We start from the raw sequence: 144179 nt of genomic DNA, 5'->3' as shown, positions 1-144179 counted from the left end.
TGGGTTTACTATTCCCTTTATACCTATTTGATGAACGACAGGTGGAGAATTCTGTTTCTCATTTGCGATGAATTAGCAAAGAAACTAATTAATATTATGACCAGTGCTGCAGCCTGATGAGCAGACAGAAGTGGGGGTTGCTAATTAGACAAGTATTGACTTGAATCGACATTCACTGAATGACCTTGGTAATTTAACGCTGAATATAGACAATACTGCAAACTTTTATAAGGTCTTCTTCCAAGCCAGCCTTAGAGTTCACAAAAAAAGCACAGTTGTCAAATCTCACCGGGTGTTGGCAAACTGTAAAACCTGTCACATTCCACTATAATGCCATTATTACTTCCATTTCAAGCCCACCTCGACAGTGACCAAAAAAAGGTGTAATTCAACACTGCCATGTAGTAAAATTACTACTTTCGCACTGTATATTTTTTTGTAAATGGGGGAATGAGGGGATGTTGCATCTCCTCTGCCGTTCTTGTCTTGACCCTTTTCAGAAAAGGCTGTTAAAATTTAATGAAGGAAGGAGAAGAATAATGGTAATTTGGCACTTTATTCTTGGTGTCCTCATTAAATGCACATGTAGTCCAAATGACACAGCTGCATTCCCCATCATCACTAACAGCACATGGAATATTACATCCATACCCTACTGCCAGTCTCTTTATAATGGGCTTTTCTCAGTTTGCTCATTAACTCAGCAAGCCGTCCATCATAGGACATAAACAAGTCAGTCACACCATACATGATAACACGGAGGACATTTTCTGGATTTTCAACCTCAAATCTGCTTAAGCTTCTTCAACTGTCACATTTTTGTCACACACACAAACACAATCATGTATGCGAATGATGTATACAGCACAAACTGATCGTACAACATGGAATAATTACCCTTGTTTGCCGCAGTCCAGCAAATAATCAGCTAACAAAGCGCGTGTAGGTTACTGGCCTCCAACCTCTGTTGCTTTGGGAGAGTTCCAGCCATACTTCAAGTACTGCACCATTTGTTGGCCTAATTAAGAATTCATTGGCCACTAACGATGAGTTCTGAGCTCCATTTCCTGCACCTTTCTCTCCCCTTTGGTGTACTAAATCAGCCTGGAGTGATAGGCCACATACACACAGACGGGATGACTGGTAAATGGTGGCATGCTGCAAAAAGAAGAACTAGGAAAGAAGGAGCAAAAAGAAAAGGCAGGAGGGAGGAGAACGGCCAGAGCAAAGAAGGAGATGAAGAACCGGTAGAATGAGGGAGGGGAGATATCAAGTGGAGTACAGAAAATGGATTAGAAGCAGCAAGAGAAGAAACAAAATGGCCAGACTCCAAATTCTGCCATATAAAGATGCAGAGTAAGACTCATATTATTATGGAGCCTTGGGGAACGCCTCTGGTGCAGATAAACACATCTAACTGTCTGTCTGTGCTCTGATATGTTTTGCACGGTGGTGTATACACCACTGTTATCCCTGTAGGAGACAGGAAGACCACTAATCTCCCCCTGAGGCGACACTTGCACCTCAACCTTGCCCAGATGTTGGACTCCCTGATGCCCGTTATTATTATTTTCTTTGTGTGGACACTGTGGTGGAACTGATAGGAGTATTTTCAGGTTCATATATTATATCTAGCTGGATATTTACTTTCTCTGTGGGTCATCTGTAACATCAATATCATGTATATGCATGTAATGCATTTGTATACCTAATAAACAGAAAGTTGCAAGAGTCAGAGACCAGCATTTGATAAGACCATAACAAATTAACAATGTTTACTCTTGAGGTGGTTTGAATTGATGGGCTCATATTTATAAATTGTGCCAAAAGTTGAAATAGAGCATTACCAGTTAACCGGAAAGTTTGGAATCTAATCTATAATGTGTACATTTTGATAAATTTCCCCTTTAACACAGGACACACTGTAAGACATTAAGATTATTATTGTGAAATATGTTATTGTGATCTGCATATTATTTTTCTTCTCTGCCTTTCTCCTTCTAGTTTGTACCTTGATCGGTGTCTATCAGGGTTACAGCTGCTGGTACTGCTGCAGATAGCGGAAAACAAACAGATCTTTCCTCGGCATAACAACTTTTTACTGCCTGAACAATGTCAACTGATTTAAGCTACCACGGCTTTCCTGTCACCACAGGCAGGGCTGTGGCCATGGCTGGATATGCTTGGCTGAATATGAGCAGGACAGATTGCTCATTCACGCAACACAACAACAAAGACAGATCCTTCAAAGTTCCTCACTTGCATGCGCATATCCAAATGCATCAGCTAGCACGCAAACAAGCACATGTGCGCGCGCACACACACACACACACGCAGACACATTTTTGTATGGCAGTCAGTGTAGGGACACTCATTGACATAATGCATTCTCTAGCCCCCTACCGTCGCATAGGCCATGCTACTACCAACTACTCTTTTTCAATTATTTATCTATCACCTGTGCTGCCTTCCCTAACCCTAACCATCATAACTAACTGCCTCACCCTAAACTTTACCGTAACCCTAAAACATATTCTTTTACTAGAAATTGCTCTTTAACCCTTTTCATTGTGAGGACCAGCTAAAATCACACAACTCCACACTGATTTACACAAGGCAGTAACAGAACCTGTTTCACAACAGATTTTGGCCAGGATAAGGATTTTCCCAACCTTGCTGTGAAACATCAGGGGTTAGAGGATGGGAGCAGAGTAGCAAGCCAACCAGAAAACAGTGTGGAGGCAACGGCCACATTTTTACATTTAAGCTGCACCAATCAATATTGTTATATTAACAAGTGAACAAACATTATGCGTAGTTAATAAAGGTGCTCTTCGTAGTGTAGAGCCCAAAGTGTTGTCACTCGTCTCTGCAGTGTACTCAGGTCTACAAATTATTTTGGGCTCATTATTTTGCCATCCTCATCTATTTTCAGCCTAAAAAGCTTAAAATCAATTGATTGCATGCCACCTACATGCACACAAACCATACACAGACAAATTACAGAGTATCTGGTGAAAATAGTAGGGAATTCTGCAGCACTTGGCGATAACCAAAATAAAGCTAAAAACTCCCAGTACTTGTTTAGGTGATCCTATTATGTTTTTCATGTTCTTATGTTACATATATACTTTTGTGAAGTGGGGTTCCCAATATTCAGAGGGCAAAAGCGGTAGGGGAAATGTGTTTGCATACAGGCTGAATTCAATTAGGCCACTGGGTTTTATTCTCAAGAGTTTTTTTTTTTTTTACCAAAATGCTGCTTCACTTGATGTCAAGCAGTGTCATTTTTGTGCTCCTACACCCACTTAGCACGCCATCCCAGTTTGCTGCCACAGCTCTGCTCATGGCTAGTGCTAGTTCAAGTGTTAGTGCAGAGGTTGACATGTCTTGCAGAAAGTGGTTTTTTTTTCCTGCTGTGAAAAAGGCAAACCCATAACACAACAACGGATACAGTTACAGGCAGTGAACAAAATTATATTTACACAAGCTTAAACATCATCAACCACAAAATTATTAAACCAAAACTATTCAAAGCAATAATTTAGTTATGTGACAAGAAGAGGAAGATGTACTACTAATACAAGAATTAGGGCAGTAATTCTGCACACGATAAGTAAGACAAATGTGTGTTGGATGAACTTGAAATAATGCCCATGGAATATGTTGTTCTACTTTATGAAAGCACATAATGAACCCATGATTAAAGCTCATGATTTGGTGACATTGTTTCAGTAAATAGATATGCCTCATGTTGATTAAATGGGCCAAGTCACAGGATTGTGGGAGTTTACCATCTGAAGAAGGGAACATAATTTGGACTCGAGATCATTTTAACAGTTGCGATTTCGTGTCTCACAAGACTTCTTCAACTTGATGCTCAATTAGCAGTGTTATGCAACATTGAAAACACATTTTGTGCGTTTAAAATAATTCACTGTATGACTATTAATGTGCTTGCTTGATTTTAGCATTGCATTGTTCACATTCCACACAGGACACTATTTCAAATCAAATCATCTATAGTATTCGCGCGACATACATGTGTGGTTAACAACAATCATGCCTTTGAGAATATTTATGTTAATGAACACAACAGATGCTTTCTTGTGATCGAGAATTTCTAAAAGCTGCGGTATGCTGCTACATACACATCCTAAGCTGGTGGTGAGTGTTCACTGAAGTGTTGTTTCCCCTGCTGTGGATTAACAAACAAGGGAACAGAGATCGTCTTGGCCATGGCTGTCACTGTGGTGAGATAGACGGTGTAATTAGCGCTTAGTGCCAGCATCCAGGGCAGATCCACTGACTGGTGGGAACCCACTGGGAGAGAGAGGAAGATGCTTGCAAAAGGGCCATAGGGTGACTGACAGAGAAGAAGACAGGAGAGGCAAGGGAGACAGTGGGAGGAAGAGAGAGAGGCCAACAATAATGAGTTGCAGCTCTGGGCTTCTCAATTTTCCTCCTCTTTCTTTTTCCTCCTGCCTTCTTTCCCAGCATTTGCATCGAGGGCCATGGGCCTCCAGTGCTCTGATGTCCCTTCTAGTGCATATAAATGTCTATTTGGACTACATGGGGAGACAGTGGGGACTGCCAGTGAGAAACATGCATTCCAATAACACCAATTTTCTCATGTATTATGCATGTCCAGCCAGCATATTCATTTGAGATAATAGGAATGCAGCAACAGCCTGCTCACATGCAAAACCTGTTCTGCATGTGCAGTCGATGCAGTTTAAGAGGTTAGGTACAACATGCATAGAAGAAGTCTAATTACAAATAATTCTTTTCAACCAAAAGAATAAAAGCTTATATGACATGATAAATATAAATATAATAATTTATATAAAACAGAAGTAATAAAAAATGATTTCACACATTCGTGTTCAGTACTTAACGCCGTGGGTAATCCCCCATGCTATATGTAAGTCCTCCAGGAGAGCAGACACTGACTGCAGTGTTAATTCAGCATAACGAAAGGTCAGGGTGACAGAGACCCTCCCTCTCCCCTGGGAACACCTTGACTAGCGGTGTAGGCTACTGTGCTGCAGTGGCAATAGTTTCACACACCTTTACTGAAAAGTGTGAGAGACGTAGTACGTTTGTGTGTGTGTGTGTGTGCTTGAATGAATGTGACCATGACCAAGTGTGCAAAGCATGGTTTATGTGTGACAGAGATGTGTGGGTGTTTTTAGATGTGTTCCTGTTGATGCTAGGCTGCTTAAACAGCACATCATGATTAACCTGCAGGTCAGTCTGGTGGTATTAAGGCCATCACTTCAATCCCCACATACCCATCATGGGCTTCAGGCCTGGATTTACAATTGTAGCCCTGACTTGACAGGTTAAGGCTGGGTTTCCACTGGGCGACAAACCCCTGTTTTTGGCTCTAACATACAGCTTGTGTTCCTATTTGGTATAAGATTTATTACCCTCCTGTCTGCAATACTTCAATACCTAGACTGATGAAAATCTGCGATCAATAAGAAAACAGGAGGTGACAGGTAGCCGGGATCTTAATTCATTAGAGTGTGAAACTGGGATGGACTGCAGTGTGACGGGACTCTGGATCTAGGTGTTCCATCTGTCCTGTGGCTGGACACGAGCTGATCTGCTCCAATTTAAACGGAAAACTAGGGCGTATAAGGTCTTTAACACCCAATCAGTGCTACAGTAAAAAAGTTAAGTGTAAGCTCCATAAAGTGGGGTGAACTCCAGATTGCAAACATTGTAAATTACATTGTACTTTTCCCAAACACACACACAAACATACACACTAAAAAAAACATTTATTTCTAGAAAAGCATTAAGATTTATAAGATTAGAGCTGCTGAAAATGTATTGAATATCAAATATGCCTTTTTGTGTATGAATGAACAAATCACAGCTTTCAGAGGACCACAGGAGTCATGGTTACTAAATCAAAGCAGATGAAGATTCATAACCTACAACCCAATCTCTCATTAGAAACGAGGGCAAACATAACAGCATGATAGATTAGGCAGAAACACTGAATTAACTCTTTCTAAAAATAAATTACAGTATACTATAATTGTTTTTTTTAAGGCTTGATACAATTCCTAAATACCTGCTTGCAAGGTAAAATAAAAATCAGTTATGTTACAAATTGACTGAGAAAAAAAAAGCTAAACTGTAGCTGCATCATAAAAATACAGTAATGAGGAATTTCATCACTTAAATGAATTTTGCATTTGACTCTCAACAGGAAAAACGATTAAGATGATGGATGGGTATTAGAATGGACCCTCGTGTCAAGTTCATATCTTTCAATGTCTGAAGCCAAAATGATTCAAAGGGCCGAATTGGGTGGAATTATGGAAATGTTCTAGCTTTTCAACACAGACAATGGTCGTGCCCACTCAATCACTTCCTATTCAAATCTTTCAGGTAAGACTGTCTTCAAGTCTGTGTCATTTCCCCAATTTGTACACTTCATTGCAATGAGACAAAGAGATACAAAAGACACAGGGGTCTTGGGGGCGATAGAGGGAGATGGCAGACTCCACATTCCAGTGTGACCATAAAGCCCTTCAATCTTCATGGTGATTTGAGAGCACGCTGTACAAATTTAAATCCTTTCATTTAAATAGTCCAGTGGAAGCAGAAAGGTGCAAACACAGCTATGCACACATCACACCCACCTTACATAACTGTCTGCATACCTGAAAAATCTTTACAAACACCCAGCACAATATTGCTAAAATAGATGTGTGAACTAAAGATATAGTGTTTTAAATTGTATTTATCTTCACAGTTGGAACACATGACAAACTAGTGAAGACTGAACAAACTGACCCCTGCACAGTGGTGACAGAATTATTCTAATGAAACATGCTTCCTTACTACAGGTTTGAGGTCCGTAATTTATGTGCTGGCTTGCAAGCCAATTCAATGTGTTTGTGTTTACTCAGGCATAGATCCACAGTTCTTTAATCCATAGTTGGGAAATTAAAAATTGGCAAAGGATAAGAACGAGGGATTTAGACTTTGGACCAAACAGAATCTTGTCTGATAATTAAAGAAGCAACTACTTTGAGTTTCTGCATGATACTGTTTATGTGTGAAAACTCAATATACATCCTCAAAAAAGGATGTATGTGGTCTAAATGTGGAGTCCCAACAACAAGAAGCTCCAGAGGGTGGGGAATTAATTACAGCTAAAATAAACAGTGACAGGATCAAGTCCCTCAACACGTGACCAATGGCTACAGGGTGAATATGTGCTCACTCTCCCTCTCTGCTCATTATGCCTATAATTAATTAACTTCTTCTGGAGATCGTCACAAATACAGTGAGTGAAATTAATCTTTCTTTGTCTCTCTCCTCAAGGATACAGAGCATCTCTCTCTCAGGTAATGGTCCTTTTTTGACCTTCTGTTTGACACACCCAACTTCAAAAGCTACAGGACATGTTGCAGATCAGCTCTCAGTAACAGTTCCTCTACTATAACGTCTACCTGGAAGCTCAGGTATCTGTCTCTTCATATGGAGTGAGGAGCCTCAGAACTACATTAAGCTCCTCACATCAAAGAACAAGAGTAAATGTTTTTTCTGACTGCTTTTCTCTGTTGAGAGGGAGGAGAACAAGCTGATAAAGCATGGCACAACTGCATTGCAGACACTGAGATTGAGATATCGACGTAATAATGTACAAAGGGCTCCTTGATATACAATCTCTCTCGGTCTGCGCATATCTTGTTCACTGTTTTGTCTCTCTTTTCACGTCCGAATTTCTTTTCCACTTGCACTCTCTCTTCTTTAAGATCTGATCTTGCACCTCTCAGGAGGCCGAAGAAACTTCTGAAAGTGCACCCATTTATCCCAATGAGTGGCTTCCTTACTCAGCTCATCCTTGAGGGACTGACACTATTCCAGAGTCCAAGGAGAAGGAGGAGATAGAGACAGATGGAGGGAGAGAAGTATACAAAAAAAAAAAAAAGAATGATAGGGTAATCAGTGGAATGAGAGAAACAGAGCAAAGATGATGTGAGAGGTAGAGAGCATAGGAAGGACGAGCAGGTGATTAATACAGCAGGATGTCATCCCAGCACCATGGAAAGCTTTCTTATGCACTTCCCCTCAATTCTGCAGAGAGAAACACACAATGCAAACAATAGACTGGGCCCAGTAGAAGCCCAGTAAATGCAAACTCATATCAAACCTGCACTTTACCCTATTGTTCACCATTATGCCGAGTTGTAAATTAAGAAAATAGGGAACATTTTTACTTGTCACAGTACAGTAAGTGCATTGTATAAGTCTGCAAGGAACTCTCACATACTTATCAAACGGAGTTGCCTTTTGTATTTATAGTGTTTATTGTATATACTGTAGCAATGTCAAGGATAATTAGCCCTATATACTTACACATATACATGAAACTATGGAAATATTAAATATCTCACTTACACATCAGAACATGGCAATCATAAGTGACCTAATGAGTAATTGGTTATTCACAGGTAATGAGCTTCCCACCCTCACACCAGAATCCATCTGGGGAAAGATCAAAGCTGTCGTACACCCCACACACCACACGACATATATATATAAAAAAAAAACGCACACAAGGATAAACACAAGGCAGCTGTGGAGAGTAGACAACAAGACGAGTGAGAAGAGGGGCAGCAATTAAAGTATGGCAGACCACCTTGAAAGATCTGGTCAGAGTCAATGTTGGGATTAAGTTATCAATATATTACAAATTAAATTGATGCGGTCTCAGAGGAAATAGAGTCTATGCACCAGGTCAAAACTGGTTGAAATTTCCTGCCTCAATGTGATTAGGACATAATGATAAATAAATCCCTGCATTGTGTTGCAGTATTAAAAAAAAACAAACAGAACCACAGCTGCATTAAATGATCATCTGTCTTTGTACTATTAGTTGTTACCTTACCACAGTCAATACAGCCACAGCCATTATTCCCTGTCTTCATTTTCAGTTTTACCGCTAATGCACTGCAGTGCCATTTTCATTAGGAGGCTATACTGGCATTTACACCTAGTTTGTTATTAAAGAGCCAGAGAGGAGGTTTGAGAACACAGGAAGGTAAAACAAAGACACAGAGTGCTGTGTGTCATAGAGTCCAGTCTCAAAATGACACTGTTTAGAGGGAAATTAATTAAACATTTGTGTTCATGGGACGTCATGTGGGATGACAGCTTATCCTGCTGATGTCTGACCTTTTTTTTTTTTTTTTTTTTTTAAGGGCTAGAGCAAGATGGGGCTGAAAAGATTCTCTGCATCCACTGTTGACATGAAATATCTGTCGTGACACCCTGTTGAGAGGGGGGAGATTCCATAAAAAATTCTGCTGACACCTGCGAATGTCGACTTCTGTTACGCAGCAGACATCAGCAAAGTCATTTTCATTGGATAGCCTTCCAGTGTCATCTCTTCTGTCTGTTTTATTTGGATTTTTATTCTCCTTTTTCCTCCTTTGCCTTTGTTTACCTAAGCTAAACCTGGATAAATTCAAATATTTATAATATATATTTATTTATAATATATATAGATACACTTCCATTGCTCAGCTTTTTATTTTTTGACTTCTTTGCAGATATTGTTATATATAGTTTCGGTTTGCTTTACCTCTCGTTTAGTTTTTTTTCTTTCCCTGTTTTTTAAGGACAATAAAACGTTCACATTTAGCTCTGTCCTCTGTGTATTGGCTGACATTGGGTGGGCATAGGTCACCAGCTACTGTACCATCAATAACATTGACAGCTAGTGTTTAGACAGCAATTCCACTTCTTTACAATAAAATACAGTGACATCAAGCGGTTTTCTACCAATAGCTCTTTTCCAGGAAGTTAAACCCAACAAATAGATAAACATAAAACCTTGCAATACCCCTGCAGCTCTAACAGCACTATTATACTCCACCCAAAGCGTTTGCGGGATGATGGAAAGCTTCTGAACTTCTCTGCCCCCTCGCTTTTAAGAAGACATAATGCAACGGGGCTCTTTTTGCTACCTCCTGTTGTTGCTTTCGTTCAATTTCAACACTTACAGTATGTGCAGAGTCACACAGCAGTTAGGAGACCATACTACATTGCATATCTCAGCCTCTAAATGGTCAGCACAGATTCATGTTTTACTTCTGACTTGATCACTTTATATTCATAGTTCTTTAATGAAGCCCTGCAATTACACGTTGTTTCTATGGAGACTGAATGTACTAAGAGTCACTTTGGACAAAACTCTCCACATGAAACATAACAATTGAATTATATAAACTACAGCAGACTCCAACAGAGTCCAGCAGCAGAACACCAATGCTACTTTTAGTGGGTTTCCTCAGTTACACATCTTACTCATTGAATACTTTCATTTATATATAAATTGCAGACAATCCCAAATGATTCACAATGAATTCACTGCCATTGCAAAAAGAAAATATATAAGAGAACAGAGAATACAGAGAACAACTATTACTGTTCTTTTCTATCAACCAGTCGTTTTTCCACTTTTTCCACTATCACTGAGGTTTTTATAGTCGTTCATAAAAGATCTGATTTTTTGTGTTATTGTTTTAGGCACGCACAAGACATCCTCACGCTTTCACTGTCTAACCTTGTACCCTTGTTTCACTCGTAAGTCGCTTCGAATAAAAGCATCTGCCAAATGATTAAATGTAAATGTTAAGATCCAAATGAAATCAGTACAGGATGGGGATATTGTTAAAAATGTTCAGATACAGAGTACATAATACCTGCAGGGACAAGTTAACAACAGTTAACTGCAACAGTCTTCATGTTTATCTAATTCCATTTTAAAATTTGACACCATAGCTTCTTTTGTCTTTTTAAAAGGTTCCTACTTCTGCTCCACAGGTCTGCAGGCTTATTTTGGTCTCTTCTTATGCAACACAAAGACGGTGAATGCCATCTCAGTAAAATTGCCATGTCTGTTTGCTGCCCCCTTTCTCTCCCCTTAAGATATGTCTAATACCAGGTCAGCTCCAGATGAGCTGAAAGATAATTTGTCCTGTTGCCACGCCACAGGGCAGAGCACGTCGTCTGCAGGAATGAATGTGACTATTCAGGACCACCACTATTAGAATTCAATGCAAATGGTTAAAATCCCACAGACATGATGGGGTTTCTTAACTAGCTGTCTGTTTTGATGCCGGTGTCAGAAGGCTGGAGGGCACAAGGTTAGTCAGGGTGACAAATACTCCCATGACAGACATCTAAAGTTCTTCAAATGCTATGTCACTTGCCTCAGACACCTGCTGTTCCCCCAGCAGATGACCTTTCCTTACTAGTTATTTTCAGATTTTCTGCTCATATATTTATAGTATAGACATTCTTACACACACTTTATAACCCGGTTTTATATATGTAGGTGATTATTTGGCTCCCAACCCCCTCGTCATTTGATATTCTCTAGTTAAGCTTTCATAACGTGTTCTGTGGTTTACATGAAACATTCTGTTTTGCTCAAATACAGATATGCACATACCAAACATGTAGTGCTACAGAATTAAAGAAGGTATTAAACACAAGGTAAGGGATTTGAGCCGCAGTAGCAGCAGGCTCTCAGCTTTGTCCAGCTCAGCTATCTCAGCACACATCATCAATAACCTCAGAGAAGAGGGGAAAAGAACAACTGTTACTCCTTTTGATTTATGGCAGGGTCTCAGTATTTAAGAGTGGATCCCGAGTTCCAGGACACAGGCACCGACCAGCAGTGAGTAAACCACAGTCTCCAATGGACAAAGGTCATGGTTTGTTTTCAGAGAGGTCATCTTGTTCTGGGTCAGTAGATGAAGAGCGACGCAACCACAGAGAAAGTGTGAGAGTGGGAAGGGGTGTGATTTCCAACAATGACAAACATTACATCCTGCTGTTTTCCATTCAGCTCCTGAAAGATATGTCTCTTCTCTACGCCTCTGTCGGTGCTATTTCAAGAGCAGGAAGGCCAGGGCTAGATCAATACATACCCGAAACAAACAGTGAGTACTGCGCATATACCTTTCCTACCCCAGAGAGGGGGATGAAAGGTGTGCTAACTCCATGGTGTTCTGAGACATGCTGTTCAAAACTGCTCTCCCTTGCTGAGAACAGGTGTGGTAAGATTGAGAGGGTTATGTCAGGTACAGGCTTTAGTGACAGACGGAGGGTAGAATTTGTTCTCCCCCTCCCTACAAACTTTAGTTAATCTCAGAAAGTAAAGGTGATAAGATAAGTGACACTGAAATATTACCAAACTTTTGGGGTAGTGCAATGAGTTTCCTGAGGTAGAACTACAAATGATGGAGACGTTTCTTTTTTTTTGACAGAACAAGCTTGCACGACCTGTTCTCAACAACAACAACAACAACGAGTAAGAGTCAGCATCGGCATGCAGACGGAGGCGAAGATAGAGAACGTCTGTCATGCTCTCACTGAGAACCTACTGTAGCCGGGCCTGTCAGCTATCTTCCTCATATCGGCTTCTGAGGCTCAGAGACTCACAAATGAGAGCGTGAGCGAGAGGGACAGAGAGGGGCAAAAAGCCAGAGAGACAGAAACACAGAGACAAAGGCAAAGATAGATTGAAGGGTATGAGCTGAGGGGAAAAAAATATAAAAATAATGCAATAAAGCTCTGACTCATGCGAGACGGGGTAGATAAAACCAGTAAATGTACAGGCATCAGCATAAGTACAAAGTTACGAATTTCTGTTGCTGCGGCAATTAATAAGTGGGATGTGGGAATGGGTGGGAGGAAAAGATAACTCCTGATCAAGTCAAGTTTTTGGTGGTTCTGGTGGATTTGAAAAACTCAAGAAAGGATCAGATTAAATCCTCTCATGAAACCTTATCATTAACTCATACATCAAACTAAAGTTTGCCTTACATTATCTCTGCACATAATGACGGTGTGCACCATTGTAGCTTGGGGAGCCTGTTTTCTATCTGCAGCAGCTTCAGACTTTCTTTCTTCATCAAATCCTGGCAGAAGTGAGCATCTGCTTAATTAGATTTTTTTCTGGGGTGGGAGGGGGGGATTCTGGAGGCATAGGGGAAAACACCTGTGAGCTAAGATGCCAGTTAATAATGGAGATATACAGATACTATAAGTGTAACAATTAACAAAAATATAATTAGTTTAGCTGAAAATAACACAAGGACTATTAAGCTACTGACACCTGATAGAGGCAGGGCACAATAACAGTATTGAACTAACAGTATTAAACAGATGCATGCTAATAGTTCATAATATGTAATATTTTTTTAGCATATTATTAATTTAAAACCAACAAAATGCACATTTTTAAATTTTTGCATTATTACTTTTTTTAACTGAAATAAGTCACTAAATAAATAAGCTTTAAACTGGACTAATGTGAACAGCTGTAAAATTATATGCAATTCTCATGACAGAAAAGAGCCTGTGGCTGGAACAATGGTGACCTTTTATCAAGTTCACCTCAAAGGCCATTGGGCTTAATATCCCTTGCTCCAAGGAATATCCCTCTAACTAGAAGACACACTTCTCGAATGCCCCTGCTGTAAACTGAATGATAGATACTTTGTCAGCACTTTTATAACATCATACTACATTACAAGGTTAGCTGAAATGTCAGCTGCTCTCCCTGTGCCATTCGGTTTTATGGCCATCTTGTAGCTTGCTCAGAAATTGACTTAACTCAGTATTTTATCTTCACACACTAAAGCAAGAAGACCACAGATCATTACCATACACGCTAGGGCAAATGTAACATCATTTAAGGTTTCTAATGAAAGCTCTCAACAAAAGCTGCTAAGTACAGCTTAGGCTAAGATTTCTTGAGGGATTCTGAGCTTTGATTCTAAATGAACAATAATTACTGTATAATTAGTGTTTGATGTATTAAGGTGTACAGTGTGGCAGGCCCTAAGCACCATCAACCCTCTATATAGATCCACAGCCCATTTTATGGGTCTTGTTGGCAGAGGGTTTTCTGCGAGAGCAATTTTTCAACGGCTCTATCAATAACCCAATGGCAGTATAAGCTCTGAAGGCAGACTGGTGAGTGATGAGCGTGCCGCTATTACAACACAGGAAAGCCTAATGTGAAAACGCTTCCAGACTGTGCATTGCAAGAATAATTACAGATATGCGATGGGATGAATGAAGTTGTGTTAAATGCTTATGTCAATGATAAGAATATCAAGATTCTTGAAGGTATCCATGCCATTTCCACAGTAATCTGCAGCCCGGTAGATTCTCTTTGGGCAGTAAAATACTAGATTGAGTTACAGTGACCTATCTGTTCTCCTGATGTGGTCTATGGTGTGTGGGGGGGGGTGCAATGGTGGTTGGAGGAAGACAAGTGTGTGTGGGGTTCAAGGAGTCAAGGTTCCCCAGAGGGAGGGCTGGATGGTAATGTGGAAACAGGCAGGCGTAATTAATCTGGGGAGGGGGGGCCACTGGGAAACCAAGTGTCTGTGTCATGTCTCTCTAAGCTGGGGTGTTTCATGATGGCCCCCACATCCACCTCACTCTGGGCCTCTGGGGCCATCCTTCATTCTTATTTATGAGCTTCAGCTCCTACTACCTCTGCATCGATCCCTCAAGGTCGACAAGGAGCTAAGCTGCTGTCGGCTGTCCTGGTCAGGAGAGGGTATACCTTCGAGCAGCAGTGCAGCAAAACCCCAGGGTGCCACACCCAGTGCTGCTGCATTACAAGGTTTCCTTGCACCAAAGAGAAGCCTATGCAGTACAGTACACAGGACTTACAAATAGGAAGAGGTACCACTATTTTAAAACCTTTTACAAACTTGTGTTACTGCTATGTGGTAAGCAACAAATATATAAAAGTACCTGACAGTCTGTTATGGATAATCTTGAATCAGAGGATGGTGGAATAGTTATGGTAGGAAATGATAGGGTGGACAGTCTAATGACCTCGCCCCTTCTGGCTCCAGCCTTTCGACTTACAACTCCATTGTCATATGTCAGATCTACTGCAGCCTTGAGCCAGTCATATCCTTCTGTAACTCAAATGACTAATCTTCCACAACTCAGTGCTTTTCAGCTTGTGCCACACATGCCTGCCTGGTACAGCACATTGTGACCTAGGTACCGATGTTTATAATTGAGCTGTGAGCAAAAGTCTGCAGCGTCATCCCTTCTCTCATAGAACGTGATGGGCTTTGTGCATAACTGAGCTGCTCAAAGTCAGAGGTTAGCATGGGAGTGGTGGTGGTGGAAGGGTTACCCACGCAGGGAGAATCAAGCTCTGGGTAAGGAACTTCCTGCTGTCCCCTGGAGGGTGGACAGGCACTGGTTGGGTGAGTGATGCAGAGCTCAAAATCTCCCTCCCCTAGTCTGAGGCACTACATTTCACTATATTACTCATGTTGCTCTGGAGCATCTACAGTGACTAGAAACGTGTGAGTCATACCTGGCTTCCGTTTTCTTGCAAACAGTGTTTCCATTTGTCTCTGGCATTGACTTTCATGAAGAGATAAACACGTTTGTTCTCATGGGACCTTCATTTGAATAGGGAAGCTATTACTGTAGTACATTGCACTAAAATAGTTTAGTGTTTGTCAGTAAAATTATGAAAAAAGGAAATACTGTATATCTTTATAGACGGCAGTAATGATTGACAGCACAGGCTAAAAATATTCTGTGTTTCTCAAACATACTTTTATCCTGCATATCCTTTTTAATATCCTGTTGAGTACTGGTTTCTTTCCTGTGTATGCTTTGGTCATTTCCTGTATTTCCATCATGTTGTCCGAGCATTTGGCACATCATAACAGGTATTGATGACTCAATAGAAAGAAAATATGTTAATATTCTTCTGTCTTATACATACATGTATGTTTACAACTAGATTGAATTTCTGTTGTAAAAAAAATACATATTTATATTAACTTCCTTCCAAAGTAACGGCATGTTGGTTTGAGCAGCTATAAAAACATCATTCCACAAAATTTCATTATTCTCCTGTTACATACAATGCAGATGAAAAATACAAGACTAAAACACATGAGGGAAATCATCAGACTCACTGCCGCCTCCATTCTTTTTCCATACACCACAGAGCCAATGGGCCATGAAGGGACCTCACTATCACTTATTAACTTCAGTGGCATACTAATGATGTGGCCCTTTAATTAATTCCATTTGCTTCTAGAAAACTATGTAGCAGGCACTAAAAAATTAATATCATTAGGATGTAACTCATGTGACAGTTCACTATAGAATGAACCTGGAAAATGTATATGCAGTTTTAAGCAGCGGTTGACCATGACTCACATTTTTGACACCTTTTTGTAGGAAAAACACATGACAACTGAATACAGTACACAGTATACATTGGACAGGTGTTTATGGAGTAAGTATTAAAGTTATATTAAGGTCATGATTAAGAATTAAGTTATTATTATTAAGTTAATTAAGTTATATTAAGAATGACTCAGTAATGCTGCTAAATTTGGACACTGCAGTGCAGAAATGCTCCATGTACCATTTTTGAATGATTACCCATGTTTTCATTTTTCACTGAATCATCACATTTTCTTTGTTGATTTTATTCACTATTATAATTACAGTGATTTCCTGCATAATTTCTCATTTATTTACTTAAGGTTGAAACGGAAGTGGATGGATTAGAAGTCAAGTATCTCTTCCCTGAAGTGCCTCCTGCATGGCCCAGCGCTCTTTGTCTATAGTCGACAAATTACAACCTTCAAGGGACATACTGTGAAATACATGACTCCATCCTGTCCATTTATACATAATACTGTCCATGCATGCATGTATTCAGTTACACCAATATCTTCCCTCAGCACTATTTGACCAGGGCACAATATGCTAGCAACCAAAATTGGCTTATGGAACCAATATGGTCGGCACACTGCATGGTGAAAAGGCCACGCAGAGTTAGAAAAAAGCTTTGTGGGGGAAATTGAAGAATGCTGAGAATAAATGTTTGCTCTATAGGATGTGCCGGCCACAGTGTGCTGTGCTGGTGAATAAATGATGAAGAGGAAGAAGGCCCTGTCCTGCTGAGCTTGTCAGCTTGGGGCAGGTTTGTGTGTGTGGGTGTGTGTGTTTATGCAAAGCTGACAAGATAGCTGGCCCAGATGGATTTGTATATTAAAGGCATGTTTCAACATTTCATGGCAAAAGAAAATAATTTTCTACATCAGATAACACATTGTCCTTTCTATTTTACAAGAAACAATTGTCTCAGTCACAAATACTTTATTGCATTTCATTGTCCCTCTCCATAAAGTGTGGCCTGTGGACTGCACACCGACAATGACATAATGATGTTTAGCATTTAAAATACTTTTATAATATTTGCTCTTACTTACCAATTACTTATAGATATAACTATGGCTGATGGGAATGTCTGAAAAAGATGAAAAAACTGGACCAACCCTATTTAAAAAAACCCACATCTCCTCGTTGCAAACTATCGTTGTCATTATTGCTGCTATAAGAAGTCATCTTCTCTACAGGAATAATTACATTAGAATGATTGAGTTGAATAAATGAGTTTTAACCAGCTGTCCATTCTCTGTCTCTGTCTATAAGTCTATTTTGCTTTGCACTAAGCATAACAAAACATCAACCGATCTCAGCCTTCTTATTTATATGTATTTCTAACAGGTTCCAAAGAAATCAATTGTTCTAGTGCTGGTGTTGGAGAGATTTTGCTGGCTAGCTGTAAATCCGAGGTCATTACAATAATGCATCAATATCTGCTGTTCCCTCCAGGATTTATTTATTGAAGGCTGCATTACACTCTGTCCAGCTGAGTGTGTGCACATGCAAGTATGAGCATGTCTATATGTTAGACACGCATGTTGGAATTGGTGGTAGTCTAGCAGCATCACTAATGCAGAATGGAAACTTCTCAAGTGCGTGTCAAGGGACTTCCCTCTGGGCTTGTACCCACTTAAGGCCTTCAATTTATACATGGAGTCTCTAGAAGCTCTTTACTGGATGCACCAGAAATGACAGACTCTCAAGAAGTATACTGAGTAAATGCGTAACAGTCACAGCAGACATACTAAATCCATGATGGTATGTCATCAATCCACACTGGATTTAGTCTCTTCCTCTCAGGAACACGTAAAGCAAAGATATCCCCATGTCTAGATATCTCTGTAGTCTAAAAGCTGATGTTGATGTCATTTTTAAAGGCACCAGTGAGATGCAACTCTTACATGCACCTACCCTAGAAAGTTCAAGGACATTCACATACTTTACTCAAAGCCTGTAGTGTATGTGTGTGTGTGTCTGTTTTCATATGTGCAGTATTGTTGTGAGCAACGGATGTGTCACCTGCCACTGCGCATGGCAGCGTTCCTCTATGGTGTTGACAGGAAGAGGGGGGTTATGGGATAGGCTTGGCGACAGCAGTCTTTTGTACTGAAGCAGGTGCTGGCAGTCCATTGTGCTCCCTCTGTATCATCTATCACCATTCTTGCTCCATATTTTTTATTTATTTTTCAACATTTTCCATTTCGGAGGCCTAGCTTGCTACTCTAAAAATGTTTAGTCTACACTCTGATTCAAATGTTGGAAATTGTACAGTGTTTAGCCCAACAGTATGTGTGGATTTTTACTTTAGTGTTTTGATAAATGTAGTGTTTGACAGAAAAACTGGTGTTGTAAATTGAATTGTACAGTATGTACATCACTAACTTTGCATTAGAAAATACAGAGTACCAAAATAGGAAAACCTAGCAAAAGTCAAACATGTCAAAAATAAAATCATGAAAGTTATAAAGTAGTAGCTACGTAATCTTATTTCAAGTGTGGCTAGACAGCTAAAAGATTTATGGCACCCAATCGAGCAGAGACATTTTCTGTAATGGCTCGCAAGCTGAATGCTCGACTATAGCATGGTTAATATTATCAGATAAATGAACAAACATAAGCCTAATTAATCTGCGCTGTCACGCATTTCAGCAAACACAACATGTACAGTAAATACACAACATTAACACAAATACATGATAATAAATACTAAATACTAAGACGACAGCTGTCAGTCACTGTTTAAAAGTCCACAAAAGGATTAGTCTGTGCAATAACAAACACCTAATTACCCATAACTGCTTTTCATTCAGATTTTATGAATAATTAATGGCTCATAGTAATGACTTTGTGTAGAGGCAAATTTATCAGCATGGGGTTAGACAACTATGGTGGGTAAAACTATACACTTATTAAACCATGCAGGCCACCACAGCATGAGGACTTTTTAATGCATACAGCAATTAAAACTTGGCAAAATGATTTACTGCGGTAACACTCAGTGACAGCAACATGATGCACATGCACTTCTAAGCATAACTTTGTTTAGACTTTACACTCCAACTTGTTACAAAGCTAATGAACACATCATATTTGGTACAGTAAAACCCTCATTAAAAACGGCTTTTTGTTAGTTAACTATGATAATTATACCTTTGCATTGAGAACAATTAAAATTCATGCCACAAAATGTGCCGAGCACAAGTCCCTAATCAGTGTTTTTTTTCTTGTGAAACCCAGAAAAGACTTCAAAGGCCTTGTTCCCTGATTTCAGCTGTGTGTTCACATGCATTGTCCTGGACACATATTGATCCACTGAGAAATGAAGAGGAAGAAAATCAATAGCTTTTACATGAATGCACAACAAGCAGTTTCAGTACGTGTGTGCAGGACCGAGGGCCGAAATGTAAAAAGCACAACAGCATCGCAAATGCACAAACCCAAACATATACTTTCAGTGTATAAATATCAGGACCACAAGCTGTGATAGATATATGAACCTGACAACAGACATACAGTATGCTTTGCTGTCATACACATTAATGCATTTAAACCAACAACAACATCAGTTGTTAGGGTCAGAATCTGGACCTTGTGCCAGTAGCCATTACCTCTGTAAGGGTAAGAAAGTTGGGAGCAAGCTTCCCCAACTCCACTCCAGAGAATTAAGAGGTCTTTGGAATAAAGCCAGGGATTTTACCTCTCTGGGGCATCAGGACTGACAGTGGATTAGGTTTGTAGGGATACACAAAACAAAACCATCAAAATGCATCTTTCATCTTCCGTCTCACACACCTCCTTACTTACCTTAGTGTCTTTTCTACCTTCCTCTCAGTAGATCTTTCTCTTCTCTTAGTAATTTGCAGAGCTGTTATAGGCCTGTGACAGATTAGGTCTAAATGACCCATCATTACATTTGACAAATAGCCAATCTGAGCACATAGAGACACAAACCGACAGACAGACCGACGCCGGTTTAGATCTAAATCTACAAGCCAATGTGCCGCCAAGGCAGAACAAACAGATCACCCACTGTACTGTATCTTGGTCTTAATAGCAATTACTCTTCATCACAGCTCTTAAACCTTATTCCTGCACCTGGCAGGGTTAGCAGCTACAACTCTGTAGGTTTACAAAGAATCCTTGCTCTTTTACAATATTGATTTACAATATTCCTAAACTAGAATTATAGCAGGAATATGGATGATAAAGGTGTATCAGAACAAGAATTATCATGCTACCTCAAGCTTAGTTTCCTTACTTCATTCTTCTCTAAATATACTGTATATATGTCCTTCTCTGATTATATTAGAAGTCATTATCTTTTTCAGACCTCCAGTATTCAGAAGAGCCAAATACTGCAGTGAAATCTATGTCCTCCGGTAGATTTGCTGTATTAGCGGATTCATTTGCAGCCGTGTGATCTTAATGTCCTGGTAGAGCTCAGAGGCTTTCGAGTTGATATTTGGTGAATGGAATAACCAACCATCATCTTGTGGAGGTAAGCTGCCCATAACAGAGAAAACATAATTAGACTAGTTTTACTTCTTAGATTGAGAACCACAGTAGTTTACCAACAAGCCCTACAAGTAGTCACTAGGATACCATATTTCAGCTGTGGCCAGACCTTAAAATCCCCTTTACAAATGTGCATAATAGTTGTATATACAGAATGTATTTTGTGATTGTTATGTTATTGTTTACTAAGAAGTTTTGCGCAAACTTGCCGCGAGGACATGTGCACAGCCAACAAAGTGACACATCAAAAGCTTCTCTGAGTTACACTAATCAGGAGGGAGCCTCAAATCTGCCAGAGTAAGGCAGTGAGTAATTAAGCCTTGCTGGCAATGCAAATGGGTGGAAATGTCTGATTTCACTAATTCCTCCTCTCTCTGTTAATGTAAACTTGCCAAAGTACACTTTGGTTATGTGCGTATGCATTCACAGGTCTTTTCTCTCCTGTACTCTTTGGCTTCATATAATTTTGTTGTGCAGAAACAACATGAAAGTCTAAATACTGTGTGTGGTTTTTGAGTATGTGCATGTTCGGGAGCTTGGTTATTTCATTTCAGTTGAATATGTATATATTCAACATACATACACATGCACATACACGCTCGGCTCTCAGTGCTGGGTGTCTTGTAGCTGGAACAGAGGCTGTCACAGGGACCCAATGTCAAAAAAGAGCTGAAGTCACACTTAAACCTGAAGGCATAACCAAGTCCGTATGAATTCTCCTTCCTTTCTGTTCTCCATCTCTTCATTCTCTCTTGAAACCTATGACCCCCTCAGCTCAGTGCTTACAGACACATTACTCACCATAGGCACACAAAGCATGTCTTGCCTCTGCTTTGTCATCTTGAGGAGTTGGATTACATCATATCTGAATCAGATTATTCTTCTCTGACCTTCATCAGAATGAAAGAAATAAGAAATGGTAAAATATTCTAAATACGTATGATAGAAAGAGACGTGTAATGGCACATACAGTACTGTATTTAGTTTGGGATTTTGAATTCCCAGTGTAGTAGAAATAATTCATTTTTTATTTCTGATACATTTTGCAGGAACATAATTATCACATCCTCATATACAGAGATAAAATAAATTACTCATATTACTGGAATCAAAATAGCTTAACCTTTCTGCATTACTTTGTGTGAAAAGGAACATGGATACAACTACAGTAATAATCCTGTGTGTATCTCACACTAAGCTATTTCAGATCAAGCTAAATGTAACATATAACAAAAGGCCTCCTGAAAGCACAAAGTGCAGCACAATAACTGCATCAAATGGTGTATCCAATACCTACATCACCAATGTAAAAAAGTAATTGCAAACATAGGTATGTTGTGTGTTTTGACTTTTGACTTATCAGTCCATAAAAAATTCTCCCAAAAAGTTTCAGTGCCATCTGGGTATGTCGTTGGGTACCCTTGGTTGTAGTAACTAAGGGGTATATATTTTTTCCGATCACACCGATTTGGTGTGTTTCTTTCAACATCTTTCTTTTGGCTTTAAAAATACTTATGTTTCTGTTTGCTCAGGTTGCCTTTTAAATTAATTTAGTTTGGCTTTCTGAAACAATTTAGTATGATACACAAAAAAAAAAAGCAAAAAGGAACAAATCAGGAGGGACGTGAATATTTCCCCGCAGCACTGGGCAAGGAAACATACACATTTACCAGCTGGAAGTGAAGACAAATTGTTCTTGTCTATTCGACAGCTCTGTTAGTTTGGCAGTAATAAATAAGTGCAACTCCCTCAAGCTCCCCAGTTTACTGAAGACCTAAAAACCTGTACTGCTACTGAAGAAAAAAAAAAACTGGGCGGATACACAGGTGTTCAGGCCACACTCATCCATTTCAGAGAAAAGCAGAAAACTGTTACAAAGCTGAACAGAAAATATTCACATTTTCAAATATCCAAAAATCCTAAAAAACGAATTAGATATGTATTCCTCACTTTGTAACGCAAAATACAGCCCCCTCTGTCTATGACCGCTCTCACGAGTGACGTCACACGTGATTATTGATGTACAGCTATGCAAGTGGCTGCAGATGAAGATTTATTGCATAAAAGATACATTGAGTCAATTAACTAGGTTAATCAGATAAATGCTTACATAGGGAAAAAAAAAGAAACCTACAAGTAGAAGGTCACAGTGTCTTTGAACAGGTTTACAACCCTGATCTAATCCACACATCTAATGAGGAACAATCAGCTTACATACTTATATACAAGAGTCCAGTATCTGGACCTATTTCAACACAACTTACGCAAGCAAACGACTGAAATGCTAGCCAAGCACTGATCACTAAACAATACAGTACGTTTATGAGTACAGTGAGTTTATTGTGCATATCCTTTAGTGCATGGACTACCAGTTAAAGATAACAGTGATTAAATGAGATTGGAAGAAAATGCAACATACTCTCTACAATAACCACTGTGATGACTGCTCTGCTCTCCAAGTTTCAATTTGGATGCCATCCAGTAGAGGCACTGATAATATCTTTGGACAAGCTCCATGATAAAGCAGTGGTCCATGACACCAACATTAGTTTACACCCAGAGATGTGTTGTTCTCTTGCAGGTCTCACCAGCCTCCTCTTTTCACTGACTCACTTATCGCTTGCACTATGATTATCAGGGGCCTCAAAAAAAACACATTACATGCCTTTTTTCATGACCATTTTCTGCACTATAAACCTCCCAAGTCCATCAAATGCCTTCTCCAATGCCTTAGCCAAAGAGCTGGATATACCACAAGTAGATGGAATGGTGCCTTTGTAGTTTAAAACATTTGAGCACAGTGACATTTAACCTGGTAGAACTGTATGTACAGTATATGCACATGTCCTGCATGTGTCAGACATTGATCACTTGAAGGCTGCGCGTTAGACTGCTCAAGGTCTCCTGAGGTGATGCATGGCCAGTTGTCTTCCGCATAACATCTTATGCATCACCCCCCCCCATGCATCTCAATGTGCATATTTCTATTGCATTTTCATATGTCTATCAGCTTTCTTAATTAGACATGCAACTCTGGTATCTTAGCATGAGGGTGTGCATGCTTCATGCATCAATGTGGTTTCAGTGAGGAAATTTCTGTTTCAGAAATAATCTTCCCACTCCCTTGAATGATGTGCTTACTTCACTCTTCTTTATTTATGCTTCTGTCTCGCCATCTGGCTTGCTACTTAATTTTCATTCCTTGCATTTCTTTTAATTTGCTCTTCTATCCCATCTTGTTTCCCCCCCCCCCCCCGTTTACTCTCTTGAATCCCTCTTCCTCATTCACCTTGAGGTCTCCTCTTGTCTCCTTCCCCCACTTCTTCCTGTGTGTGAGAGTATCTGTTTCCAAACCAGGAACCTACAGAAATGCAGCTAGTGGACATGACTGAAACACCCACTTCCATCTCCCTCCCTCTGCTTCATGGGGATCTATGCTGCGTAGATAGATATGAATGAAGGTCATCTTGTAGCTGACTAAGAGCCAAACGCATTGCTAGTCATCCCCAGCAATTCAAATACTGGAGCACTGCTCTGTTTTCTCTGTCTAAGCTATGTATACAGCTGTGTGGACTAACAGCACTGACAGTTACTGCCGTAGGTGTGCATGTGTATGTGATTGTATATATCTGTTGGTAACATACATTCATCTGTCTTGTCTGTAAACCGCAGAGCCAGAGATTATAATTAACATCTTAATGGCTGATGCAGACCAATTGAAAATCTACCAGTGGCTACAGAACAGCTTTTCCGATACTGATAATCAACACATGACAAATGAACATGACAAGCACAATTAAAGGCATGCAAAATGTGTGTTTAAATGTCTCACAAAGGTCCTGTAAGCAATAGCGTAAAGGAAATTTTCAGGGGAATGAATCTATAACAGAATCAGTGCTGCAATGCTCTAGTTTTTCTCCTGGCCATATTATGACTGAAAAAGTAAATCCCCAGGCTCTGGCAACGTGAATAATAACTGCATTTCTATGCAGGACATAGCTTTCTGTACATCCATATTCCCTCTCCACCAATGCTGTAGGACATGACTAAGAGGAATGAGAATTAACAAGGAACATCTGTCTTAATGATTCTAAATCCACTAATAAAGAAAATGAGCCTTCAATCATTCAACCAGGCAATTTTTATTTCACCCTCTCCCTCCCAAATGCTCTGAAGTAATGTAATAGAGGACCACAGGGAGGACTTAGCAGTTACAGTGCTCGCTATATGTGTTCCTTCACTGTCATACTCCCTCTCACATTTCATACGTTTCCGATAAGGATCAAATAGCATGTGTGCTCTCTGCAGGGTGTACTGTAACTGTGGCTCTGCTAGATATGCCTGCTGAAGTACATGTTTGTTGGGGTAAAATAGCCACAATATGAACACCAAATATCATGTATAAGAGAGCCATTTCTTCTGGCTTTCTTGGTTCACAAAACGGACACCTGTCAATGCAGATGAACTAAAAACATCAGATTTACTGACAGTTATAACCTTTAGACTCACATGAGCCATCAACAGTGCTTGAGGACTATGCAGAGGAACATTTCACACTTGATTAAATCATTACATGATAACAACAAAATTGTGTATCGATCTGTATTTCGTCAACAAGGTCATGCATTGATCTGGCTTTGATTATCATGTGGGTCATTTAGTGCCAACTTCCAAATGAGATCAATCTGCACCCTTTAAACGGTTCAATAGTATGTTACCTCTGTCTCAGCCTCCTGCACCTCTTCATCTTAGTTACTTTAGCATTTGAACAAATGAGTATTGGTGTTCCTGCTGACATGATTGGAAATCAATCTTCTTTGAAATATATAATTGTACCAATATCAATAGACTACCATTTATAGAGAACAATGAAAATGTGTTTCAGTGAAACAAAGACTTATTAAGTTAAAATGTGAATATTTGTCAGTTTCAGTTTATAGACCAATTTATTTCCAGTACATTAAAAAGATTCAATTCAATTCAATGCAACTTTATGTATATAGTGCCAAATCACAAAGGACGTCATCTCAAGGAACTTTACAGTGTAAGGTTTAAGACCTTACAAAATATAGGTCTTCTGTATTGAGAATTATACAGAAAACCCAACAACCCAACTCAGCAAGTACAGCACAAGTAAGTAAATGCGGTAAAAAAATACATTTACAGAAGTAATTCAGAGGAAAGTGTGTTTGTGGTTGTGTGTTCTGTATGCCTGCAGTTCAGCCTCAGCACCCAGTTGAAGTGTCCCTTATAAGATCCCTGTGGGTGTCCTCAGCAGCTTTCCACAGTGAATGTGCATGTTGCCAGTAGTCAGCACTAACAAAGCTGGAGTCTAAAATAAAGATAGGCCAAAAAGCTCTCTCTCACCCTCTCTTGTGCCATCCCTCTCCATACTCACACACAAGCTTAGTACACACAAACACACAACCATCAGTCATCAAAATGCATCTGTCAACATCCAGTGGAGTGTTTTGGAGTGTGCTGAGATGAGTCAGGCAGCCGAAATTATTGTAGCTCGCCAAAGTGTTTACACCCCCGTCTACCTTCCAGAATAATTGGACATATCTTCCTTGCTGTTTCCATGACTTTGCGCTCCAGTTGTTGTCTTATATTCCCCCTGACACAGATATGAAAAGTTTCACAATTCTGGTCTGGACTGTGTGAAAGTATAACTACTGTCAACAATAGGCAGTCACCAATTGGTGTTTGTGCACCAAATACAGCATGATACAGCAAGAGGAAAATAGATAGCACATAAATGGATAATTATTTGAATTGTCTGGATGTAGAGAATAACACAATACATGCAACCAGTTACATTAAACTACTCAATCTGTGGTCATGTCTAATATTAATTAATGCCGGGAGTGAAAGAAGTAAATGAAATAGGTCCAGACAGAGCAGTTTTTGTGGACTGTACAGGGGACCCAGGAACATCAGCTGACAAAATCACCCTCCCAGTGCAACAAAACGTATCTCAGAGCCTGAAGGACTGGCTGACAAACATTTTAAGAAGCAATTAACCAGCTCCTTTCTTTAGCTAATTGGAGATTGAAAGTGCGATAGTCATTAGCAGCTCCCTTTTGCTTGTCACTGCTGCACAGGGAGGAGAGAGAAAGCAAGATATACTTTATGGTCAACGGTTTCTCAAAATATGCAAATCAAATGGCCACATGTCGAAGTGTCCCTGGACAAGAGGCTGAACACCGAACCCTGTTCACAATGCAATTTCCCCACTGTGCGAATAATAAAGGTTTCTTTCAGTGACTAATCAGTTGGACTATTCTAGTAGCTTATAGTAAGATGAAAAAAATTATTAAGGCAGCACATGAATTCTATATTTTCCTATTCAGTCCTTGCCAGCTGTTGCTATCAGCCAGTCTGCACATCATCCTCAGTAATTCTCTAGTGGACATCTGATCAGGACCCCCAGGACAGGAAGTCCAATCTGGCAAATCAGTGTCTGTCAATAATAGACTGGGAGGAAGATAAAAGTCATGTCAACATATGTGTGACTAGGCACCAGCCAAGCTCGAGATATACATTTTCTCCTAAAGGTATTAAAGATCTAACACAAGATTAACTATTTAAAGGTCGGTTTCTAGAGAACTTAACAACACATGGTCGCAGCTCGTCTTTGTTGCATCTGTGAATCAGAAACCTTGAGAATTTTTTTGCTTTTTGTAAGCAAGAATGGTTCCTGTTGAGAAGCTTTTTATTCCTTCGCATAGTGAGTTTTCAAAACACAAGATTTACAGTTCAGAGAATCAACAGCTCCACAAGTTGAAGGACACATCATCCTATCAAAAATGACTTGGCACAAGATCAACACAGCCCAGCTAAAATAAGCTTCTGGCGTGCTTGGGATGATTTCAATATGGTGCAAATGTTCTACTCAAGGAAGACTGAAGCTGCTTGGAAGCACAGAAAAGTTACACCACACCTGCTGTTGCTGTCTTTCTTCCTCTACCCCTCTCTCTGAAGCCACCATGACAGTTTGGCTGATTACTCTTAACTATCAAAGACACAGGATGTAAGAAAGAAAACAAATCATACAATCAACACTGGAATCAATTCTGGTTACTCAAATATGCAATTCTATTGTCTTGTGATCACAATTAGAGAAACTTTGGCTTGATTAAGAAACCACTCACATCAAGTAATATAAAATGGCTAATTATAATAATTTAACTTGATTCCAATTACATGGAATTTCTTCCCCAGTTCCCCTTTATATGACAAGTAACTTATTCATAACCAAGCATGGCATCAAATAATGGTTTGAATTTACAAATGTGTATTTTTTGTCCAATAAGTATTGTTTCCAAGCATCATCAAGTATTTTAAACATCTATACAAATGGTACTCACCTAAACGCTTCTTTTATGAAGGGAAATCACAAAGTATATATGCAATGAATACATCTCCGAAATGCAGATCAGCTAATCTGTATTCAAACTTGAGCAAGACATTTTGTATTCACAATACACAGCTGTGGTGAAGAACATCTGCTAAATGCAAAAAAATATTTAATGCAGTGTTTTCAATGCAATGAAATGAGTCTGTCTGTCTGTGTCTGGCTGTTTATATCAGATGCCTCCATGATGATAGAATTACTCCTCAATATCTTCAATCTTTATTTGGTGACATCCCAAGTCCTTCACTTCTCTGACTGTGTGTTTTTGCGTGCATTCACACCCCAAGGACACCCATGCAACAAATGCACAACTTGTCATATGGATGAATGTATGTGAGTGTGTGTGTGTGTTTATGAGAGAGAGAGAGAGAGAGAGAGGGAGAGAGAGAGAGAGAGAGAGAGAGACATCCTATTGGTTGCCAGCATCAGATATATCCTCAAGGTCACAAATCAGGCCAGGTGGCCATTCGGAAAGATTAAGGACACATTCCTAAAAAAAGAGAAACCTTTGATTTATCATATCATGCCAGTAGCCTCTCTGGTACAGAAGGGCAACAGTAAGGGGATAGGGAGCAGAGACTTTCAGCAGACACCTAAGGGTTTTCACACTAGACTTACAGTCTCTCTTAAACCCTTCTATCTTACACACCAAAATGATGGTGAAAGCAGAGGGGGGATCTGACGAGGACAAGTGGAAGAAGGAAAGAGAAGGGGGAGGGAGGAAGAAGGAAAGAGGCTGAGTGTAAGCAAGACAGAGACATTAAACCCCCACTAGTCCCCCCTGACAGATGCTAGCTGAGGCGGCATGCCAGGAAGGCGCAGTCTTAAGGTGACAGGACACTGCCATAGTGAACAAAATTGATACTGCAATATGGCTAAAGAAGTGCAGCAGCGATTTTCAGTCACAAAGCCATGAATGAGAAATAATCCTCCTGACGCTATCGTGGGACCTGGCTTGACTGGATGAAGGGGGAGTGGAAAAGAAGAGGAGAGAGGAGAAAGATGGAGGAGATGGAAGGAGGAGGGGCATGCTGCAGGAAAGACCATGATGATTACTCCCCTTCCTCCTCCTTATTTGATTGCCCCCCCTTTAACTGAACAGAAACATTTTCCATCCTATCTCCTAAATAGCTGACATACTGTAACTGCTGCTTCTGCTGCTAAAATCCAATCAAAAAACATGCTTTACACAAAGTGAGGACAGGTGGGCATCCAATTTGCATAGACAGACACACACAGTGCAGAGCAGAGAGCGTGTGCGTTGTCACGGTTTGACGCAGACGGTTTACAGAGGTGGGAACTGAGCCAAATGCAGAGTCACAGTTACCTTTTCCCCCCCATGTACGTAGAGAGGCCTGGGCAGACGAGGGGAGGTGGTGGGCCTATTCTGTAGCAAGAAGCAATTAATTTGGAATGTGCAGCACCAGGAGCTGGGAGGTTAGACTTAAATGGAGCACAGCCTGCTGCACAGACTAGGCTTAATTGTTTGATTGATTGGCCGCAAGTGCAAGGCATATTTCTGAAGCCCCTCTGCGCCGATCAATGAGTCAATGAGCGCCTCGCCAAAACTCGCAGCTTCCTGCCCTCGCAATTCAATTACCATGGAGGCCTTGGTGGCCTCTGCATGCGATCGTGTTACAGCCCCGGAGACAAGACTCTACACTGCACCACTTTCCTTCTCATTTAACTGGGAGCTTATTGCGGCAGATACAGGCAAGGGGGCAGGGTGTGCAGATGAGGGGAGGGGCTGAGGAGACGCAAAAGGGGCAGAGAGGTTGACTTTATTAGATTGGTAACAAACACTACATACTGCATCAGACACAAATTGAGTTACGCTCCTAATCTGTCATTTAAACAAATTATCTTGGGTGGTGATGCATCAGCAGTATCACTCTTCTCCAGGGGATTGAGGTAAGCAGGAGGGATGGAGGAATGGGGAGGGGGGGGGCACTGATGGCAGTCTGAGGCTAACAGAGACACAAGAGAGATTGACACTTTGTCAGGAAAGCAATGGAGGGGGTAGAGATGCAATCTCAGTATACAAGCTAAGGTCATTTGGAGAATGGTGTTGAGAATGCCGCTCAAATATTTCAGAGTATGTGGGATAAGAATAGAATAAATTCCTTTATCCAGACCAGCTGGGGACAAGTGAGAAGAGAGATGCTTTGAGTGGAAACAAGGTGTGTCCTATTTTAAAATGGCAGACCATTATGACACGTTTACTGAGGGGAAGACGCACAGATAAACGGATCAGAGACACCGACTCGTGCCACTCCAGAGCATTACAGTTAATACATCACAGTGTAAACATGAATTAACATAGCAGCAGTCATTATGTATTCATGTAGTCAATGTTCTAGCTAAAACTACAGCTCCTGACCTGGAATATTATTTTAACAGCCCACACAAGGCTTTAAAATAAAATATGGACTGGAAATGTGGGAAATGATATAACTACAAGTTTGACAGCTGATATCACAGAAGCTATACTGTCTACATTAATGTTGTATTTAAATTATTTCACAGTCTGGCCTTAAATCAACATATGTGAGATTTACACGACACTAGTTTCTATCTGCAGAGAGTTTTCATTAAGTATTAATTCTAAAAGCTCATGGTGTGATTTCAAGGGCTGTAAGCTCCTCTGTGCTGTAATGTGCCTTAGAAAGCAACATGTTACATACAGTAAAACAAAAGTAAAGCAAAGGTAAAAAGTGTATTAAACGGAAATACTCTGTATCTTCAGTGTATTTTCAGCATGTAACAAGCTGCACAAGACTCTGACTATAAGTCAGTTTAAGGCATGCTGGGTCAGAGCACATCTCAACTCTGGAAAAACAAGTAGGAAAAACACATCTCTGCTGAATAAAGCGGGGGATCATTAAAACACAAGTGATCATAGACTCCAGAGTGAAATTGTTAGTGTGGTTGTTTGATTCAGAAGTTACAGCTAGTATTTATAAGTGCATGAGCGTACTGAATGTGCTCTTCTTGAAGTCAGTCTCAGTGGCTACTAAAATATGAATGCATGGTGTAACTACCCTTCTATCCCACTCTGAGTGCTTCTGTAGTCACAGTTTTATCACAAAGCTGTGACAAGGGAATTCAGGGGGAATGGGTGTGTGTTTCAAAAGTCATTTCTACAGCCACCAATTGTCACTAATCCCAAGCTGAGAGGCAGCAGGTCACAGACAGGGTTGATCACTGAGGCGGCGCGTCTGAGGCCCGTAGGTCTGAAACGAGTGAAGGTCAGAGAGGCATTAAAAAGAAAAAAGAAATGTAGTATCGGGCTGCAACATAACAAAATTTAAGAAAAAAAAGGGGATCAAAATACTTTCTGAATGCCCTGCATATCCTTTTCTTCATTGCCCAAATTGATCCCTGTGACATTAACCAATCACAGACGTGTTGACAAGTTGACGTGAGTATTTAAAGACATTGCAATTTAAGAAAAGATTCAGCAGATCATGTTTCTTCAGTAAAAGTAAAAACCCTTTAAACAATTATGATTTTAGAGCCACCAACTTCAGCAGATCCCTAAAGAAATTCTTGTATTGCCATAGCTACAATATTTAAATGCACCTTTTATATCTGTGTCACAGCACCAACATACATTCACACATTCTTTGCTCTGAGAGGAACTCGGGTCAGTATAAAGCTTTAAATCAACATATCTACACTAGTTTCTATCTGCAGAGAGTTTTCATTAAGTATTAATTCTAAAAGCTCACGGTGTGATTTTGAGTGTTGTAAGCTCCTCTGTGCTGTAATGTGCCTTAGAAAGCAACATGTTACATACAGTAAAACAAAAGTAAAGCAAAGATAAGGAAAAAAGTGTATTAAATGGAAATACTCTTGTATGTATCTTCAGTGTATTTTCAGCACGTCACAGTCCTGCACAAGACTCTGACTATAAGGCATGCTGGGTCAGAGCAAATCTCAACTCTGGAAACAATATTTTGTGAGAGGCGCTCGGGTCAGTGTAAGACAGCGGAAAACACAGGCAATGTTCTGATCTGTGAAAATTTTATTTTTGTTAAGGTGCCATCAATAGCATGACTTCTATACAGCATGAACATTGTCTAACTGCAGTGTGGGCTGAAAGCTTATTACTTTTAGGCGTGTTAATTTTCTCCCAATATATTTCCCTGTTTTTCTGCGTGTGTGTGTGTGTGTATTTGTCTTGTTTTATCTCTCTGTCTCTCTCTCTCTGTATGTGTGCCCATGCTGAGACAGGACCAATGTGTTTCTCTTCTGCACATCTTTGAGGATCTAGGCTGGGCGGCTGGCCCGCCAGCTCAGCTGACCCAGTCCAATCCAGATCTTGAAAGCACGGGGTCTTGTTAAACCTCCACATAGCCCTGGATGATAGGACACCCTCCCTTTGGTCTGATCAGCGAGACAGACCATTGCTGTTGTTTCAGCTGCATTGCAGTCATCCTGAACACGTCCATTTTTCACTGGGGAAAAGAAGATAGACCGAAGAAGAAAAGGCAGCTAAGGACAGCAGCGGAGCAGAAGACTAAGAAGAGATGTAGACAAGAGTGTATGGTATTGCACAGCCAATAAAAGGGCCACTAAAAGACACATCAGCATGCTGATCATCTCCAATCACCTCACATAAATTAATCAATTAATTCGCCACCAAGGCCTCCAACATCTTTTTCATTAGATAATGTATTTCCCGTCTCACTGTCCAGAACTCAGAGCCACACAAAATACATTCCTGCAGTCTACCAGCCCAACAGACAGCATGCAGTAACAGTTTTAAGAACTGAGCTGCAGCAAGTAACTCGTTTTCCTGACACCCACTGGGAGAGAATTAAATAAGATAGACTTGAAATTGTCAGACAGTTGACCTATAAATCCACTAGTGGACCATAGGTGGTGAGTAAATTGGAGAAAAAAACAGCTGAGGTGATGGCAAAATAGAAATGTAGGATCAAAAAAGAGAAAGCGACAGTTGTGTGGGGGGAAAAGAGACAGACACGTGAGAATATTATGTCCATTTTCCCTTCAACCATCAGGGAGGACAAACACACAAGGGTGTGTCTTGTTCGGCCCACTTACCTATAGCACATCCTGTCAATGTCTGGCTGAACTAACCCTAATCCTCTGTTTGAGCCAACGCCTTTTCTGCCAACTGGGTGTTTTTCCTCTCTTTTTTGTACTTTTACATGATAACAGGTTAAAGAAGTGCATGAAAAAAAAACAAAAAAAAAAGTTTTTTTTAACAAGCATAACATGCTTTCATTCTTTTGACACATCGCTTCAGAGACTTACTGCAGCCAGGAGCCACAGATAGATGTAGCAAAGAGAATGAATCAGGGAGACAACGTGCAGAGTGGTAGCAGAAGAGAAAGATGAAACAAGTGGTGTTTGTGATGCTGTGAGCAAGTATTAAAATGTGCAGCAAGATGCAAAGAACACTAAGCTTATCTGCAAATGTGATTAAAAAGCATAATGTTTAACCTACATACCCTATCTCTGGCAATTTCCACAGAGAAAGTCCCTCTTATCTGCTAATAGACCTTGGTAATCCCAGAAACACGCATGTACTGTAGCTTCTAATACTGACTGAGACACGGGTGACACTGCACTGGGTAATACGTGTCCTAGTCAATGTACTGTATGACTAAAACCAAATCTGAAGTGTAAACCATCTGAGCTTAAGGTTGCAGGAACTGCTTGATAAACACTAAATAAAAAGACAGCCATTAATCTCAATGTTCGCTTTTGTTTTTTTTCCTTTTTCCTATACCAAAGCATCCTGGAATCACACTGGATTGAATTTAATAACATCTCACAATATAAAATGATATTCATTCACTGCCTCAGTAATTTAAAAACATTGCATATATACCACACACACAGTATTTAATATATACTCTGTGCCGAGTATGAGATGGAAGTACCAAGGTCAAAATGGGATACAGCTCAGTTCATACGTAGCAAAGTAATTCAAATTAAATTCTGTTCCTTAAGTTATTGATATTGATGCTGTTTTATCATATTCTCACCCAATCACACTAGTGTCAATCAGTTATTTTAAGTGGTGAAGTGCCGACTCTGGGGGGATTTGGGAAGAGATCATGGGAAGAGATCACAGCGTGAAGAGAAAGATTGTAGGGGACCAGTAGTGGAGATCAGCAGTGTGACCATCTCCAGAAAATTAGATTAACTGAATTAGAGGGATTAGATTGACTATAGCAGAATTGGACTGGATGCCTCTAAGAAAACAGAAAGATACAGAAAAAAGAGATTGAACGCATGGAGCACACAGGGGCGAGGGAACAAGGAAAGCAGGATAGCCGGAAGAGAAAGATATAAAGAAGTTTCTTTGGGAGTTAGGTAGAAAAGTCATATTGCGGTAAAGAGAGGAGCGGAAGGAGGAGACAGCTCAGCAGATTTAGGTATCCTGGGTAACTTTTAGGGGCTGGCACCAAAAGGAGCAGCTGATGGTGTCGCGGCCGGTCGTTGCTGCTAAAGATTCTTCTGCTCGACAGGAGTCTGCTGAAGCAGCAGTGCCCCTCAGTGGTCAAGTGTGGACATGGATGCTGAATCTAATATGGTCTAATATGATTTAATATGGTCATAAAAAGACACGTGTCTTAATAAAAATAGCACTTGGTTGATATAATGCTTTAAAAACTACGATATGATCATTTCTCTCTTTGGACATATGTTACTTTGTACCTTATAAGTTTTTATTTCAACATCCTTCACTACATTGTTTGAGCTGTACCCTCCTCTCAACCAGCTCAGGGGCACCTGTGATAAGAAATCATTTTCAGCCCATTAAGTAAGGAAAAACCAGTGCCACATCTGAATAAGTGGTTTGGTGTGTGCCTGGGATCGTCACACTGTGTGAGAATGTGCAGCAGAGAAAGACAGAGCTCTAAGCAGGAAGGATGAGGCCTAAATCAATATGATTAATTCATGTTAATTGCCGCCCCCTGGTGTCAGTGTCACTGTTGTCGTTACTTTGCTGATACACACGGTTTTGGGCGCCGCCTCTTTGCCCAGAAGATAAATCTCCCGGGTCAATAGAGAGACAGATGCAAACTCCTGCTGCTTCACAGCTTCACACTGCAGTTACCTCCAGTCCAGACAGAGAGGAAAAAAACACTAGACTTACTATAACTCGTCTTGCTACCCGCAGTCCTCTGGTGGAATTTAGTGAATATTAACAAGCCTGCAATGATGTATCATAGACAAACACGAAGTGACAGTTTTTGGTATGAATTCTCCCTACTGCATATTAGACCGTGATTTAGAGGCTCCACACAGCCTGCACTGCAAAACTGTGTACCGGCGTCCTGCATACTAATGTCCTGCTCGCTCTGAACAGCGACTCACAGGATCAGAGGCCTCTTCATACAACAGAGATATTACAGAGAAACGTAGAAACGTGGCTGTAAAAGGCACGTTAGAGGCACGGATGACAAGCGAGGCAAGCGTTCAGACCAGGATAAAACCGAGCTTTTCGACCACATTTGAACTGATTCGTCTAAAGTCACTTCTTTCAAACACACGAGGATAATTAACGGCCTGCCACCAGTCGAGCCAAATCACAGGATTTCATGACTTCTTCAGAAACCACATTGGGTTTACGTTGGGTGACCAAAAAAAGTAAAATGGTAATTGAGCAAAGATCTGCTCATTTGACATGAAACAGAAAAACATCTTCGCTGAACCAATAAAAAAACTATATGAGATACTCTATAAGTCTTCAGCATGAGTTGATTGACTAACACTACATTATAGTGGAGAGAGGGGCACTTGGTGCTCCCAGCAGAGAAAAAGATTGCACGTCATTGCTTGTTTCAACCTGATCTGTTTCTACAGTCAAGTCAATATTGTGACAGCTGAATACACTGGAGGAGTAGCTGCTGAATCACTAATGATGCCACATCACAACATGAGCAATACGGTATAAGTGCGCACAGACACACAAGCACCTATAATTTCTATGTTTCGAGGTTTAAAAGGTGGTAGTAAAAAGAGAGACCATATTCTTGCAGCATCTATCTCAGACTAAGCAAATGTATAGAAACAGCAAGTGTCTCCATGTTTTGCACTGTACAGCAAAAGAGTAAGAACAATCATCCCGTGTATACTGTATGGTTGAACATAAATGGCATAAAAAGGTCCACAAGGAAGTGGGTCACTGCAGATGTCTTTCCTCCACCCCCCATTTGTCTTCTAAAAGTAGTCTCATTTGCAACAGAAGCTTAAGGTGGTATTTACAGTGGCAAGAAAAAGTATGTGAATTTCATGGTTTCCTGCATTAATTTGTCAAAATGTGATCTGATTATTTAAGTTAAGAGTATTAACAAATATAATGTGCCTAAAACAATAAAGCAAAAGAAAGTCTGACCTTTCATGTCTTTATTGAGAACAACCATAAAAACCTCATAGTGATAGTGGAAAAAGTATGTTGACCCCTCCTGGCAGCATTAACCTCAACCACGTTCTTCCTGCATCTGTGGATCAGACCTGCACATCCTTCAGGAGCAATTTTAGCCCATTCTTCCTGCAGAACTGCTTTAGCTCTGTCATATTCTTTGGATGTCTCAAGTGTGGCTCTCTTCAAGTCGTTCCGTAGCATCGCTATATTGTTGAGGTGCTATGAGGTCTGGGCAAATTAATGCAAAAAACATGACATTTAAAAAAGGTTTACATACTTTTTCTTGCCACTGTATACCTGGATACTAGAAGTGAAGATGCTTAAAATTCCTTTTCCTTCAGCTCCAAAATATTCCTTTGAGTTTACTAAACAAACCACATTAGGCAGCTTTTCCTGTTCCAATGCAGATTTATACATTAACAAAAGCCAAGCATAAAAACAAAGCTCATGGTATAAAACGGGTAAAGGCCACAAACCACAACTTTCTACAAAAAAAAAAAAAAAAACGACAAAAGAAACCATGAAGGAAAAGTAAATGACGTAGACACCTATCAGGATAACAAATGATCATTCAAGCATGGCTGACATTGCACTCCACAGGAACTCAAAGGCAGAGGAGAGAATGGGGAGGATGAGAAGCCCGAATTAGACCAAGCAGCTGTTGTGCACTTTGCCTCTTTACACATCCGCCAAGTTACTGGGCGGTGAGGTGACTTCCCAAGCTCTCTCCTATATTGGTTCAAATTCAATAATTTCATTTTGTTTAATATTATCAAACCTATTATATTGTATAAAACTACAGCTGTGCAGAGCCCTTACAATGCGCTTCTCTAGACCATCATACTGAACATGCTCGATGACTTGAAATGTAAATTGTGTTTCAAAAGCAAGATCAGTACAAAGTTAAGGCCACGTGGACACCTATTAATTCAGCCCTGACAGTTCTGTGCCTAATTTATCACCTTGGAATGGCTGATTATCAGTGCAGTTGGTCTCCAGTTGACAATTAATCAGCTCAGAATTGCTCAGTTGAACTTCTGGCTCATTCTGAAGATGATATCAGACACAAAGATACTGTGAAATAGTCAAGGGCATTATGAACACGACGAGAAATACAGAAATCTCTACGAATTTAATTGTTATCTTTAGTATTGATCTTTTAAAATGCACAGTATTACACTTTTTAATATGTAGATTCATTTAAAATATCAGAACATTTTCACAATTACCTTTTCTCTATGCAGATTCCATTTACCACACAGAACATACAGCCACCATGAGCCTGAAGTGCGTCTTGCCCTATGAAAAAGTTTTGTAGCACTTTCCCTTGGTTGAGTCAGTTTGTAGAACTTCTGTCCAGACATTTCTCTGAATCCCACTTTCCAGAATACCTCAGGGACCAAGGCAATATCCTGCTAAAGCTATTAAATCTCTGACTTTGGGATGAAATCCAGTTCTAACTAACAGGACTACACAGGAATCATTGCAGAGATTTGTATGCGATAATGAGAAATAGAGGTGCAGTTCCAATTCATTCAGCCCTTTCACCTCTGGGTGTAACTTGTAATTACTCCCGTGGAGCTTTAGGAGGCTGACAGATTAAAAAGGAGTTGCCCTAAAGCAAGTTAGCCGCCCAGTTAACCAGGCAGTCACCAAGCCTCTGCTGATGTGACACCAACTCCCTGGGTGACAGGAATTTTAATGCACCTCTCAAGGTGACACCTGACTAGACAAATTCTCCAGTGTCCAGGTGTCTCCAATGTGGATTCAACTGAACAACAGCGAGTGAAATAGAAAAGTCCACTTTGGCCAGACACAAGATTAAAATGTTACCCAATATAAGAGTGATAACGGCAATTCATATGCCGAGTCAAGAAAGTAATTAAAAACAAAGTCTTACATCTCTCTTACATTTACCTTGTTCCATGTTGTCTGCGTGAATGTATGGTGTGTTTACTTCAAGACGCTGGTATGTGTTGCGCTACATCTGCAGTTTAGAAAAATGGCTGATGGCTTAACTGGAGACTTCATCTGTCCCACTGTAACTCAAGCTACTGTCACAGCATTCACTGCAGTAATCACTAACACTGCCCTTAATTCATGCCTCAAGCTTGCGATCAATCTACACATTACACTGAAATTGCACACTAATAATCAGTTTTTTAATCAATACATTACTGGGCAATAAAACTAAAAGACAGACTAGGACTGTGGTAAGACTATTACACCCTCCAGTGGTAGTAAACAATGTACAAATGTGGATATGTGAAATCACTTTACTGAAAGACTCACAAATAATGACTTCCAGGTTAAGCCAGAATGTATGTGCACAAACTGAGGACAGGAGTAGACGGTGAGACCTCATTATTGTTTGGGCTGAGAGGCAAAGAGACAGAAGGATTCAAAGACTTGAGGTGGATTTAAAAAAAGATGACACGCTGTGTAATTCACGTGAGTTGGCAGTGAGTAATGGTAGCAGAGACCTGCACAGGAGGTTTTATGGGGTACTTAACTCCCTGTTTGCAGCACTAAAAGCTTTAAATCATGAATTTCAACGCTGCTTCCAAGTTTGTTGCTCTGCCGCTTATCAGATTGGTCTGCGTTGGGAGATTAAAATACTATTAGAAGGTGGCAAGAAGGAAGCAAACAGATGACTTGATAAGACTGCTTCTACACCTTTGTACTACAAGTACAACTTTTAGCCTCCACAGTTTATTACCTCCATCTGTGAAAACAGTGAATGGGCCCAAAGCTAAGGGTCCTAGAAATGCACTTCATATATATTCATATAATGATAATACATTTTTTATTCTTATATCTTTTTCTTTTTATCTTTTTCTATAGGCAAAAATGTTGACACAAATGTTCATACATGAGAGAACAATGACACTGCACCTGGTAATGATATCCATATAACGTATATTTTTTGCACATCGTACTGAAATATATTTGGTCAGGTAGACTTAAATACTGTCCTCCATACAACCAATTCCATAAACGTTCCTGAATAATGCATTAGTGTTAAATTCCTTTTTAATGTTACTCCTTGTAATTAAAATTCAGAGTACTGGCAAATTAAGTATTTGTTATAATTTCATGTGGTCACACTTATTTGTGAAAACTAGCCTTGTTGCCCACATGAGGGCAGTGTTTACTGCAACCTGAAGACTGATGCACAAGTGCATTTAGACTTATTTTTTATTTTCTTATTTTGTTTATATACAGGAATGTAGTTATGCAAAATTATTAAATAATCACAATCAGCTCAAATTTGAGAATGACAAATAAATAAATAAATAAATAAATTAATTAATTAAAAAAAATATTCTGACGCGATGTTTTTGTTTTCCTGGGTTGCTACACAAATCAAGACCATTTCAATAATGATTTGTAGAGATGAGACAACAGCAACAGGCACTAATAAAGAACAATTTTATTGTGACTGTAGATGTTCCATTGTACAGTATAACAGAGGTGAGATCAATGTGATAAGAACATTGTTGAAGCGTGAAGTGAAACTGAGCAAATCAGACAGAAAAATAACACTCTTCAAGCTTTCTGCAGCCTACTTTTCATGGGTAAGAAACATCCATGTAAGTAAAATACTCAAATACAAACTTCTGTTTCTGATTTGTGGTGGTTATAAAAAAAGGAGACTAATATAATTTTGTGTTTATTATTATAATAACAATGAACATCCAAAGTGTTAAGAGGACTAAAAGCATGTGAAGAGTTAGGCAACCAAAATGTTTCATTATCAACTCAACAGTGTTCTGCAGGATCTAGCTGTCAATAGACTTCTTAAAATTAAACATACAATAAAAAAAAAAAAAACAGACCTCTTTATTGTGTCTTGTCAGTGAGAGAGCCAAAGTTACAGTGAGTGTGAGCGCTGACACAAACTACGATAGTGCTGCTGCTGCTGCTGCTGTTTGAGACAGTAATCAGTTATCAATACACACATCATTAGAAAGACCAATGCTAATTATACAAAAAGCACAAAGTATGACTACTGAATGTTGAGATACAGTACAGCCAGGAGTAATTTCAAAACATCCCATGTTCATGGGACAAATTAGAGGTCTACTGACATTGATATAATAGTACTAGAAGAATTACACATTTTGCTTTATACAGTGCAAAAGCTGGTTTACTGAACTGTCTCTTTTGAACATAAATTACTGTAATGAATGAGCTTATTCTTAAAACATCTTCAAGTACACTGGCAGCCATATCTCGTTTTGTTTTGGTTATTGTTGAATGGCAGACAAGTTTAGGAGAGCACTAGAATATTTCACTGTTGTATCATGTCAAACCAAACCACAGCGGTCTCACTTGCCGTTTATGAAATATGTTAAATATTTCGACTCATACTGTTTTAATACAATCTGGAATGGACAAAACAAGAGACTAAAAGAAAGCAATGCCCAACAGTCAAAGAACCATGAAAATAAATACTGATTATTTATTGACCTTCAATTGTGGTGCAGTGCTCATTAATGCTAACAACAATAATAACATGTGAGACTGTCTTGGAGTGATTGCTGAGAACTTGTCAGCATGTGTATACTCACATTAGTGTCTCAGCATGCACCAAGTGAAAGGGTTTTGAGTGAGCATGGCTATCTAATACAGTCATAGCTGTGATTTGTAACTTGTCTTGACAAACAGAAGCATGAAACATTCTGAAGTACGGTAGTGTTTACCTCTCCCCCCCCCCATCTGCTTGATGTGTTACCACCAGAGGATGCATTAGAAGACAACAAACCATAACGTTACAACGTTAACATTGTTAACAAATAGTAATCATATTAAATTTTTTTAAAAAGAATAAAATCTGCAATCCTTCTTCTATACAGCGACTGGAGAGTGGTGAACCTCCCCCCTCCCAGCCCAGTTGGTTTTGGCAGTGGTCTAACACTTGTGCTTCATGGCAAGCTGTAGAAAAATTGGGGTGGGGGTTGCAGATAATACGATGAGAAACTCAAGGCAGCAGTGTCACTGATTTTTGTTTTTTTAATTTAGCCTACTAGAAAAACGGTAGGCCAGCAACAAACAAATTGATGCCAACAGTCCTCAGTACAATGCAGTCCAAACACAGTAGTGAATAAAATCAGTAAAACGTATATTGGATAGAAATCTTTCACAAAGAAGAACAAGCCAATAGGGAAATTCCTACCCTATAACAGCACGAGGCCCTGGAGTGTTTTATCCAGACAAAGACAAGGCATTTATCAAATTAACATGGGTTATAATGTCTTGGCTGGAGGCTCATTAGAGAAATGACCAGGGCCACAAATTTAATGCAAAGCTAGGGGGCGTGGAGATGTTAGGATGCTGGACACACATATGCATGCAAGCGTGTGGGCACACACACACAAACGCACAAACACATCACAGTATGGTGTGTGATGCGGGGGTGGAGCAAGGAGAACAAATCCACAGACTGAACAAATGGGGGTAGTAGAGCAGCACGCAGAAATGACTGGTCTTGCTTAATACTGAGGCGCAACTAAATCACAAAGTGAGACGTAGAAAAGGGGTTGCAGAAGTGAATGAAGAGAAAAACTGTCAAGGTGACATCTCAAAGTACAGCAGATGAGTAGCACTGCTAGCCTTTAAAGCGACACTGTGTGCAGAGGTCCTCTTATAACACATGCAGAAGCAGGACAATACAAAAAGGTTAAATCATCAGAGCCCTCCAGACAGAAACGTAAGTGCTAAAATGCAGACTGTTCTGCTGATTCTAGCAGAAATACCTTCTCTTTCCATCTGTACAGCTACCAGCTGCATTTATCAGATAGCATCATTAAGGCGACGTATGATGATGCATGAGACACATACGTTAGAATGCAGAAAAAAAACCAAACAATAATGGCAGCAAGTGAAATGAGAAACATTTGGAAATGAGTGAATCTTCACGGGGGTTCGACAGTCATTCTCTCCTGAAACCACTATAGCCATAAAGTTTTTATATGCTCATCGCAGTTTTTGTAATTCATCACAGTGGGGAAGCTCATCTATGAGCTGTAAGGCAGCAGTGCAAGACTCCTCGAATGTCTTTTGATTATGCTGCTATCAATACTATCGCATCATGCATCCTTCCGTCATTTCAGTGGGTAGTGGATGACTATTAAACTCAATCAATTGAAGTACATACTACTCTACATACTACCACATCTGTCAGTGAGGGCTTTCCACAAATACAACCACTCAGAGGTGTGTGATATACTGTGTTCTATTAGAAAGAGAGTTGTGATCATCATAATCAGATGTGCTTGCTACAAAGCAGTTTTCTTTTGTTTTGCAACAAAGAAAAATCATATAATGTTAATAGCCTCCTCATTAAACAGCTATAGTATACCTGAACACTACAAAAAACTACAAAGGAGAATGAACGAGTGAAAGATAAAAGAAATTAACTCGCCAGAGCAGAGTAGCTTCATTATGTGGAGCTCTAACAAATACCCTCAGGTTTAAGTCTAATATTTGCTCTTTTGGCTGAACTAATAATGATTTATACATTGACTTGACATACTGCAACACAGGAAGCGGGACTTAAAGGTGGAAATTCAATGCACTATTTTACAACACATAGAGTGAGCCCACCTTAATGTTATGCATTACCATGCATCTTGTAGCATATTGCCTCACCTTGTGTGCAGTGACAGCAAACTGTTCAGCACTGTTCATCATGTCAGCAGTCCTCTCCTCGGCCAAACCTAATCGCTCACCGCGCTCATTCAGAGCCTGGCTGGCCTTCTGTACGGCACTTGTCACACTGTCTGCAGCCGAGTGTAGTATACTGTTACCTGCAGATAAGAATGGGAGGGAGGAAGAGACAGAAGAAAAGTGGAGAAAAACACGACAGAATGTAGTTGACCAGTCACAACAAATGAACCTCTGACATTACGATGGATATTCTGCCATTAGTGAACCAGAGTATTAGTATTAATGACAGAGGAGACAAACACACAAGTGGTAAATGTCTTTACATCAGGTGCAACGTGGGAAGGTGGCTAATGAGTTTTCTTCAAAGCTGATTTACTTCAAGGAAAGATCAAGTGAAATTAACCTTTTCAAACTTGAAAGTGCACAACTCCAACACATGTGACACTGGATTTAATGATTTTTTTTTTTTTTTTTTGAGGAGTGCATGTAATTCCTGCTGACATGCAGCACATCTTTTCTTAAATCTTGAACATGTGGTGCCAGCTCTGTGATTAGACTCTTCTTTTCTAAACTATCGTGTAATAGAGACAGAATTTGTTATTAGCAGCATGGGCAGCCCCTGGAGACCCAGTGCTGGATAGAAGACAGAGAACACATCTTTAGATAGCTGTGGCAGCCCTGCGGATGTCTCTTCTGACAAGCCATCAATCTATCGCACATCGAGGGTGCTGCTGTTATGCACTATGTTAACAACCAGACAAGAACAGCAATGCGCCCGTTTTCTTCTCTTTGTAGGCAATACAGTAGCTCCAGAGGATATAATGTGTCAATTTAAGTGATGTATCCACAGGCAGTGGGAAAATATCTGCATTGTGTACTGCTATTACACAGACAGTGAAAACGTCAGTGGTGTTAAGGTCCTGACAATTAAAATGTCTGTCCCACAAAAAGGAGAAAAAGATTATTAGGAACGCAAATAATGTATCAAAACTTGTGTGTACAAAGGTTGATAAGTTGGAAAAAATAATTAAATGAAACACAAGAAGTGGATAAGCTAGATTAAATTTCCCTTGATCTGTATCTTCAGATATACATTACACAGGTTTGAGGAAAAGGAACAGAGAGCAAATAGTAAAGGTACTGACTGTATTAAACACCTGACAAGCTTGAATTTATCTTTTCTCCCCAGAGAAAACAGCAATATAGCAAGTATATGTCCCAAGGCACTGAGGCAGGTAGGATGAGTGATAGATAATGGGGAAAGCACTACTGCAGTGGATTCGATGACAGCCCAAAAGCAAGGCCAGCTGGTGGCGTTTCAAAATAAGTTGACTTGATAAAGTAAAAGCATGTAGACAAACCTGTGACGCAGACACACAGATGGATGTATAGGTGTTCAATCACGCATACGCACACACAAAAAATAGCATGTGTACATAGTTTTTTTCCCTCAGTTATGTAGAAGACAATAATGAATCAATCACAGGTAGCAGAGCCTACTGAACATGACAAACACACCTGGACCAAGATGGACCATAGAAAAAAAGGGAGTAAGCTGTAATATTGCAGTTCTATAAAGTGGCTGCAAAGTGAAAAGTAGTATTGTAGTATTTTCTTTCTCAACTGAAAACCATGTAGGGATTACTGACAAGAAGAAAAAGGTCCACGTGTAACAATCGTACATTATAACTGAGGATTCTGGATTACATAGGGTCAAACACAATCCTGCTCTTCTTTTGTCTGGGAGCAAAAAAAAAAAAAAAAAAAAAAAAGTCTCTTACAGTGGAGTAAGACCTTTTTACTGTCAGAACAGATTCCCCTTAATCCTCTCCTCCTCCTCCAGGGAGTAATACACCCTCTAGCCCTACCTAACTCCTCCACACCATGTACTCTGAGAACACATCCCATTATTTGTCAGCACAATATTTTCCTTTTTCTAGTGTCTTTCTTCTCCATTCTCAGAAATCAGTGGCAGAGTGCAGCGTGGGCTCCGCCGGTGGAGAATGTAATTACAGAAAAGACAGGGTGGGGACTTTCTGGAGAGCTTATGAAGGGGCTGCAGCATCAGGAGCAAAATGAAACATGTGTAGGAGTAGATTATGTTATGCGGTGCTTTTTGCTGTGAGCCATATTCTGAGCCTTAGCGTCTCTTTATTTAAAGTAGGAGTTGATTAAGAGTCATGTCATCAGTTGGGATAACAGCATTTCTTTTCTTTTGTTTTTTTTCCTTTTGGCTTCAATTTACATTCTAATAATACACACGTTTCCTGTTATGACACGATGTTATGATGTTCTACTGGTAACCATTAAAAAGGGCCTTTCTGTCAATTTTTGTCAACTTTCATTGTTGTGCGAGAGCAGCGTACAGCACAAGGCCAAACCTAGTACATCCACAACACGCCCCTCTCAACAATGCAGGAGGAATTTTGTTGCCATACCCCATGATATCAGAATAGACCATGGTTTTGTTAACAATGGAGACTGAACAAAAAGTCAAGTTGTTTTCTGGAAAAAAAATTCACAGAAAATCGAAACTATAAGAAAACACAAGCAAAAAAAAAAAAGCGGGAACATCATTCAAAGTCGACCCTCCTTTCCAGTCCTGCAGTAAACCGATTACAGATTATACTGCTGTGGTGAAAAAGAAGCACATGATTATCCCTAGCAACATGTCAGATATTCTTCACATATATGCCGACGCCAAACTGCCACATCACATTTACTAAGGAATTCAGGGTTGAATAGTTTTGATAGTTATCATCGAGAACAAACACACCCATACAAAAAGATTCATGTCAACATGACATGCTACGGTGCCTTTAATAGTTTCCATCCTGGCAGAATACATGGTCGTGTTATTAATGTGCTAGAATAGTGCTGTGGGGTACAATATGTGTGGGTGTTTGAAGGGGGAATAATCTCTTACAATAACTGCAAGTAAATACAAGTATTATCAAACACATGCTCATCTGCAATTCACAGTCTGTGATGGATTTCTGTATGTGATACCAATATTTTTTCTTCATAGATTTACTAGCATATCCAGAGCCTCTTGGCTCAACTGTACACAGTATTTGCTGTTATTTTTAACCTTTGTTTCTGCTAAAGAACATTTAAACATTTCATCAACCATTTTACTTTAGATTCACTGTACTTACAGTTCACAGAGAGGGCATAACACATGTAAATACATAGCTCATACACAATAGTGTGCATCTATGTATGGTATGTGTCACTGTGTTAAAAATTAAATAAATAATATTTTCAAACTCAGCCAACAAAATCCAATTTTCCTGCTTCTAGAAGTTATTACAAGGCAGAGGACAGAAAGTGACAAAAATAAAAAGAAGTGTGTGTGAGGAATACTAAAGGTTCTGAAACAAGATCAAAGATATTGTCATATCATAACAACATTTTTGTTCCAACCAGTTCAAAGCTGTATTTATAATTTGCAGGCTCCCAAGATAAAACACTCTTTAATTTCTTTTTTAATTTAAGCGATTAAAGTCTTTTAAGATAAAAGATGCACATATTATTCCTCATTAATAGAGGCAAATAAGAACAACCCCAGGCTGACAAAGAGTCATAACTCTGTCGAGCCTAGTATCCTCTAAATTCTCAGGAGTAATGACTTCATGAACTTCTTTACTAATAAAATCCTAACTACTAGACAAAAAATTGATCAGATCCTACCTGCAACTGGCATGGATGGTCTCGCATGTACAATTTACACATCATGGTCAAGACTGAAAAAGTCAATTTTGCCATGCTTACTATCATCTTTAGCGCACACAATCTAATCTGTTGTGCATCTGATTTACTTGTACCTGCCTACCCTCTATTATAAACAAGTTTATAATAAATAAAGCAATGTAAGATGAAGTTAACAATGCAGCTGCTTCACGTTTTTAAATTGATATGCATGAAAGAATAATGCATTAAATAAGAATACATGAAATAAAAGAGTTGAGAGTTGCCTACAGACATAGAAATGCTGCTTCTGCTGCATAATAAACCTCTACTGAGATTTAATTAATGCAAATCTTGACATTACCCACAGCAGTACAATGAAACTAAAACAGAGGTGGGTATAGTACCCCCAGCACCCGTGACACACACCTATTATTTCTCTGTAGCCTTCTCCATCTAATCACTTTAGTCCACATTCTTCCTTCAGTATTCCCAATTCAAAACCTTTCAAACTGCAGAGAGAAGCTCTCTCCCTTTCTCTGTGGTCCTCCCAAATTATTTCATCTGTACAATCATCTGTTCAATACCCCCCAATCCATCTTTCAGACTAATACAAACTGCCCTATGGTTTATTGTTTATGTAAAATATGTAAATTATTTAGTACTGAAATGTATATAAATACTATTTACATGTTATTAATGTATATTATGTTCTTACCCGTCTACATTTGATTCATTCATTCATTTTAATATGCATATTTATGCATCCTACAGATACATTTCTTTTCCCTTGTGTAGCCCCTCAATGACTCCTTCCACCTCTTGGTTAAGCACTCAAGACAAAAGCAAGCTGTTCACTCTGCCCTTGATATTTTTTCATGAGGGGAAATGCTTGACCTTGCTTGCTTAGTTGGCCTTTAGTTTAGTCACTGTCATTCTGGTTAAAAATGCAAGGCACTAAAGACACTAATGGGGACAAACATGGGACATTCTGTCACACGTGAACCACAGGGCCATGCTGACACAGAGAAAAATAGCTACTAGGTGTTCATGAGCAGCCTAGTCACAGTGGCTTTAATCAGCAGATAAATGTCAGCATCACACAAAGTATCAAACAGCTGCAATTTCCATAATTAGCACTTTCACTGAGATTAAATGTTATTTTGCAAGAAGCTCTACAGAGGTACAGAACAGTGAGGAAAACATCAGGGAAGAAGCACAGTATCATTGTCTTGCGCCTTGTACATCAAAATGTGATTTACCCCTGAACGGTATTAGTGCACGCAGTCTGACAGTGAGGGGTGAAGGCAGAGAACATAACTCACATGACCTCTGGATGCACACTTAAAATCCCGTTCAGCATGTTCTCAACCCCAACAGTGAAAACACATATTAGGGACATTTTGACCTTGTGCTCACTGGGAGCATATAGAGTAGCTCTCTGTATGCAAATGGCAATTAGTCTATAGCCCTAAAAATGAAGACACAGATCTGTTGTGTCCCTGAGCGCCAGGAGTTAGGGGATACACTTTTTAAAATCTAACTCTGACTGACCCTAATTTATTGTTTTGTTAGGCTTATCTACATGTATTATAGAGTCACATGTAACATAGTGCAAAAAACTATGTACAATGCACCATCTTGACGTCTGGAGTAATTCAACACGCTTTAGTACGATAAACGTTATTTATTCCAAATAGCTCAGTATACCATAGGCTTACCTTGTCTTAGCAGGTGACCATGCTGTGAAACTAATTCTTTCCTCACTCTGTTCAAAAACGCCTTGCAACGGAAAATGATTGAATCTACAGCTTGGTCTTCTGTGATGAGAAAATATTGAAAGTCATAGTCAGCTTTGATAGACAAAAAAAAAATCCATTTGGAAATTAGTGAAGAGGGGTTATAATTTTTGGAATGTTAAGGCACTCGGGGACTCGAGTCAGGTAACTCAACTTGTTATTGTTTTTATTACTATAATTATTTATTACTCTTAAGTAAAATTTAGCATGTACATGGAAAATCATAAAAACTGTTATGTATATAACTAGTATGACACATTAGTTAAAAGGTTTTCAAACCTAGTCTACATTTGTGCATTGAGTATTTCAAATCAACTAGAAGAAAACAAGTTTATACTGTGGGCCTAAAAGCATCCACTTTGCTCACAAGCTTAAAAGTGTTTTTAGATGCAGGTCACGAACAAATGCTGGAGAGATGGAAAAACTCAGGTTGGAATTGGGCTATAACAGGGTATAACTGTGTGGGCAGACACACAGTTCGGCATTGATAACAAGGCAATTAGCAAATTGGCCTGTTTTATTTCTAGAACAATTACATGCCCCATCAAGGATCAGGAAGACCAGCCTGTGAATCTGCCCAATATAGCTCAAGTCTAAAATTTGGCTTTATCAGTTCACCTGGTAGTTCACCAGGACTGTATTAAACATAATTAACCTGTGTTACCAGGCAGATGAATATGATAAGAGATGTGAGGACCAATATAAAAACATCTTTCCTCCTCCTTTCCTAATAAAATGTAGTTATTTTACAATTTAATTTGTTTTGCAACACACTTCACAATCCACTAAACTACAACACATATTTTGCATGATTCTTTTCTGTGTTTGACCAGATTTATGTCATTTGAGGATGTTTTATGTGTTCTTGATCATCTCAAGGCATTTCTGTAGATAGAGTCTCCCACAGTTATGGTCCCACACCTGAGCAGCGTCATGATTTTTGTTTTGCACTGGTGTGAGACTTAAACTGGAGTGGACAGAGTTGGCAGTAGCATGGCATCCTCTCGGTTTCTCCTGTCACATTGTGCGTGGTGATCTGTCAACTTTCTCATTTATCACACTCGGCTTCCTCTACACACCGAGAGTGAGCAGTCCATTATCAGATAATTGGCCAGATGGACTAACAGCATGGTATCAATAGCTCACTCAATATCTGTTTATACCAAACCACCAGCTTTGCTCTTAAAAGCTTATTTTAAATAGAATAAATTGTTTTTGTGGGTAAATCCATTCCTATTTCAAGCATTTATAACAAGGGCATTGTTAATTTCATATGGTCTTTCGATTTTGTGCTACAGGACCTTTAGTGCAATTTCCAGATCTACTGGAGGCATGTGGTTGACAAGCAACATTTCTACTTCATAATCCATCCTATTTTAATAAGTTCAGTGCTCTCTTGGACACGACTGCTTCCCGCCTACACACAGAAAGTCTATATTATACACAAGGGTCAGTTCAAGCAAGTTAAATATGGCCATGTTTTCCAGAGTAGGAGGGAGGTCGAGCCAACATAGCAGCATACTGAAGGGAGCTTTATCATTAGTGGATGTTGTGTTTCCATACACAAACATGGCAAAAAAAACAAAGATTGACAAAAATTAGTGTCTTTACACAAACACTCCACATACTGTCACCTCTCTGGAACTCGGTGCAGGTTCAATAGTAGCATTCTGTGACTTGCACACTTGTAAGATTTCATCTGTGTCAACAATTGACAACAATTGCTCTACTGTTTGTGGGGCAGATGGGCACCCTGCAGGAAGCAAGTTGGGTATGCCTTTCTATAAATAATTCCATGAATAATACATGTTCAAAGATGAGCCTTGGTGGTAAACAGATCAATATCTGATTAAGCTTCACTCTATACTGAGTTGAACTGTAGAGGAAACCTCAACTGACACCCGAAAGTCCACCTCCTTTGTAACAAAGAATGCAGGAAATTTACACATGGAAAACATTTGGGCAGTTGAAGTACTTTGTTTTGGTTTTTTAAATCAGCTTGTCCTCGCTTATTAGTTGGGCATGGAATAAGAAAGGCAGAGGATAGCTGTCAATTGACTACTCCACAGTCTCACAGATTTAATATCTCATTGACTTAACAGTTCAGGAGCTGTTACAACTCTGATGTTAAAGGTTTTTTTTAAACGAAATTCATTTAAAAGAAAATCTGATTCACACTATAGACACAATGAAATATGTCAGTATCACAAAAATTAGGGAAGATTATTGTTTAGGCTATATGCTGTTAAACCAGATGATCTGTGTCAGATGCTTTGAGTCATAGCTGACGAGTTTGGTTGGACATCCTCATTGACCTCACTTCAACAGATGCTGTGTATGAAAAATAAGAATGCATTTTCATACACACCAGGTGCTGGTTGTCATCATACATAATCAGATGCAGACTGGCTTACAGCACAGTATGACAGCAGTGAGTCTGCCATTGTAGAGTCATTGCTGCATTCTGGCCAGAAATATTAACAAAAGACAGGTGGAAGGGTTTTTTTTTTCCACATCTTACCCCCCAGCAGTTTGGACTGACAGTTGACAAACTCTGGTTTCCGCACCGAGCTGTAGCGCTGGCAGGTGTGGTGAAGTATTTGGATAAAGGTGCACTTTTCTCCTGCTGAACTAGCAACCCACTGGTCAAAGGCATTATCGAACACCAGGTCAAACTCTGGACAGTCCTTGGAGACAATAACAAGGACACAAGAGAGATGGCAAGTCAACAATGCACTTGTAACTCTAAACCAAAGTTTCAAAAGCCTATATTAGCTAAATTAAGATAAACGGAAACAATCTTTGAGACAAATTTACATACTTTGTTGGCGTCAATGCCGTTCACCTGCCGTAGCTGGTCAATTGTCCACTGTGACCTTTTGACAAAAGCAGAAGACCCTTGGAACTGTTTCACCTTAGTGATGGACACATGGGATGGTTTCTTATTTGTCACTGTGGAAACAAAAACAACATGCAGAATGAGATTATTGGAAAAGTTATAAACGCCAAAATTACATTTCACAATATATAGTTTCTGTGTAACTTTGCCCATATTTCTGAAACAGTGACAAGGTTTGGATAAGGATGCATGGACAGGTCGGGTCACAAACCAAGTCACGAGCTGCTTTAATGGGTGGCCTAAATAAGACAATAAAACAATTTCACATCATACAACTGTATGAGAATCTAACCAAGAATAGACACAGCTTGTAAATTTATTTGCCGTCAAATATTGTGTAGTTTTCATATAACATGCAGTATAGTCCATTTACATCTTTCCTTGCCACAGGTTTGAAGAACAAACAGTTGGGTATAATTATTCCTGTATGAATTTTCTATAAACTGCTGAGTATTTGTATACAGAGCTGGACATGATTCATTTCTCTTCACAAAAGGTGATTTATCTTCTCCACTACACTGCTGACTAATCTAACAAACTGCACTACAAATAGACATAATCATAACATAACAGTGGGAAAACATTGTGCTTTTGTTTAAATTGTTTTAAACAATTTAAACAAAAGCAACAAACAACAAAAAGCTGTTGCATTTTCAGTGTTCTTTGGCACATGCTGCACTCCTGTAACTGTACATGACAGGTAATATGAGTACAGTTTATGAATAACTAAACATTATGAAAAAATTTACTGACTTCACTTCATCCTCAGCTTGGTCACCGTTCCCAGCCATGAATATCTATGTCTTCCAACAGTGCACAGAGATTAACACCACCCTGTTTACAGACCACTAAGGCCCACAGCTCTATAGTACACCTGGATGTGGGTTAGAAACAGCAAGTTTTTGTCCTACTCAGGAACAGCATGCTCTATCAGCAAACCTCTCTCCTACTTTTGCTATTGTATCATCTCAGAGAGAAATCTGTTTGAAAGAGTTTGTGTGACTTGCACTGTTTTTTGCCCTTTATACAGCTGCACAGTTCTCAAAAAAACAAAAAAAGAAAAAACAAACTGGTCCATTTTGGCTTGTGTTTGGTTTGGATTTGGTTTTGGATTTGTAAAAGCCATACCACACCCTTCTCTGATTATAACTTAAAAATAGATATAGGTAGGGCTCAATGCCACGTCAGAGGGTAAACTCCCCTGGGCACAGGGATGTTTGGATGTTTTGTGTATGCACTTAGACAGCTGCAATTAATATATGACGTGCTTCCCTGAGGTTGCAGTATGGAGCAGCCACAGTAGCAAACTAGTTAACATGTCTTTCTAATCTCTTCTTTGTGGATTTATTTATTCAGGCAAACAGACAGCCACAACCAGTGAGTGATCAGATCAGTCTTGGGTCACACAGCAGGCTAATAGAAGCTCTAGAAACCAGAACATGTCATAAAGAGGATGACTGCTGAATGTAATGAACCACTGTGCTGAAGGGTAGAAGTCTAGAAACTGAGGTCATCCAATGCACAGCATGAACAGTTTGTCTCCGAGCTCCATTCATGGCAGGCAATACACTATAACACAGAACTATTATTTTCCCCCAGACTGATTAAATGGAGAACCGCTAGCCAAGAAGAGAAAAGAAAAATAAATAAATAAATAGAAAAACACAAGTACAGTATGAATTCAACTCTCTTAGATATGGGTCTTGCCTCCATCTTATCTTACCAGAGATGTCCTATACTGCTGGAACTAATGATTATATTTACTGGCAGTGAATATGACATTTGGTATAAGTAAATTGGTTTGGTTTATATCACAAAATAGAAACAAATCATGAAAGTTTGATGAGGCCAAGGTTATGTGTTGTAATCTACTGTAATCTTTTATCTGACTAGCAGTACAAAAACATCCCATTCATATTGATGTTTACATAGAAAGGCATCACAGATCGTATTTGAATAGTTACGGCACAACCACAGAATGTTAGTGACTAGTCAACAAGGTGTTCAGCACAGTCCTAGGTAAAATTCCTAGAACAAGAACAATGAATACAACATACTTTGGCAAGCACTTATTGTTGAATGTCTTGACAGTGTAGTGCAGTGTAAATGAAAATGTACAGTACAACTCAAGAGATTACAAGTGAGTGCACCCCCTCCCCTACACAATGTGTGAAAGATACTTGTTGTCTCAAGGCAATAAAACACTGTAAAATGAACACACATGAACACAGGTGTTTTAGTGATGCTGCCCTTAAAATGTATCTATTACTGAAAGTTACTAGCTCTGGCTGTACCAAAATGGTAACCAGGGAGAAAGCTGTGAGAAAATACATACTCTTAGGTTCATAGGCTTTCTACTGAAGTTACTCTCATGATAACTTGGCAGCTCTGAAACAATAAGTGAATTGTAATTAGAAAACATAACGAAAATGCCCGATATGCAACTGATGCCAAAATCATAAGGGAATAACACATCTCACATTATACAGAAACTGCACAGTGCAAAGGTGAAGGAGGTCGCAGTTTCCCTTCTTGTACATAAACTTAAGTGGATCAAAAATGGGTCCACTGTAACACACTTTTGTTATTTACTTTACATCTATAAAGCAAACATAATCATTAAAATCACACCCTGAACACAATATAACATAACATAATAAACCTTAGGAGAGTAAGCACACATCATTTGGCTACATTTCTAGGAACAAGGGAAGACCCAAAATCACTGAGAGGTTGCCAAGGCCATTGTTTCCATTGGGCTGGATGTAAAAGGAAGGCCATGCCGAGGTTCCTGTCCTGCTCCTTTCTCATGCTCTGATGGTGACATGCTCTCACTTCCTCCAGTGGATCAATCCCTTGTTATGCTTGGCTAAGTGCAAGTGCTGCAGCCTGAAGGGAAACTTGTACTGTACATCAACATTCTCAGGATCAGTTTTCCTCAAGGAAATATTATCGTAGTTGTGGTTGTTCAGAGAGAAATACAAGCACCAGGACGATTACTAGCAAAAGCAGTGAAGACTTCAATTAGCTTGCGAGGTGTGCAGGGTGTTGATTATTAATCATTCTGTGGCAATTCAAATGAAGCATTACAAAAACAAACAGGAGCCAGTACAGCCAACATCAATTATGTACTGCATGAAAAAATAACTGAGCTTCATTCAAGAATATGAAAAAGGACCAATTGTATTGGCATAACTTCCTTTCCCCTCACACAACTTAATCCTTGTATCAACACTGATGCTTATCGAAAGTATCTTTTTACAGGGCAGAGAGATGATAAGCATCAAGACTTTAAGCCATCTGAATGAATTGGAAATTGCATAACCACAGAATATTACAAAAATCACATAAGATATGGATGATAATGTGTCTGAGTTCAGGCAGGCCTTGGAAAAAAATGGCTGTTTCAAGATTCACCCACCAAAGTGAAAAAGCATGATAGATCCGATAGTGATCCATTCAGCAACATGTTTCTCTCATCGTTCATAATACAATTTCTAAGTATAGTTTAGGAATACCTTGTTCGTCGAGTTTGGTTATTTATCATTTCACTCACTTGTGTCACACTTCAAAGAAGCATTTCACAGCCTCCATCTCAACCAGGTGGGATAAGGATCTCTTGAAAAATCAGACCCCTTCAGTGAACAGTCAATTGGCTCCAAGCTCTGACATTAAGTAGACATGGTTGCCATGGCAATCTCATTAGCATGGCACAAAATGCATCTGAGAAATAAGGGCTGGTGTGTCGAGATGGCAAATTAGAATAGTTCAATACTGAAAGCAGGATCACAACGAATAGGATTTCATCAAGTCATCTGTATGTCTGGAAATGCTAATGGACAAAGTGCTGGACCATAAGAACTACTGTACTGTAGTCAATGTTAGTTTAGCTTACAGTTTTAGTCTAGGGCGTTCCCTTTCTAAAAGAATAAGAATGCTCTCAGGGGATAGATCATAGTGATCAAACAAACTTAACAAATGAAGCCAGATCAGTTATCTGTCGATTCCAATAAAATTATTCTAAACATGTTGCCAAAATATGAAAACTCAGATGTTACTGTTAAAATACCAACAGAAAAACCAAAAGGTTTCAGCAACACATTTAATTCCAGTATTTATTGTATTAATAACCAAGTATAAGTTTTGAGGTGAGTGAGGTGAGGTGAACTGTTTGAAACCACATGAAATGCCAGCCTACAATTATTTATAGAAGAGAGAAGGATTAAGTTTCTTGGCAGTAGGGACACCATCTTTAAAAAGTATATATCTAAACAGTTTGCATGTTTAATTTTCTGCATTGTTATTAGAGCTGTCGTCTGAGGGCATGTCTAACACTTTTCTCCGTCTAGGTCTATGATTACAGGTCTATTTTAAAGTTGCCCCCACTCTGCTTGAGCTGGAACACACTGTTTTCTTGAGAAAGAAGCTGTCACTGGAATGAACCATAGTACTGGCTCGACTAGCAACAACACCCCAGAACAAAGGCACACTGTGCTACAGACTATTCATGGGTTTGAAAACACAGTGACTTCTGTGTACAAGGCCTCCTAAGGCAGGACGGTGCCCATGCAGTGGCAATGTAGCAATGAAAAAGGGAGTGCATAACAGCTACAGCACAGGCACAGACACCAGTGCCTAGTAACAATGTCACAGTGCAGAGTTGCACCTTCTCATACAACAAAGCAGTTGTATTAAATCTGGGTTACTGTAAAACTCATTTGAAAACAAGTAACAGTGCATAATATATGTAAACTTTTACTTTAACCTTCAGCAAATTTGCATTATGATATACTAACATGGTAAACTGGCATGATGGGATCCTCTACTCTGAAAATGAATTGCTCCTCTTGATTTTCTGGACACTGGAAACACGCAGGTGACAACCCATGCAAAAACCTTTTGCCAATGTGGCCAAGACCATTCAACTTACTTACTTTAAATCAAGCCAAATGTCCTTTAGCAATATCTTAAAATCTTATTGTCACAGCTTGCAGGCAAGTTCACTTCGTGTGTGTGTCTGTGCTCCCATTTAGTGAGTTTTGCATTTTTAGTTCGGTGACTATTTGGTGACCTCCTCAACTACAATCACACACCACTGTAACATTAACAGTGTAATGTGGGATGCAGGTACTAATGGCTGGTAAAGTGAGGAGACTGGGAACTGGTGTTGAAGAACTGCTCTTCAGATTAAATAAAACTATTTCTGCATTTTAAATAACCTCACTAAGAACAAAATGGCTTCCCTATACCATCGTCTTAATGCCATGTCTTCATGAATCTTTTGAAAGTCACATCCTTCCCTTCATCCATCCCCCTTTAAAACAGAACTCCAAACCCAAATGAGCTTTTCAAAAACATAGCGGCCTTTTGCCTCCAGTCACATCTGTTATCCATCCAATTATAACACTCACCCAAGGACAACACATTAAAAGGATTCTGGAGGCTTGACAAATCATATGCGTCAGTCATCCAAGACGAAAAACTCTCATTTGAGGCACCAGAGCTTATTTCAGTTCAATTCAAATCAAAGCAACTCCGAAATTAATAAACTGAACATGTGGCTCAACTAAAATATTCAGCAAGTGAGATGTTTTTCTCTTATTCTGATATGTTTAATGAACAGGGTGTATATTATGCAGAATGAGTGCCTTTTTAACATGAGGTATTAACTAATTTCTCTACACTGTCAAGTCGCATAGAAAGCAATACCACAAATAAAAATTTCATAATTTATTAAAATGTGTTATTAGTTCCTCGTCTACTGTGCAGAAAGGCCACAGCCCACATAGCAGACATTCCCCTGAAGCCACAGCCCACACATACAAGAAAATGTTTAATTACATCGGGGCACTGACCTGAGGCTACACCCAAACTGTCATACTACAGAATGAATTCAATACTCATCTGCATGTTGAGGCTCCCTATTGGCCATGTAAAAACTTGGACTGATTATGTTTTGGCATGACTCCAGCAGGCTCAAAGAGGGGGGAAAAAAAACTCATGTCTTCCTGATCTAATTATGTGTTTATCGATTGTCATTTCCAAATTTGAATATTAAGCTTCTGGAATAAAGACATGACCAAGATGAAAGGCAGCGATAGCTATACACACACCAGTGAGAGAGAGGGATGCACATAAAAAGAAGCAAAACGTCACATTACATTTTGCAGTACAATCTCACAGCTTGGTGTATTAAACCCACTTAAAAAAATGCATTCATAAGTGCCAAATCTCTGGTATGCATTAATACATAAATACCTCATAACAAGCTAATCTGGATATCATCACAAAATAGCATGCACCAACATTTCAAACACATTCCTGAACACTTACTTTGTCAGGATGACCTAAACTGATGTGCCTGGAACAGAGATCCTCAAACCAAAAAAAAAAGAAACTGTGTGTCAAACCTGGGTCACGTTTATAATTTAGTCTATGACATCACTTTGTAACCCTGTCCAGCTTTATGTAAATCAACAATTCTGATCCTCTGAAAGCCTCTTTTGGTGAGGTATGGCTTCTTGTGCAGAGCAAAGCTTGAGTGTTTTCAGTCAGTAGAAGTAGCTCTAATCAACACCTCCAAACAAATTTTCTTAACTTATGCTAACACCTGGCTCCAGTTAGCTTTTGTTAAGGTCACTATTCCAAGAGTTCACATACTTTTTCCACTAGCACCATGAGGCTTTTATGGATGTTCTCAATAAAGACAGAATTTTGTTGTGTTATTATTTTAGGCACATCTTATTTGATAATATTCTTGACTAAGGATCAGATAACGTTTTATGACAAATAAATACATGGATGGTGTATTGAGATCAAGTAAAATCTGTTGTTTATCACAGAAGCTGTACACTCCCTGACTTATCATAATCCTCCTGAGACATCTCTTTAGCAACTACCTCAAAACTACCCACTCATTAGGTCATTCTCTTTTTCAAACTAAACTCAATTCTCTGTAATTTCTCCCCTAGCAATTCTTCATTCTCTTCTCCTCTGGGTGGCCTGTTTTTTATTAAGTGATGTTAGTAATATTGAAATAAAAATGCAACAGCCCATTATTATAATTATCCATTTGCCCAGTAATTTGTTGTTCATGGCTCCCACTGAAACGTCTGGTGGAGCTGGATTGAATATTGGTTTGCCATTCAGTGTGAATTCTACCTTAAGTCCCAAAAAGAGAAACCAAACGATAAATCAAAGCAATACATTTTGGGCTTCTGTCCAGATCTCATTTCCTGGTCCATCTGTTCTCTCTTAGACTAGATTTAGTGAAATTCTGTCTGTTTGTTACTCCAAAGGAGACAGATTATTATTCCACAACTCTCTCCCCATCCAAGAACATATACCTAAAACTGAGAAATTTTATTCTAATGAATGTGATGGGTAAATTCATAGAAGCTTCCCCACATACTTTCTGTTAGAAAGTATACTTTCTGTTAGAAAGTATACTTTCTGTTAGAAAGTATGTGGTGAAGCATTTTTTTAAAGAACAAAACACAAGGCTCAATTTTGTCTGCTTTTTAAAGGGACACCGATAAAGCCAAGGAGTTATAGTAATAGTTATGCTGAGTTAACTTGGCCTTTTTCCCCCCTCAACCTTAACTGTATCTATACAGAAAAAAGTACAACTATAGTATACCTACTGTATGCTGGACACTTAAAAGCATCTACAAGATAATATAGATGGCCTAACTTAGTCTCAAAGATGACACAATGGTGAGTGTGGTGAGCAGGATCTGAAAGACGAGTACTGTAGTAGTGGAAATTAACAAGTCACATAATTTACACTGTTATAAACACTCCTCAGCACAAGGACATCCGTCTCCTTTTGCCTTTTAAATTTTCAATTGATTAGCCCTGGAACATTTGGTCAAAGCAGGGACAGCCTCGATCTGTTGTATGTATTAGATTTACATACAACTGTAAATCTAATAAACCATTCTTCTGACGATAGAGAGTTAGAAGGTAGATTGATCTTATTTGGCTACTTGCTATCTATACACTGAACAAAGTGTGATGTATGGTTTTGAGATATTAATAAGAGTGTAAGAACACTGAAGACTGAGCAAAGCGGTATCAGATAACATGCATGACCTTCAATTAATTAAATATTGGAAAAGCTTGACAACGTCAACAATAACAAACCTGAAAACCAAAGTCTCCAATTAGGCCTGCTGGCTCGCTCACTCATTAGCAATACACAACGATCTAAGGCATACAGTGTAGTCAATATTACTATGACGTTGAGAAATTACAAATCATGCCTATTTAATAAAATTTATTTCAGCCAAATCTCAGGAAGAAATTATCTTATTAAGATAAATAATTTAAATGTCTAATTGACCTACACTGAAATGTCCATATACCAACTGCAACAAACATCATACATGATTGAACACAACAGTGAGAGTTAATCGTGTCAATTCTTTTTCTTATTTTGTATATTCACTTTTCACACTCATGCAAACAAATTTATTTTAGACTTGTTGAAAACCAGCTATTTACTCCTGCTCAGAGACACACAGAACCTGATCAATCTCTGTGTGACATGCACAGAAATGAAACAGATTTCAATCCATATAAATGACTGAGGGTTATAGGGCAAACAAGCATATGTTGCTGAAATTCTATTTTCCTGTAATGTCACATACTGTACACACTGAACATACACCCATCTGTGCTGGATTAGAAGGAGGAACTGTATAATGACTCTTTCACTCACGCTCCAGAGCACTCAGTGAGAATGGAAAGTGAATGTATCCCCTGGAGACCTGTCTCACACACATAAATACAGGCCCATGCACACATACACAGACTGTTACACTGACAAGATGGATCACAAGCATGCCGGAAAAGTTTCTTTTGTTTCCTCCGTCAATATTTTTCCATCTGGTCTTTCCATGAATGCCTTTCCATGGAACAGGAAAACAGCTGTAGGTTGTAAGAACAATATGAAACCATTCTTCTTTCTGTAGCATAGTGTTCACCCCAAGCATTAAAAAAAAAACACTTACTAAAAAGTTAAATGTGCAGTTTCTATCTAAACTGATAAGGAAAATGTAATACTCCCCCTCCTCCATATCCTCAGCTATTCTGACATGTTTGACTAATGCATAAATGTTCAACACATTTTCCTCTGTGCGTACTGTATGTGTGTCCTTGGCCTCCCACTAGTATGATGTGTGTATCGGTATAGCACTGTCAGGGAGCCTGCAGGGGTGCTCAGCCATGCCCTTAATATAAAATATCACAGCACAGCCCACCCAGGGCCTGACAGAGGAAGTCTCTACAGTAGACCACTCCAGTCCCTGCAGTCTGCTGTCACCGGGCCTGTTGAGCCATACAGCTGCCTGGAGAGACAGAGATGCCAAGGTGCCAGTTCACATCCCGTCTAACCTTTAGAATCTGCCTAATGTCACACGCCAGGTTGCTTGACTACCTGGTGTTGGACAGAAGACCTGCTATGGAAAAGTGATGTGTAGATGACTTAATCTTTATCTTTATGTATACCATTAGAGACGCAGATAATGAACAGATGTACTGTTGCATTGTAGGTCTCTCCTTTTGATACCATCTTATAGCATATAGTACCAGAATGTTTGCCATAGAAAATCTTTATGCGTTAGTACATCATGTACTGATCAAGTCTGAGAATGTGCTGTAGTCCAACACAGAATCACACAAAATCCATACAGAAAAGTTAAATGTTTGCTGTTTACACAATACGAATTGTGGATCTTCTACCAATTAGAGATCAGAAGGCAATGGCAATTTGAAGAGTGAGAAAAGCATCTGGTGTTTTTTTCAGTGCCAGAGATGACGCATGCATCCTAATGATATTTAAAAAAGGTAAAGTTTGAACTAAAATTAAGAATGTCTATTAAGTACTAGCAGCTATTTCCTAGCCCCAGCGAATCGAGCTACCACTAAGCTGCAAACCTGGATGTGTTACACCGAGTTTGTTTTACGAACAGAAAAAAAGAAAAAAGAAAATCTGCGACCAAATCTCGTCTACAAAAGTCAAAATAGTTCTCTCTTGATTTTGATTTGACAGCAGACCTTATATTATTTTAAATATCATGCATAGCCTGGGATCTGTGAATTCATTTCTCAGTGACAAGCTTATGAAAAGGTGTGAGGTGGTGGGTGGCGAGCATATGGTGTTTTTTGGTGTCCCAATGAGATTCAATCCAGGCAGCGGCTTCCCTACAGGGAGTGTTGTAGTTACAGAGAAAGACTCCAGCTGCTCCTCTGGGTGACCTTCATTAACACAATTAACATGCATGCCATTCACAAGCACACTACACTAGGGTGAATGTTGTAGTGTAAGCATGGGCAGAGAGAGGAGATGGGCAAGAGGCATGATGTAGCTGGCCGGTGAGGAAAAAGATAAACAGAAAAGATAAACAGAAAGAATGACTTACTAAATAGTAAGTCATACTATTGGATTATTGTGTGCTTTTAAATACTGTAAAAACTAGTTCAATATTCTATGTATTAAGGATGACAAACACAAACACACACACACTATATTGCAAAACTGTATGGGCTTCTTAAATATATCTCTATGTTAATTTCCAGACTAAAGAGATGGCAAAGGGCATTATATAACATTAACTCAATTATGAGTTATAAATTGGGGAATATTAATCTCAATTATAACCCACACAAAATCCTAGGACTGGGTAGTTATCTTTTCTTTTTCTTTAAATCAATAAATGTATCTGGTTTGCATCTGGGTCAACTCTGCCTGCAATTCTCCAAGTACGTGTTACGTACAGTAGCTGCTGCTACTACAAATTTTAAAAATTACACAACACCAACAATACAAAACCCACCAAGCATCAATAAAATACCCAGTGAGAGTGACTGATGACGTATCAAGCTGATACTGGATGGGATAGGTAGGGACACACTTGGGAGAAAGTCTGAGTAAGTGTGCTTAATGGCATGAAAGACAATAATGGACACTAAGATACAGGTTTCAGGTTCATAACTAAGTCTCTTGTTCTGATAATGTTACAAATGTTACAGTCGATGAATCTTTGGATCACTGTCGATGACAGTCTCCACAATCTTCATTTGCAAATGCTAATTGATTGAGTAACTGTGAGATCAGATGGCATTCAGCACATGCACGCACCATTCCCTACATTTATTTTCTCTCAAACCGACTCTGGGCTCTTTAGGGTATAAATACTCTCAGTACTTTGCCATGGTGACATTTGGGTCACACCCTCTTGTCATGGTTTTAGGGTGATCTATTGTAAAGAGACACCCTGGAATGCGTAGTGTGCCTGACTGATTTTTATTTATTAAGGGATAAAGTGGTTGTCCTGGAGGTTGGGTGAAGGAGGTTGGTGCTTGAAGTGTTGCAGCACATGTATCCATTTGGGCCTAAAGCAATGGTATAAATGTAGAGAGCTGCTGGATACTGTGATGATACAGAATGAAAACAGCAGACATTCTATTACTGAAGTCCAAATATAAATGAACAGTCATGACAAAACAAAAATCAATAAGGGAAAATGACCAGCTTATTATACAACAGCTAATGGGAAGTTCAGGAACTTCAGGTTGTTATTCCAAAGACAACGCAATGTGAAGACAGAGGCTATTACCCCTACCTCCACTGCTTCTCAACAAAGACCCAATTGTTTACATGCCTGATCAGATCCCTAGGTACAGAAGCAAGGCAAACCAAAATAATGCTTAATTGGTCAGTAAGGAATCTTACTTATAATGAAAGAAGAACAGTATTAGACTGCTGTGTTGGTAAGGCAGATGACCTCCCACAGTTCTTATTGACCCGTCTGTTTCATGGTTTGAAAGAAAAATAAACAAGTCTACTATCGACACTGAAAGTTGTGAGCCGAGATGTTTACACTGAATCTTCAAAACATTTGAAGAATGTAGAAATAAAACCTGTATTTTATATTTAAATATCATTACTGCATAGTGCATACATCTTCACTTATTAAACTAATTTAATTTTGCAGATCTGCAAATAGGAAAACTTGACTAACAATTATATGGTTTCGAATTATTACAATGTTGATTTGTCCATTGTACTGTAATTACAGTCTTCTGAGTTGCGCATAACACATACAGTGGGGAAAATAATTATTTGATACCCTTCTAATTTTGTACATTTGGCCAGTTACAAAGAAATTAGGGGTCTATATTTCATGGGTTTGTTCTAATGGATAGAGAAAGAATATCAACCAAATGTCCAGATCCAGAAAAAGCTCATGATAGAAATAGTTACATTTCAGTGAGTAAAATAAGTTTTTGATCCCCAATCAAATCATTACTTTCCCCGCTGTATGGAAACTACTAATGTTTTTGATTGAACACAATATTCAAGAAGTGACCTAATGATATATTACACATATTGCACAGGTGTTGTTCAGAGAGTTACATTTGTTTTTCTCATGAAACTTTTCTCAAGCCGTTGTTATAACTTAAAATGACCCTTGTAAAACTTGCCTTTGCCCTTGTTAGATAGTGCACCATACTTTTATCTTAAGGAGTCAGATGGGATGCTGCGACATGGAATTCACCTTGAGACGAGAATCAGCTGCAACGTCATAACTGCCATTGTTATGTCTACACTTTCAAACAGAATAACATCGCCCTCTCATCTGTAATCTATGAAAAGAACTGTATGTGTTAGATTCTTGGAGTTTTGCCTCTGTCCGTGCATGCTCCCTTGCACAAGAGAAATTAAACTACTGCCTTTTTAATCTCATTGGTGGTCCTGAGAAGTTTGTTCCAGAAATGTTCCTATAAACAGGGGAGGAAAAACTGAATTGCTTTTAAAACACAATCAGTTTAAGATTTTCCTGCTCCAGGTTTTATCATTGCTCTAAAACAGGCCACTATTTATCTTGCTATACATCAAATCCAGACTTGACACAATAGATAAACTAATGGAGGAAGATGGAGACCAACATATGTTGCATGTAACAAGAGTAAGGTTAAAGATATGACAGTAAAGAAAGTGAAAAGGGATGGAAAAGAGAAAGTGCTAGATAAACAGAAAAGAACACAGAAAGATGAACAGATAAACACATAAGCAGAAATAGCCACTTCAAGGTAAAGTTCAGTATATACGTAAGTATAGGGGGAAAAAAAAGAGTAATAAATAGAAACTTAATGGGCCACAGAGAAGAGTTCAATATCACACCAGCAAGGTCTGGGGTTAGGCTGGAGTAAACTCCATCTCTGGAAATGTATTACAACTATATATTAACTGAATGAGTACATACAAAAACAGAAAATGGGTTAATTTTCTAAGTAGATGTACAATAAATGCAGGCCTTTGTCAGTTTTCTGGGATACAGCATTGTTTGGATTATCTTCTCAATTTCATTTCACCATTCTGATAAGAAAAGGCCAAATTTGATTTTGGCAAGTCTTGTAGCCTGATGGTTCATTTCATGAACATCGTGAAATGCCTTGATTAAAGAACATCTTGTACCAAACGAACACAGCATAATTGATGGCATTAAACACACATGGTCACGGCTGCCAACGGTGAGGAGGAGAGTGAATAAAAGTGTGTTCCTGTTTTTATATTTAAAACAACCATCGATGACTAAAAGCAGTAAAAGTTGAGACCTGTCAAAGTTAAGCATTTATTACAGCTTCCCTACTTTTGATTGATAGACACACCAACACGTAAAAGGTGCTATACACTTTGATTAACAATAACAAAGACATTCATAAAAAAAAAAAAAAAAATGATGTTGTTGATAAGCAGTATATTCTGTTTCTAGTTGTGGTGGTATATGTTGCTCTATTTAAAGAGAGGAGTGATTTTTATCATAACTGCAACAAGTTTACGTCATATGAAAGAAGTAAGTCAGCCAAGCTGTAGAGTGTTTAGCAGTGGTGAAAGTTACTGTAGGAGTGCAAAGCTTTGCTTCCTCTTCTCTGAAAATAAAGACCACTTCAGCTTTACTGTCAGATAAGGTGGAGTTTAGCCATTTCTCTTTCAGATTATCTGTCTAGATTCTGATTTGACTGGGATACCGCTCAAGATTTGTTACTGGCGAAGAGGAAAATGTCTGCCTGAAAAGGCCATTTATTGTAATCTCACAACAGGCTGGCTTTTATTTCATAACTGCAACAAGGAGTGCTCTGATGGGAAGTAGTGGAGTGTGTATGTGTGTGAGCGTTATCACGATTGTGTGCATTTCCAGAAATGAGACTGATGTTGTCCACAAGGTCCAATTACTCAAGCTCAGTAGATCCAGTGCTGTCTGAGTGCATCAAAGATGATCTGCATCCAACGACCTGATACAACAACACACTCAAACACAGTACCACCACGAAATATAACAGCAATCTGTGAATGATCCCCATCACGTGGCTCACATATGGAACCTGTATCCAGCCTCCAGCCTGCACCCTAGAGTGGACTAAAGAAACACTTTGGCTACCAGCCCAGTATAACCCAGCAGTACACTGGATTTGTTTTCTAGCACTGCTGTGCACGTCTCCTGGTGCTGCTTGAATACTGCTGGGTGATTTCCCCCAATAGCTCTGCACTGTCACTCACTCCCTCCCTCCCTCAGTTCCTACTTTGAAGTTCTAGCTCATGCGCTTTCACTCAATAACTCTCTTGCTTGTGGCCTCTGAGTGGGAGGATTAGAAAAGGACTAAGTCGGGGATATTCACGACCGTTTTGGATCTTCTCCCAGTTGCTAGCCTAAGCAGTGCTCACTGTTAAGCACCAAAGTTTGCTCAAACCCTTATTTAATACAGACAAATAAGATGGTAAAGATGAATGTAACAGGGTACTACGTTGTATTAAATCTGACTCTCTGCACCTTGTTTTGTAGACAGCAGCTGGACTCAGATTTGCTTGGAGGGCAGAACTGTTCTGTTTTGGGGCTATAGATAAATCCACTCTCCCTTTACAGAGACAGAGTTAACTCCAGATGCACTGGCTCAGCAAATCCACGCGCCTCACTTCAAAATCAATACTAGCAGCTTCAAAAGGATATAAGAATCATCAGGCTCAGCGAGCATATAACTGTGGAATCAGATACAGCTCTGAATTCATTACATATGATGTTATCAATCCTGCCATACCTTATTAGAACCCTCACGGAGGAGTTTTTCACTATGGTCCTTTTAAATCGCCCTTGTTCTCTGGTCTGACAGTATACTGTTCTGAGCCAGAGAACATTTCTGCAGAGTCTAAAAGGAAAAAATATAAAAACATATCATAGACCTAAGGATATAATGGAGTTTCACAAAATAGAGCTGCTCCTGTCAACTCTGTAAAATCAATTTATTCAAATGTCTTTCCACCACTGACCTAAAACGATCACTATTGACAAGAGAAGAAAAGAACTTCATTAAAGAGTTATTACATTTCACCTGTTTTCAATACATGAGCTTATTAATATTAGTATAACGTGCTGAGAACATTTTCAAAACACCTCCACTCAGTACTATACCTGAACACCACCTGTTAAGACAAACAGCACACCACAGCTGCAGTTGCTCTGCTATTGTGTGGCTCAATGCTACATTATCTGTTAATACACAGCACAATACAACAGGACTACAATGAATGTTGAACTAATGTCCAGGTATAGTTGTTCTACAGAGGAGTTGACTCACTGTATGGTCTATTCGGAGGGTGCCAATATGTTACCAGGTTAATGTAAATGTTCTAGATGCATCCTAAAATTAATGACAAAGCTTAAATGTATGCATTTGTGACATAGGTTAATAGATACACTTCAGAGTAGCATACAACAATCATGAACTGAATGCATCAGCACTTCACATTATTTATTTACGAGTGTCTGAATGTTAAATGTTTGCTTTTCCAAAGTATAATTTAGCACATGCTGTCTACATTGTTCTCCAACCTCAGGGCTAATGGGAGAGAACCAAACAAATATTTACTGTGAGAGCTTCAAGGTCTTTTCAGAAAGAAAAAAAAAAGAAGTCAACTCAATAATTCTTGGTCCTAGTTAACAAGTCAGTTCCTCTCATTGGGCAATGAAAACTGTTTAGCAGTAACAGTTTAAAATGGTTGATTATCCGTTTCTCTTACACTTCACTGGATAATGACGATGCAGAAAATTGAGGGGAATATTAACTCTCGATAATGCCATTGGCAGCAGAAACACCAACTCACAGGGTAATCACCCGTAAATTGTTCCAGTTCAGGATGCATCTCGTCTTTGTAATTAGGAGACAGCAGCAAAACAGATGGACATTCTTATTAATTACAGATTAGCATTTTCTGTGCTCCTCCCCTGAATCTTGATATGTTATTCTATAAAAGTCTATTGATTTGTAGCATTTGCAGAGGTGACGTGTGTCTCACAATTAAACAGTGGGAAACCACACGCTGTAAACCTGAATAAAGTACTGTTAAATTAGGTTACATTCAGTGAATCAAAAAGGTCATCAGCTATATGCTATAGAAAAGCAACGTTCTTTATATTTGCAAAATCCTAAACTCAATCGATGAATCTGCCAGAGACAGTAGCCACACTCATTATGAAACACACATCCTCTTGCAGAACCCAACAAACAGTAAAAGATATTAACATAAGAACTATGCTAAAGCAAAGAAAACAGCATGTTGCTTCTCAAAGTTTCCAGCCTGGCAGTCATGTCAACAGGGTTAATGCATGGAGATTTCAACCATACAGATTTGTGTGGTCATGCTCTATAAAGAAACAATTACATTTTTATTTAAATATTGAGAAGGCACAGTCAACAACAACAATAGATCTTAATTGTCCTCTGAGAAACATGTATGTGTTTAATTACATGTGCAGACATGGACAAAGGAGGTGATAGCTTATGAAAAGGACAGGCATAAATTCATCAGTTCTTCAACCCAGGCACATATTTTATTTATGCAGCACGTGTTAAGACACCTTTCTGGCCTTCAAAGGAATTATAAATCAAGGCAAGACATAAATCCATACCAGGACGATGTAGAAGAAATGTTTCCCCGAACCTCCGTAAAGTTGAACGTAAAGATAGAAGTTAGTATGAGTGGAAATATATGATTAATGAAGCTTTAGTTCATTTCAAGTATTTTAACACAATGTAATTAAAAATTAAATTATTAAACAGACAATTAGACAAATACAATCATGCTGAAAGCATTGTAAAATGTAGTGCATCGGGAAAAGACAAATCTCCTAATCATATTTCACTATGATGGCTTGTATCCACTTTTTAATTAAGTAATTAGTCTAATGTCTTGGTGCAAAAGTAATTCACCGACCTGCAGCATGTGTGGAATCAAAATGTGGTGTTAGCTCCTAATCAGTAAAACGGTTTCCTCCTCAGAGGAGATGCAGTGAAACTCAAATCCATTAACATAAATTTATCTTCTTTGTGGAAGGATGATAGAGTTCAAGCTTTTGTCTGCTGTCAAATAAGTCTTACATTTTAAGGCATCAAAGGAGAGCAAATACTGTATCAACTTTGTTTAAAATTATTTAAATAAACTAGATTACAGGTCTAGTAGTGATTATCTAAGCAGGGGTATCAATAAATTGCAAGAACAGTTATTAACAGCTATTTGCCAGCATTTGTATCATACTTTATATTTATTTTCCAGATGTACCAAAGGTTTGTAAACCAAACCTATGACAAGTTTAATGGAGACACCAGTTTGACTGTTCAGTGTCAATTTCCTAGCCAGCACACCAACGTATGATTTACAGCATAAACATGTTGATTCACGTGGAATGCATCAGTGCATCATAATGTTTACATTCATCCATCATCATCAAACGTGTGAGATTCATCAAACAAAGCATCACTAAACTATTCCAAGCTCTAGAAAATAAATAAAATATTGATTGAGAGAATGGTCCAGCCCTTCTACTCTAATGATGAACTTCACTTGCTTGCAAACAAAGGAGTGACCGGGTCAAGTACAGCTAATGTCACTGCAGTCAGAAACACTACTAAGGAACTACTTAAATACTCAACACATTCTGTTTATTTCTTAGTAAGGGCTGGAAAGACAGATGGCACTTGCCACTGGGAGCGATATTACCAAGCTGCCTTTGTGTTTTCATCAGGGAGTATAGCTTGAGAGAGAAAATGTGATTCTTTTGCAGCATATTCAAGAAATATGTTGCAAACGCAGCTGGAAAACGTCAAACGCTGAACAACTCTTTGTAAGTGAACTACTGCCAGTAAGTCCTTTGACCAACTGAGCTTAATATTTCAGAAAAACTACATTACTACCCCAGGGTGCAGAGTGTAATAGTTCATTATGGTCAAAACAGCCATATGTGACTAAGTCCTGTTTGGTCAATTGCTACTTGAAGAACTGAACATTTCACAGAAAACAAAAGGTGGAAAAGGAGTAAGCTGAATGGGAAGCACTATTGTGTAGAGGGTCATATCACAACATATACAGGGTGACATAAGAGAGCTGTTAGAAAACAAGGTGTGTAGAACAACGATTCAAACTACATTTCCGAGATGGCAAGAGTGTGTTTCTCCAAGTATGAGTCAAATGCAGAGGACCAGGTGCAAATTGAGGACAGAGGGGGTGGGGGGTGGGGGAGTGTTGATGCAATCTATGAATCATTTTTCCTTACAAGCCAGATTTTAACAAAGTTTCCAGGAGGGTCCTTACTTTATTCAAACACTAATTTCATTATAAAAACAGTCATGCTGTGCTCAATAGGCCCTAATCTGCAGATGACAAAACAAAAATAATGTAACATCACATAACAATCTTCCCTTATCTTCAACAATACAAGGTTACTTTATCTGGCAAGTCTTTGACCAAAACCGTGAAAGTCTGAAAAGGTAGCTTTGCAAATTGCCAGGATTTATAATGTGCTGCAAAATGTTTCGTAATAACTAACAAATGTCCAAATATTGTGAAGTAAACATTTTCTGCTGAAGTACGCCAACCCACGGGTCATAAAATATTTCTTTATGGGTCATTTAAACATTCTATATCTTCCTAGACTGTTGGAAAGTCAACTGTATTGATATTAAATGTTTAGTTGTAAAGGCTCTCAGTTTGACAAGAACAGAGCATCAGCTAATTATATGGATGGCTGATTTTTATATGGTCAGGGTTCTTCGCTCTTTTATTAGAGCTCTCTCTTCATTCCTCCTCTCCTCCCCCTTTTCCCTTCATTTCACAGAAAACAGAAAGAGTGAGGGGGTGCAAGCTTTGTGTGCACATAACTAAGCTGAGCGCCACGTAGAATGCTCTTAGTACTGCTCTATTAGTGAGTCACTATACACTGCCCGTCCAAAAAAAAGTCACATACTAATATTTCGTTTGACCACCTTTAGCTTTGATTACGGCACACGTTCACTGTGGCATCGTTTCAATAAGCTTCTGCAATGTCACAACATTTATTCCCGTCTAGAGTGTCGTGCTCCCTGAACCACTCCTTTTACAATTTGAGTCCAAAAAATCCCGGGATTGTCATTTTGGAATATGCATGATGGGTGCATGACTTCGCCCGCCTCTCTTCTTACTCTGATGCTCCCATCACTCTGGAACAGGGTAAATCTGGACTCATCAGACCACATGACCTTCCTCCATTGGACAGTTCTTAACCCAGTTTTAGCAGTTGCATCAATCTCCTTAGATGTTTTCTTTGCCAATAATTTGACCCTTCTGAAACAGATTAACATCTTTTCCATGACCACAGGATGTGTCTTTCGACATTGTTTGAGAAATGAGAAGCTACTCATTGCATCAGTTCGGGTTAAATAACTTGTTGCCAGCTGAAAAATAACCAGCCAGGGCAGTGTACTATATATGGTCAGAAATGCGGTGTGGTGGTCTCATGAATTACCTCCTCAGGGATGCATTAAGTGGCCACATCGCCTCATCTCCCAGACAATTTCCTGCTGTAGTATGACATCAACACTTCTACAACACGTTACCAGTTAACCAAAATTAAATTCCATAAACTCAAACAGATTCTCTAAGCATGCAAGGTGCAACAGAAGACAGTATCCATTTTATTTCCATCTCCCTTCTCGTGTCTGCACATTAAGCAGGGAGCCCTCTGTTCTAAACAAAGCCCTGGAGAAGGAGTGGCGCTCCACCAAAAGCAGCCAAAAAGTGAATGAAGAATTTTAGAGGACTGTGGGGACTCTTCCAAACCTACAACCACGCACTGCCTTTACCACACAAATCATCAGATTCCTGCTGAAGAGCTAAAAGCCCCCTACTGTTCCTGCAGGACAACAAGACACAGGCAGGGGCTCCCAAACACACACACACACACACAAACACACACAAACATACAGACACACAGTCTGGAGAGAGTGCCAGCTGATTAAGTTCAACAGCAAAGGACAGAGGATGAGCTGATGGAGGCGGATGATAGAAAGTTTGGCTTCGGTATAGAAAATCACTGTGAAGAGGATTTTCAGACTAACTGGGGCCTAAACTGATTTCCCAACACACACACACACACACACAAACAAAACCACACTAATTCTCTGCAGACTGGATGAAACACAGTAGCCATCTCTACAGAAGGAGGCTTTTGTAAGCACAGCACTGCACACCCTGTACACCTGCAGAGAAACTGAGCCTTTCATCTATCCCACTCCACCTGCTGTGAGCGTGCATGTGCATGTACGCGCGCACATTTGCATGCTGTGTAAGTGACCATGTGAAAGAGACATCAGAAACCATGCAACCGTTATTATGCAACTGCCTGCTGCCGTGTCTTAAGGCACCTTTCAAACGTTTTCCTATTTCTTAAATCTAATCAGAAAATTTCTTAATCGAATGAGTGAGAAATTAGTACCTCTGAAACATACGGAAAAGGGTGGTGTTCTTACCAATGCTGAAGAATCACATACAGAAGCACAATCAGTAGACAGGTCATAAAAAGTTAGCTCTTATTAAAAATATAAATGGAACACATTATGAACATCCTCCTCTTTATCCATTTCAAATTTGACATTCTGAGCCTGGGCTAACAGGAACCTACCACCTGTTCTTGTAAGTATGAAGTGGCTAAAATAAAGGCATAAAGGTTACGTCAAATACTTAAACAATAATATAAGATGTCTGAGTTACATGCTGCATGTCTATGGGTGCACACATGCCTCAGTATCCTACTTCACTTGCACTCAACAAAAACAGAAAAAACATCACACCTTAGAATGAGGTTTTTCCCCCCCAAGCTACCAAAGAATACCATTTCATTTCTTTAATCCCCACTTCCATCTGCCACCTGTCTCAGAAGTCTTTTTTCAGGTCACTCAAGCACCACAGCCGTTCCCATAACTTCTAAGGACAACCATTGCCTCAAGTTTCCCTCTTGGCCAAAGAGGTGAGTGGGAGGACGACATGATAAGTGGGGGCAAGAGTTTCGTGTGCAGACAGTTTGTGTTTTGAACTGTAGTAGCCAGGCACACAAATGAGCTGCTGCAGGAACCTAATTATCCTGGATAAACCTCCACTGCACAGTGATAACAGTGAAGTTTGGGTTGCACAGACATGCGGATATATGCACAAACACACACACACACAGTTAAGAGAGACTGCAGTATTATTGTCACACTGATGTACCGTATCAAGTCCTGGCTGCTCTTAGTAAATACTGGGCGGCCAGCGTCACACACTGATGCTGCACTGGTTGTTTTAAAAAAAATAATAATAAAATAAAAATCCACAGAAGGCAACATTCTTCATAACAGTACACAGACCACCCACACACCCCCGCCTGGCTAATCCTCATTAACAAACATTTGTCCAGACTGAGACATTTAGAAATCTCTTCTTAGTTAGGAGCAGCACAAAAGTTCATTCTTTTTTCATTATATTTCAAGAAATGTACATACATATAAAATATAACACACACAATGACATTCAAATTAAATTAATGCATTAAAAATCTGTTAATATATTCTTGATCTCATCGCCAGCATCATCCAACTGAATGACTCATCACGTTGTAGGACTATGTTTAAAGTACTGTTCCTCTGTCCTCAGTTGTTTTTGTGGCAAAGCCTCAAACAACTTTCGACATGGGAAAAATAGCTGCTGCTTGTCCATTGATCTCATCAGCTCATCAACAGCCATGAGGACAGTGAAAATAAATGGAGTGAGGTGAAAAGTGTAATGAACAACCAGGAGTGGTAACTGTGGATGGCCTTGTACTCTAACTTTGTTACAGTATGCGTTAAGTAGAAGCTCTGTCCCTCTACCAAAGATGCCTCACTGTTAACACACGAGTGCCAGACAGAGAGGAGTGAGTGCGATATACTATACACAGTTGTCATCAATCACTGGATCCAATTTAGAGTATTAAGTAAAAAATAACTCCATGTATGTATCACAATTAGTGAGTCTTTTTGCTTTACTGAACAGCTGATTATGGAAAGAAAGAATAAATATAAAAAGTTAAGAACACAAACATAAACCCCACAAAAAGAGGCACACACCAACCCAGTCAACGGCATTATGTTCTTGGATATCATACAGTATCTGTACATAAAGCAGCCTACACATAAATTTAAATATTTAAACAAACCCACAAAATAACATTCTTGCATAAATACAGTATGAATTTATGCCATACATAAACACCCGCATGGAAATTAACCACATGTTAACCCAAAGCGTCAACGTAGCCATACACACAAGAGTGTTAGTGGGCAGCAAATGGTTCAGGGTATGTTCACATTTCATGATTTGATGATCAATGATGTTTTATTTTTGTTATGTTAAAGATCCATGTTAATGTTTAAGTGACATGTAACCTGCTCCTGTATGAACTCCATTACACTACTAAACTGACAGGCATATAACACACAAGAATGGTAAAAAGAGGTGTTGAAATTCATGAGAACATGTACAGGTCAAAGGAAAAAAAATGGGATGTGCAAGGAATGAAAATATGTTTCCCTTTGGACAAAAAAAAAAAAAAACTGAAAGTAAAACATGTAGACCAACGGACTACTCCAGTGAACTTTTACTGTCTTATCTAGCTCAACAGTTTGACATCTCTCCTGCCTAACATATTCTGTGGGCGGTCCGGTGTTTGAGCCCTGAGGTCCGGCCATAAAGGCACCGCTCGAAGTCCAGTGATCAAAGAGAAACCTCACTAACCAGCTCTTTCCATGCTGAGCTTCTGGCTTCACTCCAGCACACTCCCATGTCAACAGTACTGATATTGTTTTTAAAGAGTTAACACAGATTTCTGTGTGCACCTGAGCAAATCTGTGTGAATGTGTGTATGCACACAGAAAACCCACTGCTCATAGTGCACACACACGAATAGCCGAGACCCAATCTTGAAATAAGTTGTTAGCAAGCAAGTTATTTCTTGCTACTACCACCATGACATCTACAAAACAGCACATCAGCCAACCACATATTTATCCTGTACCGATGTATACGGGGAGACACTACAGACACTGATGATTCATTCGTTTTAAGTGTATTCACATTTGCAGGAGTTAGGTTGTACAATGCGTTGTCATTTTGCCAACTGTTCTCTCAAAATTAAGGTTGTAAGGTTGTAAGGTTAATTAACCGGTGTTTGTCAAGCCAATTTGCCACCGTTAGGGATACTGACCAACACAGAGATGAGATCTGCAGGCTCTCAGGTGAACAGTTATTTCGCACTGAAACATCACGTTACATGTTCAGAAGCTGAACACAAAATAATGCCTCTTTGTTTACATCTAGACGTTTGAACTTTGCTGTTTCTATGTCATCGAACTCCTGAGTCTCAAGCCCAGTTGTTGTTAACGAGCAGTTAATGAAAGATTGAAACAACAGAGGCGGTTCAGAGGTGATTCAGAATGACCTAGAATCATAACATTAACAGATGTGTTTTCTGGATACAAGTGCTACCATGACTGGTTTTGAATGTGGATTTTGGCAGGCAGCCTCTCTCCCCTCTTTCCAGGACTGCATGCCACCAGTGAATCTTTTAGTGATGGGCAGTACCAGATGTACTGGCCTGCCTTCACCAACTCTGTTGGTTTACTACATGGTATTAAATTTTTTTTCCCCTTAGGCTCCCATTTAACATCGTATATAAGGAGCCTAGTGAGTGAGAGTATCCACACTTTAGAAAATAACCCTGACAGTCATCAAGGTTGGCACACTGTACATTACTGGTAGTCATATGAAACACTTATGTTAGTGATTAACACTAATGTTAATCCAGAAAAATATTATAGAATACTTTCCAAAATTTAAAAGAGTTGGTCCTGATGCGTTTCAAAAACAGTCTTGACAAGAGGTTTTAGTTGCTTAAGTAGAAACTTCTGAAAAAACACAAGGGAAAGCTGAACAGATCGACCAGTGTCACGTAGCTACGATATTTTATCTATTTCCAGGCTTCAACCAGTGACAGGCAGCTGAAGCAACAACGCAGTATCAGGAAGAGATAGCTGTAGCTAAAGAAGAGAGAGAGATCTGAGAGGAGGACAGCAGCCAACACGCTGCTGTGAAAAAGCCAGCTAGTGCAGAAGTCACAGGTCATAAAGTCAGCAAACAAAGATTTAGAAGCAGAGAAGGTCAGAAAAACAGATTCCTCAGCTTCGCCGCTTTGCTATTCTTCAATGCCTTGGTATTGTTCCATTATTTAAATAACATACTTAGAAAGTATTTGGATTGGAGCACCAGCATTATTATTATTATTACTACTACTAGATCATTAAAGACATAGTAGGTGTGTGCAATCACTTACTGACACAAATACATACTGTGTGGGAAACACTGATGTGTGTTGCGCTCTGACTACAATCAAACTACAGCAGATTTCACTGATCTTTTGCTATGATCCAGACCCCAAGACAAAGCAGGTTAGAACATTAATCTAAACTTAATCATGCAACCAAAACGTCCAATAGCTCACTTTAAGCCAACTAAAATAAACACTGTATACAAAGGGCTTCTAATTAGTCCTACAGGAAATTTAAGAATAACGTTCTGTATTGCTGAGATACAAGTGGTTTCCAGGTTTTCCAGCTATCATCTTCCAGTAGTGTGTACGTCTCTACCCGAGACAGCTATGTGTTCAACAGCCAATTCAAAGAGACTTCCACACACTGAAAAGACAGCTCAAACTCACTGCGGTGGTTACGAGGTCAATTACTTACATCCCTGTGAAAGCAGTGATAAGACAGATAAGAAACTTTACAACAGTCCTTAGTTTTAAAGTGAAAGTAAGGGCATGTTCTGTGCAAGGCAGATTAGTTAGTGTTCATGAACAACAGTGATGCACTGCTGTGGTATTTCTTCCTGGTACCCATCTCAGCTTCAGAATAGAGTGCCTGCAGCTTTCTCTACAGTTCATCTTCTCATACTGTAGGCCTCCTTTAGCCACAGATTACATAACATCCCAATGTATGGCCCTCAGGCGTCTACTATCTGCTACTGTACCCATGAGATTGTCAGCAACTCCCTTCCCCCACTGTTAGATACACTCACAGTGCTTTCACAAAGCTATACATAAGCTGAAAACTCAGTCACACACCAGCCTTGTGTCTCCAGTATGCAGGGAGGCAGGCGCAGGCTGGTTTCACACTCAGCTTTGAATATACAGGAACGAACACACACACACACACACACACACACACACACACACACACACACATCTCAGAACAATGCTTGGCTGGCTTGAAGAAATGCCACATGACTAAGTACACTACATAACAGTGCCTGCCTTCACTACTGTGCTCCCACATGTAACACAAAACAGCAGCTTAGTGAGAAGACTTAATATAGAGAAGACAGCAACACACTTAATAGGTCAACTATGGCAGGAGATTAACTTTAACTATTGAGTTTCTTTAACATCATTCAATTTCCATTCACAGGTACAGAATATTGTTCTTCAAAGGAGAATGTGATATAGCTCCTTTAAAATGTTCAACAAAAGGTTTTTCAGCACAAGGACGAAACAGCAACATAAAACTCACCTATTCAGCAGGGTTGTATAAAAAGTAAATGAAGTAAGAATGCAACAGCCCACAGTCCCTTTAGTCCCTCATATAGTTTAACACAGTCCCCTGCACCATTACAGCAAGGTTGGAGTCACCAACTGTGGCCACATGTGTTTGCACCAATCGGACAATGAACAGGTCCGGAGAAGAATTCCTCCACTGATAGCAAGTCTAAAGCAGTTTATAGTCCGATGCATCCCAGCGACACATCTTCAGTAATTTGAAGATTAAATTTGAAGAATATAACTCTATGCCTCTGTCAGTCTGTCCAAGTTACACAGATGCACACATACAGTGAATGGGCAGGTGCCTGAAAGCATATACACCTAGTTATTGAAGAACTAGCAAATGTCACAGTTAACTACATGACGTACAGTATCTGACAGATTAGAGTAATTCAACGTAGTAATGAACCAATACGTTGACCAGTCAAGGGGTATAACATTTTTGTCTTGATGATATCATGAAGTCAGAGTAGGGAACGGTGGGGAATGACAACAACAGATGTCCTTGGCCAGACATTGCCATTCTTAGTCATTTAAGACAAACAAAAAAAGGTCTCAAAAGGGGCGAGGGAGGTATTTCTGAGCTGATCTTTCGACAATACGAGTAACATGGGCAAGGAAATATATACATACTGAGTTATTTGTTTTTAGGTACAAAATGAATTGGTAAAAAAATAATCATTGAACACCATGTACAGTGCTGAGTATTCTCACATTGAATACCATGTACTGTTAAGAATGTCCAGGTTTATGGTAATCATAAAAAGGGTAGCTGAAGACTATCCATATAAAGATCATAAAAGACACATGACAATGACACTAAACACAAAAAAAACTCAAATTAGAGTTCAAAAATATAAATACACTAAGGGAGGACTCACACATAAGAAAAAGCAGCTGCCATTTTGATAAATGTCCACATTTAGGACTCAAACCAGCAGCTTTTGACACAAATATAATCTCACCATATAATTTATACATTTCAATTACATTAACTAAGCAGAACATGCCGTAACTGTAAAAGATTTAGGAGCAGCAGGGCTCAGACAGGGCAAAGTAAAGGCTGCTGCTGGGGACGTGATGACACTTGCATTGCAATGAGTGAATATCAAGAAATACTCATTACCACATCAAAAGAAGAAATGATTAATCATAAACTCATTGAAAAAAAACATTGTCTGTTCTCAGAAACCTGTGACTTGCACTTGACACAATTGCTTTTATGTCTTCGTACCCAAATCTAAACACAGACTGTTTGATAGCAAGACTAACAGAAGAAGAAAATTTTTTAATTTAAAAATGAAAAAGCAGAATTAAGAAGTGTCCTTGATTTTCAAAAGCAGCAGTTAAATAAGAAGGTTATATCTATTTCAGATGAATTATAGACATGGCTAATTTAATTAACAAGCAATATCTCAGCTAATATTGAAATGGGGAAATTTTTAAATAATTTAAACCTCAATTTCTGATGAACCAATTATTAGTAATTATATGTTGAGGGTAAAATCTAATTTATTTCAAAACAACTGACCTTAGCTTAAATCAATTACAGCCCAGCAGTAATTGATTTAGAGTGTCGTTCCTGCTCACAGAGGAAACGTAAACATAATCACCCGTGTGAACATTAGAGGGAGAATTAACGGAGACATGTTCAAATGTGGTTTTGGGTGCAATAGCACAACAAATTCTGTTAAAAAAATATTAAATATTTCTGACCTGAGATGCAAATGAAAGTGTAGTAGTCCCCCTGACCACCAGTGGCCAGAAAGGGGATTTTCTTTTTGGTCCTCCGCTTCACCTGCACGGCAGCAAGCATCTTCTCATCATGGGGTGTGAAAACCTCTTTGTTGATTGCTGACTTGGCACTCATTTCAGGAGTGGGCAGGAGTCAACAGCTCACAAGCAGTTCAAGCAGAGAGAATCAGATCCACCCTTCACTGAAGCAGAAAAGAAAAGACAAATTAAATTAAGGGGAAAAAGAGACAGGCTAACAGAAAACTCTGAAATTCCAAAAGGCTTGGGTTTCTACATCCATGTTTGATATACAACTCTGTTGCCCAGTTAAATAGTCCATTAAAACTGTTGACAGCGTTTGGATTGGATTATCTAGAACAGCACAGACGCTCATTTTGGAAAGGGATTAACACTGTATTTTTCAAAGATGATACTTCAATGGTGAGTTGCTCGTAAACAAAATTGTAATTACGTAGAGTGAACTGGGTGGAGACTCCTAACTAAAAACATAGGCAAATAAAACCAAAACTATCTGCGCGGCCATACACAACTAGAGTACGGATCCCTAGTCTTTTGTCTGCAACTCATTTAAAGTGAAGTGTGCTTCCCCTTTGTCACAGGTTATACGTATAAGTTATGAGCAGGTCTCATAATATTGGTGTCTCCATCCACAGATTGGAACCACTGCAACACATATAGAGTTCATACACTCTATATTGCCCACATTAAACATATGACACATTACAGTAATAAAGAATGGAGTAAAGGTTCTAAACTGGACACTGGTTGTGTTTGAATGTCTTCCTGCTCTGTGTGTCTGAATGTTTTGAAATGTTCTGTTGAAAGCTGCCACTCAGATTAAATGACTTCATCTGAGGCTGCTAAAAGAGAAATCATGTTTCTATTGTTACAGTCAACATCTACTAGCAAATGTATTTCTTGGTGTATGGGATGATGCCACAAGAGACAGCAGTGTGTCTGACAGTGTCATGGAAAACTGTGCTTAGGTGTTCTAACTGTGCTTTAGTGCAAGATACAGTCATAAAGAAGTTAATTAGGTCCATATGCTCTCATGAGGTCTATGGAGCTTAATCATTTTCTTAGCCACAATTGAGATGTACAAGCACTCCCAACCACACACCACACAGGCCACCCTGACGAACAAATATATCTGTCAGGCTCAACCAGTGGGTGACTTATGCTCCTGGACAGCAGGAAAAGACGCTGTGAAACAATGCCTACATCAAACTGGCTTGCTAATGGGCAACCCCCCAAATCACTAAGTTGTGTACAAAGGAATACAAAGTTAACGTGAAGACTAAAATGTGCCACCGCCCCCCACCCCCTGCAAACTTGATGGCTGAAAGGCTGCCACTGTTGAATGGGGGTCAAGTGGGATTAGATTAGGACAGAAGGAACGTAAACATTTTGAATAACATCACTTCATTATAATACAACCTGAAATGCCCTTTTTTATTTCTTCCTTTTACTTCTACTTCCATGAAGCTATTGTTGTTGTGTTGAGCGTATTAGCTCTGTGGTCATTTTTTTAAACCCCATTTAGTGGCGTTTCAAGGAAGTACTTGTAATGCATACAGAGGCTGGGCAAAGTGAGTTAAATAATCACCTCCCTAAAGACAATGTGTATCACAGGTAATCAATAAATGTTCATTTTCTTAAACATGAGTTGTAGCTGTGGTAGATTAGAATTGTTAGTAGCTGTGCAAAGGGGTTTTGTAACTTTCTGTATGAGACAGTTTACAGCTTTGTTATTTTTTCTCCTCTCTATCCATCACCCTTCCTCTCTGCAAAGAAAGACTTTGCAGTAAACAAAAACTGGGGCCAGGATTTTTTTGGAAAGTAATTAGAAATCCAATACATGTGCGTTCCTTTGGAAATATTTAAATTGTGTCCAACATCTCAATTAGGAAACAGACCTAAATTTACAGATCAAAACGTGCACATCCTCTGAGCAGTGTGTGCATGTCATACAGAAACATTACTAACATTAAAAGGGTTTCCAAGATGGAGAATGCTTGCATCTCTCTGTGCTGCAGTCAGTCTCCATGCTCCATATCTCTATTTCAGCCCAGTAGAGTTTCTCACTGAGGAAAACCTAATCCGTAGCATCTCTCCCTCTACTCCACCATCCTCCACTCAGAAGGAAGACTGGTCACATCTTCTTGCAAGCTGTCACCAAGCAAGGGGGAGCACATATCCCCCCTCAGGTGTCTTATTGAAGCATGGCGGGAAGAAGACATAAGGGGATGCAGGGCATTAGGAAGAAGACAAGACAGAGCAAGAGAAGGAAGACAGGGGCCTCCAGGCAGTCAATTGTAACCAACTACAATGCATAGCTTATGGTTTGACTTTGAGCAGCTTTATGTAATGCTCACAGTGCAGGCTGAGTAGTAGCACTGGAGGGAGCCAAGGAATCACAGTGCCAGTGAAAACGACGTACATATTTTATAGCTGCTTATCACTCCATTTCCAACCAGAGCCCATTTCAACCACACTTCATTAACCGTGGCTGTGTATTGCCAAGCAGCCAAATAAGTCCCACTGTTTCTCCCGTTCCCTTACTTGACAAGTGTGTTAATGTGAAATCTGTACAGTCAGTGCTCACAACTATCCTGGGACTTCGTTGGAGTGGGGGGTTTTTTTCAGTTGACTTTCACAGCCACTTCTTTAAGCATCAACACAGAACGGCTCTGCAGGTTGTGCACACAAGCCCAAGTGAACCTGACAAAGTAACAGCAGCAGCAAAAGCAGACGAGAGGAGCCCAAGAGAGTAATGGGTGATATGAAGGCGTCTTTAATTTCCTTTGAGGACACATAACATCTTGAAACCAAACTGACAGCCGGCACAGGCCAAAAACTCATCTACGAAGGAATCATCAAGTGACGTTTATTTGCTCTGCTGCTTATGTGATTTAAATTCCTGAAGCAGGTGGAACATTTCACATGATTTTGTGAGTTACGGAACAGATACGATGGTGACGTAAGGCAAACTGAACGACCACTAACAAGACGTGTCGGTTTTGTGGGTGTGAGCTGGTCCTGTGTTTAAGGGGAATCATTTAATTCTGGAACATGAAACACTTTTGGAAATGAAGGACTTTCAGAGCAACCCTCAGGTTTGATTTTGGTTTCAGGGTTGGGTTGGAATTAGGTTTAGAATAACGTAAGGGTGGGGGCAGGAGTATAAATATGAATGTGTGCACATGCACCAAGAAAAAGACTGATAAGCAAGAGAAAACATTTTTGTGCCTTATCTTTACTCCTTTGAGAACCGTTGCATATTTAACGGCTGGTTGGACGTGGGAAAACTCGAAAATCTCTTTGTTGTCCACAGCCAGTATTGCTGAACCCATGGCAAACAATAATAGCAGCATCTAGGACTAATGTTAGGCAGGTTTACATTAGAGACCTTATTATTTTTCAAAGAAAAATGGTAGGACTGGTGTGTTGGGCAGATTTTGCTATGAAGTAGTGTCCATTAAGTTAGACACACAGATTGTAACTTCTTGCCAATACTGAGGAAAAACACAATTTATCGGCACAAGTGGCCTTGCTCCTTAATTTTAAGGTGACGCATTAGTGCTCCCTTCTCCATCTGCCAACCCTAACAAGTGCGCTGAACAATTTGACAAAATCCTACTCCAGTATGTGTGTGTGTGTGTGTGTGTGTGTGTGTGTGTGTGTGTGTGTGTGTGTGTGTGTGTGTGTACCAAGTCTCAGTAATGAGTAACCCCGGCTTTTTTGCCTGCTCCACTATCTTTACATGGCAGGTCTATTTCTATCTTCAGCCACAGCTGAATCTCATACAAAAACATAAAATTCACTTAGAACTGTACTCAGCTATGCAGACATACAATAAGTAACAGGAGATTATCAAACAATATCACTAATATAATCTATATTTTAACATTCTAAACATTTACAGTACATTACCATATCATGTGCGGTATATGTGTATGAGCGACCAGCTTAATTGCATACTTAAGATAAGCATGTTTAGAAAACTGAATCGATACGTCAACAGGTATTTCTGTTTGTGAAAAATGGGAATTACAGTCCAACAACCAGCAGAGAACAAGAGTGAAAGTAGTGGTAAAGATTTTACTAATATTGAATATCTGACACGATAACTTAACTAGATAATATAATCCTCCTCTAGAACTTATCCGCTGCATCAATTCCGCCCACAGACATTTGACTGACTTTGGAGATTTCAAAAGACAAAATAATGTCTTTCATTTCACACTTCTCTCTCAAAGAAATGTGAAAGTGAAAAACACTTCACCTCATCTGCAGCCTCTCATGCATGTCTTTCATTTCACTCACGGCTCAGTACAAGGTCTTGATTTGTTTTCATACACAACGTCCTCCCACGCTGCACACATCTTTACAGAGTACATCTTCAGAGGGTGATATCATACAACAGTGTCGCTCTGACTGAGCAGTATCCAGCGTCACCACATGCACATATGGTGAATGCTACCCCTCATAAAATAATTGCCAGATTCCACGATCTGCCCCTGCTGTTATGCGGGGTCCACGCCAGCCTGTGATATATTCAAATCAAATCTTATGTTAGTGCTGAATTGAGCTACAAATAACAGACAAACTAGTGTGTTGACATACACACTGAAATCATGATGATGATAAGACCCAAAATCTTTATGCTTCAAAAAAAAAAAAAAAACTTGAGACATAAAAAGTTAATGAAACAGAGCTAATTATTTTTGCACTATTCTACAACGTACTACTCTAAAACTGGACTCTCTCCTTTCTTGTTTGGATTGGAAAAGAAACGGTACAACAACTCACATTTTCTAATACAAGCTAAATAACAACCACAAGGTTACGAGTGTGTATTTAGCTTGGTAAGACTTCAGGATTGATGTAGCTGTGCAAGTATTAAAAGACCACATCCCTCCATCAGAGCCAACTCTATGCACGTGCCAATAAGCAAAGCAGGTTAGGACATTTTCTCTTCAAATGTGCTAGACGCACTTAAATCTCTTAGGCAGCAGAAGTAGAAACTCTACACTAATTACTAAATATTATCATCAGACTTTTTAAGTCATGTCAAACTTCTTGAGCACCTGACACTCTGTGTTTTGCTTCATGTTAAATACTGGCCTTGTCCCTGTGTTTCAAACAGCATCTGCATTCTTCGCAACCAAAGTCACATAAAACAGCAGCTCTGACAATAAAACTGCAACAAGAACTGAGGCTGTCTTTAGCTTGTGCTTTTGAAATTGACTTTAAGAAGTCACGAAAAGAAAGAAAAATTCACGTCGCCATCTATAATCAGTTATTTTGAGAGGCGCTATTGTTGTAAAATGTGCACCGCTTTATTCCTGAAATCTTCAGGGAGAGATTAACAAGCTTTTAACAAGAAGCAAGAGAGTCGAAAAGATTTATCCGAGACAATTTTCATAATTTCACTTTTTACAATGTGTGACTAAGTGTGGGACAAGAAGCAAATGACAGTGTACCCAAAAATTTATATTTCATGTCCTGCTGATGTAGATGATTTTCAACCCATGAAAATTAGAGCCTTTCTATTCTCCCTCAAAAAAGAAAGACGTGGAAGGGCCCACCCATTTTCCTGGGTGACTCAGCTTTCAGTGAAGGTTGTACAGTAATAGGAACGCATTGGCTAAGCATGCATCAATGAATGACATGGCAGGACCCTCAAACAAGCTCATTCTTTATAGCCTAGCACCTTATGGCAATAAAACATTTGAGAGGGATGTAAGTGTTGTAGGTAAATGGCAGAAAAGCAAACATAGGGCACTCACCAATAGTTATCTCAAACACATCTGCAGGCATCATTTCCACAATAGCTCAATAATATACTTGGGCAATGGCCTGAAGCTCTACTGTCCATAAGGACGGCCTAAAAACAGGAAGCACTGGGTCTGCTGTCATAGCTAGAATTATATTTATAACCTTATGAAAAAGAAATCAGTCAAATTTCTAGGTAGACAGATAAAATCATAAGACATTACTACTTCTCCATGAAATATAAAACTGCAAAACAAAGACACTTCATCATTACTATTACGCATGATGGGTAACCACAGTGATTCAGATTCCTTGCAGACTCCAAATGTGTGTGTCATTTTGTCCGAAACTGACAGGCAGGCTTGTGTTCCTCTTTTTTATTAGGTGAAGTGCTGAAGAAACTAGACTATGTCTTTATGTCTGTCTTCAAGGATATCTGTCCTTTCTGGCAACAGGACAGGCTGGGGTTGTGGACACAGGGAGGGAGCCAGCTCCACAGTTTACATTATATCGACTGTAATTAGACACTGAAGTATGAGGAAAAGTATCAACTTATCTTTTATGGCATGCCAGAGCAAATTAAGCTCTGCACCCCAGCAGAGGAAGAAGCAATATTTTAAATATAAGTGGGTTAGTTAACGCCATTGAGACGCACAGGGGTAGGATTAGAAACCTCACAGACAATCTGAATCAAGGACCCTTCCAGGTCCCAACCTGTCACAGAGATAGGGCAGTGGAGACATGTGGTAATTGCTCTTCAGAGACACTGTATTTAATTACATTTAGCTTTTTCCTATCTTTGGCTCCAGCAAAGAGCCAGCCCAATCGTTTTCGAATAGATTACATTACTTATTTAAATATAAATTACTTTTACATTGGGTCCCAGTGAAAATTCAAGCATTGAATCTCTAACTGCTGCCATGTTAATGTTGTGAAATATTCTACGTATTACATCATGCTCCGTGTTTTAATCCCTTAGGCTCGTAAAGCCTTGTCAGATCCCTTTGAAAAATATCTTAGCCAAAACAAGACAGCATCCAAAAATATTGCATTTGTTTTGTTTGTCAGTTAAGTGATTTTGACTGAAAATCATTTGTCATTTGCTCCTGGGAGGCTCCACAGTCTGCTTATAACTTGGGCCACTGTGGCTTTCATGCACATATGTACACAAACATTTATTTGAAAACACAGGTTTCCTATATATGTATTTAAAAAAAAGTTGTTACACTCGGAGAAAAGCGACAAACAATGAACCAAATATCAAACATGCTTGAAGCGCAACTATTCGAGTGGAACAACCAAACAGGTTCTGATGAGATACTGCACAACTGTAACCTTTTCAATATGATGCATTTTCAGTTTCTCTTCAACAAAACGTGACGACTACCTCAGTTTACGCAAGACAGCTCCAACACAGGGAGACGCCAACGGACTCAAAACAAAACCGTGCGTGTGCGTAAAATTCGGTTCACTTTGCCAAGAAAAGGGGCACCAACCTTAGATGACACTGACAGTTCCCAATGATGAAAAAGCACTTTTAACAACACGTAGCTCGTAAAATAAACGTTAAAACGTCACGGTAAGCACGTGCTAACGAGGGCGCACTGGAGCGCACACTTGTTCCATTCTCACCGGAAATCGATAATCGATAAGGCGAAAGCAGCTGCGCGTAACAGCCCGGTTTCAACTTTGCTGGCCCTCCTCACGCTGGCTGAAGCAACAAACCCAGCGCAGTCGTCCACTCACCGACGCGTTTCGGCGGGGCTCGACTCCTCCAGCTGCTGTCACAGCTCCTTCTTCTTCCTGAACCTCAGGTCTTTCCTCAAACCAAGCGGGGACATTGCGTGTTTGACATCGCGCACACGACACTTCCACGACGAGTTGTTGGATTCCGAGCGTTGTGAGGGGAGAGTTGGTTTTTTCCCTGCTGCCTCTGAGAGAGAGAGAGAGAGAGAGAGAGAGAGAGAGTGTGTGTGTGTGTGTGTGTGTGTGTGTGTGCGCGCCGATGGAAAACCAGTAGCAGGTTCCCCGCCCGCCAATCACGGACAGGGTGTCACTGCACGTAGGCTGCTCCTCACATCTGCAGCCTCTATCAACACCTTCCCAGGCTAAATGTTAGAAACAGGGGGATTGCTCCGATGCACAGGCGTGTTAGTCACGTTTTAGCACTCTTCACTGTCTCTGCGTTTCATTTGCGACCTGGGAAAAGTTTTAAACTCAGTGATTTTTTGTTATCAGAGGAAGCTCTGGCTACTTTCCGTTTTCTTTTCATGCAAACATCACGCCACTTTCCACATGAGCACATGATTAGAACAGGATCTGAGAAAAAAAAACATTTTTGCATGCTGACTAAGGCCTTTAAATGTGAGGCTGGTCCCAGTGGTGGCAAACATTTGGAGAATTTCATTCAGTAACTGGAACCTGTGGTATTTAAAAGGGTGTTCCCAAAGGTCACAATCAAACTGTCACACTTCACACACTTATTTTATTTATTTAACATCATTTAGTATTAGTTGATAACATTGTGCACTACCTAGCTGCTCAGACTCATTCAAAGGTTGGCATGAGCTTTCCCATTTCGATTATAGTTGGCTTTCCACATCATGGCTGATGGAAAAATGTCTTGGACATTCTCCTGGGTCCTATAAAAAAAAAAAGTAGCTTTCATGAATTACAGGTTCACACAGGCCTACACTCCTACTGGAGTCATAACTGTGAGTTTAATTCAGGGATATTGTGGAAACCACAGTGTTGGGGAAAAGAACTCACAGTCTATAGTTGCTATAACTTGTATTACCCTGTGTTAAACCTTAAATATCTCTGATTTGTACAGCTACATAACTTAATGAAACAGAAACCTTTTTTTACCCTCACGATAACAACAGAAAGCAAAACGGAGCCTAACTTTCTTTTTTAATTGTTCAGCCATTCTTGCAATAGCCTACTTTGATTACCAGACATTAAGTCCTTATCAGAATCTCACTATAACGGTGGCAAAAACAATATTTATCTCCATTTATCTCCATTTATCTGTGACTCAGCTCTTACTTATGTCGAGCTTCTCTCACAGCGACTGAAACGAACGTAAACAAAGGTCACGTAACAACTTTGAATCATTTTTTTAGACAGGTTTGACAACCCAACATGCAGGACTCGTTACAGTGACACAACCAGTCTTTAACAGAAGAGGTCCAGCGTTCTGTAGCTCAATCCACGATCAGGTGAATGATCACTAGGGCGTTCCCGAAGTTTACTATTTAAAAAAAAGGGCTTTAAATTTTGAATGACTTCTCTGCTCCAACCTGAACATTGTTCACCAGCGTATCCCTGGATATGTGCGAGCTGTTAATGTTTAACACGATCCTAAACTGCCAGCAGATGTAGACCACCATGTTGACTTTTGTTTCTACAGCCATGCAAACAGAAATCTGTCCCCCGGGCATTCACACACAAAGAGGCAGATGAACTGTGCGCGTCTGTGAATTTGTCTGTCTGATGTTTCATTCTGATTGTGATTCATCCAAAGTCCCCACACAGCTTTAATTCCTCATTTTATAGATTTGGCTTCTGTCTTCATCTTGAACGCACTTGGACACCACTGCCTCATCTGAAATAGTTTGAGTTTTATGTGCTTCTGTTTTTTGACCCTTTGGTTTTTGCATTCAATCCATCAATACTTGTCATGATAAGCAGAGAACCGGTTGTTCTGCAGCAGATGCCAGTGGCAAATCGGAGAGAGCCACAAAGTTAAATGCAGGATAAAAGCTTAAACAATTCCACTTGACACTGACACACAGCAGTCGCATAATCAAATCTGAATGTGTGTGTGATTTCTCTGGCCTGCACAATGTCATTGAAAACAGGAGTTACTGAAGTTTGTTTGAACGTCTGTGCTACAGTGATGTGGTCCTCGAAAGGCGCCGTGGTAAGCGAAGCTGTATTAGTGGCAGATGTCATTCAGTTTTTCACTGATGGGAATCATTTATTTACCATCACACAGACAAAAGGAGAAAATGCAAACTTTTAAAAAATCTAATATAAATGTTCTTTATTGCTAAGCCGTCGGAGCTTCACTGGGATCATATTACAGTTTGTCTAGCTTTTTGAGTCTATGCTACAGCAAGCTGCTCAACCATCTGGTGCGGCATGTGGAAATAGTTCCTTTCAAGAACACAGAAGTGAAAAAAAATGTTTGCTGAATCTCCTGGGACTATTTTTTATGTCTACCTTCAGACGATACATTTGGATTTACACAGGCTCCTATACTGAGTGTAAATTTCTGTGGCTGTGAGGCCACTGGGACAGCAGCTACATGCACCGTAGAAGTTGTTGGACACTGCACTCTCTGGAAATCTGCACTGCATGGCTGCGCTCCCCCTTCACGAGCAAACAGCTTCACAGTAGAATGAGTCACTTTTCCCAGGTGGAGGGAAACAGAGACAGTGGCCAAAGTGGGGGAAATGATGCATAAGCAAACATAAAACACACACTCGTGAACGCAGACAGAGAGGGTTAAAAGGGTATCAGCTGTTTCCTGCTGGTGAATTGAGTTTTCAGGCAGTTGAGTCTCTCTAGGGAAGGACTGACTGTTGATTTGCCCTGATGAAGGAGACAAAACATCGGAGTGAGACAGGTTTTTGAGGCACTACCATGCTCAGCAAGAGTCTGAAGAGTAGAAGAGGGATTGCCCAACAGATACTGTATATTGAAAGCTCGACACTGCTCGTTGCTCAATACAGTGCTGAGGTTGACTTTTGGATGCATGACACACCACAGAGGCTCAAACATCCTCCAGGTTTTGCTCATGTGGCTTGAAGTTTCCGAGATGTGTTAGAGGATTGGAATCTTCGGAAAAGGAGAAAGTAAGGACTCACAAAATCTGGTGAATTCTCTCGGACAGTTTATACAGTAGTCAAATAGCAGTATGAACAGAGCAGTACTCTTGTTTATTAGCGAGCCATAATTTGGACATGACAATGTTACGTCTCCTTGAGGACAATCTGTATCCTATAGGACGCAGGAACTACTGCCAGATTTCTACCTAGCATTCCTTCTCCATTGGATCTGTCCTTTTCCCCTCTCTAACCCCCTCCCAAAATCCTGCAAAACATAAACATCCTTCCAGCCGCTGACGTTACTCAAGGAGCTGTGCAGGCTGTCTCGATTAGGAAGAACAAGATGCCTCAGTCCCCGTGGTGAGCAGGGTAAACATGGAGAACTAATGATAGAGGAATGGGAAACCCTTTGCTCCAGTCGCCGGCTGCCTCTCATCCTCTCACATGTCCAGATGGCTGCCATACACTCGCACTCTCCCCAATACAGTGTCCATTTCCATTTTCCCCTCCCCTCCGTCTCTCCACTGCACTAATCAAATGCCGAATTCATGCGGTTTGCTGTTTACTCTTCACAGTGTGAGGAATCAAACACACATCAGACTCTGGTTTTAGAGCTGTTCGAGAGCTCAGTAGTGAGGAAAAGCGTGTTTTACGTGGTCAGTCAGGCATGCACACGTCACTCGTGCACAGCATGTGAGCAAACTTTCTTTGCCTGAGTGCATTTTAGTTTAAATCCAATTGTCATCAGCAACAATTTTTGTATACCTGGCTTCCTTAACCGCCTTTGCTGCATGCAGGGTTCAATTTGCAAAGTACAACTGTGTCTAGTGTAGCATGAAAATACAAAGAAAGTCTCACTGAGAGCTCTGGAAAGACTATTCTACACTTTCGAAGGCGTCATTCTAGGACAATATTTGTAAAAAATGATTCATCTGATTAATCCAGAAGATCTGTCAGATTATAGGAATTATCCAGATGACAGTGCTGGGACAGACACATCTGTCACACCTTTAAAGTGATCCCAGAACTCATCACGCTGACTTCATTCTTGACAACAGTGTGGCTTTTTTTAAAGTGTGAATTTTGGGACAAGCCAATAAAGTGGCTGTCTTTGGCCAAGGCATTGAATATTCCTTGGCCAAAGACAGTCACTTTAATGAGATTTGAAGCAGATATTAACCATCCATCATCTGAATGCCCAGACAGCAGTAATGACTTTCATATTCACATCAATCATAGCTGCTTTGTCGCCTGATAAAATGAGGCACAGAAATTAGTCCCTGTTTTGAATCCCGCATTACTAATAAAAGATGGTTGTTCAATCAATGGCACATTTAGTTTTAGCATTTAAAAAATCAATATTTAATTAAACTCACACTGCTGGTTTATGAGGGAAAGAGGAGAGTGTAAGTTATTTTATTTACCTTCAGTGGAATTTACTGTACAAGTCACTTGTTAGCTAGTGTGTAGAGCTGTAGACACGTGCTGCATCACTTCACCCATGAAGCTGTTGAAAATGAGAGGAACAGAGTCGCTGTGCAGGAAAAAAAACTAGAACATATGTCAGAGGTGGGTTCTGCATTTTAGCCTGGCACTGAGAGCAATGTCAGCGCAAGTAACATCACATCAAGTTTCAGTACATGGAAAAGTCAGCAGCCTCTTACTCTGAGTCCATAGTATGTCTGTTCTAAAGAATACAAGAGCAATGCAATGTGAGATGCAAATATTTTATAATTACAAGATGCGTTGTGCTCAGTCTTCTCTATTTTACTTGTTGTGCCAACACTGCAGGAGCGTTTAATCTCACTCTGACCTCAGGCAGCTCCTTAACTCAGCTGGAGAACCCGTTCTGAATCAAAAAGTTATTTCTCTGAGGTGTGCTGAATCCAGATTTCAGAGCGACTCGCTGGGCAAAGGATCATTAAACACAGCAAACTAAATCTATCCTTCAGTTTACTTACATCATTTCTTGTGAATCATGTCTTCTCTGTCCTGCCTGACAGTAAAACACTCACTCTCCACCTTCTTATTGTTTTGTTAAGATGTACTTTAACAGTGAAAAGCAGCAAACTTAGCAACGTAGAGCCCTCAGGCGACTTTATTCTGCAACTTTAATTTTCTCTTTATTGTCAACTGATCTCTGTATAATGGTCGTAACTTCATTAGTAGATAATGTGATGATCCAGAAATGGACATGGGGGGAGCAGTGAGAGTTTGGGATTGACACAGACATGTTTCTTATCATGCTTTGACATTTGGGAACAATCTGGGGTATAAAACTATAAGAAGGCATAAAACAGAAGATGAATGAAGTCCCAATAGATGATGACTTTTTGATGATATTGATGCCAAGGGATCCATTTACAAGCACTTCAATTATCTTAATATGTTGCATTCAGGTGCATGAAGTGCCGTTATTGAAAATGTGGCTCTGGCGTCCCATTTGAGTCCTTTTTAGAACCTCTTTGATTTCTTATTTCAAAGTAGGGCTTCTCTCGAATCCAACACTATTATCAGTTTGACCAAATATTTCCCAGGATTCTTTTCCACCTTTTCTAACAAATCACCTGACGTCTTTTTCCCATCATGCCCCAGGCAAAAACAGGTTTCTGCACCACCGTAAAAAGAACAAAATAAAAGGCTCTGAATGCATTTTCTAACAATAGCGGCTCTTTAAATGGCATCAACTTAGCTGAAAAACTAGATTTGCCCAAACAAAACAGGTTCTAGTGAGTGTAGTGATGTAAATTACCAAATCTTGTGTAACAGTGCTTAAAGGCAAGTGGTCCCTGAGGGAGAAGTCGATTACATTAGAAAAGACTCCCACTGAGTGGTGGTTCAACTTGAAATGCTAGAATTCACAACATTAAGCATTAACTGTAATTTATTACACACACAAAAACCTACTTGTTTATACTTGTGTATGTATACTTGTGCAATTCTTTTGTGCTCCAGAAAGTGATGATGCAAGCATCTTGGCTCGCCACAAGGCGATTTCATGTCTTTAAACACCATGTGACATGACCTCATCAGCTGACAGGACACCCTCTGGATCAGCCCTGAGACTTTAATGGCATGCTTATAATTTCTGCAGCTGCATGCGTGATGCTGTGGACGTCAAGGCATGGAGAACAAGGTGCACGAGTGACTAACAGACGCACCAGCAGATGAGAGCCACTGGTGTAAAATGTTTGTGGGTGAGACTTTTTCAGGCCTCCACTAAAACAAGAGCAAGTAAAAAATGGTCTTCTGTAGCGATAACTGAGACGGCGAGCATATGATTCAACTTGTGTAAACTTTAAAAGTAGGATACACCAATACCACTCTGATGGTAAGATCCTTAAAACTAATTGATGACTTCAAGATACGAATCTTGGCAGTCACTTGTGTTTAGCCGTAACTGAACCTTTTCCATGGAAACATATCTAGACTGAACCGTCCTAGATGAAGAGAATATGTGAAAACATATGTGGCTTGCCGTTAAGGTGGACATGTTATGCTTAAATATTGTATGTGAATACAGAAGGTGTGACACAGATAGTAAGTGATTAGATTATGGGTTATGTTGGTTTCACAACAATCGGGACATTTCACACAAAATGTAATGGTAGCACTAGAGGAGAAGTCAGGAGTTCATCAACGCTTCACCATCTGTGGAACATGAATTCATGTACAAAATTTAGTTTCAATCCAATGACTGGACACGTTTCAACCTGGATCAAAGTGGTGGGCCGCCTGACATCGCCTCACCAGAGTCACACTGCCCTCATCATATCAGCTCTGTGAATTGTATTTTGAATTCCCTTTTATTTCTGAATGACCTTTTTCATAGGAAATTTCAAGGCTCACCTGAAACCAGCGTATCAACACGTCCGCTGTCGTGGCTGACATTATCGACAGCACTTTATTCACTGCAGGCAAAAGGGGGAATGTCAGAATCCCTTTGCTGGAGAGACATCTTCGTGACACTAACAATGACGTTAACAGGCTGTGAAGTCTAGGAATGAGGAAAGCACAGCAAAGTTTCTATGAATCAGAACTATGCCCTCAGTTCAACCAGGAGGCTGCTGTGTTGAATGGTAACAGGTGCTGCTTTGCTATCTGTACTCTCAGAGTCTCTTCCATTTTTTACTTCCTGCTTTTCATGTTCGTGAGCAGCACAGTCTATAAATGTCACCCTCAAATCATGTTTTCTTCTGTCAGATTAAGGCTGTCACCCACCCCGTGTTCCCAAGGGGTCTGATAGAATTGTGTGTCACTAGGTGGAGCCACAGCTGAGACGTCTTTACTTCCCAAACACCCTGCAAACACAATGGGCCAGATCCAGCTGGGGCTGCACAGGGAACATCAAAAGCCTCAAAGAAAGAAGAAAGAATAGTTGCATAAACGTGAGCTTCCACATCTACACTCCAGATTCTACAAAAGAGTGGTGTTTGGGGGTATTTCAGAAGAACGCTACTTTGAAGTTATTGTCTTGCACATTATTGTCTATGCACTGTTGAAATGCAGTGATGCTGATTAATGATGGGATACTTTCAGGTTGATCACAAGAGTCTACTGTTAAAGCTAATTATTACAGTATGCAGTAGAGCAGGATAGATCCATCAATACAGAACTGCAAACACTTCCTCAACGATGTGTCCTCAAAACAAGACCAAAGATTTAATTCATTGCAATAACATGATTAATCCAGTATATGAGATCAACAATAAAGTAGTGTTAGTTACACTTGATGGACTTGATGAACGTCCTCCTTCCGTCACCTGTGCTCACAATCATCCTGCAGAAAACACGTGTCTTCAAAGCTAAAGTCATCATTTTTCACCCATGCTGCATGTGTTGTCATTCTCACAATATGATGGTGGTGGGGCGGCATGAGCAGCTTTCCAGTTATCATAGCTGCTAACACCTCCATATCCCAGCTGCTCAGCAGGTGACAGACGGCCGGTGTGCTGTGTCCACTGAAGGGGAATGGGCAAAAGCCTGTAAATAGACAGACTGTCTGCAGGCGTTCTTTGATCTAATCTCCTCCTCAATCTGGCACTTGGTTTATGCTTGGATGCCAGGTAAACATGTCCGGATTGGACAAAGAAACCTTCGAAGAAGTTTGAAACACAGCAGTGCAATGATGGGGAGTACAGATGGTTGTGCACTGCTCTCTAGTGGAGAAACACAACCAGCACACGTGGTACATGGGCAGCGTGCATCATAAATACATGGCAGAAAATACTTCACAAGCAGTTCTTACCACCTGACACCACAGGTTCAACTCCAGGCATTCAAGTTAGAGTTGTTTTTTTTCTGTTCACTTGGTGGTTGCACAAGTTTTACTTACTTTCTAATAAAATACAGAATTTTGCCAGTTGTACCTCTTTCTACTTTAGGCAACGAAAGACAGAGAACACTTCATTAAATAAAAATTACTTTATTTTTAAAATAAATGCATTTTTTTACAGTCAAACAGCAGCAGGACATGCACTGCTGCTCATGACACTGGAGGCAAACAAAAACAACACCAGAGGAGAGAAAAAACACAAACAAACAAACAAACAAACAAAAAACAGACTAGGTTTAGTTTTCTTATATCTGTATTCATTTTTGTTGGTTTGTCTCAAACTCCAGGGTCTAGACAATGTGGATCTCCTTCATATGGACATTATTAAATGTACTCACACTCCAATTGTGACAAATCTAAATAAGCAAAGTTGTTTAAAAAGGCAGTGAGCAAACACAATTTGCATCAAAAATGCAAAAAGAGACCGACTGTCAGGCTAAAATACAACTCAGGGCCACAAATGCACTTGATCGACCATGAGCAGCAGAAACGAAAAGAGAAAATCTATACAATTAAGCAGAAATACAACATTGAGAAGGCATACATATTGGAAATTTGGAAAGAAACAAACAAAAAAAAAACTTAAAACCTGGAGTTTGAGACTAGTGTTATACTCATATATATTCATATATATCTTCATCTGAAGGACCACAACATAGGCAGACACAATTCTGAATACTACATATGTTGAGAGATGGCTTCCCCCTTTTCTTCTCAAAGGACAAATTCCAAAACCCCCGAAAGCAGAAAAAAAAAAACTGTACAAATCTATAAAATGTTTGTGTTTTTACATTAGTTACAAAATAATACTTCATTTACTGATCCTTCATACTGAGGACAGAAGAAAAACAGTTTGCATATTAATTCTTCAAACTCAGTGACCTTTTGCTGGTGTGTAATAATAAAAAATAAAATGATAATACTATATGGTGTAAGAAACAGAAGAGCAACGGTGGTGCGAGGGCGTAATGATCCCTGCTACTGTGAACGGTTCATGCACTAAGCAATGAGATGTCACGGGATTCATCCCTAGATGCAATCAGATTGTGCTGCTGTGAGTGCACAACTCGTTTCTGTGGTCAAAATGTCAGACGCACAGTCGGATAAAATGTTGTGAATGTGCACTTCCAGGCCAGACTTTTAAAATAATTTTTAAAATAATGGGGGAAAACATAACAAGTAGTTATTAAATCAGTTGAAAAAGCAGAGTTTTTAGCCCACAGGACACTCTGAACTGTAGTGTGTTATTAGACATGCTCATAATTAGCAGTCTATTAAATACAAAACTCAAGCTCTCAATTTCACACTGGTCAGTTAGTACAATGAAAATTCAATGGAGAAACTAGACTCAAGTTCTGAAACAAAAACAACAGACACCTAAAGCAAAAAAGGAAATTTAACATCAGCTTATTCATAAACGGGACTGTATAATATCGAAGTGCTTACATGTGACTTCAAAGAGAATAAACCCTTCATAGAGTGGACAGGATGGACAAGTAGTGCTGCAATCAGTGGCCACTGCTGTTTACAGATACAGGATAAATAATAAGACAGAACTGTGGCACTTGATGTTTCAGAGACAGATTCATGTCAGCTTATGAGTCCAGTTCTAAAAAGACATTGAGAGACAGTGAAGAGGAACGAAAGGATCTCTGGGACTACATGTGGGGCTTGGTTTTAAAGGGTTTTCATGGACGTAAGCTGATAGTGATCAGTCCAGGAGGAGAGGAGGCAGGTGGTCGGAGGAAAACAGAGATAATTTATAGTTCAGGTACATATAAGGCTTCTGCTCAACCACAAGAGTTCATTTAGACTGAATATTAGTGTTGTAGCAAATTACTTTGTTGGCATTGAGGCAAAAGAAAAAAAACCTACAACAATAAAAACGGTGTTAGCCATGGCAATAGCTGTGCCGCTCTGGACTCATCAGCACAGCTTCAAACAATTAAAAAGACTGAGACGCAGAATAAAATCAACCCATACAATATGGTTCCACACCCCACCCCCAGCCACTCTCCTTCTGGGCCCCTGACTGACGGCTGTTGGCCCCTTGTGGTTCGGGCAGCTCAAACCCAGCCGCTGGTCAGCTTATAGAACATCTCCTCGTCTAGAGACTCGTTCTGGTCCTTGGCACGTGTCGACAGGAAGATGTAGCCGCCGATGAACTCGTGGACCACCTTACAGTCCACCTCGGCACAGATGAAAGACAGACTGGGTTCATCTGCAAATTCAACTGTCACCTGAGGACACAGAGTTACACATACATTTAGTTTTGTTAGTAACTGCCTAAAAATCAACTATCAAGTAGAATGGCTTAATAATTTAACTGTCTCAGCTTTTGAAACATCATTAACTTCAAACATTTTACTAAAGCATGAGGCTAAATTTAAAAGCTATTAGATCAGACTGTCATTTTCTAGATCTTCCCTACCATCTTGATCTCCCAGTTGACATTCCACTGTTTCATGTTGCTGAAGCGCCAGGTCTTGATAGCATCTCCAGTGCTGGCATCCATCCGGATCAAACGGTTGTAAGTGATGCCGATCAGCTCCTCCCGCTTTCCACCTTGGAACCTGCAGAAAAAGTGTGTGGAGCAAATGACTGTCACTGTCAGCACATCAAACTGAAAGAGTAAGTGGTGCACGTGTAGGAATAAAGACAGTATTTATTGAACTGACTTGGCAAGAAAATGAGTGACTCCAAACTCAGGCAGGGACTGCCACGCCTGGATGAAACGCATCTTGGCTTCAATGAGACTCATCTGGGCCACATTCTGGTGGGCTTCAAGGATCCGGGCTGAAATCTGACAAATACACAAAAACACGCATTACATACATAATATTTCAGTAAGCACCCTGTATTTGAATTATCACTAAAACTATAAACACAGTAAACAAATGCATCCCGTCACCACACTTAAACCACCCAAAACAACCAGATCCGCACATAATCGGTGAGTAAACAATCTGTGGCCAGCGCCATAAAACCATCAGAACACACAGTGTCAGCAAATAAACACAGAGCTGTCACAGCAGAAGTCACACAGCTAGTAAACAGACAGAAATATAAACCTACGAGCCCCCTGAGGAGCCAGACTACAGTTAATAAACCAAAGGAAGCAGACAAACTGTGTGAGTGTGCATGCATGTGTCTATTTGTCTACTGCCACTAAATAGTTTTCACTATCAAGCTCAACATTTGATCAACTAATTCAATTGTTAGAGCATCTATCAGAGACAGATTAACAAAACCATTTCAAAAACCTCTACTTTCTGCTGAGCACTTTCTAAAGCATGTTATGAATCAGGGTTATTAATATGGATTTCCTGGCTTCACTTCATGTAGTGCAGTATGAAAATGAATGAGTCTTCTTTCGCCAGCCTCTAACCTGTTGCAGGCAAGATTGCCATTACTGTAAATTAATTAGCTATTACACTGGTAAAATTAATCAACCACAAACTGGTTTGTGCTGGTTCAGAAGTAAGACTCTCAAAATAAAATAATTTCTTCATTCAAAAACTCACCAATCGAAAAACCTATGGTGTGTTTTTTTTAAAAGGTCAGCAGTAATGTTACAGTATAAACACAATATAAATACCTCAATGTTGCATCAAGAGAATGGTGTCACTTTCTTGTCTTATGCCCTCCTGAAAATGCATTAGTTTCTCTAAGTTGCTTGTTATTAGCGCTGATGAGAAAAATGCTCAATGCTCTACAGTGACTATCAGCCCCTAATATTAATATCTTTTACAGCTACTTGTGGTTAAATAGGGCAACTCATGCACACATAGTGTTCAGAGTTGACACGATCATGCACAAATCTACGGCTTAAAGTCAGCCAGTGGACACACAACGGAACTTACCAAGTCCCTGATATAGCCTGGCTGAAGAGGGTAGGTGGGGATTGGAGGAGGACACGGAGAAATGAAGGAGATGCATACATAGAGGGAGAGAGGAAATATTTGATACAGAAAACAAGCGAGTGAGATCAATGTTGAGGGCAGAAAGAGACAAATTAATAAAATAGAAGGCCATCATATAATCACAAGTTGGATGAGGGTCATGCAGTATTCAGCCACAAGATGGAGAGAACAGCAATCACACAGTGTATAAATTATAAGAGTAAATAGAGAGGGTTAGACAATGTATGCAGTTTCACATTAAGAAAGTAGGCATTGGGACTGCACATTTGAGCTCTAGATAATGTCTGTTTATTCTCTACAGGCTTTCACAATGGGCCATTAAAGGAATCAAACAGCTTCCCTGTAAATCCCCATTCATCCACAAGATGGTGATAGGTACCAAGCAGCACAATTCTGAAACCCCAACATGTAGCAGTGTCATGTATGCAGATCCAGCAGTTTTCTTATTGTGCCTTTATTATTCATTTGCTCTTACGTAGAGGAGTCTACTTAACAGGAGACGGCAGAGTTACACGTAATCTAAAAAGTCCTGTGAGTGTGTGTACATCCGCAGTGAAATAGCAGCACGGAAATCTCCTCAGACAAATTTTGCAACAGGAAGTCCACTTTCAGAGAGGTGGGGAGGGGGTCGCAGCTGACTGAGTACTAACGGGCTTTTCCCAGACAGTTTTCCCGCTCAACATTCCTAGGCACGGTTCATTTCCTGACGGCCCACGCCCACTACACGAGTACACATGGGTGAGTACATGGACACATAAACATGCTGTACATAGGCCACTACTCTTTCATATTGTGCCTGGGGACACCCCCCCCCCCCCTTATCTGACTGGTCTTGAGAGTCAGACAAAGTCACAGAGTCACAGTGTTTTAGTATATGTAAACTATCTAACCTAACCCTGACGAAGAGGTCTATATGGCTTTACTTGAATTAATTATTTTCATGTTATTTATTCTATTATGTATATATATATATATATATAAATAAAAGAAAGTGAAACTTCATTCATTTGGTACTTCTGTAAATCTAGGTAATTCTACTACTTCTACTACTACTACAACTATTACTACTACAACTATTACTACTACTCACTCAATTTCCTATACAACACACACACTAATCCTTTTGCACAGTGTTTGAGTGCTGTGGTCCTAACAATGTCTGAGTCATCACTTATTGAAGCTACATCTGCCCAACTCCCTCGCACAATTCAGGTTCTGCTACAACTTAAACAAAACCAGAGTGAGTAAGTACACTATGGGGCAGCCGTCCTCTTCCTTCCATCACCCATCCCCACCTAACGCACGCCATGGTGGTTGTGTATTCAGCTGTTGTAGTGCACACACACACACTAGTCTATTGCTTACAAGCAAATCCACTGTACAATAACGTTTCTAAAATTGTTAACTGAATCTTAGTCCTTGAATGTCGCACTTGGTTATTAAGATGTTCGCTGCTGGCTTTCTGCAATCACTCAGTTGTGACCATTCACAATTTGTTGTGCTTACAATTCTCAGGTTTTAAGCACTCAGACGGAGCTCCCTGCCCCTTCAGCCCTTTTGTCTACAAGCACAAAGACTCATAGCTGAGGTGGAGTATCTGTTACAGTCTCACATGAGCAGTTCTACTGTAAATGTAAGCACGCAGTGGTTTGGACGTCTGCTGTCCTGGTTTCCCCTTGGACAGTTGGGGGTGGAGAGATGGAACAGAGAGAGGAGGAGAAGGAAAAGTGAAGGAGGGGGAGTGCAGGGAGGCTACATTCCAATGCAAGACAAACCTGAGGACAGGAGGCGCCCATCTGGGAAGCATCAGAGTTTGCTCCATCTGATTCCACAACCAACTCAAAGAGGTAAACAACCTCCCACACAAAGAACATTGGACTAGATAGTTACAGTTCATTTGTCTCCTTGTTACTACACACTTTACCTTCCACACTGCTGTAAATGCACCTTAAGGTGCAAAGCTAAGTGCAGCAAAACGGCCGGTGTGTGGTTTACCTGCTTGTTCTTATACTTCTTCAGATAGCGTGGAGACACAAGGCATTCAGGATTGATATCAGTGGTGATGGGCTCAATGAACTGTGGGTCAGGGTTCATGTGCTGCATCTTGAGGAAGGACAGAATGTTCTGGACCTCCAGGTTGTAGGAGCTGTCAGCCATGGTCTTCCCTTTGGAGGCCAAGCGGCATGCAGCCATCCAGTGGGCATACTGTTTCTCCTGGAGATTAAGGACAAACACTGACGATTATAACATATAAATCCTGCAAAGCACAAAAAGTGGTAGTAAATGTCTCATTAGTCTGAAGACAAATAACTTAGTCTTGCCGTGTCACACCGAAGCCAGATCTCATTCATGCCATCGGCCACAGGGATTAGCAACTTGATGTTGAATTTCTGACCGGAGATGTTAACATCTGGAGTTACCTCACAACCTACCCATGTGAAGATGCAGCGCAGGAAGGAAGCAGAGGTCAAAAGTCACACTCACTCTTCAGACACCCCACCAAAGATAATGTTTAGGCAGCAGAGAAACAAAGCAAACTTGTATAGGCTTGAATTAACATTTTGTGTGTTTGCATGTAAATGTGCATTTACCTCTGAGATTCATTTGGTTCGCAGGTGTCCCATGAGCCTCCTCTTTACTCTTGTAACATGAAATTGTGATATCCTTGAATGTGCACCAGTACTGCTTATAACCTTTCAGTGTCAGTTTCTTGGGCCTGAAAAGAGACAGATCATGCTTCAGATGGATTTCTTTCTTTATACGTGAACAAGAAGAACAGGGTCAGGGAGTGATTAGAAAGTAGAGAGGCAGAGGTGAAAAAGACAGAGAGCGTTTCAAGTGCAAAGTCAGCGAAGTGAATAGGAAAGAAGCCAACACTGGACATGCTTAATGGAAAACTATTAAAGACTAAATGTCTCCTGATATTATATCCCCCCAGTGGTTTATATATTTTATGAGACAACCACCCCAGGGAGCACCTGTGTGTCAGCAAAAGTTTAAAGCCAAAAATGAATCTGGTTTAGAATATGCTTGGTGCGAATGCAAACACTTCAAATGCCAACCTCAAAGCTCAGTCCACTAATGTCCTTTGGCAAACACAGTATATTACACTGATGCAGTGAAAGTGTATGTGGCCTTGTAGGTTCAGGTAATTGTGGATGTGGACTTACTTGAAGACTTTGACATAGTCAGCTAGCTCTGGAATAGATGTTATGTCACCCTGGTAGGAAAGTAAAAACCCACTGTTAGCATAAACCTAGAAGAATTTTCATATAAAAGAAGAAGAACATGTTAAACATGACTGAAACAAACACTTCCGGCTCTGCTTTGTGCGTTTTCAATGTCATTGCTGAGGAGAGAATGCTTAAGACAGCACTTGTTGTGCAATATCTCAAAGCTCAGTTTCCTCAGATAAGCTGTGCAAACTTTACAACTTTTCAAGGTGGGGCAGCGATAACATTAGAGACATATATTTTCTATATGGCTATCCCACTTTTGTGGAGTTTGTTGAGGAACCAAATATCTCACACCGAGGTCCTTTGTCACATACATGTCTTATAAATAACAGCGTGAAATTTAGCACTCATTGTGTTTCCCCTCCCCTGAGTCAGCATGCAGTATCTACGTAGGTTTCTGCTCCTGCTTAATACAGCTGATGAAAGTAGACTTCATCATAAAACAAAGAAACAAAAGGATCACAAAACCAATGCCAAGTTTTCACAACTGGGAAAACAATCACATAATGAGCATGGATTGAAAAAATATGGCCCAGCAGTTGCAACAAAGGGTATTTCCTACAGTGAATGCGATAGTGTGGTGGTGTTGTCATACCAGTGTGTTGGATGTCTTTCCTCCCTCCAAAGTAATCTCCAGGTCTGACAGGGCTGCATCCACCTCATCCACTTCCTTCTCGCTGTTATTCATGTGGTTGTCTGAAGACATGATTGACAGCTTGTTGATGTGGTACTGAGGAAAAGAAAGAGATATTCCCACTTAAGAATATTTGAACACTTTACATTTTTATATATTTTCTTCTTTTTTTTTTTTTTATTCTATTACACTTCAACACAGTTAATATCAGCACCACGCAGCCATTAAATATCACAGTATATTAAATGTGAACATGAACTATTCGCATACAAGGGAAATATAATGTTTGCATGTTCTTTTTAGACAAACACGTATGTACATGGGGAGGTTTTTTGAGAACAGGAGCTAATTGTAGCAAAGTGTGTGGCGTTGTGGTTTCAAACTCTTCCTCACAAAAACAGTTAAAACCTACAATTTTCCAGTTGCAGAATGTAACAATTCACCACATTCACTGAAGCCTTGATGGTGAAAAACAACCAGCCCCAGAGATCGAATTAACAAAGAAAAGGAAGAGGGAGTTGCAGACGTTGCTACAAACTGTGAGCTACTGCAACACCTTCATCAACAGAAAAGGGAATGAAAGGGGGGGACTGATCTGTGATAATTAACATATCAATGCTTTAAGACTTGCTAGCATTTACGTTTGCAAGTGATGCCAATTCGTGCATTTGAGGATGAGGAGACTTGTCAGGATGAGTGGTGAACGAAGTGATTATTTCAGTACCACTTCTTTCTCCCAGTGACTCAATGATGATTCACTGGGAGAAATAAGTGGTACAGTCTGGACAATGTGGTCTCAGCATGTCTTTGAACTGCAACAGCCTATAAATTTTTTGGGTTTTTCTTTTTTACTGGAAACATGTGTGCAACTAGGCCAATAGGGTGTGATAAGAGACTGTACACTCTAGTAACAATGGAAAAACCAATTCATCACAATGGGTTCATTACTGAAAACCTGACCATGCTTCTTTTGTAGCATGGTCACAGAGTCACAGACACTAAATACTACTTGTTGACAAATGGTATTTATAATGTCAACCAATCAGCAACCCACCCCCACCCCCCACCCAATACATGAATGAACAGCTGTTGAGAGAGAGCTACAGAAGTAGAGCTCGACAGAGCGGTGTGAGGCTTCAGGCAGCTACAGTTACAATATGTGGGACAAAGGGCTCTCCGTGATACCCCATGTTCCTCTGCCTCTTCTGCATCTTTTTAAACTGTTGGGCTTGTTTGCTGTTTGCGCATTTGTATTAGTGGCTGAGTGCATATGTTAGCTGCTGAGGTACAAAGTACAACATGTGCCACCAGTCTGTCCTCTGGGCAGCAGCACTGCGAGGTTGATTACTGTTCCTGACTCCTGGTTACCTCACTTCTATGTTCTGCCAGAGAGTGACACCCAGGTGATAGCATGCTAACACAAGCCAGCAACATACTGATGGAAGACAATCACTGTTCTTTATTTAGACCCTGTGTATCCACTCTCTCCAGCCAAACTTCAGCCAAAAGCCCTGAGCTCATACTGAAACGCAGTAGTAGCTCCCAAAGGGGTAACAGTCAGGTAGTGACAGAGCATGCACCAGTCTAAACACTTGGATTACGATCTCTCTTAGCAAGAGTAACGAGAAACCAGCTAAGTATAATTATAACTGGTCTGATGAAACACAAGTAACACCTCAGAGTGTAAGAGGGCTTTCAGAGGAATGTTAGCAGGTCCATTAAACTGTTCTTGATTGGGTGGGTGGTCTAGGCCAAAGCACTGGGTCCTGTGACCTATGATGCTCTATAATTACCCCAGGGTGAGGACAGCGTGGCGTCCTCAGGTCTTGGCACCCACATTTTAAGAGGGTCAGAAATAGCCAGGACACCACCCATAGACTGCAGCGGGCAACCTGAGGAGGCTAAAAGGGGCTCACATCTGTATGTCGCACCTTCTGTTCCCTTTTAAATAATTTTCTCTTCTATTCTTCCTTTTGAACAGTGTCTAAGCTGCAGCAAGGTGCCACAAGATTTGCAGTTTGTAGTTGTGTAGAAATAGCCAAGTCACATAAAGCAGAAAGTTTTGGTCTAAGTAGAATGAACACAGTGTTGTGATTTTAAGAAGTATCTAAATAATAAGTAGTTTATCAACTTGATCATTTATGAAAATTAGACTATACTACAATAGCATCATCTTTATTTATTTCCTTCACATCATGATTCATTAGGCCAGGTTTCCATACAAAGTGCCACTTCACTTCCCAGTCAACTCAGGTTAAGTCCTTTAAAACTAATGATGAATGAAATATTCATAAAGGACTTTTAAGAGCATAAAAGGATAAAGTGAATTTCTTAATATTATTGCATTCTGAGAAGCCCAGTAAGGATATTTGTGATAATTTCCCCATTAGCTTTATCTGCAACCACCTACAACAGCCAGGTTTTAGTGTGCATACCGCAGCAAAACTGGCAACTAGTTGGCTCAGCTGTTGGCTGCAAGCCCATCCAATTAATTACCGTGTGGTTAAGCAAGCTTGCTCAATGAAAAGAGGACTGTAGGTCTTGAAATTTAAGAGGCTGACAAAACAATGCTGAAACAGGAAAATTAACATCAGGCACGCAGACAAAAAAGTCAGTTTACCTGCAGGGCAGCAAACATCATCATTTCCTCTTCCGTACACTCAATTTCCTCGAGCAGAATGGCCCACTTGGCCTGTTCATAGAGCTGGTTCACTCGAATGGCATCATACTGAGGATGCATACAAATAAAGAAACTGTGAATAAACAAAAGCTCTCTCACAGTCAAATACACACAAAACAGAACCAGATTTGATGAAGCATTAGTTAAAGGTTTTATGTGGCTATGGTTTCATGTGTCATCACAAAAATATACATCGAGTTGAATTTCAGATGGGGAACACATGGCTCAGAGGATACAACTTGGTAAAGAGATCATTATTAGGCAATTCTGTCAAATTGGATACACCATCTGGTGGGAACATGTTCTCAACAAGATAAAGCTGTACTTCTTTGTCTATTGGACGCACCTTAGGGTTGAGGTCAAAGAAACTGTGGTATTTAAACCTCAGCAGCAGCACCTCATTCTCCTTTACATCCTGCTCCATGAGAGACCTGGATGAGTCCAACCACCTGTACAGAAAATAATTATGACTAGTTAAAATGTCTCTTAAAACAATCTCTCACTGGAAGAAAAGCAGCCTCTTGTAACAGTTTTGATCAGCTGCACAGCCCTAAAAAATCTACAATCCACCACAGTGTTTCAGACTACAAGCAGTTTAACCAAACCACCAAACCACTAAGCAAAGTTCATCTCACCCCTGGTTGATTTTGGCTTTGTCCAACAGGGACTGGGGCTTGTAGAGTTTGACAAGGATGTCTGGTGAGGAGATTGGCTGGCTGACAGCGAGGATGCTGGGATTGCCCTCAGACAAGGGGCTGTCCCCAAACCAGGCAGAAGTAGGCGAGAGTGGGCTGCCATCCCTGGAGTCATAGGTGGGGGTCATGGTCTTACTGTACAAGCCTGGACTGGAGTAGATGCTCCCTAAAAACACATGGATGTCTGTTAGTCTCCTACAGTGCAAAAACTCCAAGGAGAAAGGCTGCACACATCATATTTACATAGATGATAAACATTATTTATATAATATTTTACAAATATTCTGTTTCAATTCAATTAATTGAACATTCATATACATCATTAAAAACCAGCATCAGAAAAAAAAGATAAACACTTTAATAAAGCACACACACTTGCAGCCTAGCCAGGCCAGCTAGCGGTCAACAACACCATGTGACTACCAGCCCACACTGCAGATAAGTGGCTTCAACAATGTCCTGCTGCTGATAGTGGAATTGATGTGGATCAGCATGCAGATGATGCACATGACCAGGGTCACCCACTTACTCGCAGTCAAAAAACCCGCAGGAATGCACTGCACACAGCAAACTACTGCACAACTTGCAACAGATAGGAGAGGTGGAGGGTATAGATGTTGGAGGAGGATATATGGATTAAAACAGAAACTTACAAAGTTGGAAAGTAAATTGATAATGTAATTATATAAGTAAAATTTCAATTAATAACTCATGATCATTTGTTTATATTGTTTTTTCCATTTGTTTTTTAATTATGGAATTTGGCTCCAAACAAACAACTGAAGTGCGCCATTTGCACTTCCTGTTGGCTGGGTTTGTGGAGTAGTTTGGCCCCATTACCCCTCCATTCCCTCTCTCCATCTGTAGGGCCTAGGTCAAGAAGCAACACTGGCTAAAACCACTAAATCCCCTCTGAAATCAGGAAGTGGGCTTGGTTTGTGTTTGTGAGTGTGTGTGTGTGTGTGTTTGTGTTTGCAAGCTGAGGTCATGAGAACAGGGTGCAAGCTATGGCCACCCATTCCTTATGTGTGTGTGTGTGTGTGTGTGTGGGGGGGGTGTTATTCAGTGTTTTTTTTTTTTTTTCAAGGTCTTCCAGCTTTCAAGGTCCCAAATGCTGAGTCTGTCAGTTCAGTGAGAATACTCCCATTTCCCATAGGGTCTCTTGAGGAATCCCAAATACCCAGAGACCCTGTAGAAGATGAGTTCATTAAAAATACAACTAGGTCTTCTCCATCCTGTTTACCGTCTTTGCAATACAGGCAAAAAGGTACAAAGAATGTTACAATGACTTGACTCCCTAATGCTCCCACTCTGGGATTTACAGAGGGCTTAGACCACCATGGGCTGTTAGGATTAGAAGTAAACCATTGTCAATAAATAAGTGTCTCTCATGGGTTTGATTTTCACACAAAGCCTCTGTTTGGTTGTAATATTATGGACCAATAATTCACTGCTCTTACTTTTGAATGTCTAGAAGTGGCATAATACAAACACAAAAATGATTAATTTTAAAATAATAATTCTTTTTGACCATCTCACTATCCACCACTTTCAAGGAACAAAATGAAATGAGCTGCTGTCAGCAGGGATAGTAAGCAGGCCTCAGGTAGCTGGAAGAAAAAGTGAGCTTTGGGCTAATTTCTAATGGCAAAATCATGTGACCACCCAAATCACCTGGCTTACTCTGGAGGAGCTGTCAGGTGACTCGGCTGCTTGTCCCAAAGGTTACAATTGTCATGTGACCTCAACACTCCAGCTGTGGGGGTAGGTGGATGGCAGGAAGTAAGGGGAGGCGAGGGTGAGAAAGCAGTGCTGAAGAGTAAAGGACAGGGGAAGAGTAAAACTTACCTTTCACAGGTCCGATGTATATTACCTCAGAGGCTAGGATGAAAGCAGAAGGATTAGGAGAAAGAAAGACAGGAAAGGAAAAGAGGAAAGAAGTGGAATGGGAACAAAGAACATCAAAATGGTTTCAGATACTGATGCTACAAGAACAGGAGGAAGAACAGAGGAGAAAAAAAAATAGAGAAATACAAGAATGAGAGGATCCAAGGCATTTCCACAGGCAATGCCAACTGCCAGCCTCAGAGATGATGACTCAGTTTACCCTCTGTGCAGCGGGAGATCACCATGGTATGGCTAGTGAGGTTCTGTCATATCCATCCACCTATTCATAGCCATCCAACACAGCATGACTGATTGAAAACCCAGGCAAGGCGTTGGTCAACGTGACCCAGCCCTGCATATATAAACTGCAGCATAAATTAATAAAAACTGGCTGCCAGAGGTATTCACTCTCCACACTGGCAGAAAAGATAATTGGATTCAACAGGCACATCAGATGTGGTTGGCCACACAGACTGGTATTATGGGCAACATCATGGCTCTCAGTTTGAGTCACAACCACAGCTGAGGATTAGTATTATGGTTTTTCTACTAAAATGACCAATTCTGTGGGGCACTTGACATGAGTGTGCAGACAGACAGGGGACATGGAGTTTCCTAAATGGTTCATTTACAGCTGGAGATGGAGGTTTTAGAGAAGGATTGCTAGTCTCATTGGAAATAACTAGTAATGTACTCCTTATCCTGTATACTGTACCGGACTATAAGTTAAGAAACAAAATGTTATACTTTTTATTAAGTTAAGTTCAAAGCAAACTAAAAAGTCAACCAGGCAAATGCACTTTAAAGCCAAGACGACAGAAACTAAATATTATTAGGATGGCAATTAGTGACTTTTTCTATTATAAATAATATAATTGATATCTTTGAACATATTTCTACTGCCCATTTGCTGCAACTGAATATTATGAATTTCAGTATTCTGTGAAGTTAGATCATGAGGAGCTGTAGTGAGGCCTCCTCTCATTATCTCCAAGCATCTGGCTGCACAGGAGAAGGCTGTGGTTCTGCCTTCACTGCCGACTCTATGAAAAAGCCTTGTGATTCCTATCAAATGACCTGGGCTGAGAGGCCTGCCCTGCCGCACAAGGGACAAAATAACGCTTTATAACCCTGACATACAGTCTGCGACTGCAGTAGATGATCTGGTAGGGTGGGATGCAAGCAGTGTGTTTGTCTGTGTGCGTCTGTGTGCGAGCGTGTTTGTGTGAGACAGACCGAGTGGTGACAGTGAACTGATTCTGCACATTCCTGTTGAAACACTGTTTTTCCTGCACCAGCTAATAGTGTGACCACAGTTGCCCACGGGGAACAAAATGTATCAATCCAAGTGGCATCATGGTGTAGCACACCCATAAAATGTAATGATGCAACCTTGGGTGTGATCACAAAAATAGCTATAATGTAAAAATAACTATAATAAGACAGCAGCTTTTTTCCCCATTTCTATAACACTGATTCAAATTTGTATGTTAGTAGAATTTGGTTTTAGTTCACAAAAACCTCTTTCCACTTAAATGAGCATTTATCTGCATGTCTAAGGAGCCAGGGAACTCGAGTCCAGAGCAGAAGAGACCAAAAGCGCACAAAAGGTCCGTGTCATTGTATTAGCAGTTTTGCTTAACGTTAACTCTGTGACAGGAGTACAGCCTGTTTTGTTCTGCTGCTCCCTACTCACATGGTTGTAACTCTCTCATCACTGGTGGGGGGAGGGAGGATGGGAGCAGTGCTAGTATAACTACAGTCGTGTAGCCTGGTTTGGGTTTAAAATGGCAGCGTGACCAACTATGTGTGGAATCTCAACCATTCTTCATCCTCCCTGCCAAGGAACTGTAGACCAGGGCTGTAGATCCCATGCAGGCCTCAAACTCTCACATTCATATTTGGTCACTACATGTAGCGTTCAGCAATCTGGAGTTATCTTAGTGGTTTTCAAACCACAAGCATAATCAGACACAAAAGAGAGTGGAAGACGCTTCATCACAGCCAGTGGATTTTGTTTTTTAACCTGCTACATGAGGGAAACAAGATTATTTCTCTTCACAGGAAAATCTAATGAATTACGTGGATCTGAGCCTAAAAATTTACCCATTCTTTTTATATGAGTCAAGTGCAGCACTTAACTCATTTTTAGTTCAAGGAAGGTTGTTTCCAAATTAGTCAGAAATTTCATTTAATCTTACTCATATGAATCATCATTGAGTTGTTGGAGTAAACACTGTAACAAGTGCTTTGGATTCACAATTTCTTCATCTTGAATAACACATTAAGTGTGATTAGATTCACCTGATCCAGGGGTTAACAGTGGACCCTCCAGTTCCAGGTCATCCTCCTCCACCTCCTCCAATTTTTTCTTCTTTTTCTTGGGATCACGGGGCTTACGCAGTAGAGATAACTCTTCTGGGTGGCGGATATCTGAAGGGAGAAAGAGGAAGAAAGTTCATTTGTTATCATATAAACATAACCTTGGCTTGCGCCATCATGGACAGGCTTTGATAACTCTAAGTTTATGTGCACGTAAGCAACAAAGTCTCTCAAATAATAAGTTCAGATGCACTTGGTTAAGGGAAATCCACATATGCATGCAGCTGAAAACTGATCTGATTTCTCTGCCTTGCACAGTCAAGACATCAGCTTAGTGATTGTCTTACTTACTTGTATTACATGCATAAGACCACATAAATACACTGACAGAGTTAGTAAAAACATACAATTTGTACCGATTCATCAACACACTTTGAATAAACCACAAGTGCATTATTGTAATGCTAAGACAACTTCAAGGTAGAAAAGGCAAAGGAGTAAGAGAAAGCAAATCGAGAAGATGCGTAGGAATTGTAGACAGCTGTGCACATGGGGAGTGGAAAATTGCAAATCCCTTTTCTCAGGGCTCCGACATATCTTGCTTTAACTGTAATCCTCAACTGAGACAGGACAGACCTAACCTCTATCTCCCTCTTACCCCTTTCACACACATAAAACCAGGATTCAGTTGCTGCTGGTGAGTAGCAGATAGTCTACATATACAGATAGTATATATGTGTTAAAGAACTACATTTGTGAGTTAATGGAAGAGCTGTGTGCAAGATTCCAATCAGACAGTGAGACACCACACTAAAACTAAAACTTAATGACTAAAACAGAGCAGCCTTCCTCCCCCAGCTTCTCTCCCCTCTCTTCCCTCCTTCCAGTGGGGTTGGAGACCGGGGAACCATCACTCAGTAGCAGCAATGATGATTTAAGACAGGCTCGAGATAGTTCTGATGTAGGGAGTGAGACAGCCAGAATGTGTCAGGCCTTGAATAGATGGAGTTAGTCTAGAAGCACACCTGGATCCTTAGCTGGATTCGATTTTCTCAAAGTCTTCACATAAATTAAGTGGTGAGGTCATATTTGAAGTCTTATTTTTATGTATTGTAACAAAGATCTGTAACAATTCTCTTTTTTTTTCCACAATCGTCTGAATGTGTGTTGCATATTGACTGAATTGGATGATGAGAGTGCTGCAGAAAGCACGAGCATAAGAGGATAGAGAACTTCTTGGCTTGGTGAGAAAGCTTGTTTGGTTTGTGTAACTAAAGCAAAAGCATTCCAGGAGTTTTAAGAACTACCAGATGGGAGCTCACCCTCTCTTTCTTGCTGCCTCCCTCCCTTCTCGTTCTTGCTCTGCTGCAGTGGTGGAGCACAGTCCCTGTGCCCTTATACAGCCATGTGAGGTGCTGAGCTTTAGCCCCACTGAGCTGTGCAAGGAGGCCAATACACACAGTGAAGTGTGTATCAAACGGTGTACATGGATAGGCTGTCTCTTTGTGAGGCATGTGGCATTTTACTACGATGTCACTGTTAATGTTTATGACCTCTGTCATTATCAATACTGGAAACATACGCAGAGACACATGCAGACCTGCAGAGATATTTAATGGATTTCAATGAGTCAACGCTTCTTAGCATGCTATGACCCTTCTGACCCATAGACCAAACGGGTTGCTCAAAAGAAAATATTTTGATCACAAAATATTTCTAAAGTCATTACTCACTGGGCTAAAAATATTTATCTTCAATGTCATCTTTTCTGTGATTGTGAGATTTGGGATCCAGTGGATCCAAAATTAAAATACATATGTTCATGTGAAGCTAGTATGTTCAGCTCCTCTTGCTGTGCAGAAGTGCAAAAGGGTAAATAAATTGACAGATATGCTTTTTTCATCACTCCCATGAAGGGAGTGGAGGTGTTGTAGACATGATGGGAGAGTTCGTGTCTGCTAAAGTAAAAATGCTTTTAAAAATACAGAGACAGAGAGGTGATGAAAGCAGGCTAAAAGGAAAAATATATATAAAAACTCTTCTAGTAGTTTTCACATGGACCATTTCTGCTGACATACTCGGTTGAGTGTTGAATTGTATGTTTATAGTGACAATTTAAGATTCATGATCTGGTAGGAAAGACTGCTCCTACACTCACCGCATACTTGTGGCCAGTCTCGAACGAAGAAGGAAGGGTGAGCGATGGCTACTGTGCTTACAAATGCTTGGTTGATTTGCATTAGCAAAAATGACACTTTAGACAATAAGATCCCAATCTTGCATCCAGCAGACTTGTGGCAATAATCAGGCTTAGGGCCAAAGGAGAGTTCTTGACTGAGGGCCAGCTGGGCTCAAGAGTTAAAGCTACTCCTTGGAACACATGATTCATTGCAGTGAGTAAGGCCAACCACAGAGGAATCACAAACACCGTCACAGCCTAATTTTACAGCACTAACGTTTGCTGTACAAACAGATGGAGACCCTACATGGGCAAAAAAATGAAAGAGGAGTGATTTAATCTTTGTTTTCCTCATGCATACTTCTCTTTGGTAAAGAGAAGCAATGCTGACTAATCAATGCTTAGCTATAATAAATAAAGCATTTATTCTAGAGGAGACTAAATAAAACAAGAAGACGACTACCTTGTGCCTTTTGTCCTTCTTTATCATGAGAGGAGGATGAATGTTCCAGCCTCCACTTGCTGAGCTGCTGGCATTCTTCCTAATTCTGCCATTTACAATTACACTTAGTTATTTGGCAGACGCTTTATCCATAGCGACTTTCAAGTGAGGTACACCTCTCTCTGAGTTTATAAGGTTCATTTCCCTATTTTGTGAAGAGGCTTGAGACAATTCTGTTATGATTTGGCGCTATATAAATAAACCTGAATTGAACTGAATTGAATTGAACTACTGACATACATTCTTCATCTACCAAACAGGAGGCGGGAAAGGTGATAAAAGGCCACTCAAAAAGGATAATAATGTGTTTAAATTCAAGAGTTGGAGATGAGACCAAACCACACTCCTCCTATGTTATGACAACAGTGGCCAGCACACTCAGGCCATTCTTGCAGACCACAGGTTGATGGGCCATAAATCTAAAGAACCAAAATGATGAAGCAACAGTCCTACACAAATTCAGAAAGCTTTCTGAAGGACAAAATGCCCTGACCAAACATTACAACACCCCTCCTCTTATGCCTTTTGTTTTCCATGATACTGATTCTCTAAATAACTTTCCTTTCCTGCTTTGTAGTATTTTATTTTACTTATTGTAATGTTCGTGAGCAGCACTGACACATGACACAAGTTAAAGTATTAGTGTTGCCTCTCATATTTAGCACAGAATGCTACTAGAAATGCTACTAGAAAAGGAGAGCTTAAAAAAAAACACACACAGCACTAATGTGCAGCAGCCTCTAAATCATGAAGTGGTGCTTTGCTGACTGCAGTAGCCTCATTATAGAACACCTCAGGCTCCGAGGTCCACAGTCATGTGTTAGTCAGTTGTGAAGGAAACATTTTGTGTCCTGTTCACAGGAAAAAGCAGCTCCCTCTAACACTCTTCTGTTAGAGGGGGTAGGTACATGTTTAATTTGTTGAAAAAGTAGGCCCAAGTTGTCTAGACAGGACAAGCTTATGACTCTTTGCTAGAGAAAGTAAACTTTACAAAAAAAATATGTAGAGCTAAAAATAATTGAAGTAAGTAAAGTGAATTGATTAGTTGAAACTTAAAAAGTTGGGTTTTACAACTGTTAAGGCGGGTACAGTGATAAAAGACGACTAAACGTGGCATACACCTTACTGTCACAGCCATTGTCAAGATCTAGCAATCAAACATAAATATTGACAGCGATGAAAATGTAAAATGCACATTAACCAATGAAAGATACCTATGTCTACAAATCAACCAGTCAACCAACCAATCAATTATTGTACAGTATTACATACATCAAAGCTGATAACTTGATTGAAATCACAATTATTATTATATTATTATTTTTATATTTGATTAACGATGTAAATCAATAATGAAATGAAGCCTACAGCATGTCTAGATGATTGAAACCCTGAAATAAAAAAACTCCTTTATCTGTAAATTCTTCAGAAAAAGCACACAATTTCTTAAAATCTTCGACAGAGTTCAAACAAGCTATCTTGCAGCTAAAAGTGGAAAATCCCTCATGCCTTCACTGTCAAGTAAGCAGCGTAGCACAGGATGTAAGGGCTGCCAAATGAAATCAGAGGTCAAAATGGAGTGGAACTGAGTGATTTTCATGTATTACAGTAAATCAACCTTTTGTCGAGTCGTCTTATTTCGCAGACAGTCCAGATGGACTGTGTCTTTGTCGGGGCACAGCTGCCACGTTATGCTCTTAACGTGGAGTGTTATGTTGATTTTCTATGCTTTGCACCCTGTATGGGATGTTCATTGTCAGAATGTAAGTTGTGCTAAAGAAACAGATAAAGCAGAAAAAACAGAAGGTTTGTGGTAAAATATACTATAGCTTAACATTACACAATAAGTGTTTATTTACAGCCTAATAACATTAGAAAATTGTGGAGCGCAGTAAAGCAAAATAAACTATGTGTGAGCAAGGACAAAAACAGCGTAATCCTACACTAAAGACTAAACTTGGAACTTGTTTTGGAAAAGGAAATTGCTTCTGTGTGACCAACTGACTGGACGTGCTAGAGCAAGAATGTCTTCCAGACAAATTAGTTTGAGAAGAAGAACTGGAGCCAATGATAATTTGCTAATCATTAAAAAAAAAACCTCCACTGTCCCTCTCTCTTCAGTATCACTGCCCTTTCTGAATGCTGTCTGGAGTCAAGGCCAGTTGGACAGGCCTCGTCTCTTCCTGTTGCCTCTGATTCTCGATGCTGTGCAGCTCACAGGCCTGCAGCAGAAAATATTTACAGGAAATTGTATCTTGCAATTGCACAGATAACATAAAATGAAATGCTTCCAGGCCTGACCATCTATAAGTTAGTCATGTCAGCATGACATGTCATATCCTCTGTTACAGTTATTGAAGTTCTACTTTTTCTAAGCACTAATACACAGTGAAACTAAATCAACAGTGGAAGCACATCACACCAAGGGGCTTTTAGAACTATGGTACAACTTGCAACATCCTGTCACGTGCTAAGTCAGCCAAAAGCAATGTGTCCTGAATTTCTCTGAAGCTGTAATAAATTTTGTTACAGAAGCAGCAGACACTTCCCCTTCTCCGGGTCAAGTCCTGGCCCAGAAAAAGTTTACTGGCTTTCTCCCGCCTCCCTCCCTTCAAAAACAGCCTCTTTGTATATTTACACCCAATAAAATATACTATTTGTTCTTGTTCACTTTATAGAACTTCACTGTGAACCTGAGCCTTTGGGGAATAAAAAATTCCTTCCAAATTTAAAACAAGGTTGAGTGCTACCTGAAGAATCCAATAAAAACATATGAGCCGCCAGTAGAACCCCTGATCCTGTCTGCTGTACACAATCGAGTGACAGAGACAACAGGTGTGACCTTCCTTATGAGGTATTTATATGGGTGGGGGCTCTCCAAACCTGCACCTCCTCCTCTCCAAACCAGCCTAGAAAAAGAGGATGTTAGCAGGTTAGGGGTCACTGACATCCAGTGTGTGACCTCTGACATATTTCTGAAAAGAGTGGTGTGGTGCCAGTGATAGCAGATATGGATAGTGTGCGAGACTTTTGGTTACTACTAGGCTGACCTGGGGGGGGCTAGTTAAATTTGGATCTGATATTAGTAGAAGTGATGCTGGGTAAGACAGAATGTGAGCAAGACAATGAGTTATGTACATAAATTTGTACATTGGTGTATGCCTGTGTTTTAAGCCTGAGACAGATTGATAATCTCTGTTTACTAAACATTAGTTGGAGACTGATGGAGCCCAGGTTCCAAGGACACAACTCCAACAGCGGACTACCAGTCAGCAGACACCGCTCCGGCATGCAGGGCTCATTGTGTTTAATAAACAAAACAAATTGCCAGGGATAAAAACAGAAGTGAGAGGAAGGACATGATTAGTTAAGTTTGATGTCGAACATTTCCAGCACATTTCCAAAAACAGCATTACAAAAGGGAAGTTTTTGGTTGAGCAGGATGGAGTTCATCAGCAAGACTGGACCCACCATCCACTATTTATTCCCATAGGTCTTTGCCACTCACACCTCATCACCCATTTTCGTCATGACTGCTTTCAACGTCACTTCTAAAAATAAGTTGGCAGCTCTGCCTGCCCTCCTGTAAACGACTTCACTTACTGAAAGTTTTGCAGATGTCAGACACAGCCTTGAAGACGCGGTCCGAGAAGTTGACTTTGACCTTCATGTGCTTCATGTTGGGCAGCTGGAGGCGCAGGAGCTTGTGCTGTGGTGTGAAGAGCAGCCTGGCGTCGGCCTGGATGCCGTACTTGTCCAACGTCCAGTGGGTCTTCAACAGCCATGTCTTCTTCTTCTCCCACCACAGAGCATGGTCTGACCAATCTTTCTTTACATCTATGAAGGGAGAAAAGGAGTAGAGTGAAGCTAGTTATAACTACAGCACTATCATAGAAAACACAGCAAAACAATATTTAGGTGTATTTTTTTAATGGCACCGAATATAATATATATATATATATATATATAAAACTAAAGAGCTGCACACTACAATACACATGTGCCTAAAGAATGAGGTCAGCTGACTACATGAATATACTGAATGACCAGGTAATTCCATCAATGGATTTATTCTTATTCTTCCCTGATGGCACTTTAGGTTCTGCTGGATAAGACTTTGCACAGTGGACCAACTCTCCCATCACTGATACAAGATCTTGGCAAAAAATTAATGCAACTTTGGACGGTAATAAATGCTGAGACATCGCAGAAGCTTATCGAAACGATGCCACGGTGAACTTGTGCAGTAATTAAAGCTAAAGGCAATGAAATATGAAAGTTCGTGACTTTTTTTTTATTGGACGGACAGTGTATATTGTTGGCAAAGAAAAAGTGTTAGGGGAGCAAATCTGTATCCATAATACTGTACTAACATGAGCTCACCATACATATCCCTCGAGGGTCCAGGGTCACATTTAAGGTTAAAGGGAAGGGTTTTGGGATGATGCAGTCAATGCATCAGTGAGTGGGAAGGAGGCGAGCGAGTGTGTGAAAGACGTGACTGTTTGTGTGACACAGTGGGGATATCAGGTTCATACCTCCCTCTTTGTTCCCAGGTCACACTGTGATCTCTCTAAAGCAGACACAAGCCACCCAAAACCCAACATAGCTCCCAGGCTTTTGCTCTGCAGGGGCTCAGCACAATGAGGACAGACCTGTGGATCTCATGGTGTGTGTCTGACTTCAAGGGGAAGGTGAAAACCGCAGGGATTTGAAGGAACTCAGAGCAGCTATTTTGCAGGTCGCCTTGCTCTGGAGTTATGGGCTAAAGTTGTTTATGAGCTGCTCATCGCTTCAAAGTGAAATAGGAAAATGAAAAAGCAAAAGCAACAGCTCTAAAACTCAAAGAGGGGGTCAAGAGCAACAGTTCCTCAACTTCCAGGTCACATCTATTTATCTTCAGTGGGATACATTCACAAAATATCTGAGTATGTTAAGCTGCAAGTCAAAATAAACAACAGGCCAGCTGGCAGGATGCTAACATGTACCCCATGCTGTGCACATGTTGCCTTATGGCCAAGTGTAAAATGTAAATGCCTCATTAGCAGAATATAACCATTTCATCGACATGGAGTGAACTAGCCTGTAGTTTATAGCATCTTATCATTTCAGATGACCCCCAAGTAGTGATGTCATTACTTTGGCATTTGTCCAAGAAGGCACTTCCCTGAGCAGTGTCTCATTTCCTCCACCCACATACCTCTTCATTGCTTCTGTAGCTTATCCCGTGTCTCACTCTTGGTCTCTCTCTTTCCTCTCACTGAGTCACTGGGTTCAGACAGAGACATTGGTTTGCTCAGTCATCCTGAATCAAAGTGTTCTACTGAAACTGTTAAAAATTCTTATTCAGCAGTATCAGCAGTTTGTTTAAAGGTTTAAATGGACTGTACTTATTTAAAATGTTTCTCTTTTAATGGACAAAGCACTGTACAAGTGTCCTCTCATCACCATTCACACACTCACACCAACAGGTTGCTCCAATCATTCATACTGTGAAGACTGATTAAAGCAAAAATAGTGGGAAAAAAATCCTCTCTTCCATCCACTCTTTACATTTTACATGACATCTACTTTTACATGAGAGACCACACAGCCAGTAATGGACAAACTAAGGCTGATACAAGGTAAGCAAACAGCAGAACAAACCAACATGGCGGTTTGGGAAATCCAACACCGCCTGCTGCTCATTGCTTCTGCTAACTCTGAAAAGAAGATGGCAACAATACTGAGTATTACCCTATGTTGGCCTCCTTCATCTGTCAAACTGCTTGCCATCATGGTAACCTAAACCTCGATTGTCCTTCTGTATCCATGTGCTGCTATTGTTTTCCCTGACCTTAACTTCACACCGGGGCAAACATGTGCACTGTCAACACTCTCCTGCTGATCACATCTGAAAGCTGAATGAATGAGATTAGTGGCCGAGTTGGTGAAACAACACATTGGCTCCTTAGAACCAAGAAAACCAAGTGGCATGAGGAGGAGATTACACTGGTGAATAAGATGCAAAGGAAAGAATGAGAAGAAGAGTGACCACCAGCATCTCAATGCAGATGTCATTGTGAAACACTAGGACAGCGGGAATGGAAGCGGGGATGAGTTGTTTGTCAAGCTGTTGGGTTTTATACTGTTTACTCCGTCAGGCAAACACTTGGTACTTCAGTGAAAACATTCCAAGCTCTCTTTCTGAGACCCTGTGTGAGTTACTCTAGCAGCAGGGGGTCTGGCTGTCATCGCTCTATTCTGATGCCTCAGCTGTGCAGAATACAACTTCATTGCTTAAACATCAGAGCAATTGCTCCCTTAAGCACACTGCAGCTATTAAAGGCTGCAAAAATGAGAGGGAGTAAGAAAAGAAAAACTGAAAATAAACCTGAATATATTTTCATAACTCTGCTCACAGTTTTTCCTCTTAGAAACATGTAATTTCTACAGTCTGGGAGCAACGCTGAACTGCTAGCATTAACATTTGGCTCGCAGGTCTACACCACAGGCCACATTCTATACAAATGTCCTCATACTCAGCATGTATGACCACCATACAGTCTGTGGCAAGGTATGAATGGCCTTGAATCTTGGCTGGTCTCAGTTACCCTTAACACATTCTCAGTGCCTCCTGCTACACTGTTTGCTTGTCGTGTCCCATTGGCAAAACATTACTAGACACTTTCGTTCAGCCTTGTTTGTATTATTAAGCAGTGGTTCAATGTGTTGCGAGTGGTCAAGGGCAGCTCGGTTAGGCATCCACTGGGTTCTTTCAGTAACAAGGTTGTAACTCAGTCTACAGAGAGAGAGAGGGAGAGGAGGCCAATAGCATCTCTTAGCTAAAAATATAAAAAATACAGATTGCCAAGTCTGACGTAATGCAGGAGCCGGGGGGGGGGCTAAGTAATTGGGTGCATTTAATGTAGACACACAGCCTCTTACAGGAGAGATGAGTTTGAGTGTGTGTGTGTTTACAAGGAGGGTTTGAAAGACAGGGGAGACAGAATGGGAAAACCATGTTTTATGACCTCTGCAGGACGTGAAAGATGATACAGAAATTGTGTGTGTGCAGGCAGGGGCAGGGTTTTCTTCTTCATCCTTTAAATAGATTAGCTCTTTGTGTGTGCACTTAAACAAGGTAAATGAATCCATAAATTCTGTCATACACAGTCTTTTTCATTTACCACCATCACCACCACAGGTCTTGACAAAAACCACTTCCTTTTTTTTGTGCACATACTACGTTGGAAGTTAAAACAATAGTGCAATACTCTAGAAGAAATAAAACCACAACAAAAAACTGTTAAAATGTGGCATTGTTTGCGAGTTTTCATTAGGAAAATACAGGAAGCTGAACTGTCCCTCCTTCCGCCTCCTCCCCATCAGTCTGTGGTGTTTACATTAGGTGGCAGATATGTTTATGGATGTCTGTCAGTGAGGGGGAGGGGATGGGACAACAGATGAGAAGATGGGAAGCAAGCAGTGAGAAAAGGGGCATGAAACAGGAAAGCAGGATGAGCAGGGGACAGGGGAGGAGCACGGGCAATATGAGAGGGAGTCACAAGAAAGTCAACATAAAAAAAAAAAATTACATCTGATCACCAAGTCCAATTCGATCCTCTTTCAAACATTCTCCATCACAGGAGATTTCTGTGTCTACACCCATTTGTTGCCAACATAGATTTGAAAACACACACACACGCAGATTTGGCAGCGGACACCCCATGTCTCAACAATACAGGTTTATTGTTTTGTGAACATTATTTTTTTTTACATCAAAGAGCTTTTTCTGCCTCATTGTTTTCAATTTCATTTTGCTCGTTTCTAAGTTTCCCCCTGTGGCTGACTTGGAGATCCTGCAGTCATACCAAGATGTGACACAAAGGTACAACACTAGGAGTAAAGAAATATCTGCTGTTCTGTGTTTAACTGATGAGTCATTAACTCCTCTCTAGCCTTTAACCAGCATGGTAATGACAGTCAGCTGATGGCTCAAGCAAAATCCAGGGTCATCTGTAGCATCACCGACAGAGGTGATTTAGAAAAGCATGCGCTTACAGGTCAGGACATTTTCACCATGTTAGAAACAGTGAGCCTCTTCTCTAAAACGTTTTTTCATTACCTGTCAGAGCCAAGCTTTTGGCCATCAGTAATAAGCACCGGCCATTCTGTGCAAGGCTTTGTCATTTTCAACCATCAGCTGATAAAAAAATCACAGTCGGGTGAAGCTAGTCACGCTGTTTCCTTGGTGACCCGTGGCTGGCGCCTTATGAGCAGCGGTGCAAGGTGGCAACTTGTTTTCATACACAACAAAGACACAGAGCTGCAGGTTTGTCAGTCTTATTCTCTCTCTCACTCTCTCTCTTACTGTCACTAGCTCTCTCACTCACTCTCACACACGCAGTTTAATCCCCCCTTTAACATGAAAGTCTGTTACTATTTATATTCCTTGTATGGTGCAAGGTGAAGGTTGGTATTGACAAATAGGAATAGAGAAATTATATTTACTGTATAGCCTTTAGGCACTTACGTCCTCATGTAACAAAGCTAGATGTTATCAGTGTCAGATATGCAACATGTATATAACAGGTTTCGATACAGACAGGTGATGACAATGTCTGTATGGCAGACATAAGATAATCATATGCAGGTTCACAGTAAAAGATTCAAGCGATATAGTGAAGTCAACAGCCTTTGTCTTGTGCTCAAAACAATGCACAGAGCTCAAAATATCCATAATCATATGCGACCCAGACATAAGCAGCATTCAAACAGCAGACAAAAATGTTTCTGAGCTCAGCTTGGCAAATTATCAACAGATAATAATCCAGAAGTCATATTTCTATTGCATCTGTTCTGTTGGATACACAAGTAAGAGTGTTCTAGCAGCACTTCACGTTGCCTGACTTTCAGGTCTTCTCTAACCAATACCATAAAAACTCAAATGCTCTCTATTGACAGACAGAGTTGAAAGATGTTAGGAACCAGCTTATTTCAGTCTGTCATTATAAAACAGCTCAGCCTCCTGCCAATATTCAAGGCCATTTTTCACAGCCATTAAATATGCAAGACAATTCTTTTAGAACTGCATTTTGCCAATAGGCAAATTCAGAAACATATCATCTTTACCAGGCAAAGCATGAAGACAAAATGACACATGCTGTCATTAAGTTTTTAGGCCGGTGAAATAAGAAACAGGAGGTTAGCTGAGGTTGTGTAATGTGTTACTGGTACACAGTTCATGTGAAAGAAGGTTACGGCTGGTTTAAAAGGAGACGGGGGACAATGTGACGTGTTATTGATTTTATAGTGTATTGCCACCACTTCTCACACACAAACACACCCCAGTGTAAATCTAGATGACTTTTATTTTTCAGAACATAAGGTGCTATCACTCACACACACACACACACATCACACACACACACACACACACACACACACACACACACACACACACACAAGCCCTACCAAATTACCTACAAATAAAACATAAGGAACATGGGATGAGCTGTGGTTGTGCTCTTTGATAAGACCTGCCACGCGCTACTAACATTCAGGCTTCAGTTCAGAGCTTTGATGAATCATGATTCACATGTCAGATCAGCTGAGTGCTCCAAAAGATTAGATGGGCCTGCTTTGCTGGGGTGGACAAGCTGAGAGCTGGAGGAAAATTTATGAAGGCTTACAGGGCGGGTGTGGCTGAACAGGTTCTGCATCAGTGAATGGAAAATACAGAAAGTAAATCAAGAGAATTCACTTGTGATGTACTGAATCTATAATCTAAACAGGATATTTAGAAGCTTAGAGCCTGTTAGTGTAAGAGGAGAGTGCAACTGTGCTGGCTTTGATGCATTAGGAGAGGCCAGGAGGGCTATTAGAGAAAACCTCCTTAGAGACAGATAGTTTGTATCCATTTGTGTCATAATCCAAACACACCAAAACAGTGGGGGCACTCCCCCTCCAACCTGACACAGCTTTATGCAATTTAGTGTTCAGGGACCCGGTGGAATAATGACATTACTAAGTAACTCTGAGACTTAGATCAATGACAGACAATATCTGTGCATGCATTATGCCGGACCTACCCTTAGGACTGTGTTTTATCATCTCAGTGATTCAACTGCAAGTTAAATTCTTAGCTGAGTTGCTCCTCAACTTTTAGCTGTATTTCTCTAGAAAACCCTGAGAAGAACTTAATAGAGCACATCTGAACACATGATGATGTGCATGTGTGCTTCCAGGTTAAATATTTGAAATATCTAGAGCGCTGGTGGAACTACTTGATCAATTAATAAATAAACAGACTAATCAGATAATCAATTCATCATTTTCAAGAAAAAGAAAAAGACACAAATTTTTCTAGTTACAGCCTTTTGTCTGTAAACTAAACTGTAAACATTTGATTATTATTTTTCTATTTTTCTAAATATATATAAATTATATATTTAGTGTTTTGTTTCACTGCTGGCTAAACTAAATAAACAATCTGAATACACCGTGTTCAAAATATTGCTAAACCATAAAATTCAATCAAAACAAGCAATTCATTAGTAGAATTATTTCTGCAATCTATGTTCTGTCACAACTGCCTTAAAGAGTACTTTTGCTTTTCTGCACCATATACTCCATCGGTATGTCTCGGTGAGGAGGGAACAGGTTTAAATGAGTGAAATATGGGCTGAGTACCTAAACAAAAACTCCAGATCAGTTTACTCCATTGACCCGCCGGTGTGTTTTGTTACAACAACAATGTGCTGCTATAACATTTCCTTCCACTGGATTCACTGCCCTGCCTGCCGCTACAGCAAGGCGAGAGGTGCAAACAGATTCCCAAAGAAGCCATAAAAGATTGTTCCAGTGCATTTTTAAGATGCCAAATACAATTGTTTAAACAACAACAACAACACAGTTAGCACAGATCACACAACGATTCCTCATAAACAGAAGAGTGAACCTCCAACCTGTAGCAAATAATGTATAATGTGATATTTGGAGCCTTCAGCAGCTGAGTATCAAAGGACTGTATGAAAACCAAGTCAAAGTCACGTTTAGTTCTGTTTCAACATTAACTCTTTCTTGTACAATGCGTAAGTAATTAACTAACAGGTCAGGGGTGTAGATGTGCCAGAACGAATGCAGAACAGCACAATCACTGCAGCATCTTGTCAGTGAAACAGGAAAGCTCTGGCCTGGGCAGGACCCCTACTTAGGCTAACTACTTCCTGTCAAAGAGATTAGAGAGCAGGATAATCACACAGGCTGGCAGGCTATTTCTCCCGTCTTAATGCCAGACGTAAGGAAGGCTCCACTGTCACTATCAATGAGTCTCATTAGAGACAGAGATATATCTGAACTTTGTGTCATAGCAAGATGACGAGAGGAAGGGAGAGTTGCCATAGCCACCTGTCAGGGAAATGCAGCACTGACGTGTGATATTAAAGATACAGATGCGAGAGGTGTTCACAGATATCTTAGCTCTTCATCTCGCTGCCTGCAGGAACTGATCCATCTTCTCCCAAAAGAATCATACTCATAAAAAAAATAAAAAAACACAGAGGGGGCAGGAAGGCGGGAACGCAAGGAAGGCAGAAGGAGAAGGTGTATAAAAAAAGCCCAGAGGAAGCTCAACATCCTGTGTTAAATCGCATCTGTTTCCTAATGAAATCTGCACTACATTGTCAAACGGAGGCCATCTCTTTCTTTGGTCTAGCAACTAGCCATTCAGTAAAAAGGACACAGAATTCAAATAGTTAAATAGTTAAACCGAAATTACTCAGAGGAAAGTTTAAGGTCTCCTTTATGTTCAAATTGAACCTCATGTGGCTTACAGATGGTTTGTTATAGATGTCCCTCAACAGAACCTTCAGTTAACTTTAAATACATTTCCTACTTGATGTTTTACTCTGATAAAACTGAAATGAATTTGGGATGATGACATTCACCAAATGTTTGAGTATATAGGTCATTGCAAATACAAATCAGAAGGTTTTTATGACACGCAGGGAAAGTTCTCTGTGGTCGGCTGGTAGTATGGCAGCCAAAAACGGCCGGCCCCACAATGGAAACAACCACCTGAACGATCACGCTAGACCAATTAGTTTGCTCAAGTTCTATTTATGGAACACTGAACAGTCAGCACATGAACCCGAATCAGAAAGCCGGGAGAAAATGAACAGTACGCGTTGTCTTTTTTTTTTGGATCGACTTCTTTTTCCCCTCTTGCTAAAGGGACTGGGTTGTGTCAAATATGAAAACATGGCTGCTAATCCCCCAAAAAGAGACAACAATATAAAAATAGTTTCCACAAAGTACATTTAGATGGGAAGAGAGTAGGAGAAGAGGGTGAAAACAGAGAACGAGGGAGAATGGAAAAGAAGGAAGGTTTGACAGGCGGAGAGAGAGAGAGAGGGGGGGGGGGGGGGGGGGGTGGATGAAGCAGGCAGCAGAGAATCCAGCAATGACGGCAATGACCAGAGAACAACATGCCAAACCCTGGAAGTCATTTCCTGTTTCATCGAAGACTTTTATGGAATTCTAGTAGCATGGCTAACGTCACAACAAGCAGGGAGACAGAGGGAAGAGAGAGCGCTCAGGCCTTCCTCGGTCCACACACACATCCCTCCCCCCTCCCCGACTCCATTTCCCTCCCATTTTCATGTGTCTCTACCCCTCAGCTGTCTTTGTGAAGCTAAGCAGAGCCAACACCCCCACGGTACATCCAGCAGTGTAAGTGCAACAGCATTCCTACCCATCATTTATTTCTGCTAGCATATGCTACTTATTTCAAGCCTCTACTATGGTTTTCACAATCAGCTAAGGGCCTTGACATGTAGCCCAGACTCCATTTACACACCAAGTAAAGTCGGCCTTTCCACCTTTTCCACATGCAAAGCAACAACGTATGTGTGTGAAACACCGATAACACAAGCACTTACTGTAAGCTGCACTTTGTCGGACCTAAAAGCCACGTAACATCTGAACAATCCCTTTAAATCTAATAAAATTCCCACCAGCTAATGTTGTTTGTGCAATATTTGTTTTCCCCCCTAAATGGCCCAATGCTTGCTTTTAAAGAGGAGAGTGCCACTTTTCGAAAAACATCAACAAAGTCAGTGAAAACAGCAATGATGGAAAGAAAGAGAGGGATGAAAGGATTACAGAAGCAGGGAACCAGGAGGTGGTCAATCAGCTGGCTTTAAATACTGTCCTACTGACGGGCTGTAGGGGAAATGGAAGCAGTGTTGGTTGCTGGGATCAATAACGAAGTGCCTTCCTGGCATGTGTCTATTTAATCCATTATCAAAGGTCATCTTAGCCTGCAATGTGGATAGAAGACCCGAAACCCACAGGAAGAGGTTAACGATGGGAGCAGGGTACATGTGGACGAGACACACCCACCAGCCTACACAACCCCGCTCACGTGTGGAAACACATGCACAAGTACTACTAATGAGAACACTGGCCGTCCTGCAGAAGACGGCTGACTACAACACGTACAGTGTTTATACAAACATACGTTCACGGTAATACAACAGCACAAAGCCGCAAATGTTCAGGATATTAGAAAACAGCAGTGCCAGACTTGTGGAAAGCAATTACTGAATCACAAGAGGTCCTTCATTTTGGAGTGTGTGTGTGTGTGGAGGGGGGGGTCCCCCTCTCAGAGAACCATAAATATGTTCATGTACATTTATGTATGTACAGTGTCTATGTATAACCACCACTTCCAAGACAGCACTTAGGAGGTGTTTAGTGACAGCTACACAGGCACAGTATGTGGGACGTACGGTAGCAGGTTACTGACAAGAAAAGAGTTGATTTACTCCACACAGCAGTGTCACATAATAATTGATTAGTGTTCTCCCTAATTTAAGTAAGTACCTCATTCATTTGCACAGACTGTATACCAAACCATTATGTGTCCATGTGACACAAAACAGAGGGTCAGGGCTAAGTGGTAGGAAGAAGGTGGAGAATTGCCATTGGGCCATAATGTGGTGTGGTGTTGAGAAGCTCTGCAGTGAAACAAACATGTTTCATTTGTTACTTCTTTTTTACTTTAAAGGGTTTTGTGAGCTTGGTCTAGACACAAAATGAACACGAAAAATTCTCAACTATCAAAAAGCATATCTGTGCCGAGTCTTCCTAGCGGACTTTATTGTGTTTATTGTGAACGCTGTAGTCTCCTGCAGTGGGAGGCCATGTGGAAAACCTATGTCGTGGGCAGGTTAATGATTAAAATGTAAAAACAACCTGTTGACTCAGGACAGGAGGGACATGGCAGCCAAATGCCCCCACGCTCACTTTGTAAAACCAGTCAAGAGGAAAAAATACTCTCAAACACTCGCATAGCAGTTTAATGCAACTGACAGAACTGCTCCATAGTAAGAAGTTAGTAAGAGGGTCTATTACTATTGGATCAATCGAGGCATACGTATGCTAAATTAAGTACAGTAATAGTTTTAGTAGCATGACAAGAAGGAGATTTAAACATATTTAACAGTAAAAGCAGTGATACAAATGATGCACGTCTATATCCTGTTAATATACTAACAAAAGCCAACAAACACCTCAATATATCCAATCTAGACCACATGCCACCTCACCGCTATCTTCTTCAAGAAAGAAAGCTTTTCCTCACACTGCCCCACAGCAAAGGTGTCATGTTAAGAAAAGGCACAACCTTCAACCAAACCTTAACAAAAAGCATGAACACAACTCAAACAATGGATAAAGCCGGGAACTTGAGCGGAGTGACGTGGGAGGACCAACGAGTCCATGTCGTCCCACATGCGGCAGCAACACTGCGTTTGCCTAGCAAAGACGCTGCTCAGCACAGACAACCACAGAGTACAAAGACTTCAATTATGTGGAGCTCTAACAGAGGAGCTAAAAACAGGAGCATGGGCAGGGAATAAAACCTTGGAGTGCTGCAGGAATGCTGAGCATTTAGGCACCACCAACACACAACACACTGTCACTCCCAAATCACACTGCCACCACCGCTGACCTTTCCCCAGCCTATATGAAACAGTGCAGTGTTCAAGTGGCTGGAACAGAGGACTCTTATGCTTACTGGCACACAAGCTTGTCAAGTGCATAACTGTAGTTACAGAAAAGTGCATGATATAGTGGCGTGAGGGAATCTGTGTATGGTTTCTCTATACTGCTGGGAATATTTTCCAAGGGTACATGTGCTCTTTGTCTGATCACAGCATAACTACATATATTATAGCAAAGTAAAGGATAAAATCCAAAAGTAATTCACTCAGCAGTAACTTCGTACTAATATAACCAGTTTTTGCTAGTCTGTCGTGCATATAAAAGATCATCCTGATGATGTCATCAAGGCTTTTTAAAAACTTATTTTACACTATGGTGGTTACCTGCTAAAAACATACAGTGACAGATGTCAAGAACAGCACAACCACAGCACCACAATAAATGTAACCTTGGGTTGCTGATGCAAGTTAAAAGAGTGGAGCGCTAACCCCTGTCTGTGATGGTACCAAGCAACATCAGACAGTTTTACGCTCATTTGAAAAACAGGAAAAGCAGCAAACAAACATTTCTTCTCCAAATACAGTAATATGGCATATCGTTAAACAGACCCCGAACCTCCAGTGTCATACAGCGTCTCACACCACTTGTGAGACAGACATACTTTAACCATGACAAAGTTGGAGATGTCTGCTCTTAACTTTGGCCAGCATTCATATTATCCACAGATGAGTTCACTTAGAGGAATCTCACTTCTCAGAGGAATATCTTTAATAACCTATCTTGTATTTGTAGACTCACCGCAGATGGGTAACATTGATATCATATGTTAAAATGTGTCACGTCAAGTCTGTTTATTACACTTTAGATAAGCCACCATAAGCTGTTCTGACCCTGTGTGACAGCAGCATGTGCACATACCAAGTTTCTCCACTAGTTTGAGCATCACTCCGCCAATGTGGATTTCCCCAGTGACCCTCAGTGACACATCCCTGTGGAGGTCAGTGACATGCATCTTCAGTTCCCATGTCCCGTCGGCGTAGCAGCCATCGGGCATCCGGATCCCGTCCAGCGCCATCCTGCGAAACAGACCCACAGTCAGAAGGGGGAAAGGGTCTAGATACACATTCTCATCCTTTAGAAAAGAAGAATAAATGCAAAACGCCCATTCAAACATTCAAAGAAAAGTCTATTATTAAATGTATCCTTCTCATTTACCCTCCATATGCACACACTCCATTGCCTTTACTGTATCTGACAGATATACTTGCTTTTTACATTACAGATGAAGATTTTCCATTCAAAATGTTTTTATTACTTCATCAAACTGTTGTGCTGATCCATGAACAAGCCAAACGAATTAAATAAAGTGCACTAGGCACCAACGTGCTGTGCTAATTATAATAGCGTTTATACAAAACGGGGCTGATATTTCCCCCAACACTGTGACAAGAAAGACTTTTATGTGATACCTCAGCTACCCTCGTTAAAGGAGCACTGCGGTGATTTTGCATTTTCAAGTTGATATACAAACAACGATGGATACCACTCATCCTGAGGAAACATCTGTGCGATGTGGAGAAGCAGCTTCTAGAGTGGAGGCTGTGTTCTTGAAAAACATTTAAAGATGCCACTGACTTGAATTATGCCTATGGGAAATGTAAGATCCGGTCTTCCTGAGTTATAGCTCTTATGCAAGTCCTCCATCTTTAGAGTAGTACAACACAAGATCCTGTAGAGGGTCACTTTAATGTGACCATGTGGAGTAGTTACTGCTACGGAAAGACTGAAGGACACGGAAATGTAATGATTTGCAGCAATTTCTGAGTCATTCAGTCCACTGGATTGGAGAAAAGGCATTTTTGACATAGTTCTCTTATCCATAAATAGTTTTTCTTTACACATCAGTGACTTTAAATGCTGAACTGTGTAGAGTACAATGGATGAGAATGATCAGTAATGCTGCCCAGGGTTCATCCTCCCTTCTGATACTTTTCTGATGCATTTTGCTACAGTACAGTTACCTTTAGGCTGACATTGGAGTATTTTCCCATCCTAGCATTGACAGTAGTCATACTACCAATAAGAGGTACTTGTACCCAACAGTATGGCACACCACTATGGAAGTATTACAGCTGAGGTAACCAGCGCTGATTCAGGAACATCTGATCCTCTAGGATGATTTATGAATGGATTAACAGACCCAAATACCAGATAAACTCTCCTGTTTGTCCATCACCATGCCTCTGTCCTCATCTTTAGTGGGAATAAGTGGAATAATGTGCCACAAAGTTACATTACATCCCGTCTGTCATTCTCTGATTTGAGGCTGTCCAGTGGAGACTTGGCCTGTAATCAATAAGCAAGGCAGAACAAAGGCTATAGGCCCGCGGCCACAAGTTCAACACGGATCTTCTGCAGCTTATGATCCTAAATGTGCCGGTCCACCTGTTAAAAGTAACGGTAAAGGCTCCAGTGCAAATAGGCGGAGGGCTTCATTATCTGAGCGGAGCCCGCACTGCTGCTCCCCGGCTGCACGCACACTCACGCAGTCGGTCGTTAAACAACTAAGTTCACCAAGAAGCTGCGCAGAAAAGCGAACAACGGGGCCCATTTTACCATAAAGTTACTCCAAGCCGCGTTGGTGAAGCGTAAGAGAAGCGCTACGGGAACAAATACGTGTTTCACAGCGGCGAGCGAGCAACGCTGCGAGGACGAACATTAGAAATCTGTGGACTCACCTTCACAAAGACGAAAGAAAAACAACAAGAAGACGCTAAAACAGCCGACTACACGATTCGAAACGAGTCCCCCCGTGTTTAAATCATGAATAAAGTCTTTCTGCGGTGCTGAAAACAGAAAGAAATCCCCCCGAAGAACTCGCTGAAGAAGTGAAGTATCCCAGTTTTCCCGCAGGCTTGGTCTTAATGGAGTCCGGCCGTCCCTCTTCCTCCCTCCCCTCCCTCCCTCCAGCAGCGGATCACGTCACTGCTCCAGCAGCACTTTTCCTTTTCTCGCCTCCCGGTCCCCAACGTCACCTCAGAGGATCACCGAGCTGGAGAAGAGTCGTCGTATCTTTGAAAGATCACCATTAGTCGGTTCGGAGACTTTGTGGTTTTACGCGCAGCCATATTTTCCATTTTAGAACAGCAGCGCGCAAAGCCGTGCGCTCCAGGGTGGAGGAGGCCCTCAGGTTTTTACTCGAGTGAAAGAAAGAAACAAACAAAAAAAAAAAAATCAGTAGAAAAATACTTATTAGGAAGAGACAGAGCTCCACGTAGGGCTTCCTCATCCTCATTGTGCAGGATGACCCATTTCACATGAACAGTCTGGGTCTGTATTGAATTACTGGATTGTCTTTTTTTTTTTTTTTTTTAGTGTTGCAGCTAAACTTTGTGCAACTTTTTAAATTGTTATACAATGATGTAGGCTGTTTATTGATTATATGTTGGATTACCAATCTAAATCAGCAAAGCCACAGTAAAGCTACTTCACACATAGGCCCACTATGTTGTCATTTGATCTGATATTAAATCTTCCTCTGCAGCTTAAGCTGCTAAAACAAACCACAACACTCACACTGACATGACAGTACAAACCATCTGCCTCATTTTCCACTTCTGTCATGTACTAAACTATCAGTTTGGTATTTGTCAGACTTACAGAATGAATTGATTGATTGACTGACACCTGATAAAAGACTAATAGCTATATGAAAATATGACCAAATTCAGATATTTGTATGTGTTTTATTATAGACACCACAACGCCCCACGGTCCAAAAGTCAGCAGATTGCTGCAGGGATAATGGACATGAAGTTAAGATCTGAAGATGCCTTTTATGGCAATAGTACTGCTGAGCTTTGCAGCAGCACCATCCAGGGACCTTTGGGTCTTTAGCCGCGGGAGTAAAAGCACAAAATAACGAGGAATTTCGGTTTTGTCACTTTTACAGTTTTAATAACTAAAGTGTGTCTTCAAAAGTATTTCTCAATGCTTGTCTGTCAGCGTAGAGTAATTCATTTAGACTAAAAGCCCCTGTGGAAGACTGTGAAGAGTAGAAATTAGCCAAGGTATACAAATATCTACTTTCATTTCTGAAGATTCACAAATGTAATAGTCAGGGAGAATTTTATGGTTATGTTGTTGTTGGTCCAGGTGAAGGAAAGTCAGACTACTTTACATACTCTAGGGTTTTTACAGTGAATTAATACTTTATTTTTAATCATTTTCTTTCCTATATTAAATTATTTTCTGCAGTTTGAGTGCAAACAGCTGCAGTTTAGTGATAAAAGGAAAAATATATTTACCTGACAGCTCAGAAAATGGAAAGACAAAAAAAGGGGAAAGCGTTTTTAACTATAGCAAATAATAAATATACGTTTTACCTAATTTACCATACAAAGCCCACATTCTCATTGTCTTCTAAGTGTACAAACTATGTTTAACTCACACTCAAGGTCAGTCATTATGCTGAAATTCAGTTCAGTCAAATTAAATTTGAATCTGCTGAAGTTTCCCAGTATAGCTCTGTAACCAGAGCAGCATTAGGTTTAATGTTTTCCTTACTGCACCAAATTTAAGGCAGAATGGGCCATTTGCTAATAAAGTCTCAGAGTCTGTGGGGAGAGCGCGGGGATCACAAGAAACAAAAGATAATATTGTCTGCAAGTTGTTGCGTCTTCACATCTGTATGTGAAAAATAGCATTTTATATACATGTACTCAATCAAGTGACCACATAAATGACATGTTTGGATTGAAAAGAGGAGAGAAAAGCTGCTGTCTTCTTTCTTTCCAGAGCAACAACACAATACACACTCTCCAAGTGGTCTGCTATAAAGACCCATGAATCATCAGTGTTTCTGGCTCAGTCCCCTGGTGAACTCACTCAGTTCCAGTCCTCCAGCTCAGGAATCTGAGCCTTCAGTCTATGGTCGGCATCAAAGCGATTTATAACCTCTCTCCCTGCAGCTCTGACCCCCTCGTCAGTGTCTGGCAGCTGATCCATTGCCTTTTATAGGCTGTGTTTTAATTGCAGAGTAAACAGTTGAGTCAGTCAGATGCAGCACAGGAGAGTCAGATAGAGAGCTGGCTTGGCTGCTGCTGATGTGGATGAGGAGTGAGTAGTGAAGGGAGCGGGAGGCAGCAGAGACATGGAGGATGTGAGGGCAGGCCTGCCTGCATGAGTAACCTTTAGAAAAAAAAAGTTTTTTTTTGCCATTTGGATTGAAGATCGTATTTTATTGGTTACACAAGAAGCATCTTTCATGTTTTATGCCAATAGAACATAATTTATTAGCAACATAAAATATAATAATATAATAATATAATAATTGACCAACTCACACAATTATAAATAAAAAAATTAACAACTGTCAAAACGCTGCGATTAGTTAAGAGGAATAGGAAAAGACTGAAGACCAGATGGTCACTGGAGCTTTGTTCCAGTATTACATATAAATGACTGACCTCTTCTGGCCACAAACAGAACAGCAGGTTCAAATCCATTATTAATTACAACCACTGCTGTGATAACTGGTCCCATCTGTGAGCCCTGCCTTTGCAGATGCTGCTAAACTGCATCAAAAACCCCAGTAACTCATGTGGAAGCTATAACTGCTTGTGGATCACAATGCAGCCTATTCATGATGTATAAGTCAGCTTTGTTGCTCACAGCAGGGGGTGCCTCAGAAGGAATCTGATCGGAGTTTCAGACAAAACAAATGGCTCCATTTTCCTCCAAAAACAGTGTGGAAATGAGCTGTGGGACTGTCTTTCTCCACTGAGTTCAACATTAACCTACCAGAGAGAACTTCCAAATGTAACATTCTTACTTGATTATTCCCCCTTGAATCATGACAAGAGTAAAAAGTTGTTGATGCTGTATTAAAAAAAGAAATGCTTTAATAAAATGAAATAAATACATTGCTTTGGATGGCAGTTAGAATCCATTACAGGCATGGGTTATTGCACAGCTCTAATGATAGACAAAGAAACACTTTCCCAGACCTCAGTTGAAAGTTAGAGCAACAGTTGTGTCTGACGCAAATCTTACACATTTGATTCAGTACATCCAAAAAAAAGTTTCAATAAATAATTTCTTATTTTTATTGTGGTAACATATTTCTGTGGGCCATTCTGCTGTAAACTGTGACAACACCTGAACCTTTCACTAAATAACGGCTTGAAATGCCTTTTTGTTGCTGCAGTGTAACACATGCTCAAAAATGAATAAATAAAATCAATAGTGGGAAGTTTTCTCTATGTCTGTGGAATGCATGGCTGGTCAATGAGTGATGTCCAACAGGTCGAATGTAGAAACACTTCTTCATATGACATGCTCTTATTTGTGTGGTCATCTTAAAGGCAGCCTGGTTTTAGTTACACACCCAACACAGACAACAGAGACCAATAAACTGATTCCATTCAGCGGTTGACCACTCAACAACAGCCCCTTTGTTGTGTGGATCAGTAAAGCAGCAGCTTGCACAATAGCAAATTAAAATAAGCTCTTTTATAACTACAATATTATGACAAGTAGGAAACAAAGGAACTTTGAAATCAACAATAATCAACTCTGTCACATGTAACATCATGAACAGTCATTTAGGGGTAGTTCCATTTCCTCATCCAAATGTCTTAAACTCATTTCATTAGAAATCCATAAACAATCACGAATGATTTTCTACTTAGTAACGACCACAAAGTTGCTTGTGTGTTGGCACTCTGCGCTGTCTTGCTCAAACATCCATTTACTACTAACATGTTAACATGCAAAGTGAGTAAACCTTCTACAATCACATCAGGATTTTTTTTTTTCCCCGACCCAACAAACCTAAGGCAGGACAAGCTGGCGAGCATGTCCACTGCTCCAAAAGAGAAAGTGTGAATTAATCACCAATTCCCCCCCAAAAAAGGCAAACAATATAGAATACAAATTTTGTGTGCAATGCATCACAGAAGCCTCACAATATAAAATAATCTAGTTTTCTCTAGATTATTGGACTATTACATTCCCTTGAAGTAAGAATTAGCCTTAGCATTACTAAAGCTGTGCAGCTAACAAGCCAGACGCAAATGTTTTTTGACCAGGTAGAATTTTCCTGGGCTGAGATCCAGGTTTAATCCCACAACAACGTGAAAATATCTAAGAAAAATATTTTTATTTTTTAAGAAAAAATACATCTAATGCCACTGATTCAATCTGGATATTAATATAAAGGTACGGAATGGTAAATTATCTCCATAACTCTATATACAAGCATGGAATTTACATTAAATTATTGAGATTGCTTTGGGGAAAACTGTTGTCTAGTATGTAAATTATAAACTGACTTTAGATTATGATTTGGATTCATAAACTGTAAGAAAATAACTATGTCCAGCCTTGAAGATAGTTGTGTGTAGATAGACCTGTCGTGACACAACCCCCATGGTTGTAAACCTCTGTACATAAATGCCATAAAGAAACTAAAGTTATCCTGTAGGGTGTTCAGCTGTTACTGTTGTTAGTGAGACACATTTTGTCCCTGTTAGTAAAACAAAAATGATCATTAATTTGTTCCTGAAAACTGAACTTAAAAGGGAAGTCTATTTTTGAGTAGAATATAAAACTGGTGCTTTGCTCATGTTTTATTTGGTGCCCATTTGTCAAGATACTACACTAACAAACACTAAAACTTGTTTGTTATGTCTTTCTTCATACTTCAAAATGCCAAAAGATAATGCCCCACATTTAAAAAACAAAACAAATTTTCCACATAAGTAACATTGTTGACTAATTTTAAAAGGCATCGCATTTGCTTGCCAGCAATGCAGCATGCATGCAGTATTTATCTTAAAGGAATTGTTGTTTCTGACAATCCTATTTCTCTTTTCTTCATTAAAAAAAAAAGGTAAAGATCCAACACAGAACTTGAGGCCTCAGTGACCAAGGGTGGAGCATGTGTGTCACAGAGCTCCAGTCTTGGAGTCTTTGGGAGAGATCTGAAGCAATAACTAAAAGGAAACACACTGACACTTTATCAACAGGCGGCAAATTTTTGAGATAAGGTTAACGACTTGGGGATGTTGAAGTTACCTCTCTATACATCTAAATTCCTATGCAAATAACTCATTAGAATAATATTTCATGTTAATATGGGTTTTGTGGTCCTACTCACAAACGGTGCACCTCCTTAGGGGTTCCTGGTCCAATAGGGTCACCCTTAGGGTGAGTGATTATGTACAAACAGCAAAAAAAGAGACAAAAATGCACATCTTGTAATGACGGCAGTTTGTCAGTTATGATTTGAAGTTGCAAAAGGATTGGATCATAAGGAGATGAAGCAAAGAATTAGTGTATTTGAGAGGTTTGTGCGCATGAAAAATAAGCAAAGTCTTTCTTTGTATCTCGTCAAGAAGATGACACCAATCAGATGTGTGTGCTATAATGAACATGCTTCTTCAGTCTGGCTCTGGGGTATCTTCTGCTGGGTCAGAGGGCGTCACCTTCTGCTTGTATATGAAGGTTAACAAGAAGAGTGCTATGTCATGTGAGCACCAATATGCTGTGTGTGAGGTCACTGCTGACCAATAGCGGCTCTCCACCAGACCCTCTCTGAGCTCAAAGTCGATCCGTCGCACCAACTCCACTATGAGACATAAATAGAGTGTGTGAGTTAATAACCAATTCCCTCATAATAAACTTCCACTATGAATTTATAAAATCAAAAGAGAGACCGTCTATAAAAGTTTAACAAGTAGGTGAACGTACGTGATGTATCTGTGGTGGGTGAGGTGGGTCGAGCCATGGTGGAGAGACCGTATGCTGACTGGCTTTCTGTTTTCTTCTGCTCCTCTTCCTCAGTGTTTGCAGTTCCCTCAAGTCCTAAAGACACAGAGGGCTGGCTGTTGGAGCGTGAGAATCTTGAAAAGAGGATGCCTCCAATGCCCTTCCCTATGCTCGCTGCTCCTATAATGAGAATGTGTGGAAGGGAGAGAGTGTGCTTCAGATTTCAGCTTTAGGAGAAATAAAGTGTATGGATCTATGCACCATTTCTCCACATGATGGCACTGTTGACATTAAACTGTACTCCAACTGAGCCTCTCATTACTTTAAATATCAAATCTGAGAACCTTGAAAGAATGGATTTTACCTTGGGGATTAGCACCATCTTCTGAGTGAATTGAATTTTTCTTTTAATTTGCTCAGCTCATTCTCTGTATTTCCCTCTGCTGTCAGAACTCATATTCCCCAATGCCGGTTTTACAAAATGTAAAACTTTTTTAAGTATACTACAGAGAATCATTTTTTTTAAGTTTAACATATTTTGGCTTTATTCAACAATTTTAAGACTTTTTATCAAATCATACACAAAATGCAGTTTTACTGTATCTAATTCATCACTATCATGTCTAGTTCTAATCATTTCCACCATCAAAGTTTGATAAGGAGCACAATTTGACAAATATGAGTAATTCATTACCCAGTATGCTGGCCTTGCCCAGATTAGTGATGGATTCTCCATAATGCCTGCGAGGAAGAACAGGAGAAGTGCTCGGGCTGGGGATGCTCTCACTGTCTGATGTTGGGTCTTTGACCAGATTCAGAAAGGTCAGCCGGATCTCATCATAGGGCGTGGGGTTAATGGCACTACACCTGATCAAGAATACAAATCCAAATATTCAGGAGATACATACTTTGAAAACATTCAGTGTGCACATAAAGTGTCATACAATTTAGGTTCTTACCAATGTATCTGGACAGGTGCAATATTGCTATAATGTTTGAGAATGAGGGGCTCCAGTCTGTAGGCCTGAAAAAAAGCAAACAAGTTTCAGCTTACTTACAGTACAGAAACATTACTTACAGTACTCTATAATTGAGAGAGAGCATCTGTAGTGACACTAACCACAGGGTCTGTAGGGTGAAAGACATTAAAGAGCCTGCTACAAATGGAGGTGGGCAGGATGTGGTCCTGGTGGCAGCTGCTACCAGGACGAATTCCTCTCAGGGCCAAGAACACTGCCAGAGGAGAACCCATGCAGAAGAAGTTCTCCACCTGAAAGACAAAAGATGAAAAGAAGGTATAAATGTAAGGGAGTGTTTATACATGTAGTACTGTGATCTACCCTTTTGATTAAACAGTCACATTTCTTTCAGTTTCATACAACGTGCAACAGTTTCATTTGAAAATACTTGTTATTTCATAAAAAATAAATAATATGTTGACATTGTCACATTAAAATTTTTTTTAATTATTATATTAGTATAGGAAACATCAATGAGCAAAAGTTAATTCATGGTGCTTATCTTCTTCATCTATTCAGAGTAATGTCATATTGTAATAACACAAGTGATTCTTACCTTAAATTTGAGAGCTGGGGGTGCAGAGGGTTTAGAAGCCTCCAGTGTAAGGAGCTGATTTTCCAGTTCTCGTAACCTGTTAGAAGCAAAATCAATGCCCATAAAGTACCATATGAAAACCCTAGGTTGACAATCAATTGTAATCTAATTAAATTTTATTACAACTAGACACACACACACTCTCATTCCTATCATCTGTAGAGACCATTTGTTTCAAGACAGTTTTCAATTTCTGTATTGCTTAAAATAAATTAACAACCCTTTTCCTGCGGCTTCTTGTTTCAATAAGGTAATGATGCACACAATAAATGACACAGAAACATGTGAAAAGAATCTTTCTGATTTTTATAAAAATATCTTGAGAGCACAGCTATACATGCAATCCTTGCTGACAATGTAAACCCAGAAGCCATTTGTACCTATTTCTTGTAACTCGTTGCTGCTCTAAAAGGTGCCGCTCTTCATAGGACATCCAGTGCAGGTCCAGCTCCTCTTCTACAGTGTGATGCTCCTGCAGACAGAATCGCACAGGATCCCATCCTGTCATGATGTCATAGGCAATAACGCAGCCAAGGGAGTGAGCCACTATAGACACTTTGCCTCCGTTCTCCTCAAACTCAGGATTCCGAGAGCAGAAGAGTGTATACAGTCTGTTTAGCTCCTGTGTGAGCCCCTTGGTAATCTAGAGAGCCAGGAAGTGGAGATGTTTAATGGGAGATTCATCAAACCAACAGACATTATAGTAATATAATTGATATAAATAAATATTGTCATATATTCTTCTATAGTAAGAAGAATGTGATTCCCACCTCATCTCTGTAAAGGGGGCTGTTGTAGTACATGATGTCCATAGCACTGCTGTTGAGGAGATCCCTCAGTCCTCTTACTTTGTCTGGTGTGATTGAGTCTACCGTATCTACACAAATATCAAAATACACAGAGATGTTATGCCATATGATGGGTTCTGTATTCATTCTGTATATACAATAAACTTTTCTAAAACCAAATGCTTTAATGTCACAATTTCACTGCCTCTTCAGCCAACCAACTATTTAAATAAGACAAATAAAAAAAATAACATTGGGGAAAAATAACATTTTAGGAAGATCCCAGAGCCCAAGGTGAAACATTCTGTTTTAACACTAGAACCTTAATTTAATAGTATATTTAGTAGTTTAGTATTTATTTATAACAGGTGTTTTTTATTACCAGAGAGAACAAGATGACGTACATTGCTCACAAAGGCACAAACCAAACAATAACAATAAATACATATGTATACACACTTTAAAAAACACACACAAACCTCCATCCAGTGTCAGCTTGGAGCGCCACTCGACAGGCAGGAACTCAACATGCTCATCATTGTGCTCTGAAAAGTGCTTCTCCTCCATCTTCCTCACCCCCTCCCTCAGCCTGATCAGACACATCACAATACAGAACAGAGAGTACATGAGGACAACATTGTACATTTTATTCATTTGTGCATTTTGGCACAAGTTGGCTGGTGTGCTATAACATTCAGACAGGCAACAAAAGTGCTTGGAAACAATGTCATCATCACATTGTCAGGACAGCAGACAATGCAGCAGCAGATAATGACAGGTTCTCAGTGGATGAATAACATCATCTATGTATATCCAGCTCCGGCACAGACAGACTAGGGAGGCTGGGTTTGAACTCATTCTTTCACAGACTTTAATGATTGACTAGAAGAGAAGAATGAAGTCCATTTTACTGTTCACTCATGTAGCAACACATACACAATAGTTATACTGCTGCGAGTTGCATTATGGAGCATTATTGGCTTGCTGGATGCACCAAATACACAATGTTGACTTGGGTAAATGGAGGTTGAGAGAGGCTTTAGGTCCTTGAATGGAGCTCTAATGCACCCACGCGTATTTCCTAGTTCTTACATTTAAAATACTAGGTTTAGCTAAATACATTTTAAAGAGACAATCCTTGATTTTTTTAGAGCTTAATAATAAACCTCCACAGTTTTCTTTTTGACTTCTGCTGACCAAACTCTGATGACCAAGATCTTAACTCTTAAACAAGAAAAAAGGGGCTAGACATGCCAGGTCGATCTCTCCTCTTGGCTGAGGAAAGTGTATATGCTGGGAGAGAGGCTAAAGAGCTCTGCAGTTTGACTTGATCTACTTTACCTGCTTACCTGGACTAAGCTGTGGCCTGACGTTGACTTTGTGACACAGAGACACAGATGGCTCTAGTCCACAAATTCTGTACTACTGCCTGCAGTGGTATTGTAAGCTTTGGTGAACAAGGCCAACACACTGGTTCCATGTAGGGCAGGTTATGTCTTCAAACAAAGACACATTTTTAGAAAGCTAGCTTACATAACAATTTATCAATAGTTTGTCACTGACAAGCTGCAGTAAGAATTTGCTACAGCATCATTCTTAAAAAGGTTCGAAACCTGTTTTTTAGTGCTCCTTCACTGTAACTTTCTAGTTCTACACACTAATCCTGCTTCTGCTTTTATGCACTAAACTTCTGAGACATACATTTAACTGTCTGAAGTCTTGTTTGCGGTGCTCAGTGCAATTAAGACAATCAGGAGTTATGTTTAAGTGGTTGGTTAGTTGTTTACAGTTTCAACACTGAAACACTGGGTCTGAAAACAATATTTTCTAGTATTTTTCTAAAAACTATTGTGTTATATTTTTTCTCCAGTTTTTGATGCGTAGTGCGTTTTTGGCCACCAGAGTGTAGGCACATTAACGATACAAAGAATACTGTACAAGAACAGCAGAACACAAAGAGTGTGATAAATCTGGGGAGAGGAGTGAAGGAGAACAAAATACAAAGGCTGTAAGTTCAATGTTATCAAGAGAAATACTTGAAATAACTTCTTTTGCTGTAACTATGCATGCATTCACAGAATACCTCAATCAAATCAAATAGCAACTCACATTCCAGTGTTTTTAATAATGCGTCCCTGATCCATCTTCTGTCCAATCCCATGGACCACAAAGACAATGTGAGTAGTCTGAGGGGGTCTATCCTCAGGTGAGGCTTCTTCAACAAAACCACGATGGAGCCGTGTCCCACTGCTGGAGGCTGGAAGAGCAAAAACAACAGGGATATAACATTACTGTATTTATTGTACAACTGTGTACTACACTATACTGCATTGATAAACATGGACTCAACCTACTCCTTAGAGGGCTATAAATATCTGAGTCATGCTGTTCTACGTCCAACGAGGCCAGTAGGTGAGACACAGTCTTTCTATGTCTGTGACCCAAAACTTTGTGGCCAGCATGTGCTCAGGTGTATGCTGTGTCTATATTTAAAATCTGTAGTTTAGTCCAGTCAAGTGCTGTATGTTGAGGTGTTAAGATGGAATGTGCTGCTGCCTGGATAGAACTAAAAAGATTCTCCCTCACTGGGCATTTTGTGTCAGGGGAAAGATAGCCAATGTCAGCTCCTCCTTTCATAATCTGTGATGGATGTGAACATAAACCATAGAGCTTGGATACTGTAACAGATTAGAGTTCTCTATGCAAATCAAACTCCATATCACACTCCAATTTAGTCCCTGAACACAGCAGATGGACACTGTGTGATTTCCAGGACTAATCCTGTTAAGAGACCAAACTCAAACTGGCCATGTTTAAATAATTGTGTGCTAGTACTGGTTGCCAGTAGTAGCAAATGAATGCTCACTGCAAATACAGTATTAAGCATGATTTGTGCAGTAGATGGACAGATAAGTTGGCAAAGGTGTCAACCTATTGGGTTAGGGTTAAGGGATTACAAACTATTTCAGAACCTCCAGTTATGCTAAATCTGTGGAAGACTGAATTGTACAGTGGTATCTGAGCTAGGCATTAAAATGCTAACATGCTTAGCAGATGTAATGTTCAACATGTCCATCATCATAGTTATTCACAGTTGAACTACTGATGAAATAAAAGCACACAAGAGCACTATGATTAGGATACTGTTTATCTACCATATTACCTGGATAGATGATGACAGTGTGTGATTACAGACCTTTGGAGAATCCCAGTTTCTGGGTGACGGTGCGTGCAATTTTGGAAGTGGTGGCATCACTGTATAGGTAGACCTCATCCACGCTGTGCCAATCCACATGTGTCCGGCTCAGCTTTAGACTGTGGATAGCTGTAGGGGACCAGTCAGAGAGGAGTGAGTAAATGTAAGTAAAGGAAACAGAGAGGAAGATACTGGCAGATGGTGTGGAAATTTGGATAAAGAAAAGGCAAAATTAGGAAACAGAAAAGGCAAACAGTTCACCTTAAAGTGTTGTGTTTACCAATTATAAGGGGAAGTACAGAGAGGAGAGATATGACCACACCAAGTAATGATGATCTTAAATGCTGTACAAAAACTACAAGTTCAAACAGCTCAATCAAATGCAGTCCGTAGCATTGATCTGCAGTAGGAAAGAAAAATACTTTAAAGTATCACACACCATGATTGCTAAATTTCTGCTCTTGCTTGTCTTTCCTGCTTGTGTATCACCATTCTGAGATGGAATGAGAATGAGATAACTATATAATGCGAAATATGCCATTTCATTTTCACTTTAAGGCTGTTGCTTCAAAGTGTAATGCTGTGACTAGAGCAAGTAAGAGCAGAGGTAAAGCAAGAGATAGGGCAATATTTGCTACAAACGCTTAAGAGAGACAAATGAAACTGGTTGGCTTGAGTTATTTATGTCTCTGCAGTATGTCCTTAAAATGGCCTGTGAAGTCAAGTTCATCTGGATGAGACTAGTGGAAGACTTTGGCATGGGTCCAGCACACAGTTAGGGCCCATTCCATTGCAAACACAAGGTAAAGGGAGAGATGCAATGCTCGAGATAACATTCTTTGCTAGCTTGAGAGTATACTGTCCGACAAACAATGTAAAAGAAAATGGTGGAAGTCTAGAGCAAACATTATCATTGTATTATTGTTGTATCATTGGTGTTTTATTATGCACACTGACAACACTTACTGAATGTCTTTTGTACATACCATATGTACCATTATTAAGTAGTTGAAATACAAACAGAAATGTTTTGGCATTACTTGGCAATACTCTGGCCAGGTCTACAGGACAGGAGTTAAAATACATTTAAAACATTTAGGCACACTTTCTACGTTCAATGCAAATTAATCTAATAAGCCACACTATATCATGACTATGTGTTTTACATAGTCACATTGTGGAGTTGAGCTAGGCAGGTCAGCAATTTCTTCATTTACCAAGCATGACTCGTGAGTAATAAGGCTTAGCAGTCATTGCTCTGCAGCTGAGTACTGTTCACTCTGAGCTCAACCAGTCTGAAAATGAGTGACCACTGAAGGAAGGAGGACAATCAGGTCCAAAAGAAGAGTAGTTGGTCACAAGGAGCACAGGTTCTGGACTAAAAGGCACCAG

The 144179-nt window shown here is 40.0% G+C and overlaps 3 protein-coding genes across 6 annotated transcripts in view; all 3 read right to left on the bottom strand.

Moving 5' to 3' along the window:
• Positions 1-40873: 40873 nt before the first annotated feature.
• Positions 40874-87260, bottom strand: stxbp6 (syntaxin binding protein 6 (amisyn)). Of its 3 annotated transcripts, none has more exons than XM_026339874.1 (6): positions 86831-87260; positions 79382-79602; positions 51612-51742; positions 51312-51477; positions 43284-43441; positions 40874-41567 (listed from the first exon to the last, which is right to left on the bottom strand). In XM_026339874.1, the coding sequence occupies exons 2-6, from the start codon at positions 79533-79535 to the stop codon at positions 41544-41546; spliced, it is 633 nt and encodes a 210-aa protein (XP_026195659.1). In that variant the 5' UTR covers positions 79536-79602; positions 86831-87260; the 3' UTR covers positions 40874-41543. The 3 variants fall into 3 exon arrangements, with proteins under 3 accessions (XP_026195659.1, XP_026195658.1, XP_026195661.1); XM_026339873.1 differs by having other exon boundaries at positions 86945-87258; XM_026339876.1 differs by lacking the exon at positions 86831-87260 and adding an exon at positions 86695-86823.
• Positions 87261-96277: 9017 nt separating this feature from the next.
• On the bottom strand, positions 96278-131350 carry fermt2 (fermitin family member 2). The gene is made up of 15 exons (XM_026339526.1): positions 131156-131350; positions 129336-129493; positions 117030-117263; positions 110728-110856; positions 106477-106702; positions 106188-106290; positions 105782-105889; positions 103123-103257; positions 102462-102511; positions 101883-102007; positions 101613-101719; positions 101287-101505; positions 98047-98171; positions 97800-97941; positions 96278-97608 (listed from the first exon to the last, which is right to left on the bottom strand). Exons 2-15 carry the CDS (start codon positions 129490-129492, stop codon positions 97435-97437), a joined length of 2034 nt encoding a protein of 677 aa, XP_026195311.1. The 5' UTR covers position 129493; positions 131156-131350; the 3' UTR covers positions 96278-97434.
• Positions 131351-133736: 2386 nt separating this feature from the next.
• Positions 133737-144179, bottom strand: part of ddhd1a (DDHD domain containing 1a) — an 18744-nt gene continuing 8301 nt past the window's right edge. For both annotated transcript variants that reach the window (XM_026339257.1, XM_026339258.1), the window contains 11 exons: positions 142788-142916; positions 141701-141848; positions 140071-140180; positions 139574-139680; positions 139184-139446; positions 138765-138840; positions 138310-138459; positions 138149-138213; positions 137884-138056; positions 137172-137369; positions 133737-137049 (listed from right to left, as the gene is read on the bottom strand). In XM_026339257.1, coding sequence (XP_026195042.1) covers positions 136862-137049; positions 137172-137369; positions 137884-138056; positions 138149-138213; positions 138310-138459; positions 138765-138840; positions 139184-139446; positions 139574-139680; positions 140071-140180; positions 141701-141848; positions 142788-142916 — 1607 coding nt within the window. In that variant the 3' untranslated portion in view covers positions 133737-136861. The remainder of the gene's footprint in view (positions 137050-137171; positions 137370-137883; positions 138057-138148; positions 138214-138309; positions 138460-138764; positions 138841-139183; positions 139447-139573; positions 139681-140070; positions 140181-141700; positions 141849-142787; positions 142917-144179) is intronic.

This window comes from Anabas testudineus, chromosome 22, assembly GCF_900324465.2.
Source record: "Anabas testudineus chromosome 22, fAnaTes1.2, whole genome shotgun sequence".
NCBI classification, from domain to species: domain Eukaryota; kingdom Metazoa; phylum Chordata; class Actinopteri; order Anabantiformes; family Anabantidae; genus Anabas; species Anabas testudineus.
This window is presented reverse-complemented; position numbering and strand designations above follow the sequence as displayed.

Excerpts from the sequence above, each read along its gene's own strand:
- stxbp6 (XM_026339874.1), bottom strand. The coding sequence starts at position 79,535 with ATGAGTGCCAAGTCAGCAATCAACAAAGAGGTTTTCACACCCCATGAT. Across the intron at positions 43,442-51,311 it reads TCAGTCCAAACTGCTGGGGG|GTAACAGTATACTACACTCG; the intron begins GTAAGATGTGGA and ends TCTTATCTGCAG. Across the intron at positions 41,568-43,283 it reads TTGCTGTCACTGCACACAAG|CTTGCCATGAAGCACAAGTG; the intron begins GTGAGGCAATAT and ends ATTTTTCTACAG.
- fermt2 (XM_026339526.1), bottom strand. The coding sequence starts at position 129,492 with ATGGCGCTGGACGGGATCCGGATGCCCGATGGCTGCTACGCCGACGGG. Across the intron at positions 102,512-103,122 it reads GAAAGACATCCAACACACTG|GGTGACATAACATCTATTCC; the intron begins GTATGACAACAC and ends CTTTCCTACCAG. Across the intron at positions 97,609-97,799 it reads TCAACTGGGAGATCAAGATG|GTGACAGTTGAATTTGCAGA; the intron begins GTAGGGAAGATC and ends CTGTGTCCTCAG.